The sequence below is a fragment of the Heloderma suspectum genome, chromosome 2 (assembly GCF_057233095.1).
Source record: "Heloderma suspectum isolate Gila_16-S chromosome 2, 16-S_ref, whole genome shotgun sequence".
Classification (NCBI taxonomy): domain Eukaryota; kingdom Metazoa; phylum Chordata; class Lepidosauria; order Squamata; family Helodermatidae; genus Heloderma; species Heloderma suspectum.
Window position 1 is genome coordinate 203,044,237 of NC_139459.1, and position 144,001 is coordinate 203,188,237.

At 41.5% G+C, this 144,001-nt stretch overlaps 2 protein-coding genes across 15 annotated transcripts; both read right to left on the reverse strand.

The window, feature by feature from the left end:
* Positions 1–3,963: 3,963 nt before the first annotated feature.
* BPTF (bromodomain PHD finger transcription factor) lies at positions 3,964–98,417 on the reverse strand. Of its 13 annotated transcripts, none has more exons than XM_084837443.1 (32): positions 97,522–98,417; positions 80,213–81,035; positions 63,960–64,183; positions 58,774–58,977; positions 58,314–58,499; positions 57,891–58,064; positions 57,570–57,745; positions 55,755–56,110; positions 55,192–55,323; positions 54,770–54,899; positions 48,981–49,116; positions 47,566–47,820; positions 44,753–47,147; positions 43,010–43,134; positions 39,185–39,313; positions 38,914–39,064; positions 37,425–37,467; positions 35,138–35,390; positions 33,318–33,479; positions 31,945–32,096; positions 29,828–29,936; positions 28,834–29,054; positions 26,846–27,068; positions 25,744–26,651; positions 23,803–23,885; positions 22,121–22,346; positions 20,739–21,046; positions 14,977–15,150; positions 14,062–14,254; positions 12,582–12,666; positions 7,880–8,066; positions 3,964–6,280 (listed from the first exon to the last, which is right to left on the reverse strand). In XM_084837443.1, exons 1-32 carry the CDS (start codon positions 98,192–98,194, stop codon positions 6,244–6,246), a joined length of 9,633 nt encoding a protein of 3,210 aa, XP_084693569.1. In that variant the 5' UTR covers positions 98,195–98,417; the 3' UTR covers positions 3,964–6,243. The 13 variants fall into 13 exon arrangements, with proteins under 13 accessions (XP_084693569.1, XP_084693570.1, XP_084693568.1 ...); XM_084837444.1 differs by having other exon boundaries at positions 3,964–6,927; XM_084837442.1 differs by having other exon boundaries at positions 29,813–29,936.
* Positions 98,418–115,816: 17,399 nt separating this feature from the next.
* On the reverse strand, positions 115,817–143,797 carry NOL11 (nucleolar protein 11). 2 transcript variants are annotated; one of them, XM_084837461.1, is made up of 18 exons: positions 143,654–143,797; positions 139,746–139,859; positions 138,630–138,686; positions 137,227–137,372; positions 136,739–136,796; positions 135,007–135,148; positions 133,912–134,109; positions 133,307–133,383; positions 130,840–130,963; positions 128,685–128,788; positions 126,798–126,863; positions 124,154–124,338; positions 123,820–123,945; positions 122,116–122,343; positions 119,650–119,728; positions 118,838–118,930; positions 118,185–118,292; positions 115,817–117,983 (listed from the first exon to the last, which is right to left on the reverse strand). In XM_084837461.1, the coding sequence occupies exons 1-18, from the start codon at positions 143,783–143,785 to the stop codon at positions 117,873–117,875; spliced, it is 2,148 nt and encodes a 715-aa protein (XP_084693587.1). In that variant the 5' UTR covers positions 143,786–143,797; the 3' UTR covers positions 115,817–117,872. The 2 variants fall into 2 exon arrangements, with proteins under 2 accessions (XP_084693587.1, XP_084693588.1); XM_084837462.1 differs by lacking the exon at positions 122,116–122,343.
* Between the last annotated feature and the right edge of the window lie 204 nt (positions 143,798–144,001).

Here is a 144,001-nt window from a genome sequence, read left to right on the forward strand (position 1 = left end):
GCCCAGGCTGGAATCTCCCAGGAGACCTTGTAACACTATACTGCCATACAACAATTCAAAAATGACTCTGCTAGATCTCTCATGATTTCAAGCAAGTTCATACATTTTCTAACAGGAGGAAAAGAGTTGGTTAAGACTGTGGGTAAATGGCATACTTACAATCAAGATGTCAGAGTTTACATTTTTCCAAGATACCTTGAATTAAGGGATTTTATTTTGTCAAAATAAAACCTCCTGGCAGCAGCCCAGACCAATGAGAGAGGATGGGGGGCAGCTTGCATGCAAGTCTTCCCGTTTCTTTTTTCAGACTATTTTCTATATTTAACTCAAATCTGAATGCTTGCGATGTCAGATTCTTCCATTACAAGCAGAGGAGAGGCTGTTAGATCACCAGTGTTGCTTCTGCATCTTGCTTCTCAGAGGAATCAAACAGCAGTTTCTATCAGTGCAAGGTAACTGTTGATGTACCTCTATTAGAACTGAAACTAATGAATGAGACAGGAGATTTCAGAGACCATATCAATGGCGTTGCAGACTGTGATGACTTTCCTTTGAGCCACACACACTGACATGTCATTCTTGTCCAAAATTAAAACTTGCCTATCTGCTGAGGCTTCATGATTTTGTTGTATGGATTTCCCATGTTAGTAAACTAATGCTGCAATAGTAACAATGGATTGGATCTTAAAATTTCTTGTGGCATTTTCCTGCCTCCCCATTCCCACTGGGGCCTGCTATGCCACATCCCATGCAGGTCTAAAGGGTCTATCAAGCTCAAGGAGAGGATTTTCTAGGTGCACAGGGAAGTCGGAATTGGTAGAACTAAGATACTTTAAGCACATTTGCTTCTGCAGGACAAATGCAATGTTATGCTAGTGGATGCAAGTGCAACAGGACTTTCTCCCTCTCTTCTGCAGCTTGCCACACCACCATAAAATCTGCTCTGCAAGGTTTCCCAGCCCTCTGTAGCTGATTTTGAAGGTGCATGGCCGGGGGGGGGGGGGTGGAGACGAATGTCCCCTTCCAGGTTCTGTTGACAGAACTGCTTACATCAGCAGAATGACAACACTGGATCCAATCCCAAGCTAATGCCTAGCATTTAGCTCCGAAGAATATTCAAAATGCTTCACCTATAGTGGTCCAATTCAGTTACAATGACATGGTTTGTTACACACCATGGCAAGCTTTGTGCACTCCCAGCATCCTTTGTACGCAAATATGGGAAACTGCAAGTGCAAGCTTCTAATTTCCTCCCCAAGTGAAAGTGAGCAAGCCTGCAGCTCACACACTGTTCAACAAACCAGAGTTTGTTGTTATGTCACAGCAGGACTATTCTCTCAATGATCCTTACAACAGTCACGTTTGGTAGGTCAGTATTATCCCCACATTGCAGATTAGGTGCAAGGTTGATCATGGCTTTCCAAAGTCTTCCATGCAACTTCACAGTTGAGGTGAGATGTGAACTGGGCATTTCCCATTTCACAGCTCAGTCTCTTAGCACGCATGCTCAGTGCTACCCTAAATATACTTGCTAGAATGTCTCAGTGAATTCGATAGGACTTAGGCATGTTTAAGACGGGGCTGTACGACTTGGTGTGTATATTTCTAAATGTTCATGGACTGGATCCAGACTTCATCATGCTTAGAGTAGACTCAATGAAATTATGGGCAACTTAGTAATGACTAACTTAAGTCCCATTTGATTTCAGTGGGGCTACTCTAAATATAACTAAGTCTAGGTCCAAGCCCATGCACACAGATCAAAACCAATACGTCTATTGAAGACTGGCAAAAACAGAAACTGCTTAGAAATGAGAACAAAAAATAGTGAGCATTAGTATGTGGCAAAGAATGCCACACATCCTCCCCCTTTTATCTGTAGGAGGCCTTACACTGACTGAGTTGTGACAAGTTTTTGTAGTTGTTGTTTTGAAATGTAACCCATAGAATTACAATGTTCTGCTGTGCAAACTTGTAAAAGCATCAGAAATTTTTAAAAGCTGCCTCTTCCCAACAGCTTTGGAAATACTTGCCTCAGGTTTTGTGTAATGTGGAATGACCAGGCAAAATTTCCTCCTTCCTGTCTCTTGATTCCTGTTATGAGTCAGAAAAAGAAAGTGACAGCTCTGTACATATCACATTTGCAATTTTCTGGAGATGTGCATTCCAGTTAATGGCATTACCTTACAGTCTACAGCCAGATTATTATGTCTACTAACACATGTCATCAAAAAGTACGGCACCGTGCAGTACAGCAACTTTTCTTCAGTTTCTTAGAACATTGTCACATGATCAATAGTTGAAAAACACTGTTTGCATTTCATATTTTAGTCCACTCTCTTTGTGGAAAGGACTATTCTGACTGCATGTGCACTTACCCTTTTTTTCTCAGCGGTGTCTAGACTGGATCCTTGTCCCCACAAGAACTAGTCACTGTGTGTGTGGTTCACCCAGTACATACAAATTCTTCCAGATGTAATCACTTCTAACTGCTGAGGGACTTTGTAATGGGAAAATGTGTTATAAAGAAAGGTAGCTAACATACTATCCAAATTCAGAAAATAGAAGCTGCTCCACTCCCTTGCTGACCAAGAACAATAAACCAGGCTTATTTGTGAGTGAGCTGCATGCTAGCCTGTTTGCTCCTGCTTGGTTCCTCCTGGTAGAGTGACTGGCTAAACAAACCAGTAACGGTTTGTTGAGTGTATAGTCTGAAACAGGAATCCAAACAAGCCAGGATTTGTAAGCCAAGAACAAGCCCTAGTTTTGTTATAAAGGGAGCAACAAGCCAGGATCCCAGGTTCACACAACACCCTAAACCAGGGGTGGGCAACTTCAGGAGGTCAAGAGGCAATTCCCCCCCACCCTACTCACAAATGCCAAAAACATTGGGGGAGGGGGGAGAACAAAAAATAAAAATGGCATCTGGAGCAGCTACGGAAACAAAAAAGGGTCAAAATTAGCTTGCTTGCTCTTTCGGGGTTCTGGATGCCATTTTATTTGCAATTTATTTTTTAAATTTGTGGGTCCCCCTGAATTTCAGGGGGCAGTGGGGACTACACTGGGGGACTGTAGGGGTTGCATGCGGCCCACGGGCTGCATGTTGCCCACCCCTGCCCTAAACAAATAATTCCTGGTTTGTTTAGCCAGCAGCTCATGCATAATAGCTGAAAGATTCTTGGAAATCCTGGCTTACTGCTCCATGCAAATGTGGCAAGTAATTATTTGACCAATCCTACCAAATGTCATTTTAAAAACTCTCGAGAAATGTTTTAAATACTCCTTTTGTGATAGATAGATAGATAGATAGATAGATAGATAAAAATCACAAAAGATGATTCTTAATTTATATATATAATTAAGAAGAAAACTGTATTAAAGTAAAATAAAATTTAATCTGCTCTTGATGTGAAATGAAAAGTAAGTAGTGTGCTGCTAAAAGAAATAATTCATTTGGACAAAATAAAACAACCTTTCAAATTTGTAATTGTTTACTACCCTAATATGAGAAAATAAAGAAATAAGTGACTATGTGACTTTAAAACATGTACTTCTGTTCACAGACATTTTAAAGAGAGCAGCTTCATGAGGGCTTACCTTAGAGTAACCATTCATAAAAATTCACTCAATGTTGTGCTTTGCTCACAGTGGTACAAACATCCTGCAGCTGTTCAAGATAATACCATTCCAACTTGAGTCTCCATAAATAGGCCCTAATCCGTCATAAAAAACAAAGCAACTAATGAGCATTTGGAAGCTTTTGAACCCTATTTAGACACGGAACACCAAATCCTTCCATTTGACCGAGGAGTTGTGATTAAAAAGTGACCTCAGTTGGTATATTTGATACCCACATTAGACATGTCTCAGTAAGTGAACAAACATTCTGGAGTTTTAATAATGCATTCAGATGTTAGGGGGAAAATGAAGTATTCTGCACATTGTTTCATTTAAAAAACTGAGTAAAGTATAATTTTCTTTATTCCTTTTACAGAAGTGGTATTTAAAATGTACACACATTACACTGGCTCATAAATAAAACTTTTCAAAAAACTAAAAATTACCATAGTTGATACAGCTAAGAATTGTCGTCATATATTACAAAGCAGTAGGAAAAATGATGAGGCTTGGTAAAAAGTGTATGAAAGTAGCATTTTTCTCATTTCATAATTATATATATGAAAAATTCCCAAGAATTTCTGCACGGTATGGCAAAGCCAAGTGCTACATACGTTATTCTAAACAAGTGATGTTTCATTAGGAATTCCACCAAATCTGATGTCCAACAACATTACTTTATTTGTCTACGATGAAATGTCCTATTATGTACAAAAAATGTACTCTTCCGTTTGTCACAATTTGTTAAAAACAGTGATCTATTGCCTACGGTAGGAAAGTTATTTTCTCAACATGATTTTTCAGTGTCAGCCATATGTACGAATAATACAGAAATATTGTGGAGACAATATTTGTAGGATTAAGGTTGAAAATTTTCCTTCTTTTATAAACATAATGCATACAATATGTAGCATCTCTTTGTAAAAAGTCCTAAGACAATATACCCTACACACAAATACTTTTTCCTAGTTTCTAAGAAGCATAAATGGATGCCCTTCTCACAATGAACAATTAACTTCCTTTTGATTTCACATTGGTTAAATGACAGCATCTATGTACAAGAGCATAGGCTTTCTTAGAGAAAATTAACCCCAAAGTATCTGTACACCTGAGCCTGTACTTATAAGAAAATTGTGGTCAATAGCAATGTCTAAGAGAGTAACAGAAAAGGTTCTTGCATAGCAGGGTGAGGTTAAACCCAAGGAAAGCTTATCCATAATCAGATAAATTCCGGATCACTGAAGGGCAAAATTGTGAATTAGTGCAAAATCTAGTTGAAATGGGTGTAGAGCTACAGAAACCAACTGCTGCTGGTTTATGATGCACATATAAAACTGTAATCAATAGCATACATGACTGGTTGTGGAGAGCAATTAAAAAAAAAACCCTGTAAAGCTTGTCTGTCTGTTGGCTTCTTTTATCATTTTACATACCTTTCCTAGTAGAAAAGCCACAAAATGAAATACACTTTTGAGACCATTATTTAACCTCAAATGATCATTTGCACATTACTATCTCATTTAGCAACGGGCAATGATAATTCTCACACAACCCCTTCATCATCAATGCAAAATTTGTGGCACCACAATAGAATGTTATTATATTTGATTAAAAACAAGTAGAATCACGCTTGGGAGTTTTGTCCATCCTTTCCCCTTCCCATATTTCCTCTTCCATACTATTGTAGGATTCTTACAATTCGGAACAAACCTCCAAAACCTCACAAATATGTTAGTGAACATTCAAAAGACACCTACATCTGTGGAGAGAACAATGATCTCCATTTATTTTGTTTCATATACATCCATATTTTGAATTTTTAATACAAAAAGAAAAAAAATTAGAATCTGACAAATGTTTACAAACAAGATACCTTCAAATAGATTTTACTCATATCAGTCCGGTGCAGAGTAAATGACATTGTACTGTTATATTGAAGGCAACAGAGTCTGTAGTCCATGACCATTTAGCCCAAATTTTATGCAAACTTAATTGTTTTCATCTACCATGAACGATAAACTCATAGTTGATTCCCAGTTTGTTTGTGCACATGTGTACATAGCAGCTCCTTTCATAGAAAGAAAAGACATCTAGAGGTCATCTTGTACTTTTACCTACAGGAATCATGGTAAGATACAGAATGGGTTACATATAACCAGGGCTGGGGTTTATAAGAAAAAAATAATTAGCTGACAAATGAGGGCAGCAATAAAAAAGCGTCCTTTTGCAACAATAAATAAATACAGTCAAAAGTTCTCTGTGTGGACTTTAAACCAGCTTCTTCACTGAAGAACAGATGTGGCATTTCCATGGAGTTAGAACTTGACCCCATTTCACGGTATCTTGTTTTCTCTTGCTTGTTTTCTCTCTTGTCCTTCAACAAAACATTTTCCTGTTTCTGCCACAATAGCACAATTTGATCTTGACAAGAAAACGATGCTGCTGATTTTTATTCTTTTGTCCTTTGGACAAAATTAGCCGAGAATATAGTCTGATGTGACTGATAAAAATGCAGTTTACATCAAGACTTGTCAGAACACTCTGACTAAAAACCTCTGGCTTCCCAATTAAAAAATGTCAGACAACCAGATTCTTGCTGTTTGTGTTAGGGTAACACGTGGAACTTTAAGAAGCTGTAGACTGCAGTTTGTTGTTATGAGACCTGCAGAATGCAGAAAAGGGGAACAATTAAGCACCCTTCATTTAAGAGACCTCAGCTGCTTTAAGTGGATGCCAAGGGCCTGTCACTCAGCTGGGAATGCAGCCATGCTGATGCTCCTGTTCATTTTCTGTAGACAAACACCATACACAGAAAGCATCTTTGACCTTTCACTACATAGACAACTTCAGGTATGTACAAACACATGAAGTTCAGTTGGAATACCCAAACATCCAAAAACATCACATAATACTTGAGGGAGGCACATATAAATACTATGTACCAATCTACAGTGCTTTGGGAAGTGGCTGTATCAATGCATATTTATTGGTAAAAAGTAAAATATCACAATTTTCTTAAAATTCATCAAATTCTGTTTTTGGAAATTTTTATTAAAGGAAATAACTGATATTACATAGCTTCTATTACGAATATTAGACTTGGTTTGGTACAGCATTCAAGGAACGGTTATTTTATTTTCCAACACAGCTGATAGCAAATGATTGCTTCCACATTAAAGCGCAGTTTAAAAGTAAACAGCAAGTATGGATTTTAAAAAAGAGATAGTTAATGACATGGTACAATGAAAGAGTAAGCAAAACATCCAGTTCTGATTCCAGTTAGAAAGGTCAGACTAAAGTTATCACAATCTGCAAAAAAAGAACATGGGTGGTATAAATGAAGCGGTAATGGGAGTTGCAGCCAAACAATAAATGCTGATAATAAAATAAATCTGAGAAAGGAATAAATGACAATTTGAAAAAGTCAACTGCCAGTTCCCCATCCCATTATTATGCCCTCTTTTGTCCTCACTGGAAAGCAACCACAAAACACATGCAAGAACATCTGCAGGTGTAGCAGCCACCAGGAGCAGCAGCTATCTGCGTTGCAACACTAGGGGACCCACTCAGCCTTGGCACAACTCAGCCCTGGCACAACTCAGCCCTAGAGACCACGTGCCCTTTCTAGGGAAGAGCTGGGATAGACAGAAACAGGCATCACTAGCAGTGACCCTTGTTCTCCAAGTACGTATGTGGAATTTCTTCACTAAGGGGAAACCAAGGGCACAATTCAGTCCAAGTTAAACACTCGAATCCCACTGATTACAGTGGGGAAGATGTAAGCAGGTACTTAACTCTCCCATCAAAATTAATAGAAATTGAAAGTACCCAACTTTAAAATGGGGCAGAGCTACAGTTAGAGTGGAATCCCAAGGACTTTTTCTAGGGCATAAGTACTGAATAAATATGCTTAGGCTGCTAGAAAGACTTCTGGGGCACAATGCAGCTAAAGCATCAAACTGGTTTAGATTGCTTGCATTCCAACATTCAGTTCCTTTGCAAAAATTTACACCTTCCTCATAATGCTGTGTTGCTTGTAATTGAAACAAAACTGCCCTGTTATTTCACAAGGACTGCATCTTTAATTTGATAAAGGCCTAGACAGCCAGTACTTCAATCACTCCACTCATATGTAGGTTTATGTTAATGGCAAAGGGTTTGGGAAGAACCAGACATTAAAAAAAACTGGGAATGTAAGTTTCTAGTGGTAAAATGTATGCCATGCTAACAGAAAGGCATGCTAAGGAGAAAGACTACTTACCTGCTTGCTTTGAATCCTTTTAGTTTCTGTACAAAGAATGACTCAAGAACCTCTGCACACTGATAAAAAGGGGAGTCACTTGGATTGTAGTAACGACAGTTATCAAATATTTTGGTCATGTCGGCCACAAACTCAGTCACCTTTTTGTAGTAACGTTTCAGTATTCTTTCTTCCATTGTGGAAAGGTCTTCAAAATAAGCAAATGTTATTCAAAAATAAGATGTCAGTAACCCATACAATTCATCCCACATCCTGAAAACATGGAAGAAAAGAAGTGTGTGCTTGACTAGAGAGTCATTAACATATGTGTTAGAATATTATGTAACACTAGGTAGTAGGGAGCAAAAGGGAGAAGATGGGTGGAGCCATTCATCAAGTACATCCACACCCTGGTCACACAACGGTAATGGGCCCTTAGCTACAAATATTCACACTTTTGAAGACTCAGTCCCACAAGGGCATTATGAAAGCTATATTGGAGAATTTACTAAAGTCACTTGACATCCCAACTAGAGGCAATTTGGATTCTCTAACCTTAATTTTCTGCTTTGGTTTTCCTCAAAGCCATTATTACATATAAACATGCTTAATTTGCAGCTCATGTACTCCTACAGATTGCTTCTTATTTCAATTCATAACCCTTGTTTGAATGTTTCAATTACTTGCCACTGAAATACACATACAGCTACACAAAGAACAGACTGTGATAAAAGTCCCAGTTCTGCAACTGCCACAGTGACCATTGAGAATGAAAAGAAAAAGAAGCTGAAAGGAGAAGAGAGGAAAACACATACCATCTTGCCTCATGAACATTCTGATAAATAAACTGTCAGAAAACATAACAGTTTCTTAAACCTAGGTGAACAGTGTCCCTCAACATTCACATACGTATTCTATGTGAAGTCTTTCTATAAAGGCATACTCAAAAAGAACACACAGAAGAAAAAGTGTTAAAAATATTAACACAGGGCTCAGTTGCTAGCCTGATGTCATAGCTTTACTAAAGCTTAAGTGGATGTGGGCCTGGTCATCTGGATGGGAAACCACTGGGAGCTCCATGTTAAGAGCTGGGTTGTTTGGCATGACATGAGAGCATGGGACTGTAGGTTGTTGAGGGGAAACAACCCAGAGTTTTAACCCAACATACCACGGACGTCACAGAAAACAACTCAGGAAAGGGGGCATTCCTGGGTTGTTTTGCAATCTGTAAACAAAGCGAGTGGTCGTAAGGCCATGCGCTTGTTCCCACACAGCCCCAATCACCCATGGCTTGTTATGTGTAAACCAGCATTATGTTTTCATTGTTGTCCTGTTGCTGTATAAACTGCTTGTGGAGATCCCCCCTGCACCCCAGCTCACTCAATTCAGCAGGATCCCTCAACCCTGTGTAGCATTTTCAGGGGACATGGAGGGGCTGCTGGGGGGGGGATCCTCTTCCACCAGCATAGTGAGAGATGATGGGAGTTGTAGGTGAAAATATCTGGAGGGCCACAAGTTGCCTACCCCTGGCATACAGATCTAAAGAAGAGGGAGCCAACCAAGCTTCCTGAGGTATCCTTGTGCCGTTACTGAAAAGGTCCTGTCCCATGTCTCAACCAACCATACATACCTCTGAAGGCAAAGAGACACAGAGCATGTCTTTCAAGGACCATTGTAAGGGGTGGGCAGATGCAGGTGGGGAAAGATGGTAGTCCTCCAAATTAAATACTGACTCAAAACTCAATTGCTGACCCAGTGTCTTCTAACAGAGGTCCTGTCTTCTCAGCATACTGAATGAAGCAGTCTCCTTCATTAAACTGATAAATTTACATCTGCATTTCACTCTGAACTTGCTAGTTCTAATGTTTGACAGATTGTGTCCTAAATCAGTACAGATGTAAGGTTCATGTACAACTATCTTTTCAATTTGGAATAACATTTGGTTCTACAAAGACAGATTTTAAGCTGATTTCCAACTCAGAATCAGATTTCTTTTCCACTTTTCACTTGAGCTTTACCTGGGAGGGGATATCCAAGTAAATCTTAAAACTTTGCTTGTATTTGTTCTTCTGTTTCTTCTTCTTCTATGGCTTTGGCCTCAACTGAACCTATTTCCTCTGATGGCTTCTTCATTTGCAGTATCTTCTAATCCTGTCTTCTATTCGTTCCTAGTTCAGTTTTTTCTGTACTATCTGGTTCATAGATGTAGCCCTTTCTTGGAGTCTTTTGCATTTACTTTTTACAACTTCACCCCTCTTCATCTTCCACCTACTTTTGTTCCAATCAAAAGTTGGAACTTTTCTGTTCTTTCTGTTCTTTATTTTTTCATTCCAGATTCCTGAAACACCTGATGCTTGCTCACTGTCTTTCCCTTTTGCTGTTTCATTTTTTTTATTCATTGCAATGTAGTTTTTATGTCCCTCACTACTGAATCTGCTCTGATACATGTTTCAAATTATTTTTTAAGCGCAGAATGTGAGGACCTTTATTTTATATATCATCAGTTTCAGTCTATCTTTCTCCTTAAGCTTCTCTTAAAACTAAGTTAGCTATGATTTTTGTGCAGATCATCTGCAGAAATTTCACCACTTCCTTATCTTTTTCAGGTGTTCTTGCTGTGTCTTGCTCTGATCTCATTTTATTAAACAAAATGTTTCTAAAATGAAGCTACTTCTCTGCCCTCCATTATCTTCTATGGGTGGGTGGGTGGATATGTCAGGTCTGATGTAACCTATCCTTCTCAAGTGTGTGATCTTTGTGCAGATACGGAGACTTCTTTGTTTTTTTTGTTCAGGCCACTGCTGATTCTTTTCACTTAGTTTCAACTTTGTAATCTCTCTGAGTAGCATTCTCCCCCCCCACACACACTTCTGCTATGAAAATTATGGTTAGCCCCTTAATTCTTTCACATCTTTATTATTGCAATACTTTTCTCCTTGGTCTTCCTGTTTCTCATCTTCAGCCTCTTTTTTACTGTCTTTTCTTGTGCTGTTCTCATTTGTTCTGCTTTTCCTAATCACATCCCTTGTCTATTTTGTTCCTTAATCTTCTATTTCTTCTTTTTTGTTCATAGCACTCTATTTCCTATCTTACTCCTTTTCTCTTTTGAGTTCCTTTTCCTGGGAATGCACTCGTTTCTGACATCTGGAGTGCCCCACTGCTTCCTGTTTTTTTAAAAAGTACCTAAAAATGAGTAGGCCTTTATATCTTAGCCATCCTCTTTTCTCCCTTTTGTCTGTCTTCTACTTAGATTATAGTTAGAGCAGGACACAGTTTTTGTACTGTGCTTAAATAATTTTTAAACATTATTTATATGTTGTTGTTTTTTATAAATTAGTACTACACTCACAAAGAGTGAGCTAGAAAGGTTATTATGATTTTATTATGTAATGGAATTGCTTATTTCTCTTTAGATAATTAATGTATGAGAGACTGAAATATTTTGTGCTCAAACAGCTATGTTTCAGTGTGTAATAATAAATCCTTCTAATCACAAGCTTGGGTGATTGAATGCCTATTTGTTTGGAAGTGATATGGGCCCATCCCAAAATAAAAGAGTGGTTTCTACAAATTAAGAGGACACCTTGAGTATGCAGAAGTAAATAGTTTGCAAAATAAAAGAACACTTTTAAAATGCCAGAAGAGCTTGACAAGGGCCTGTTAGCTTCTAGGATGTATGGCATGTTGATGGCAGTTGAGATTATAGATAAGCAATAGCGTAGCTCTCCCCATTGGCTTCAGCGTGAACCTAGAAGTTAAATTTCTAGACAAATGGTTGGATCCAGATTTATCCATGTGTGACTAGGCTGGTGGAAGAGGATCCCCCCCCAGCAGCCCCTCCATGTCCCCTGAAAATGCTACACAGGGTTGAGGGATCCTGCTGAATTGAGTGAGCTGGGGTGCAGGGGGGATCTCCACAAGCAGTTTATACAGCAACAGGACAACAATGAAAACATAATGCTGGTTTACACATAACAAGCCATGGGTAATTGGGGCTGTGTGGGAACAAGCGCATGGCCTTACGACCACTCGCTTTGTTTACAGATTGCAAAACAACCCAGGAATGCCCCCTTTCCTGAGTTGTTTTCTGTGACGTCCGTGGTATGTTGTCTCATCTCTCACCATTGGCTATGCTGCCTAAAGCTGATGGGATTAGCAGGGCAAAACATCTGGAGGGCCAGATGTTGCGCACCCCCTGCTTTTGGCAAATGTTCAGGTCATTCTCACCTCACCAGGCTTTTCAGTCATTTTTACTTTTCTACCCTGCTGCTAGAACATTTTTTAGTGTTGTTCTGGTTTTTAACTCCCAGGTTTTTTGTGTTTTATTGTTATATAATTCTGTGTGTGTGTGTGTGTGTGTGTGTGTGTAATCTATGTTGTACATTGCCATGGGAGCTTTTGTAGCCAGAAGGTGGAATATAACCCTTCTAAATTAATAAGTGATTTTTCTCTATCTTAAGCTACGGAGCCATAGAGAAATTACTACAGCTGCAATCCTATGCACAATTACTTGGGAGTTAGTTCTACAGAACTCAATGGGTTCTGTATACCAAGTATATATACACATAATTGTGCTGCACATCTCTCCTTGGGTTTATTCTTCTGTAGGATGAGCATATCCTTAACAATAGATCTGTGGGTGAAGGTAGCATATGTGCACCAAGTAATTCATTAATGCTAATTATTTCAGCTTTGTAATCAAGACACCTGGGAACACACTTACCCATAGGTTCTTTGATAACACCATAATAATCGGGAGCATCATTGGGATCTACTGGTTCTAGGAATGGCCATGCCATCTTGTGAGCCTGTTAGGAAAAGGAGGTACCATTAATTTCAAAAGGCATTATTTCATTAATTAATTTGAAGCCTATTTCACCCTAAACCCAACGTGTGCAAGTTGAACTGAGTCATTTACAGAACTTTGGGAAACTGCTACATACTAACTGAACTTGGTTTTGTGAAGACGCCTGCTCTGACATCAGAGGATGCTTCTTTTCACAGGAATCTGTTCAGGAATGTTTTTCTCTTTCATGGACTAATGAAATTTTATTACAACCCTATTTAAATATGTTGGGGGACTAAATTAAATTACCTTTTCTGGCCTAAGTCTTAGACAAGGTTCGGACGAACCGATAACCCATGATGGATTAAATAACCCACGGTGGTTTATTTAACCCATTGTGGGTTATTGTGTCATCTGTCAATAATTTTTTAAATCCACAATAGCCTATTTGCCCCAAATAACCCAGTCTGATAACCCACAGTCTGCAGGAGGGGTTATTTAACCCACTGTGGGTTATTGTGTCATCAGGTGGGCACCTTGGGTTACTTGGGTCGCCTACAGAGTTGTGATGCAAGAGAAGTTCAGACTGCTGCTGCTCTGCTCCTGCGGGCATTCTGTGTTAAGGAAACAGCCTATATGGGCTATTTCAGTAGTGTCTATGGGGGGGGGGGGGGAATGTGAATTGGGAACACCTTAAGTTTGCAGGATTGGGACCAAGCTTCATAAGCAGCCTCCCCTAGTCAGTAGGCACCCAATGCACCATCAAAACCCTGCACGATAACTCACAAAGCAGTGAAAATCCTGGTTGCGCCAAAAAGGGGGTGGCAGCTATAACACCTGTTTGCAGGATCAGGACCAATCTTTATATACAGCTGTAGCACTCTTTTGCTCATTTGCTACAGTGCTATAGTGCCTTTTCTCTATAGCACTATAGTGCTTTAGTGGAAGAGCGCTACAGCTGTGAATGAAGCTTTGTCCTGACCCTGTAAACCTCCAAGGCTTTATAGCCCCCACCCCATTTTTGATGCATTCGGGATTTTCACTCCTTGGTGAGTAGTCATGCAGGGTTTTGATGGGTGGATCATGTGCTTCCGCACTAGGGGACGCTGGCTATGACATTTGATCCTGAAAACCTCCAGCACTTTAGAGCCGAGCCCCCCCACCCCCTTGTCAGGGTGATGATGGAATGTTGTCAATGGGTGAAACCGCACCACTGCTCAGGCAGGAGGGCTGCCGCAGGATAAGGGGTGTGGGGATGACTCAGATTACGCACAGTAGCTTAATAAGCTACTCACAGTAGTTTATCAGCCAGTCCGTGTGGAGGGCCATCATGGATTATTTAAAAAATAACCTATCGTGAGCAGCTTACGAAGACACCATGGCTTAAACTGACGTCTGAACGCAGCCTTATTCTTACCTGTAATGAACGTAGCACTCTCTTGAGCCCCTCATAATCTTTATCAGTCAAGGGACTGAGTACTGTCATGGCATCTTCCGTTGACTGACACTGCGGACAGACATACTCATCAATGAGATCTGCCTCACTTTGCAAAATACCAACGCAGCGCCCATGATACCAATTCTGACATCGGTCACAGCCAATATAAAATCTGCAAGATCCCAAAGAAAATGGTCAATATTCTTCATCCTGTGTGAAAATCTTTCATTTGTTTAAAAAAACCCTAAACTGAGTGAGGATCTATTCCTCAAATTTGTACTTAAATTGTGAAGAAAAATTGCCAGTATCACCATTATCAACAATTAATCTCAAGCAACGGGAATATCTACAGACCATAACTTTTAATGCTGAAAGGAACAAAAGCGAAGCCAAATAAATCAAACATTTTACATTTGCATACAGAACTGTCACCAAAGGTTTCCTTTTCCTTCTGATCAACTATTTTTCAATATGCTATTAATATATTGGTAGAACATTGGAATTCGGAGTCCTACAGCATATTATGAAAGGGGTAACCGTAAAAGACTATACCACCCAGACACCCTTATAATAATCACCACTCCAGTCTAAACTATCAGCATTAAATTATAAACTCCCACCAAGCTATTGTATTTTGTTGGAAACTTGCAGCCACAAGTCAGTAATATTAGCCTGCTTTGAATATCATCATGTTTTATTGGCAATATTGGAAACCTCACTTTTCCTGCATGGCAATCATATATGATTTAGAGCGACATTTCAAATATTTTTAAGTCACATCACTAGATACAACATATGTCGAACAATATTTCTTTTTTGTTCAAGAAACACATTACCAAACTCAGAGCAGTTTGCTTCCTAAATATTAAATAAGAGGTTCTTGTCAGAACTCACTGTGACTCATCATAAGGTGTTCTGCAGATACAGTACAATTCCTCACTGCTGCCCTCTTGTGCCCGTTTACACTCATTACAGATGTACACATCCATTTTCTTAGCCTCCTTTTCTGTGATGCCAACACATTCTCCATGATACCAGTTAGTACAAAGATCACAGCCAATATAGAACCTAAAAGTATTTACAATGAAAATGACAATGTAATTGTCATTTCAAATGGCATGGCACTTCCTAACCTAACTCTCTGAAATTTTCTGACTTTATTTTCCTAACGACATCAATCTACCCTTCCAAAGCTACTATCTGAAGCTGATGTCGTGTACATAGTTCTACAGGGCCTATTTCTATAGACAGTTGTGTTTAAAAAAAAATAGGTCAGTTGATATGAACTGAACTCCGAAAAATGTGTATGTCTCAACTGTGAATGCACAAAGACAAGGCCAAAGAAAAAAGATCTACATTTTCAAAACTAACCGAGAAGCCACTTGAACACAATGGCGGTTCTTAAGATTTGAAAATGTAGGTCTCAATTTTAAAAACAAAGCAAAGCGCAGACACAACCAGAAGTTACAAGTACACTAAAAGGAGCATGCATACCAGCCATGTGTAAAAATACATATTGGTATAACATGACATGAAGGAAAATGGGACAAGTAGATGTAATTTTAAATTTCTAAGGAACTGCCTGAAATCAGTGGAATTTTACTCTTCAAACGGAAAAATGTAGGCCACTCCTTCAGGTATGTCTATTCTCAGGCAACACTATGTATCAGATCAGATACGGTATGGTAAGATATGAGGTTATAAACCATTCAATTCTGTCAAAAACCTCATACGGGTAAGCTTGCAAATCTGTCACTTAGTAGTATCTAAATTCAATTTGACTACAAAAATTATGGAGAACAAAGGCTATTACCGGAATGTGCCTGTGGCTCAGTAAAGACAACATCAAATCAAAGTTTGGTGTCAAGAATTTGCCCGTCCCCTAGTCCACTACAATTCCCCCCTTTCTTTCCTGGTTTGAGGCAAACCACACATCCGAACTGACAAGCTATGGTTGGTGCTTGCTCTATAAATCACAGTTGTAAAACTAGGTTGCCGGATTGGATATATGGTTTGCCCCAAACTAGGAAGGAAGGAATTGCAGTGTATGAAGGAAGAAAGGCTCACAAGAACTCAAGGCTCATTCCAGGCTTGTTCACATACCACCAAATCTGGTTTAGAATTAAGTCTAATCTGAGCTTCTTTCTCAAAGCTAGCTGAACAAACTTTCAAACTGTCTTTAATTCACTGATCTCCCCTTGGCATTCTATGTAAACATCTGGCTCTAACACAGAACACCTCCTGCACTGTGAGGCTTAGTATGCGTTCTTCTCCGCCCTGCTCAAAAAAGATTAAAAACTGTCTTCTAATATCTTAGAACACATTTACTATGGCTTCCATTCAGTACTAAAAGACTTCCTTTGCAGTATTTTTTGAAGAACTTCTTCTGCTACAGGTCTTTCAAGAAATGGATGTCCCAAATGACCATCTTTTTTTCTGCTTGCCTCCCACTGTGGTCACAACAAACATCTACTAAGTCTAAACAAACAGCTTTGCTACTGGAAGGCCAACCAAAACCATCACAAAGGACTGCTAATGGGTTGGATCTAATGGTGCCACTCCACAAGTTTCCACTCATATTATAGGAATTCTCCATCCTCTCCTTCCCCCTGAAGCCCCCCAGGCACCTCCCAAAACCACTCTGGAGGATTGGAGGACCTCCCAGAGCAGATTTTGGGGGGTCATGTGTGAGGCTGTAGGAGGGAGGAGAGGACTGAGAAGTCCCAGAGTATGTGTGGACATCTGCTTGTACCACATTGTATCCAACCCCATGACTTTAATCCAGAGTAGCATGAGTGGATCGCTACTCAAACAATGAGGTTTTCCTATCCCTGTTCCCCCAGTACAGTACCCTGAACCCCACGCCATTCTGGAGGTTCCCCTAATTGCCAGGAAGAGCAGTGGGGATGAGGTGATAGGAAAGTCCCATAGTATGAGCAGAGATTCACTCACACTGCTCTGAATACAAACCCAAGGCTCAAGATTGATTTGCCAGCCTTTCTTAAATCAACATCTTAAAATACTAAGCACATTACTGCCATAGTGTTTTCTTAATAATTGGAACTGCAACAAGCCTCGGCCCTAAGATATCTTCACTTGGGATTTTAAGTGGAAGGCATAATTCTAGCATAAAACTATATATAGAATGCCGAATGAATAATCAGTTCCCTTCCATCTCATCAACGAAACCAAAAAGATGATACCAGCACAAGACATGAATAGTTTGACTAAATCTAAATGACCATTATGTTGTTACAAACTCTCTCAAAATAAATTCAGAACTAAAAAAATGGAGCACCCTTCTAATCTTTTTGAACAGCAAGGGCCATAGTTTTATATTTATTAAGATATATATTTCAAAAGGAACTACATCCACCAATTCAAGAACTAAATCTGCTTGTAAGACAGGTCTCATGAAAACTAATGGCAGATTCATAGGATCAGAGTTTGGTGTGTTATGTTCAATTCACAAAATGAATGCTTTTTCATCCAAGTGGTTACTTTCAAAAGGGGTTAGATCCAGCCTTAGTCATATTTAAGACTTAGTCATATGGGGGATATGTGGATCAACAACACTACAAGCCAGAAGGATCTTGGAATTGTTGTAGATTACAAGCTGAATATGAGCCAACAATGTGATGTGGCTGCAAAAAAGGCAAATGCTATTTTGGGCTGCGTTAATAGAAGCACAGGTTCCAAATCCCGGGAAATACTAGTTCCCCTCTACTCAGCACTGGTTAGGCCTCATCTGGAGTACTGTGTCCAGTTCTGGGCACCACCCTTTAAGAAGGATGCAGACAAACTGGAGAGGGTTCAGAGGAGGGCAACAAAGATGATCAGGGGACTGGAAACAAAGCCATATGAAGAGAGACTGAAAGAACTTGGCATGTTTAGCCTTGAGAAGAGAAGACTGAGGGGAGATACGATAGCACTCTTCAAGTACTTGAAAGGTTGTCACAGAGAGGAAGGCCAGCATCTCTTCTCGATCATTCCAGAGTGCAGGACACGGAATCACGGGCTCAAGTGACAGGAAGCCAGATTCCGGCTGGACATCAGGAAAAACTTCCTGGACAATGGAAGCAATTACCTAGGGCAACATCAGGACAATGGAACCAATGACCTACGGAGGTGGTGGGCTCTCCCACACTGGAGGCATTCAAGATGAGGCTGGACAGCCATCTGTCAGGGATGCTCTGACTTGGATTCCTGCATTGAGCAGGGGGTTGGACTCGATGGCCTTGTATCTCCTTCCAACCCTACTATTCTATGATTGAAGAGTAGACTTGACTACTCTTAGGGTGCAATTGTATGCATGCTTAGAAAGAAACAAATCTGCTGGGAGTTGTAGGACTTTTTTCTGTCTAAGCACGCATAGAATTATAGCTTTAGTCACAATTAAGTCCCATTAATTTCAATGCGTGTACTTGAAGTATGACTAAATCTGGATGCAGCCCGATGTATTATCTCAACTGCATAGTTTTCCTATATTGTAAGTAATTTATAATGAGCTGGTCTGGAAGTCACGGTAGCAATTCCTGGGTTGTTTAACTCAGGAAATGTGGTGACGAGTGGAGCGCGTAACCCACATGCTTGTTGTTTCTGCTTTTAATTAACAACCCAGTTTCTGGGTTGTTTTGTGACATACAAACCCAGAAACAGATCATGGACAATTGCTGGGTTAAGTCTGGAGTGTTTAACACATCAACAATCCAGGGTTTCAGAGTTCGTATGTCACAAAACAACCCAGGAACTGGGTGTTAATTACAAGTGGAAATGAGCATGCAATGGCGATCCAGGAATTGCCACTGTGACGTGACATGACATGCGAACTGCATCAATATGTTCTAACAGACATTAGCCTGTATTACATTGTTATGCCATTTTCAGTGCAATCCTATACTGGTCTACTCTTACGGAACAGGATGGCAACTTAAATTTAATTTGTGAAGCAGTAACCCTTCACACCTCAGTAAAAAGTACACTTGCCAATTCTTCTAGATTGCACCTGTATATTTTCATTCCTCTACCCACTGTAGTCCAGAAAAATGTACTGCTGTAAGTCAGGTTCTGACCTGAGCGAAATGTAGTACCAGGCAACAAGGCCAGAGAACTCAAATCTTCTAGGACATAAATCTTTATATGATCATTCACAAAGCTTCCCTCTAAAAGGACTAAGGGCGCAATCCTATTGGGATAGGCAGCCACCTCCAAACTCAGAGGCGACCACCTATTCAATGCAGGCCAGGTGGAGTGGAGGGGATCTTACCCTCCGCACTTCAGCCACCCTGCATTCATGGCTAGACAGCCAATTTCAGCTGTCTAGCTGCGGGAAGTCGGAGCGCGGGGGATGATGCAGGACGACATATAGGAAGCGTGGGAAAGGCACTTCCGCCCTCCCCACCCCCAGGAACGCCCCGTTTTCGCTGCTCTGCGCTGCTCTCTACGAGGCAGTATGGGAGGGGGTGGAGGTCGGTTCTCAGGGAACCGACCTATCCTATGGCCATCTAGCCACTGACCAGTGGCCATAGGATTGCGCTCTAAATTAAGAAATGCAGACTGACCATCTTGATGTGCATGTCTCCCACTAATATTGAACAGCCGAAGTAGCTTTGTCAAAGTTTTAGTATTGGCTTATCAATGAGTACTAGGGATTAGAGCCTAACAAAGCAATCCAAGATGCTGAAATGAACACTTCGATACCATGATCACAGCTGAAGTGCCAATTTTTAGTAGAAGTGAATAGAACATCGTTTCTCTAAAAAGACCTTTCAGATGCTACCAACTTTTACTAGTCGTGGTTCTTAATCCATAGTAGCCTGCAAGTCAAAAGCTTTTTCCAGTCTATCAAAACTATTCTGTCCATCACACCCTAATGTGTAATAAATTCTCTTTTCCACTTTATTATTGGGTTGAAAGTATTTCATAGAAAGCTACGTTTTCCATTTTGTTAAGTGCCCTGAGCCCCCAGTTTTAAAAGAAAAACCTAGTAAGTATTAAAGAATCTAAGAAGAAATCACTTGGAACACTGAGCAAGAGGTACTGCAGCACAGTAACTTGAGCTCTACTGGGTTGGATTCAGACTTAGTCATGCTTTGAGTAGGCCCACTGAAATCAATGGGACTGAAGGTAGTCATGAGTAACTTATTTCACTGATGTCATTGGGTCTATTAGTAAGCATGACTAGGTCTGGATCCAACCTATTGAAAAAGAGAATAAGTGTTGCTCTCCTATTTGGAGAATTGTTTTTAATTATAAAATGTATACACTGGCCTTCAAAAAGATTTTCTCCCAGGGCAGAAACACAACCCACAAATATCATTAGAGAATATCCAGAGCCTGTTGAAGAGAATAAGACTGGCCTATAATCCGTTGCTTCCAAAGCAGAGGCAAAAAGACAAAGGAAAGAATAAAAGCAAAATAAAGGATGTGCAATGTGAGACAGATCATACAATGGAAACATGCAAATAGGTAAAATATGAATCACAAAAGCTAACAGACTGGAATTTAGAAATATTCTGAGTGCTTAAATCTTCAGTAATTCTCAGCGACTGATCAAAACTGACACCTAAATCCCAACTCCATTAATCTCCCCAACTACTAACTAAAGGCTAAAACTAAACTAAGTATGATACAAACATGTAACATCCACTACTCACTTAGATTCATCGTAAGGCGTCTTGCAGATGCAGTAAAGCTTTGTGTCCTTCTTGGTTTCCTTTGAGGTAGTAGAAATCATTTTCTTTTTCTTGGATTTCGAAGACGAGGACTCCTTCTCTTCCTCACGCTTTCTTTTATGGGATGAAACAGATGTTGCGACCATGGTTGGTGATGAAACACTGGCTGTGTGTGGCGGTGGCGGCGGTGGCGGCGGTGGCGGTGGTGGAGGTGGCGGTGCCGCCGCTGCAGCTGCTTGTGCCTTTTCTTTTTCCCTCTTGATTTTAGCGAGGTCTTTCTTTAGCTCTTCCTAAAATTAAAAGCAGAAAAGCAACCTACATAAATGCTTACCAACAAGGTCAATCTTGATTTGTACTGTTAAAGTCAAACTTTGATGTAAAATCATACGGTGTAAAGGACATGGAGCTAGTCAATATTGCTGCATGTGCCTGTTTTCTGCACTTTGATGCTGTGAGCTCCCCAAGAGGGATTTCTTGGACCATAGGGGAGTTTCAAGGTTCTGTCAAGAAACTGGAAATCAGCTTGCTACAATGAAGAGAATAAGCCACACATGAAATCGAAGTGATAAGAAAGAGGAAGATTCTGGTTTGATAATGTGCATACCAACAGCATGAAAATGGAATTCGTCTGATGAAGAATCTGTGCCATTTAAAAGAGAATGGAGTCAAATTTATCAATAGACTAACATTCCCTTAAATAGTCATGTGTATAATTTGTGTTAATTTGAACGTCGTTTCTGGGGCCTAAAAAGCAGATCTAACAACAAACCAAACCAAAAAGGAAGCATTTAGGCTATGAAGAGTCATACCCAGAAATGTGAATCTATAGTCCAGGGGTGGGCAATGCATGGCCCCCACCAAAATTCATGGTGGTGGCAAAATAAATTGCAAATTTGCTGAATTTCAGTGGCAAACTGCTGCAGAATGTTTCAATGGCCAAAGTTAATTTCGAAGACCCGTGACAAATTGGCTGCTTTTTTGCCACCACCGAATTCCAGTTGGCACTGGTGGCAGGAGTGCAACCTGTAGGGTGCGTGTGTATGAAAACCTCCCAAAGTTCCCCACCCTTGGCTTAGTCCATTGCTATTATAAATAGGAAATGTTGAGCTCTGGTTCACTTGATCAAAACAGCCCATTGTTTAAGCCACAGTGGGCTGCGTGTGCCAGGAGGGATTTCCATATTCAATGCCCAGTCACAGCACTGAATATACAAAATGGCCACCTCCACCATGGCTTAAATAAGCCATGACAGGCTGTCTGATCATGCAAACTGGGCCACTTTCTCTTACAAGCAACAAGCTAAATAAATCATGGGTCAAGTTTCAAAATATATAAGCCCAATTCATTAAAGACGAGAATTTTACCTGCACTTCAATCTGTAGATCTTTGTCCAAAAGTGCTCTTTTCTTCAGTATTTCAGCTTTAAGTTGTTCCTTATGTTTGAAGAGCAGAGCTGAGAGTTTGGTTGCATTCTGTTTACTACGTTTTTGTTCCACACTCTCTTCACGCTTTCGTTTCTTAGCTGCCTGTTTTTCTTCTTTATCTATCTTATCCAGAATATATTTCATTACCTGGTTACATACTATCATTCTGGAGAAGAAATACAAAGAATGCCATTAAGAAGGGATTAATAAAGAAAAAAGACTATATCATTTGTATTTGATCATTAAATACAATAAAAATAGCTTAAGAATCATGGCTAAAGTTTCAATGCATTTCAGGAAGAAAAGACAAATATCTAACAGGAACCACAGCCTCCAGACTATGTGGTAGTATTTCTAACCTTGTCCTAAGTACATCATTACATGTGTAACTGCACAGCACACAACATGTACAAATGATAGTTATTTTGTAGTCATAACTTCTCTTCCCTTTCTAACATCAATTTCTCCCAGAACACTAAAAACATCATTAGATGCAAGAAAATGTCAGGTTATATTGTAAATACGTAGCAAAACACGGAGCAGTGAAAGTAAAGGCATGCTTGGAAAAAATGGCTGCTATCCAATTCTGTAGCACTGTAAATGCAGATTGCTTTTGTTTACTTACTAAATAACTGCTGTATGACTATATTTATTATTTATGTATTACATTTATATCCTGCCATTCTTCCTCTTTAAGAAACCCAAGGCAGCATACATAATCCTCCTCCTCTCCATTTTATCCTCACAACAACAACTCTGTGAGGTAGGTTGGGCTGAGAGTCTGTGACTGGCCCAAAGTCACCCAGTGAGCTTCCATGGCCGAGTGGGGACTAGAACCCAGATCTCCCGGCTCCCAGTCCAACAGTCTAGCCACTACTCCACACTGGCTCTCTAGATGACTAGAAGTATGGGTTTGAAGAAGTTACTTCAAAGAGTTCCCCTGCTTTTTATATTAATGTTAAAAACAGCCCAATAGGGATGGGTAGTGGTATACCCAGTAATAAAGCAGTTTGTCTTTCTTCTGTCCTTTGCCATTTTCCACTATCTTCTCTCCAGACTGGCCTAGTTTTTGCATCTCCATAAAGACAAGCTTAGATCTTAACTAATGTTCTGTTGGCAGGAGCATCCCCTTGGCAGTTGCGCTCTTGGAATGCTCCAGCTGGCAGAAAAGGGGGAGGGGCAGTTTCGCCGATTTCCCCCTCCCCCCTGCATTCCCTTGCACTCCTGACACTCTGCTCCAGAGGCCTGGCAGACACCCGGGAACAGGGTGGGGATGGCCCAGAGGGCTGCAGAGGGGACAGAAAAACGGTGAAAATCACCTTCCCGCTCTTTTCCTCCAGGGGAAGCTGCCGCTTGATCCAAGTCCCTGCCATGGACAGAAGGAGCTCTTCTGTTCATGGAAGAGAACTCAGGATCCAACCCATTGTGCTGATATTATAGCTGCTGTTATTCCACAAAAATTGCTCATGCAAATAGACAACTAATGTGAACAATTGCTTCTATGCGCAAGTTAGCTGTAATGTCTGCACTAACATACATTCAGCAGAAAACACTGAAAGACACCCCACCCCCAACTCAGATACACACTTGCTTAATGTCTGTCCTATAGCCATCTGCCTTACCGTTGATTCTCTTCACGTTCAGCAGGAGTCAATGTCTTTTTCTGTTTTAAGTGCTCTATCACAGCATTGTGTTTCATTACCACCTTCAAGACAGGAAAAAATCCAATATATGAAAACTTTAGAGAGCAAGGAACAACAACATGTGGGGCACTTTCCAACCTACAAGTAATTCAAAACAAGTAATTCAAAAACGTGCCACAGAGATAGAGCACGATGTGCCTAAGAAAGTGGAAATGGTCTTTGCTTGCACAGCAGTTGCCCGTGCAATTATGAGAAAGGAAAGTAGGAGCTCTTGCCTTCCACTGAAGCAAACTTGAAGGGTTCTAAGATGAGGAAAGAGCAGAAGAGGTGGAATGTTGGTTGCAGAGAAAAGGAGTTGGGAGAGAAAGACTGGAGCTGGGAGAGAAGCATGCTCTGTGTCTCAGCTCAGGAAGACTAAGAAAAGGTTTCAAAGACACTCTCAAGGGAAGACAGCAGCAGGAAGACTGTGAGAAGGCTTCGAGTAGTGTAGAGGTCTGTCTGCAAAGAAGCACTCAGTGTAAAGTAATGGTTTAGAGACTAGGAAAGAAGGATGGAGGAACCTATCCAATCTGGAACTCTGGAGGGCCCGACTGAGACCTCAGGAGGGCCAGATTTGGCCCCAGGCTGAGGTTCTGCACCCCTTCAACTATCCATTTGGGCTGTTATTCAATTTGCTCCAGAATGTTCTGTATCTCCATTTAAACAAAATGTCTGGGTATATATTTAGCAGTCACCATGTGATGCCTTTGTAGTTTCCTCAAAATTTTTGAGAGACATGGCATTTTGTGGCAAGAGAATTTACTATGCATGGATTTTTTTCCTAAGTCCAACATTAATATTCTACAGAAGTATGCTGCTGTCCTGTGATGTCTCTCTTCTACAGTATTATTTATTATTTATTAAATTTATTACTCGCCCATCTGGCTGGTCACCCAGCCACTCTGGGCGATGTACAAAGTATATAATAAAGCAGTTTAAAACAATAAAATTCTACAATAAAAACATTTTCTAAAATATCCTAACCCATCCCAAATGCCTGCCTGAACAACCATGTTTTTAATGCATGGTAGAGTTCCCTAGGGAGGGAGTTCCACAGAGTGGGGGCCACCACAGAGAAGGCCCTCTCCCTCGTCCCCACCAGCCTAGCTGTCCTGGCTGATTGGACAGAGAGAAGGCCATCCGAGGTTGATCTTGTTAAGTGGCCTGTCTGGTGTTGCTGGAGGCACTCCTTAAGATAGGCTGGGCCGGAACCATATAGGGTTTTAAAGGTCAAAACCAACACCTGGAATTTGGCCCGGAAAACCACTGGTAACCAGTGCAACTCCTTCAGCACTGGAGTGATGTGATCTTGCCGGTGGCTGCCTTTAATCAGGCGAGCCGCCACGTTCTGTACCAGCTGCAGCTTCCGAACCAACTTCAAGGGTAACCCCATGTAGAGCGCATTACAGTAGATGGGAGCAGATGGTCGGGAAGGAAGGGGCGTAGCCGCCGTATCAGATTGAGTTGATACAGTGCTGTCCGGCTCACAGCTGACACCTGAGCCTCCATGGACAGCTTGGAGTCCAAAATGACCCCCAGGCTGCAGACCTGGTCTTTCAAGGGTAGCCGTACCCCATTCAGTAACAAATGTACTGTAAAAATGTACTGCAATAGCAATCAAATCCAAGTCTCTTCCCCTCTGATCTGAATACACCCTTACAGTGATGTGGTAAGCCATGACCTAGATGGCAGCAAGTGCTGCAAGACAATATAGACTTATTTAGAATATGTTTTATGTTCAGTAGGAGAGAGATGCAATATGGTTTAATAAAGGTACACCCCTGAGATTTTAACTAAATTCACAGCCCCAAAGGATTCACAGATATGCAGGTAGCATGCAAACGGAGTGAGAACTGAAACTTTTCTTTTTGACAATTTTACCTGTTTCTGGATAATGTCACTCTGATTAGACGCCTGAAGGGAGTGTTCACGTTTAATTTCAATATGCTGCTGTTTTTTCTTCTGTTGCTGTTCTCTGATCTGCTGAACCCTTTGTAATTGCTCTTGTACGCTGGCTGCTTGAACAGTTACAACATTCTGGATCTGATGGGCTTGCATGGGGCCAGCTTGCTGAATCTGAATAGGCAACTGAAGCTTAATCTGCTGAGGCAGACCACCTTGCTGGGCCTGTATCTGAGCCACAACATGGGACTGAAGCTGGGAGAACACTTGAACTTGCTGCTGAAGCTGTGGCACAGTAATAACCTTAGTTTGCGGTGGCTGGATTTGCAGTTGAGGGCGTGGGGATTGCACAGTAACTTGACTGACAGTTGGCAAACTCTGAACGGATGTCGGAGCCTGGGATTGCTGAGTCTGGATGTGTATCGGAGGATGTGGTTGCACCTGAACCTGCTGTTGGGTTGTGGTCTGTAACTGAGGTGGCTGAACAGCTTGGACTTTTGGTGGAGTCTGTGGATGTACAATTGCCTGGGCCTGGTTCAGAACTTGAGCTAAAGGTGGCCCTTGCCCCAGGCTCTGGGGTGGAGCCTGAGCAACGGCTGGAGTTACAGCTGACTGCGTGACCGGTGGCTGTGCTTCAGAGGTAACTGTATGACATGGAAGTGAAGCTGGAGTCTGAGATTCAGGGGCTGCTTGGGCTTCAGCCTGAAGCAGAGCTGGAGTAGGCTGAACCGGAGCTGGAGGCTGAGTTGGAGGCTGGCTACTCTGGGGCTGCCCATGTTGCTGGGCTTGGAGCTGACTCTGAGGCGGCTGGGGTTCAGTAGGTGGAAGCGCTGGCACTGGCTGTGTTTGTGTCTGTGCAAGAGAAGCCTGCTTTTGTGCTCCTGCAGCTGGGGAGATAAAAAGCATGCCCTTTATTCGGAGCCATCATACGAACAATCTGGGAAACATCGTTCCCCTTCTGGCTTAAAAAGCCACCACACGATCTTATTCAATGATTCTAAGCCTGACACACATTTTCTAATGAAATAACTTTGATTTGATAGCTGAAATGCTTTTTTTCTATTTAAAATAAAAATCCTACCTGATGTTGAGGTGGAAACTGTTGTGGTAGTAGTGCTAGCTGCAGTAGCTGCTGTTGGTAATGGGGTGAAAAGAAATCGTTGAATTGTACCATTTGGCATAGCTGCTTGCATTAGTTGCTGTCCTGGTCCTGGTATTACTGTTACGCCCTGTGGGATCAACTGCAACTGGCCAGTTGTTTGCCCCTGCCCCTGAATTACCACAGTCAAACCCTGACTGCCACCCTAAAAGGAAAAACAATCCAAAGTAAAAGTCATTAATTCCAATAAAAGGCCCCAAGGGAATAAGCAAGGGCTACACTGTATTATACCCCTTCATGGATCACTGCCTTGGTGTGGCGAAGGGGCTTGCGTAACTCAGTGAAGCCATAAGCTATGCCGTGCAGGGCCACCCAAGATGGACAGGTCATGGCGGAGAGTTCTGACAAAATGTGGTCCACCGGAGAAGGAAATGGCAACCCACTCCAGTATTCTTGCCAAGAAAACCCCATGGAACGTATCACAAGGCTATAGGAAGGCCTGGCGTGCTATGGTCCATAGGGTCACGAAGAGTCGGACACGACTGAACGACTGAACAACAACAACACTGTATTATGAACTGTGAAACTGATGAGGCTTCCCATTGGCTTTGGCATCTGAATGGTCTATGTAAAATAGGATTTTCTGAAAAATTAATCTGTGGCACCATCCAGGGAGAATTTAATGGGCATGACCCAATGCTGTCACAGCACTAGTGTTAATGACATTGCACTAGCACTGGTTTATGCTAGTGCAACAACGTTCGTGCTAGGACTGTGACAGCACTTGATACCACTCACTGGCAGGGAGAAATGGAAGGGGCTTGATAATCTGATGTGAATCTTTACCTAGGTTTAAAAAAAACCTGCATTCAGTGCACTCAGTGTGACTAGGTGCATGAATATATTATTAAACAAATAATAGACAAAATGACATAGGATTAAAGAAAAGCTAAAATCAGAGTAACAGTTGCAAGCATTTTCATCTCGTAATACAGATTCAGCAATATAATTTAATAACGCATTTGAAAGCGGCTATGGATTTTCTGAATATATCCATTTTAATGGCTATAATTAAGGGAAGGTTGCAAGCCTACAATTAGGACTGAAAATGTTTCATTCAGTCTAAAAGCAATTGGCTTCCAGGTTCTTGGACATGCAGCACTAAAGACCATACCACTTAGAAATTTTGAATGCCCTTAGCTGTCAAATAAGAACATTTTACTAAGAAGGATGAACATCTTATTCTACAGGTACAAAGAAATAAAGAAGTGAAAAGAGCTTAAGACATAACTACTGCCTTGATCAGATCCAAGGTTCATCTAGTCTTACTCTCTGTTTCCAATAGTGGCCAGCCTTGTACCATGGAAAGCTGTAATGTAATAGCCATGCTCTTTCCCCCAGCAAACAGTAGTACAGTGCCTGTAATCATACATAAGCCTTAACACTGTACCTCAACACTGAAATAAAAATATACATTTCCACATTTATAAATATACATTTTTATAAGGTGTTATAAAAAGCACATCTTAGTGGAGAAACAATTAATGTATTAATATGTCCTAGTTAATTAAAATGGAATAGAGGTATGTATTTTAATGAAGACTGAGCCAAATTTTGGATGGTCATGTGTGAACATTTCACAACGAAAAAAATGAAACCCCCCCCCTTTATGTATCAATGGGACAGAAATGTCATACAGATAGCTTGGGCTCAGCCCATTTACCTCCAAAGGTAGAGGAAAGGGGAAGCTTACTACTGATCTTGAATATTTTCCAGACTCCTTGCAAGAATGTAGAAGGCATTATATTAATGTTAATTTTCTATAATTTTAAGATTTTGTAGATTTAGGTGTTAATTCAGAAAATAACTGTGCTACATTGTACATTTTTCCTCTTACATTTTATATGCAAGCATAGAACATGCAGGTACATGAATACTGTCATTTTATGACCAACATCATGAATACTTACCTGTCCTTGTGTGAGCTGTGTGAGTTGGGCCATTGTAAGTTTCACCTGACCCTGCTGAGGACGAGGGGTGTGTGGCGGTGTGGCTTGTGGCTGTATGTGCTGAGAAGAGGTCCCTGGAGTTGTCGCTATCTTTTGACTTGTAGAAACTGTGGTGGCACTAGACACTGCTGTGGAAACAGGCTGACCTCTGATGATCTGGGTCACTACTTGCTGAGTTTGGCCTGTGCAGAGGTATAATTTATATAATTAAAAAACTGTATGCAACACAAGAAGCCTTGTTGAAAAAATAATCACTGCTGGCTAGCTATTCTTCCCAACTAACAAGATCTATTGACTATCCACTGACTAGTAAAATCAGTGGTCCACTTGACCAGGAGAATCAGAATCATGTGCCTTCATCTCTTCAAATCACTGCAAATATTTTATTTTGAAACAGGGCACACATAATAGTCTAGTATTTTGCTGAAATATTCTTGATGATATTGACTTTAATTATAATACAGGCAAGGTTGTACAGCAGTACACAACTGGGTCTGACATTCCAGGGGGGCTCTGGACTTGTGTTTCTCAAATAGAAGCCTCCAATGCCACATGACAATCTGTTTTCGAAACAGAAGGACTTTTAACAGTAGCTTGTGATGTCAGCTGTTCAAAGAACAAAAGTCAGAGATGCCACTGCATTAGTGCAAGCCCCTCGCCTGAGCATAAGCAGCAATTCAGATCTGTTGTTCCAGATTTTCTATTTTAAACAGAAAAAAATGACCACCTGTAGCAATATGCAGTGTGCTGCTTATTTTTTTTAGCACTGTTAGGGTGATTGATCCTAATTACTTTAAAATTAAGTTCTATCAGTAATTTAATGCAAAGCTGTGATGTGGATATGTTTAAATTAGTGTTGATGATACAAAAATGTTATTAGAATGGAGAAACAAACCATGGGCTCCACACATTGGAAATTTAAAAATCAAAATTAACCTACTGGCTGGAAGAATACCTTGCTGAACCACTACAGGTGTTCGAATGATGGCCTTTCCTAATGCTGACTGCTGAAGTGGTGTCCTTATGACTGTCATCCCAGGCCGGAGAGGCGTCCCGGGCATTACCTACAGAAGTTACAAGGAAAACGTTGAACTTTTTCTTGTACTGAGAATGATGGCAGGTATGCCGAAACTTACTTCTGTACAAACTGAAACTCATCTATGGATAAAAATATAAGGGATACAAAAACAAAATTGCTCTCAGAACCAGTAAGGTTAGTGTTTTTGAAAGAGCTAACTGCATTCCCTTTTCTCTAGTTAAGCTTTGCTCTTCTGAACATTCCCAATAATATTCATTTTCCTGAAGTTTTATTTCTGTAGTGCCACCCCCACCAGCTGACACTCTGGCTGCTCTATAATAATAAAATTCTTGTACGCCTTCCATAAAATTAAAGTCACATAAAAACATCAAAATATTTTAGAAAAAACAAAAGGAGGTGAAGATATTAAAAGAAAAGCATGGGAGGATCCCTCAAAGCAGGAGTGGGCAACCCTTGTGGGGTTGAGGACCACATTCCTTGGGGGGGGAAATGGTTGGGGGCTGCATACTGACAGCAGTGGGTGGGGTCAAAAGCAAAAGTTGGCAGGGACACACCTCTCTCTCTCCACTCTCTCTTCCATTCATGTTTTCTGTCTCTTTCATTCACATACCCATGCACATGAATACACACAGACACACACGCCATGGCTCCCTCTGCCTGACCGCAGCCTGCTCTGCTCCTGCCTTCTTCGAATTCCTCCCTCTTCCCCATGCAGGAGCTTGGAGACAAAATCAAACGGCACAGCATCTACAGCTCCAAAGGGCCACTTTAGCCACTGCACTCTATGGTTGGGGTGTGAGTGTTGTTGCACTCAAGTCCTGCTTGTGGGTTTCCCGTGGGCATCTGGTTGGCCACTGTGCAAACAGAATGCTGGACTTGATGGACCCTTGGTCTCATCCAGCATGGCTCTTCTTATGTTCTTAAGTGCACCTGCCTTCTTTCTCCAGTAACAGATGCAATGTACAGGTTGGGGGTGGGGGAGAGAAGGGTCACGAGAATGCCTGGCTGCCTGCAGGCTATTCTCTGTAGGGACAGAGTTCTTCCCTATCTGGCAGCAGAAAAATTGGGGGGGGGGATTGGGAGGTTTCCCAGAGGGATGGCGAGGATGCAGACTGCCCACCCCTGCCATAAAATAAAAAGTACTTTGGGCACTTTTCAAAGGTGAGAAGGAAGGAACATTATAGAACCTTCCATAGCCAATCACCTAATGATTTAAGATGATTCCTCAAAGCAAATATCCACTAAAAGGTATCTCTAAGGAAACAAAATACAGAACACTGCAAGGCAGATAGTGTTTAATTCCAAACTGAGAGGTGACTGAATTTGAATCAACTTAGAAATCACAGAATCATAGGGTCGGAAGGGGCCTACAAGACCACAGAGTCCAACCCCCTGCCCAATGCAGGGAGCCTGATTCCCAGGCGGTCTCCCATCCAAGCACTCACCAGGGCTGACCCTGCTTAGCTTCCGAGATCGGGTGCATCCAGCCCTTTGATCAAATCAGGATCACACCCTCTAATCTGAAAAGTCTTTCCAACTCTGGCCATATCATCCTGGATGAGACCCACCACACTGGATGTGGGAAAGACTTTCTGTTAATCCTCCATGAGGGAGGCTGTGGTTACTCTATAGTGAAAGAAAGGTAATTCCCACATTCTCAGAGATGTTTATTACTACCAATTTCAGATCTGGGTTCTGGTATTATAAATAGGTTCTAGGTAAACTCTCGTCTCAAATGAAGCTCTAGAATAACCTTATCACAAAAATATACAGATCTATAGCTCTGTTGCCCCACATGCATGCATAATTTAAGTAGATCAATCCAGTTGGACCAACCCACTGTGCAACTGCATTGTCCAAAGGCCTGAAATTCCCAAAGGAAATCTAGCAAGGGGGCAGTCGTCAGCAACAGTGTACTTGTACTTCACAAATGCAACATTCTTAATAAACCTACAAAATCTGGACCCATCCCAAAGTGGTTCGAGAGTGCCCTATATCATCTAAACGATAAAAGGAAAAAAAACCAATCTTACTTGTGAAGCACTTGTTGTACATACAGTCCCTGTATTATTTGGCCTAATAGTTACAGTTGCTGTCCTTGGCTGGAATGAAGTAAATGTTTGTTGGTTTGCTCCAGTAGTTGATGGAATGATGCCCAACACTTTCTGCTGTACTTGAACTACACCTATTGGGAAAATAATTTATTGATTTAAAACATTACCAGTCACAAGTTAATACCCTTATATTCTCCAGGTTATGTGACTCGTTTTGCAGAACTTTTTTTTAGTTTTGAATAAAAAATTTGAAAGCTTTAAAACACCGTATTTCCCATTCCCAGGAAGGTAATGTTCACAGGCCACTTTTTAGGGTAAACTTTCCAAAGGTTTGTACTTTGTATTAGAATTCATTTGGCAAACAATGTACTAGTGTGCATTGTTACTTGTTCACTTAGATAAAAACAACACTGTACCTCAAACTTGAATACAACTGAAGAATATGACAAAGGGACTAGGATTGGTCTAAATTTTGAAATCTTATAAGGGAGTTAAAGAATATGTCTTACTTTGCTAAAAAAAAAAATGGTACGTCAGAGACATCTTGCAGGAAGCCTGCAAACATCTCAGGGCTTTTAACAGCTGAGAGATCAGAAGCTGCTTGAAAGATTACACGTTTCTCAACTTGGTACAAACCTTCTCTGACCTTCACCACAAATAAGGGATACACTGGCACAATATTAAGGCTAACTAATTTCCTCACTTAGTGTATTCCTCTATCATAGTTAAGATGGAAAGGACGTATTAATTCTTGGGAAAGAAAAGGCCAGGGGAGAGGCAGCACATGTTTCCATGGCTCAGTCTTGACTTCTTAACCACCATTAAGAAAGCTTAGAAATGACATCTACACCACCCCAAGATGTCCAGCCTCTTCTGATCAAGGTGACAAAAGAGGGTAATACAACTAAGGGTGCAACCTTATGCATGTTTAGACAGAAAAAAAGTCCTACAATTCCCAGCATTCCCCAGCCAGCATGCCTGGCTGGCAAGTGCTAGGACTTGTAGGACTTTTTTTCTGTCTAAGCATGCATAGGGTTGCACCCTAAAAGTATTTGAACTCAGTTGGTAAACAGTGCTAATATGACAGATTTAAGGGTGTTTACATCCTTTCTATTAAGAGTCTGAAAGTAGCATTTTCACAATACATTTTATAAGGTGATAGCTGGAAAGTTATGGAGATCAGTAAAGTGATATCACAGGATAAACAGTTTCACATGAGAACAAATTCCCACCGGAGAAACTAAAAAAGCTAGGTGAACCTCTTCCCATTTAAAAAAAGACATATCATAGCTCATTTTGCTAGGAAAAGATCCAAATGAAGTAGAATTCAAATTTTCATGGCATTTTCCTACCTCCTTGAGTGGCTGGTACGTTAACAGCAACAATCTTGCTATTTGCAGGTAGAGGCAGCTTTGTTATCACTTTGCCTGCCATAGTTACTGGACTGCTTGCAATCTGAAAAGTCTGCCCACTGCTGGAAATAGTTGTTGCTGATGTAGCAGCTGTGCTCGTGGCTAAAACAACAGAAATGGTGGTCAGTTTCTGATTCTAACACATTAGTAGTTTTAAAATCCATCACTTGTACCTGTCATATTTCTGTTTTCTTTAGACAGATCGCTGAGATCAAGTATTATACCATATAACCGATGGTGTGTGTGGTTGCATTTAAAATTCTGCATACTCTAAATAAATCTTCCTCAACAAAGGATAGCTAAAGAAGCAGCCTTTTTTGTTTAGGAGGGGGAATGATGGGAAAAGGGGCAAAATCAAGATTTATAAAATTAGATCATTAGAATGGTTGTGACCGTGAAAAAAGAAATGCTTTTAGAAAAACCCTCATAATTATAATAATACTTGGGTTCATACAGTGAACATTTTCAGGACACACAAAAAAGAAGCACTACTTCATGCAGCACAATTTGTTACCACACGATATGGTGTGACCACTAACTTAGACATACACCCATGAATAAAAGTGTGTGTGGTGTGTCGGCACGTGTGTGTGGAATGACATGGCTGAAACAGAGAACAGGGAGCACTCTACAGTGCACCATTTTGGTGAAGGTCCCACTTGTTATGTATACTAGAAGAAAACTCAGTTATCTGAGTTCTGGTTCTTGTATAGCCAAAACACCAGCAGCATTCATGCACAAGAGGAAGGTGTCAGCAGACTCATGAGAACTGCAAGGCTGGCAGATGTGCAAACAATCTCTTTGTGGGGGGGGGACTTAAGGGGGAGGGGGGACCTCCCAAACAGCCCAATGACGACCAAGCATGTTCAGTGGCTATGGAATACTGGCTGTTGGGAAGAAAAAAGATAGAAAACCAGTTTGGGGATGGGGTGGGGAGAGGATGCAGCGGAGTATCCCGAACAGGAGCACTCCACGCTGCAACATTTTGTTTCAGGCCTAACTGTAAAAGGTTATTAGCCAGGACATCCAATTGGAGCCTCTTATGTTCAGAACCAGTACACAATATATTTGTTAGTACCAGAAATTGGGGACAAGCACTCCCTGTTTATCACCACCATGCATTGCTTTGAACTTTCCAAGGATACCTGACCATTCCCTCAAAGAGACAAAATAGTGGGCTAGATGGACCGTGGCTTGATCCAGCAAGGCAATTCTTACACCCTTATAAACAGCGCGCACACACACACACACACACCCCTAGACTGACAAACTGTGTCACTAACACAGAGCTCAATGACTAACAATGTTTTTGAACAGAAAAACTATTACCCTGTTCTGTCCAAGTTAACAAACGAGCTGAAGAATGCTGGAATTAGGTCTGAATTCTTGATATACCCAGCACCCTTCATTCATCCAAATCCAGGAGTGTGAGTAGTTGCCGTTAGGCTCATGACCAGATGTTTACGTGAAGGTTCTGTATATGAACTGGCTCTTCCAAGTGGAAGCTGTTCATGTTAATTTGTGCGACTACAGAGGACCACTTTGAGCTACTGTGTTCACACAATAGTGGTGGAAATTATGCAAAGAGAAACTCTGTGCAAGTGCCTCCCAGCTGCAAGCTTAGCAGCGGTCCCTTACACTCCCAGAGATCGTTGCTAGGTATTGTCTGGTATATGAACCAGTTTCATTATAAATAAAAAGCTGGTATGATGGATGCAAGTGTAAATACAGTATTTCTTTTTGCTAACGCAAGCATTTACCTGTTGAAGGCTGGCCTTGTTTAACCCAGGTAGCAAAAGTCTGGTGGAAGTTCTTGTTCTGCTGGAATGTTACTGTAGCTGGAGATCCCACTTTAGTAGCAAGTACCACTTTGGCTCCACTGGGCACAGAACGTGGTAATGGGCCTACCACAACTTTCTGAGGAGTGGAAACTGTGGTTGCAGTACTGCTAGTTGTTGTAACTGTAGTGGTACCACACACCGCAGGCAACTGCTTCTGTTGTTCCAGTCGCTTCTAGGAAAGTTAAAAATCATGATACAATGAAGAACAGCTATCATTAGCCCACTCAACAGGAGGAGCTCTCTCACCACAAAGTATACCAAGGCTGTAACCTTCTGCTCATTTTTCTGGAAGCAAGTCCCACTAAATAGAGTTTTTGAGTAATCATGCATTGGATTAGATGGCATGCCTCACAGCTCAGTACATCAATTTAATTTCAAACAAGAGAATTTCTTAAATGTGAGATGCCAACATAATCACAGACATAGCTAGAAATTTGAAAGTTTCAAAAGAACAAGTGTTTGCAAGCGATAAGCAGATGTCCTAAACAGATCAGCACTGGCGCACCACAGCAGCTAAGAGATTGAGCTACAAAGCAGTATGTCCCCACTCTGAATCACTCTTCGCTATTAAATTATTGGGGGCGGGCGGGGGGGGGGGCTAAGTAAGCCACTCTCAGCTCAGCCTAGAAGATCCAGCAGACACTCTCTGCTGAAGAAAGGGGATGGATTTTTGTCAATTGTTCTTTCCCCTTGCAGCCCTCAACATCACCCAATCCTCCAGAGCCCATTTTCAGAGGCACTGACCTATTCAGTATGCAGAGTTCTGGAGAACTCTGGATACAACCCATTTTGAACACTGTAAAAATGCTCATTATTAATGTGAACTATTTAAATATTAACTATTTAAAGTGTCTTGTATAAGTAGTTTTGTTTTATTATTTTTAATACTTCTCTTGGTTTTAAAATATCCCTTACATAAGGAGTTATTACTTTTTTTACACAGTATTTTTTGTTATTGTGTAAGCTTTTAAATGGCTGTATTATTTTAAGTTATTTTATTGGACACCACTCTAGACAATTTTGTGCAGAGATGTGATTCAGAACATTAAAACTAATTAGACTGGTTGGTTGGCTTTGTTATACTGCGCCATACCCAATGATTATATCGTCAGGCACCAACGATCATGTGCTTTCAACAATTTACTTGTTTACCCTGGCTTTTCCCAATCATCAAATTGTCTAAATGTTGTTGTGCTTTTATAATGATGTATTTTTTGTAACTTGTTGTAAACTGCTTTGGTATTTTAAAAATGGGAAGTGGTTTATAACTATTCTAAAACAAACGGTTTGATCTAAAAATATGATATACTGTTCGAGAATGAGGGAGAGAATGTTTTACTCCAGAGACATTCTACTGGCTATTTAAAATATGAAGAACTGCTCTGTGGTATCACCTAAGATCTGGCAATAAGACATTTTAAGCAGGCCCTGAAAAGTGTATTATTTCAGCAGACAATTTAAGGTTTTCCTTTTTTTGGCTCATTTCTGCTGTTATTCTTGGTTTCGTTTTAATAATATTGTCTTAACTTAATATATTGTAAGCTGCTTTGACTGGGCATTTTGCTTACAATGGTGGATATAAATATTATTTAAAAAAATACATGGCATGTAAAAAGGGAAGGAAAGCGTTCAAAGAACTCTAGAAGAGTGGCACATTCTTTACTGGACAAACAGGAAAAGTTATAGATTTTATGACAGCATGCATGTGTCATAAGTAGCAGATTATAAATATCGATACAAAATAAATTAATATTTAATTTCCATTCCAACATGGAAGCATCTGATTCCATACTAGGCAGGATGTGAAAAATTATTCCCAATAGACCTAGGCAAATTAGGTATCCTGGCAATCTCTACCTTAATACTGTTGTAAGAGAATTTGGACTGGAACACAATGCTGAGAGAGAACAGTCAAATTCCAAACTCCATGTGTATAAAAGTACAACAAACGGCAACATTTAATACAGCGTTGTAAGTTTCCACTAGGGATATATACGGATACTTTTACCCATATGAACATGTGTAAACAATTTGTCAGAAAGAGACACTTCCATGTTTATTTCAGGATGCACAAATGCAAACAATGCAAACTTCAACAGGCGGGACTACTAAGAGGCCATCCCACCTGCTGGGCAGCCAATCGCTGTTGTTTTAGTTGAGCCTCCATTTGGGCCTTGAATTCCTCAGCCTTCTTCTGTTCACTAACCTTAGCCTGCTGCTCAACTGCTTGTGCCTTTTCCTTCTCCACTCTGTGAAAGAGATGAACCATAAAATAATTACAATACATGTCATGTATATGAACAGCTCATTTTATATTATGTCAATCAATTCTTCAGATTACTGGTATGCTACATCTAAGTTCCATGTTGCACTTCAAAAATTATTCTTTTGTTTGAGATACTTGGGGGAAATTCACACAACCAGATTACCACTTGATGGGTCGGATCCAGACTTGCCCACTGCAAATGGAAGGACTCCCTCCATTTGTGGAGGAAATCTGGGTCCCACAGAGGCTTCCCGCCGGAAAAAGGAGATGGAGCACTGATTTCCTCAGATATCCCTTTCAGTCCCCTGTGCCACCTCCCAAACTGTTCTGGAGGAAATCCTCCTGAACAACATGGAAGAGGTGCCGGGGGCTGCAGAACAACCTGGAGAAAACTACCACTCTACCACTTTCCTCTAGCATCAGCAGAACTCTTCTGAGTACAAGTCTGGAACCAACCATGTGTGTTTGCATTCCCATAAAAACATTCTCAAATCTGCCTGCTGCTTGTCTGAACCACCAGTAGCCCCACAGCCACTGGCTGAACTTCTAATGTCAGACTGAAATGTTTCAACATGTGAATCTCTCTCTATACTGCATATACTGATGTACTTCAGCAAGGGAAGTCTATGTTCAAGTTGGCTAGACTTAAAACCTCAAAGGAGTCATAGTTAGAACTGTGTGGGTAAGCTAAGCAGAAAGCTTAGGGGGAAGAAGGCCCCAAAAGTAGAAGTAAAAGGCCCAGGTGAATGGTGTCTAAAGTAGTAAACCAAGAAGGCGTTAATATTTGTAAAGGAAGCATGAAATTAAGGAAAAATGAGCCAAGGTGAAATGGAAACTGGGAGGAAAACACCAGGTTGTTGTCAAAGTGAGACAACAGGAAAGAGCAGAGAGGCTGAGGTTTGGAAACTTGAGTGCCGAGAGGTATAAAATGGCAAGTGGACAGACTAGGAAGCAAACTAAACATCTTGGATCTGGATGAAATAGGCAGGGAATAAAGAAAAGAGGAGTCAAAAAGAAAAAACAGTTGAGGAATACCAAGCAGTTGAAGAATACCAGGAAGAGAACCAACAGGAAGGCAATGGCCATGCAAAAGACCTAGAGAGACTGAGGGCTGGAGAACAAAACGGGACTGAGAAGTTAAAAGTCTTGGTGACTCAAATTCAAACATTAGCAAGTCAGATCTCTCTTATTTTTCACATTACATTAATTGATAGCAGAGAATTTCAACTGAAGGAACATCTATTTAATGGTGTAAAGTAATTTTCTTCAGTTTCTATTTATTTGCTTGCACATATAGTTCAAAGTTATTTTTGAGCTTAAAAACTTGTTATTTTAGATATTAACTTCATTAGTGCAATACCAATGCAATATTTGTGCAACTAGTATGACACAAGCAAGTAAAAGTGCTTCATTTTAAGCTGCAGTTTACCTTTCAGAAAATGCTTTTATCTCCCATAGTTCTAATTCCTCCTCTGCTACCCAGGTTTCAATTATAACAGGGCCTGTTTGCTTTGGAGTTTCTGGCCTTTTAGGCCTCAATGCACTTGATCGAAGACCTTTCCTTTGAGGTGTAGGAGTTTCTGTAGAGAAAGTCACATAAATATTCAGTTTAAGTACCAATAAGGACTTAGGTTGTAAAAATTTCCCTGAATACACACATTCTTCTTCAAATAACTTTGAAATTGTATACACAAGCTTACCTTTGGGGGCCTCTGGAACACCAATGGGACAAATTATTTTTCGTATACAGTATTCTGATCGAATTCCATATGGTCCAACATCTCGTCGCTTGATTATTTCAGTTGTCGTAATTTCTGTTTCTGATGTTTCTACAAAAATGTATTTCAAAAGATTCATTAGTTAAAAGGTATCGCCAAAAATACTGGGTCACTCTTTAAATGATGGAATTTTGATTAAAAAACACTCCAGTTTTAATATGAATTATAATAAACAAACAGTATCAGTTTTAAATGGTCTGAAGTGCTGTAGCTCAAAACTTAGTTACTGGAAAATAAATGACTTAGTATCAGTCCAGGATCATTTCCAGGGATACACAGATAATTTCTATTAATTATTACTTTAATCAGAAAGGGTTTTAATCAGCTGTGCAGTCTATAAGATACTCTTCACAAACATTTATGATATTTGTAATGAAATGAAAATGAAATAGTGATATCACTGGATATTATATTTAGGATTTATTAATCCACTAGCAAATGTACCCAGCTTCACGTGGGCTGGAACAGCCCGTGGTTTGATTTAGCAAAACCTTCAAACAACGTTTTACAGCTGTCAGAGCAGCACACACTGTGCCTGCCCCATCTTGAGTGAAGTGAAGAGATGGCCGCTGGAACCCCTAGGCATGGCCCTTGCCATGGTGCATCCCTACAGCCTCCTAAGGGAGGGGTCTGCCCACTCCATTCCCCACAGCAGGGGGGTGGGGACCATTGTACACTCTGTCCCTTGGACTACTCCCCTGGCTTCAAACTGTATTGACTGCAAAGCTATGCACTGGTTGGGGAAGTCTGTCACCTAGTACTAAAGACAATACTGCAGGCTTCAAGCACATGGACACATTGAAATCATAAGCTGAATATGATGAGCCAACAATGTGATGTGGCTGCAAAAAAGGCAAATGCTCTTTTGGGCTGTGTTAATAGAAGCATAGCTTCCAAATCCCGGGAAGTACAAGTTCCCCTCTACTCAGTACTGGTTAGGCCTCATCTGGAGTACTGTGTCCAGTTCTGGGCACCACCCTTTAAGAAGGAAGCAGACAAACTGGAGAGGGTTCAGAGGAGGGCAACAAAGATGATCAGGGGACTTGAAACAAAGCCCTATGAGGAGAGACTGAAAGAACTGGGCATGTTTAGCCTTGAGAAGAGAAGACTGAGGGGAGATATGATAGCACTCTTCAAGTACTTGAAAGGTTGTCACAGAGAGGAAGGCCAGCATCTTTTCTCCATCATCCCAAAGTGCAGGACACGGAATCATGGGATCAAGTGACAGGAAGCCAGATTCCGGCTGAACATCAGGAAAAACTTCCTAGCTGTTAGAGCAATACGACAATGGAACCAATTACCTAGGGAGGTGGTGGGCTCTCCCACACTAGAGGCGTTCAAGACGAGGCTGGACAGCCATCTGTCGGGGATGCTCTGACTTGGATTCCTGCATTGAGCAGGGGGTTGGACTCGATGGCCTTGTAGGCCCCTTCCAACCCTACTATTCTATGATTCTATGATTCTAAATCCCCTTAGCATGCATGCCAACTTTCAAGTTCAGGGTCTTGGCACTATGACACTTATAGACACACACACACACACATATGCTTCTTTATTATAGATTTATAGACAGTCTTTTGGTCATAAGGCACTCAGAACAAGCTTTAATTTTTTTTTAAAGAACAAATATTAAAAACAGAGCAACAAAACTGCCAAAAGAGTAAAACCAGGTTCAATTACAAACCATCAAAAGAACAGGAATGTCTTCACCACTAGCCAGAAACTGAGCAATGAAGGACATAATCTAACTTTCCAAAGAAGTTCCATAACTGGGATGCTCCCACAGAAGAGGGCCTATCCCATCTTCCCACCAACCTCTCTTTTGGTGGTGGAACACAGAACAGGGCCTGGATAATATGAAAAGGAGGCCATCTTTCATATATCCTAGCACCATGCCATTTAGAGCTTTGTGGAATCAGGACCTTGAACTAGGCCAGGAAGCCAGTGGTATTAGGACCAATATAGTACGATCTTTAAAGCACACACCAGATGTACACTTCATAGCAATATGGCTACCGCGTTGTCCACTAGCTGCAATTTCGGAACACTTTTCCAGGGCAGCCCCACACAGAATGCATTGCAGTTGTATAAACAGAAAGGCTAAGGCATGTGTCACTGTGGCTAGATTTCTGTCCTCCAGGAAGGGATGCAACTGCTGCACAAGATGAGGCTGGGCAAAGACACCTCTGGCCATCAACTGAACATTCAGGAGCCAAGCTGGGTCCAGAAACACTCCAAAGCTCTGCACCTGCTCTTTCAGAGGGAGTGCAATCCATCTAGAAGATGCTGTACTCACAATCCCTGCTCAAATTTTTACTGATCAGGACCTCTGTCTTATCAGGACTCAGTCTCATTTAGCCCACTCCATGACTGTGTCCAGGCAACATCTCGAGACTGCCTCAGCTTCCTTGGCATCAGATGAAAAAGAGAGGTAAGAGCTGGGTGACATCAGCATAATGATGAGATCCAACCCCAAACCCATGAATTATTTCGCCCAGCAGCTTCATATAGATGTCAAAGAGCACAAACTTGCCAACGAAATCACCAACACTGTATTAAAACCCAATTCACAGCCAATGTTTCATGTCTAACACTTGTGGAGGCCTACATTTGCTTACTGCATCAATGCGGATGAGAAATTCATAGGTGTGGTCATCCTGTCTGAAGACAACTACATCTCTTGCATACTTTGAGACTGCTGTTTTAGGTCTAGCACATCAAAGCTGCAGACCCTAATCCTTAATGGAGAGTGAACCCTGTCCAGAACACATCAAATGGGACAAACCCCATTTCCAGAGGAGAGAGGGAGTTGGGTGTCATCTACACACTGATGACACCTCATTCCAAATCCTTAGATGACCTCTTCCAACAGGTTCATCTAGTTTTTAAAACAGTACAGGAGACAAGATGGAACATTGCAGAACCCAAAGGACAAATACCATGGAGAAGAGCAGCTGTCTTCCCAGAACCACTTCCTGGAACTTACTGGCCAGGTAAAAATGGAATTAATTAAATACCATGTCTCCAATTCCCTTTCAGGAGGACAGTCCAGAAGGATACCATGGTCGATGGAACTGAAAGCTGCAGAGATGTTCACGATAATCAACATGGTCTGACCCCACCCCCAATCCCAAATCTCTCTCCTGGCAAAGATCACTTAGCAGGATGACCATGGTTCAGTACCAAACTGTGGGATGGAAGCCAGAATGAAATAGGTCTAAAATTTACACAGACACATGCACCCCAGCAACCCTGATACAAATCACTTTTTCCTCACTGCTAGCGGGGGTGGGAGGAATCTTTATGAGGATCACTGGAGGAGAGAGAGGAGAGCCTTCTCTCCACCCCTTCCCAATCCTGACACAGATTGCTCTTTTGTGTAGCAGCAGTGGGGAAAAAGAGCAATCTGTATGAGAATCTTGGAGGGGAATGAGAGCAGTATGATTGGCAGGAAATCGGTGTGTGTGTGGGGGAGAGACTTGGTAGCAGCAGGGGGTCAGGACACCTGTGGGGGGCCATAGGTAATGCCTTGAGGGAGCACAGTTTGTGTAGCCTTGGTCTAAATAATCAGTTTAATCCATAATCATATGGATCCATCCATGACACACATTCTTTAAAAAAAAGGAACAAAAAAACAAATTTTAATTTCAAAGGGTTTAAGTTTATATAGCAAATTACAAGCTTTGAAAAATATTTGATGACCAATGTTTTGTAAATTAACAATATTAAGTGTTCCTTTAAAACTACCTGTGCGTGTAGTTCCTCCACCAGGTGGGGGTTTGGCAGCCATGTCATCCCACTTCAGACATGCCCAGAGTAACCTCAACATAAGGCTAACCCCTGCCAAAGATTTTACGGTTTGAAGTCGGTATCTGGAAAAATTCATAAAGGAAATCATATGCTGCATGCTTTAAATTCCATAAAGTACATAGTCCAATCTCAGAGATAAATCTAAGATGTTTATCTCACTCACAGTTAAAAATGGAGGCATTTTCATGAGTTCATGCATCGGTTGTACACGTTATACAGGCTTGTACTATCACACTGTAACTTGCTTGTCTGAATGCAAATTTTTAGAACATTGCAAGTAAGTCCAAATAAGGTTCAGGACCACTTAACCGACATTTTCCTACAAGGATATAAACAATGTTTTCCTACACCCACATAGTAAAATACGGTATTTGGCCAACTATTGTCATTTGCAAAGGGCACTGGACAACAATTTAAAACCAAAGAATTAGGTATTCAGGTAGCAGCTACGACAGTCTGACCTAAGAAAGGAATGTGTTCTTAGCCAACTGGAACAATGGTACATAAAAGCAAGGATTTGCGCTGAAAAAAATCCTTACCGAGGTATAGCAACCTGAAGAATTTTGAATGATTCGAGGTTTCTAATACTGGCAAGCTCCAGAAAATGCCAGTGCATATTGTTAGAACAGTAACCATGGCCATTCCCTTTGAAAATACCTTCACTAAATACTGACAAAATGAGGGTTGTTGAACAGAAACCTATCAAGCAACACAGATCAAGGCAAACTTATATCAAGCAAATAACCCCAGACCTGTTTTTACAAAATATCAAATGATTTATGCTACACTCATTTTAACTGGCTCAAATCAAAATGGACAGGCCAAGCTTTCAGAGTACTTCTGAATAAATAAAATAAAATAGAAGGTTTTGGTGTCCCAAGGGCACACCTGAGACTTATAACACACCAACTGGGCACCATCTTCCCTGATTCCTCATCTCGTCATAGGGAAGATGCAGGGAACTGCCAGATGTGCACCAGCTTCATAGTATTTATTTAAAACATTTGTATCCCGCCCTATATCTTTAAGATCTCAGGGTGATGTACAGATAAAATCAATTTAAACAGTATAAAACAATAAATAATTTAAATAGCTAAAAACATATTAAACCATTAAGCAAGCGAATACCAATTCAAATCTAAAGCAATAAAACAGTTAAAACAGTGTGATACTTTAGAGAATGCATTTAGCCCTCAAAGGCTTCGGTAAAAAGCTACATGTTTATTTGGTGCCAGAATGAAACCAATGTATGCGCCATTCAAGCCTCCAAGGGGAGGGCATTCCACAAACAAGGTGCAACAGCAGAGAAGGCCCTCTCTCATGTCCCATCATAGTGTATGTCTCGCACTGGTGGGACGCAGAGGAGAGCCCCTCCAACAGATCTCAATCATCAGGCAGGCATATATAGGGAGAGGTGTGTGCCTTTTCCATCTCCAATACTATTCCTATATTTTGAACTGTATACTAAATTAAGCATGGGAGCAGGGAACCTTTCTACTTGAAACTACACATAAAAAGTTTGCTCCTGTTAAATAAATACAGCTCAAATGCCTGGGCAACAAAATAATGTAGGGTTACAATTTAAAAGGAATGGCAACTGAAACTTTATAATACCCCTTTAGATTATGCAATGAAACATTCTCCAACTCAAAAGATTGTAAAGGGTTGTTAACACTGTACCTCCAAGTGATACCAAAAGTTGGTCGTGGGGATGGATATGGCCAAATATCCAAAGCAGGCTTAGCAGTATAGTTGAAACAGGGAACTTCTCTGATCCCTCCTTTTCTTGCCAGCTTCTTCAGGTCATCATTGGGCAAAACAAATATGCTCTTTTTACTGCTTTTGGTAACAAACTTCCTGTAAGAAGGCAAAGCTGTTCCGGAACGAGTCTTTTTAGGTCTTGAAAATTTCATTAGCTTCACTTTGTCTCTTGTAGAATATTCCTTGCTGACTGTCATAGAAGTCACCAACGTTCCTCCTGGAGTAGTCAAGGAATCAGTCACTGTTGTTGTAACCACAGTTTTACTATGCTCCTTTACAGAAATGACATCAGTATTGCAATCTGCCGTAGGAGTGGTAAGCTTGGTTACAGTGGTGGTCATGGTGGTAGTTACAGTGGATATGGAACAGTTTTCAGAAGATGACACCACACTTTCTTTATTATCCTTGATAGCTGACAACTCTGATACTTTATAAACAGTTTTGGATTCTGTGGAAATAGTTGATGTGGTGGTCACTTCTGTAACAACAGCTTTTACTGCATTTTCTCCATTGACGTTTTCGGGTTTGCTGTGTGTCTGCAGTCCATTCTGATCAGCAAAATCATTACTCAAGCTAGATTCTTCACATGAAATTACAGGTGATGGGGCAGCTTTCTTAACGCAAGGGGATTCAATTTCCATGCACTCTGTTTCACTATATATACTGTTTTCATTACAGGAATGGAGGGCTGGGATGGATGTGTCATCCACAGGACTAGATCTCTCAGGAGAACATTGCTTCTTTACAATACTTTGAGTAGACTGAGATGCATTATCTGGAGGTAAATCATTCTCTCTAGAATCGCCATCTGTATCCACTGAACTCTCTACACACAACTCACTGTCCAAATTTTTTCTCTCATTTGCATCTTCCGCAGCAACATCCCCATTCATAAATGGCTTTAATGGTTCATTAGAGGAAAATGGTTTAACTAGAGGGTTGTTCTTATTAATATTATTAACTTTAGAGTCAATATTACTCTCTGTTTGTGCAAGTGTCTCTCTTTTTAAGCATTCTTCATTTGGTAGTACTTTAAAATCAGTGTCTTTTCCATTGATTTGAAATGCTGCTGACTTTTCCCTTTCTGTTTGAGTATCCAATTCTCCATTTTTATTATTATTTTTGTCAGCAATACTTTTAATCTGATCAAAGCATTTGTTTATGGAACTTGGTGAGACACATTTCTCCTGGTCTTCCTTTTCCCCATTTGTTTCAGTGATTTTAGACTTCACTACCTCATCAATAATATTTTCTCCAATGATGTCGGGAATTTGGGCTTCAAATGCTTTTTCTGAAATGAGCTCAGTATGTAACGATTTTAGGCCTCCAAGAGTTTGTTTCGGATGTAATGCAATTTTGGGTTCAGATGCATCTTCACTGTTTTTCAGAGAACTCTCTTTTACATTGTTTGCTTGCATGGATGCTACCTCAGGATGATCTTCTAAACTACAAGTTTCTTCAGAATCACAGTCCTGTTTTTCAGATTTTATTGCTTCGTGTTCTTGCTTAGTTGAAGATGAAGTACCTCTTTCACAGCTGCTTTCAGTTACCATCGTCTGAATAATATTTTCACACTGAGACTCTGTGATACTTGCCTGCTCTGAACATTTTACACTGTCCTCTACGATGCTACATTTATTTTCTTCTTTGTTTTCTATTGGTTTAGGGTCATCCATAATAGAATTGTCAGCATCTCTCTCCTTACTCTGCACCTGATTTTTATTTGTATCTATTAGTTCAGAAACACTTTCATTAGTATCCTTTTCCACCAAGGTTTCAGTATCTGTGCAATGAACTGAGCATACATCTCCTTCTCCTTCTAAAAGTCTATTCAAGCAAGGCAAAGATTGGACTGATTCACTGGTTTTGGTAAAGTGGAGATTGCTAGATGACAAGCAGTCTTTAACAGGATCTTCAGTTTGATTTGTACCTGAAATATGGATTCTGTTTTTGGGAGTTAAATCCATCTGCTTTCCATCTCCTGCCTTAGCTATTTGTATGTCATCCACATTCTTCTGTGGACTCAGAGATTTACAACCTGAAGAGTTAGCACTAGCTTTAAGCTTTATTCTTTCTAGTCGCTGCTTTTCTTCCAGTGTAAACTGTTTTACCCTTCTTTCAAGTAGTCCATCCAGTTTTGATGTTTTTACTTTCCTTTTGTAACATGTCCTTAAGTGAAAACCCTCGCTAACATTAATCAAATCTGCATGTATAGGGATTTCTTCAGATTTTGTGGAGGTATCCATTTTTACTTCATCTACCTCCATAGGTTCTTCCTTGATGTCTTTATCATTTTCACCAATTTCTTTTTCCTCTGTGGAGAACAATTTTTAATCAATAAGTCATTTCAGTAATTAACATACATACAAATACATCAAAGTTGCGGCTGACTACATGTTCTTCTCTGTTAAACTACTGCATAAAAAAATTAACATTGTATGGGTCTTGCCCACCCACATGATTCCAGTATTAATACACATATCGCAACTATGTGGGATCACATCAAGGGGAAATGGCTCACACTTGTATGCAGGTGTATGTAAATCAATAGAACTTAATGTACTTTACATCCACACATTAAACAGAATTTCTTTATTTTTTCTGGATTGTTCTCAGATTTATATGTACACATATTTTACACTGCACACAGAATTAGTTAGCAGAATTAATCCACGAAAGGCTAAATACTTACCCACCCACGCACCCACCCACATGGATAAAGTGCCTATTACCTTCTTTTGCATGATCTGATTTTTCCAAATGTTTGTCCATTTCAGCTTTTTCTTCATTTAATTCATTTTCTTCCTTAGTTTGGGTTTTCTTCATGGTCTCGGCATCTTCAGATTCTTTTTGGTCCCTCTTGTATGGCTCACGGAAATTTTTTATTCTGTCTTTCAAAGAACCATGCTCTATTTTTACTTTTGCTGGGGTTTTCCTTTTATCCAGTTCACGCTGTTTTTCTGGGATGGCAGCAGCATCATTCTTTGCTGGTAATAAATTATGTATTTATTTATAGGATTTCTATGCCGACTTTCAGTATAACATCCTCAGGGTGGCATACATGTATTAACATTATTCAAACTTTGTTTTTTACGCCTAAACACAGTATTTTACTCAGTTCCACCCTAGAACTCAAATCTAAACACTATAATTAAAATACAAAACTCCAACACCCTTTGTGAGTGCTCAGAACTTAGAATGCTATATGAAGCGATATGTGATTGTATTTGAGCATCCTATTTCTGTTAATCCTGAAATGCTACTTCCTTAAATAGCAGTTGCACTGTCCATTTTTCCAACAGAAACGACATTGACTTAATTCAATGCATGCAACTGTCACAAGCTATTCTTTATTGCTATATGTTTTTTAACCTAAGTAACACCAGGCAGTTCTTTCATCAAAAGCACAATAATTATTTTAACACACTGGATCCAGGTACATTGTTCCAAGAACGGAATGGCTCCTTCCATTTGCGGAAAGGATTCTGATCTAGCTCCAATTTTTCACCATTCCCCCTCCTGCCTGCAGCATCCAGTACCACCTCCCACACTGGACGAGAGGGTCCCTAACCCTCTAGAGCAGATTTTTGGGTAGCCTAAGGGGCTGCTAAGGGAGGGGGAAATCAGTAAAAATTGCCTTCCACCAATGGGAGCATCCAGTTAGTGGAGTTCTGCTCTGTGCAAGTATGGATCCCACCCATTTTTTGGAGGGACCAGAGTGTTTAATGAATTCCCAGATACACGGATTTCTTCTTTTCTTGCTAAATTTAAAGTCAAACAATAAAGATGATAAATGATAAACCACTTCAGAAATTCATATTAAAATGATATTATTTCTGATGGCATATTAGACAAAAATAAATACATGTACACAAATTCAACGTTAGACCAAATTAATTCTAAACACTAGAAAGCACTAAACTATTTGTGAAGGTAAACAGCAAACAAAAAAACTCTTGGTATTTTAAAATAATTACAATATCGTGATTTTCCTTGGTCTTCTAACATGCTTGTTTTAGAAAGATATTAAAATAATAAGATTACAGAACTGTTTGAAAACACATACGATTGAAAAAAGCCTGTTTTTGATGCAGCTAACTGAACTCACAGTAAATTCAATTTCAAAGTAAAGATTTCCAACACTCACCAGGTAGCAATTTTCTGTAACTGACATTAGTATTTCCAGGTAATCTGGGAACAAATCTATGAACATGTGTTTTACTAATCCATATCCATCCACCATATCCTGTTACTCTATATTCTTCTCCTTTTTGTTTCCAAACCTGTTAAACATATTTAAATACATTTACTTAAAACACTTAAATAAAATTTGAGTACTATCTACAAATAAAATATGGCTTTTAAAGAAATGCTGCAAGGAACTACTTCACACTTAGACTATAAGGCACAATTAGGAAGGATTGTGCACACCACTGGTATAATCGCTTCTGCCAAGACCAGTAATGCAACCAGAAAGGGGATGACCCTACGAAGCAGAATGATGAAGACAAGACTAATGGGTGCAGGGCAGATTTATTACCAATCTGGTTTCCAAAAATTTCCAGAGCATTTCAAATATAAACATTCTTCCAAAATATTTTTTGAAATATTTTTTGAAATATTTTGACTGAACTCCCATAGTTGACTCCAGAGTAAATGGACAACAGCTGTGCAACTGCAAGTTCCCTTCAGTCTGCCTAGAATAGGAGCTTTGCAGTGGTGTCAGGCCTTTCGGTGGCGGTTTCAGGAGAGGAGAAAGGAAAAGAGACTCCTCCTTTCTTTCCCACTCAGCTGAGGCCTTCTCCTACAGTGCTTGCTATATAGCTCTGGAACCAGTGCATTTGATAGCTATATAATGGGAATAGGGTATTTGGAAAGACTCCTTTTTTCCCTCCTAAAACATCTCTGTATAATGCAGGGAGATGAGTGTTTTTTTTAACCACGCAGTACAACTGACATGTCAAGATTCCATACATCCTGGAAATGCAGAGGTTCCTTTCAGGCCATTGGGGGGGTGGGGGGATGTTTTTACTTTCAGTTTACAAACTTCTATACTTAGGCATACCTAAGAGGCCCCCAAGGATGTAGAAGCCACTTATTTATTTTTGGTTGGCCCCATTTCACTTCCAATATGATAGGCACTCAGCTACCCAAGTTCACTATTAGAGGAATGATAGCTTTATTTCTCACAGGATGCCACGTCTTTTGGAATTCCAGGTTAAAGGTCACCGGAGACTAATTAAAATGAAGCTGCGTGCAAGTAGAAGTATTTTTCTCTATTTAACAAACCTCTGCTCAACAAGACTAATTGGGGTTAATGGGAAATGGTCAGATTGGAGAAATTACTTTTATTATTATTTAAAATATTTCCTGGCTGCCTTTCAAGGCAGAAGCCCTCCCAAGGCGGCATACAGCAATAAACCACATAAAATTTGCATGATATTAAGAGCGATAAAAACATAATAAAAACAGTAAGAACACAATACAAACAGCAATACAAACAATAAAACCAGCAATAAAACCAACAACAAAAACAGCAATAAGATGAGACTGTTAGGTAATAGACAGATATTAAAACATATTGGGAGCTGGGTTTTAAATGCCACAATTAGGCATTATGGAAAATCTTCACTATTTTCATGTTGCACATCTGTGGAAGTATAAACTGATCCTAAGACACTGACAGCTTTTATGGAATTTAGTAGCATTCTACATCATGACGCCTCACCTGAAAATGAGATGCACTGTTCTTCGTTTACTAGCTCATAATATATATCCCCACCCCCACACCCCGCACTATGCTCAAGTGTATCAGCTGAGGCAACAAACCACATTTAAGCAGGAAAACTGAACTAGTTTTGTACCTACACCTGAAGTGCAACATGGGAGGGGGGGATGGAGAGAGTCATCCTTTGTAGCCTGTGACCCTATTTCTGTAGACACAAAGGAAGCCTGATTGAGCCATCTCTGCCCCACCTGCCTGGAAGCTGGGGTACACCTGAGCTCAAAGCAAGCTATATGGAGGGGACTAAACCTGCCCACTACCAAGAAACCAGGCTAAGTTGCAGTCTGGCTTTACAGTGATCTTTCTCCCGAAGGAACAGCCAACTCAGAGAACCTTGGTGGAGGTAATTCTGCACCACCATTCACTAGGTGCACACAAAGCTCAGTATGAGAGATGTTCAGAATAACCTTATCAAATGATTTACTGGGGGACCATGCACTCTGGGAGAAGTCAAGGGCCTTCACAAGCATGTGTCCTTAATGTTAGTTAAGCTGAAGTTGTCACTATTTTGCGATCTTTGTAAAATTTAATTGTTTCTTTTAGAAATCCCTAATTTGTACTCTGCTTTCAAGTTAGCTGAAACAAGCACTTCAAAGTTGGCCAATTTGCTGTGAAATCAGCTCAGGGTAAGACATATACCTGTTAATATGCAAATCCTCTCAATCTACTGTTAATCAGTGGTTCTGTCTGGGAGAGAAAAGGTGCTGGAGTCTACAAAAAGAGTCCAAGTAATTGAATTACAAAAATCTTCTGAATAATTACTAATCTGTCTGTAATTAAAGGTGAGGAGTCTGGTAAGGACAGCTAAATGCAAGGTGATTTATCTTCATCTGGGGTAACAAGCAGCTTGCTTGGGCCTTCAGTTGGGAGTCAGAAGAGGACAAAGGGGGTACATGGAAAGGAATCAAGAAAAGCTCTATTGTCCACAAGGTTTGTGTCTGCCCTTTTCTATCATAGGACATGTAAAGAAAAAGGGGGGAAAGGATGCATTTATTTCATAGTTCTCCTTCTTCAGATGCTGCAAAAAGAAGTTCTGCAAATTCTGCAAAACATGGCCCCTCCAGGAAATTCCTGACTTATGTGGTGGATAACTTCCTCCTACAGAAAGTAGAGGAAGGAACTAGAGGATCGGCTATCCTTGACTTGATCCTAACCAACAGAGTGGATAAAGTAGCAGTTACAGGAACTCTGGGGGAAAGCGACTATGTTGTACTTGAGTTCTTGGTTCTAAGGGAAGCAAAAGCCGAGTGTAGTCAAACGCGTATCCTGGATTTTAGGAAAGCTGATTTTAATAAACTCAGAACAATGATCAGTAAAGTCCCATGGCAAACGACTCTAACGAGAAAAGGAGTCCAAGATGGGAGGGAGCTTTTAAAAAAGGAAATTCTCAAGGCACAATTACAAACAATTCCAACAAGAAGAAAAGGTGGAAAACAGAAGAAGCCAATGTGGCTTCACAAAAAGCTTAAGGATGACCTGAAAACAAAAAAGGACACATATAGGAAGTGGAAAGAAGGCCAAGTAACAAAGGAAGAGTACAGGCAGGTAGTACAGAATTGCAGGGATGGCGTCAGGAAGGCTGAAGCTGAGAATGAGCTGAGGTTAGCGAAGAATGCTAAAAACAACAAAAAGGCTTTCTTCAGCTACGTGCATAGTAAAAGGCAGAGGAAAGAAATGGTGGTTCAGCTATTAAATAAGGATGGCAAAATGCTAACAGATGACCAAGAAAAGGCAGAGGTGCTCAATTCCTACTTTGGCTCAGTCTTCTCCCAAAAGAGGGTCTATGACCCCCCTGGCAAAGGCAAATACAGGCTGAAGGGGCAGGACTGCAGCTTGAGATCGATAGGCATATGGTCAAGGAATACTTAATTACTTGGAATGAGTTCAAATCTCCAGGGCCAGATGAACTGCATCCTAGAGTAATAAAGGAACTGGCAGAAGAACTCTCAGAACCACTGTCTATTCTCTTTGAGAAATCATGGAGGACGGGTGAAGTGCCAGATGACTGGAGGAGGGCTAATGTGGTCCCTATCTTCAAAAAGGGTAAAAAGGAGGAACCTGGGAACTACAGACCAGTCAGTCTGACATCAATCCCTGGGAAAATTCTGGAGCAGATGATAAAGCAATCCATCTGTAAGCACCTTGAAAACAATGCAGTGATTACTCGAAGCCAACATGGATTTGTCAAGAACAAATCCTGCCAGACAAATCTGATCTCATTTTTTGATCAAGTAACCTCCCTTGTGGACCGTGGGAATGCTGTAGACATCATATACCTCGACTTCAGCAAAGCTTTCAACAAAGTGCCCCATGATATCCTGATGAGCAAACTAGCTCAAAGTGGGCTAGATGAAACAATGATCCGGTGGATCCACAGTTGGCTACAGAATCAGACTCAAAGAGTGCTTATCAATGGGATCTTCTCAAACTGGGGAGAGGTAACGAGCGGGGTAATGCAGGGCTCAGTCCTGGGCCCAGTGCTCTTCAACATTTTATTAATGACTTGGAGGAGGAGGTGCAGGGAATGCTGATCAAATTTGCAGATGACACAAAATTGGGCGGGATAGCTAATACTTTGGAAGACAGAAACAAAATTCAAAGTGATCTGGATAGACTGGAGCGCTGGGCAGAAAACAACAGAATGACATTTAATAGGGAGAAATGCCAAATTCTACACCTAGGAAAAAGAAACCAAATGCACAGTTACAAGATGGGGGATACGTGGCTCAACGACACTACAAGCGAGAAGGATCTTGGAATTGTTGTCGATCACAAGCTAAATATGAGCTAACAATGTGATGTGGCTGCAAAAAAGGCAAATGCTATTTTGGGCTGCATTAATAGAAGCATAGCTTCCAAATCCCGGGAAGTACTAGTTCCCCTCTACTCAGCACTGGTTAGGCCTCATCTGGAGTACTGTGTCCAGTTCTGGGCACCACCCTTTAAGAAGGATGCAGACAAACTGGAGAGGGTTCAGAGGAGGGCAACAAAGATGAACAGGGCACTGGAAACAAAGCCCTATGAGGAGAGACTGAAAGAACTGGGCATGTTTAGCCTTGAGAAGAGAAGACTGAGGGGAGATATGATAGCACTCTTCAAGTACTTGAAAGGTTGTCACAGAGAGGAAGGCCAGCATCTCTTCTCGATCATCCCAGAGTGCAGGACATGGAATCATGGGCTCAAGTGACAGGAAGCCAGATTCCGGCTGAACATCAGGAAAAACTTCCTGGCTGTTAGAGCAATACAACAATGGAACCAATTACCTAGGGAGGTGGTGGGCTCTCCCACACTGGAGGCGTTCAAGACGAGGCTGGACAGCCATCTGTCAGGGATGCTCTGACTTGGATTCCTGCACTGAGCAGGGGGTTGGACTTGATGGCCTTGTAGGCCCCTTCCAACCCTACTATTCAATGATTCTATGATTCTCAGTCTAGATCTCAATTATTCTTTTGGGTGTTAGTAATTCCAGGAGTTAAGTAAAATTATCCTATCAAAAATTCCAATCTGCTTGGCTTTGTGAATTTTTCAGCTACCCATTAAACACCCATCTAATTCCATGCTTATCAAAGTAAAAGGGAGAAAGAAGGCCTTTTGGGGGTGTAGGTTTGCTAAGCCCAGTTAGATTCCCAGGTACTCTATCTCTGCACAAGAGTACACTGGGAGAGAAGACAAGAGGTACATCTACGGGACAATGAGTTTAGAAGGGCTTATCCAGAGATGCCCCTCAGATTTCTAGTAGTGGCTGTGGACAAATGGCAATTGGTTTGGGATTTTTTTAGTCAGGGAGAGGAAATGATCTTCATTGTGGTGGAGTAACGCGGGATCTTGATCTGACTGAGATTTCCCTTACAGGTGAAACTGGGTTATATAAACCTATCCTACCATGTCCAGTATCAAAGATGTCAGGTAAAAAATTGATTCCCATCAGCTGAGCAAGATGAAAATCCATGATGGAATGGTATCCAGTTACAGCAACAGCCCAAGACTCAAGTAAGATTAAAGTTCTCTCTTTTCATCTATCCTACTATTGTACTTTTTAAAAAATATGTTTATAAAAATGCAGCCTTTGAAATTCAATCAAGGAGCAGCAGCAATCTGCAAAACAGATTCAGTTTTCTTTAAAAAAGAAGACTGCTAAGCAAAAACAGTACCTGGTGTTTGATAGGAAATGTATATTTCACCCAAGTTGCTTGTTGCATGGTTTCTTCTTCTTCTTGTTTTCTCTCCTTTTTTTTCACCTTCTCCTTTTCTTCTCTTTCAATAGCTGTCATTCTGCGTAACCTAATCAGAAGGTTATATAATGGAACAAGTTATTTCATCTGCCCAGCTATACTACAGATACACAAACAAGACCATTTAAAGTACGAGGTTCTCCTAGCATTTTCAAAGAACTCTGCCATCGCTTGGTTGAACCGAAAAGGGCCTAACCTCCATAAAAGGTTGCAAACAAACACAGTGCCAGTAAACAGGGCTAGTACATTTTCAGTGTGCCCACCTGAGTTTTTATAATAGCCAGTTAAAATCCTAAATATTTATGCATATTTTAGCTTTTATACACACTCAGACAACTTACCTGGTATGTCCCAAGGACTCCCTCCAGATTGGTAGCATGACAACTGGTTTAATTGCACATTCTAATATCGCCAAAGCCAATGCAAATTCTCTAGGTTTGCTACACATCTGAACAGCCTTGATCCAATTAGACCTACATTTAGCAAAAATATAAGAAGTTTTAAGTTTGTTGTGTACAGTAAGCTATCTCCACTGACTGCAGAATATACTGAATCATTAGTGATGAAAATAGCCAAAGCAGCACTAAAGTGACGGCATCAAGTTTAAAATAAAATGCCATATTTCTTCATTTAAATCCCTCCTCAAAATCCACCATTTCCACAAAGCCTTCGGCACAACACCCTAGTTCCATGCCCTCCTGCAACTCAGCCTCTAACTAAGCCTAAGAACATACAACAGAACTGACTACAAACTTCTTCCCTGTTTACCTCTGCTTCCCTTTCCCCTGCATTGAATTTTTAATTGTTAGCGCCTTGCGACAGGAACCTGTCCTCCTATATGCTAAACACCATGCACATGGATGGTGCTACATAAATAAATTATGAAAACCACAGATGCCTTCACCTGTGTGAAGCCCAGTTGGGGTGAAGGAATGAGGATGGGATGTTGTTCTCTAGCTGGATGATCGTTAGCCTCAGAGTGGATATCGTAAGAACCTTCGAGCCATGGACAGAACCGTTCCATTTGAACTCTCCAGCAGGACTGAGACAAAACTTGTGAGAAAGGTGTCGCCTCTTGTCATGGTCTTCCCGATGCTGATGTTTGTTCAATGCGAATGAATTGGTTGCATACTGATTATGGTAGACACGGTACTTTCCTTCTTGACCTAGCTTGAAGTAATTGCTGATGTTTCCTTTCATCACTATTTCTTTCTTGGTGTTTAATCGAGAGATTTCCCCTTGGGAATTAACCACAAGGACCTTATTGAAGTCAAAACAAAACATACACACATTTATTAAATGTTATATGGTTCAGACTTAGTTTTTAGTATTTTAATCAAGACCTGAAGCCCTGCTTCCTTTAGGAACTGTAATACCAAGAATTATCAACTATATCTATTAAACTGTAAAGGCATGCATCTGACAAACTGGGCTCTGCCTGTAAAACAGATGCCATAATAAAAGTGTTAAGACTTCAAGGTGCCACAAGATTCTGTTCCTTTTGCTATAGAAAAAGAGCCTTTTTGTACACTCAGTTCCAAATGCCAAAGCAACCTAAGTAGAGTCATGATTATTGACATCAACACCAATATTTTTGCATTTTGCAGCACAAAACCAATTCTAGTGCACTTTTCGATGGTCTTAGGCTGCATTCCTATACCCACTTCCTAAAAACATAAGAGGCCCGCTGGATCAGACCAAAGCCCTATCTAGTCCAGCATTCTGTTCACACAGTGGCCAACCAGCTGTCAAGGGCTCCTTGGAGGCCTCTCTCAGTCTAATTCAGTAGCCAAGTCCAGACAGAGACAAAGGGATTATTTTCAAAGCTTTATTCCTCTTTTACAACTTAACAACTCTACTGTTAGCAACTAGATATGAGCAGCAGAGTACCTATGCCCTAAGTTGGAACAGTTGGTCCCCGTTTGAAGGAGAATCACTGGCAGACCCTGAACTTATGGGCTAGGGAGAGTCCCTCCCCTTTTCCCTTGGATCCTCTGGGTGCAACCATTGTTTGCGCGCCAACCGGGCACTATGCCTCCTTTCCGCGCCCTCCATTTGGCACCACTCCCTGCGTCGCACATCCAGCAAGTCTGCTTCCTGCGCTCTCTCACTCCCGGGACTGTTATCTATGCTAGGAATGGCGGTGGGAAGAATCTCTGCCAGCTGTTGCCCCTGGGAAGGATGAGTGCGCTCCTCTCACAGGAGCGGCTGCTCTTCCTCAGAATCAGAACTACTCTGGGATTCTATGGGCTTAGTGTCCACCCTGACACCAGCTGCTTATGGGAAACCCACAAGTAGGACATGACTAGGCAATAACACCCTTGTTCCGCAGCAAGTGGTGTACATAGACATATTGCCTCTGATACTGGAGACAATATAGAACCATCATGACTAGTAACCATTGATAGCCTTATCCTAGGAGTAAGTGCCACTGAACTCAACGAGCCTTACTTCTGAGCAGACATATATAGGATTGCACTGTTAGTCTCTAGTCTCCCAGTAAAACCACTGGTAATAATCTTCATTTGGCATTCCTAGAGCAAGAGTGCTTCTAAGGGCATAATCCTATGCACATTTAGACAGAAAAAGGGCCTACAACTCCCAGCATGCCACAGCTACCATGGCTGGCTAGAGAATGATGGCAGTTGTAGGACTTTTTTCTGTCTAAATGTGCATAGGATTGCGCCCTAAAGTAATTATTTTCAAAATGAACACAAACCTCTTTGCCTTCTTTAAATAACTTATTTGCTTCATGTGCCGCAGCAGCAACCTGCTGACTTTTCAGCTGGCTGAGTTTGCTATCCGGATTGCGTAACCTGGTGACCATTCGTGTTGAACCCGGGGTGCCTCTTCCAGTGTTTGGAGATTCACTTCTTTCACCATTAGATTTATCCTCTGTCAAAAAAACACACCCATTTAAACAGGTGATATACAGAAAGGCAAGTTAATACAGATATTTGTGAAAACATAGAAACTGTGCAATTTAAAAATAAAGACTAGCAATCCAGCATTCCCTAGTGACAGACTGCTTTATTTTTACCTAGCTCCTCTGAGCTCTGGGATCCTCCTTCAGTATTTCCCACTTCATCAGAAGTCTTCATAGATTCATTCTGCATAGAATTTATTTCATTGCTACTGCTATTTTCTGGATCAGACAACAGTGCTTCAGCAGATGAACCAATGTCCAGGCTAGGAATTGTCTTAGTTGTTCCATCTGCAAAAGATAACTATTTTAGGTACTCAGCATAACCTCAAAAACAGTGTAAAATGAAAAATAAAAATCCTGACGTCAGAAGGTGCTGAGATGTCAATATGAGAAGTTAAGTTCAGATGCAATGAGGAAATGGCACTGCAAATAAGTAGCATGTGTAACACACATTGTAAATGGTTTCAGTTGATAATCCTTTACAAAACTATTATTATCCTCTAAATTACAGAGGCATTTATACAGTGCCCTCTGTACCTGAGACATCTTTGAGGGCCTCCAATGCCAAATTGTTGTCTGCCTCGTTATCATCAAGGATTTCCGACTCACACCCTACTGTGTTCTTCCCTTCAGAAGTATTAGTCTCTTCTGAAGAAGGATTTGTGATGGTGCCTCCAACAGGTGATGTCACAGAGTTACTTTTATCCCCAGCGTCTGTTGGCTCTACAGTAAAATGCACAACAAAGCTTTATAGATATTTTTAAAAATGGCTTACAAAAATGGCTAAATGCACCCATACTGAAATTAAGTTAGTGAAAACTGCATGCACTATGTCCATTCTGTAGCATCAGTGGGGAATGACAACCTGATTCTACAGTGAGAAAATGTCTGTATAAATCAGAAAAAAATGGACAGATTTTTTAAATACTTTAAATAATCTACTGGAGTGAACACTACTGCAACTAATATATTAACTTAGCAATTTTATCATCTTTACCATCCTTTCTTCCTTTTTCAGAACTTTCCTCTGGTGGCATTTCTTTATTTACATCCAGCTGCTGATTTGAAAGTTCTTCTTTGCCATTATCACTATCTGTGCTGTCTTTATTTTCAATACTGGCTTTGTCCGTTTCATCAGCTACTGAGCTTTTATCCTCCAATATTTCCCCCTTTCTGGCTCTGACTGCTTCCAGAATTTCATCTAAAGCAAAATCAAATGTATGAAAAACATCAAGGTCAACTTTTAAAAATTGAATAGGGCCCTCGAAGGACCATATGGCAAGAACTGTGGGTGAGCAGAGCTTCTGGCCCTCTCCCCTTCTAGAAGCACCCCGTCTACCATCATCAAATCCATGTAATAAAGTGAACTGAGTACATGGGCCAGAGTACAGCTGAGATTCATGATGTACTGTTTGTGCATGTAACATTTTTACATGCACAAACATCTATTTTTAAGGGGTGTATTTAACAGTCAATATACACATTCCTCCAAGAAACATTAGGGAATGTGTATGACAACATAAACAGGGGATTTTGTACACTGCTTACTCAGTATGGATTGCCTACAAGTTATGTCAGAGAATGTGCATAAGTAGCTAGCGACTGTGCAGATAAATCTGAGCCCTTGATAGCATGCAGAATTCTACATGAGTGTGCCTCCTCAATACTAATCTGGTTCCAAACAAGGCAAGACTGAAAATAAGGCTGAGCTGTGGGATTATAGAAAACACAACTAAGAGTTCTCCCAAGCAGGATGATTAGCAATCTCACCTACTCCTGCCCTAAGTTTATTTAGCAATTGCAATGTTTGCAAGGATCCAGGGCTAGATGTAAACCCTGGTGCCATCAAGAAATCAGTTTGGTTGGACAGAAGCAGAGATAGGAGAAGAAGGTGATGCTCCTCCAAAATCCACCATAGCCAGGTCTCTCCAAAGGTAAAGGGGTGGTGATTGCAAAGTAGGGGCCAGATAGTCTTACCCCCTCCTGCCCTCAGTTTATGTCTCCAGCTGGTGCAGTGTTTGAGGCTCCAGGACTAGATGTAGCCAGTACTCTGGCTGTCTGCAAAGAAACACATACCAACTAAGGCTGAACTCTGGGCTCTTACACAGCCAAAAGGGATGATTATTAGAGCATACAGGGCAGCTGATCTTACCCAGTCTGATCCTCTTACACTGAAATATTCTTTGTTTTATAAAACAATGGATGTTGTAAATGTCACTAAATGTAAATGTCATGAGAAATTAAGCAAACTTATAGTGGACAAATACCACACCAATAACTTTATTTCAAAAGCACAACAGAGCAAACTACATCTAGAGGATGAAAGAAGCCAAGTCCAAAGAAGAACCCTATAGACTATAGGCACCTGAAAAAGTAATCATACATTGTTTACAGGAGAAGAGCTAAAACATACTATCTCCAGCACCATTTGTGGGTACAGACATGCTCTACTTTGTCTGTAAATACACTTCTGGTATTTGACCCAACATGGGGATACATTCTAGTATTGGCCATGGTAGAAAACCAGCATGACAAAATATTATTTTCAGCATTTTTATTCCTCCTGTCTATTAAAAAAAAAAAATGACTATCACTGCTGAAATTGGTGTACCATGCCACCAAAAGGCCTCAGCTCCCAAAAAACATCTGGTAGTGCCAATGATCTTTTCAGAATGAATTCACTTAGTCAGATTGAATTCTTGGATAAGTTTATTCTTGTGTATCAGGATCATGTAACCAAGTCTGCAGTGTCTTGCAGAGTGGCAATGAGCATACATTTGCCAACAAAGCGGTCGAAGAAGTAATGGCAGTATAGAATGACTTGAAAATAGTTCATGGCAAAACCTGCCACAGTCCAAGTCAAGACTCTGTTGAGAGGGCAAATCAAGGCATTTAGCTACAATCCAACTAAAAAAAATTGTCAGATGGGTTGAAATTTTGCAGTTCATGAAGAACTGCTCACCCTTGGGGAATCAAACAAAGCCCATATGAGGCTATGTCTGGGAAGAGGCCAAAATAGGTTTGAGATCATCAAACCCCCATAGGCTCTTGGTAAGACTGAAGTGGAAAATGATCTAGGAGTGGTCAGAAAGAGTAACCTAGTGAAACAGAACATGACACACATGTGAAAAAATACCAAAGAAGGCAAAAAGGAAATTGTACCTATGATCATGAATGAAGCAAAATGCTGCTCGTTAAAGGAATGTAGAAATGCCTATAGCACTTGAGAGTGCAACTAGTCAAGCATGCTATTTTTAGTGAACCTGGTACAGAAAAAAGGTATGGCAGAAGAGTCACATGTAGCCTGTACATTAAAAAGAGGAAAATTACCCAAATTATTGTGCTTGGAAAGTCAAGCAAAAAAAAAAAAAAGTTAATATAAGAATCTACATTTCTTCTGAGTAACATCAGTGATACTGTAAGGCTTTATGTATCAGCTGTTAGTTGGGGCAGAAGTGATGTGATCATGTCTGTTGATGATGAACAATGCTAACTAGGTATCACTTGGAAAACCGAAAAAGCTTTTTGCTCAGCACCAGTTTTCAATTGGTTCTGAAAAATATGTTAGAACTAAAAGTGTAGTTCCACACAGGTAAGGTTTGAGGGAAACAGCAAAGCTGTCATCATCCTAATTGCCTAGGGGTATCAGCTATGCTTTGTAAAGCAAAGTGTTCCACAAATGAATATGAGCACACTGTGACACTTAAAATTTCCCAATAGCCAGTCCTATTTTAACACATAATGGCAACACATCACAAAGAAGTTGAAGATTGCACTGAAAGGGATTGCATTTTAGTGTTTACTAACATACACATTTATTTTGCTCTCAGTCATGCAATTTCAGGGATAAGTGCGAACGTTTGAATTACACCACGTCACTGAAGTGTTAAAAGTTTTCATATTGTTTCTTAAAGATAAGTGATCTTCATTTCGAACTGTATTAACTCCAGTAGGCAGCCTAGAAAGTGAAGATCATATGTAAAGCAAACATTGTAGTGCTCTGGATTGTATCTAATTTGCCCCTCCCACTGACAATATGCCCCCCACCCAAGTGCCCTCAAAATCTGCTTCAGAGGGTTATGGGATCCTACTGAACAGATCTGGGGACTGCAAGGGGGGGCGAAGAGGAGAACAAAGTCCCATAGTGTGAGTAGAAGTCTGCTCGCACAACACTGGATTTCACATTTCATTAGGATACATGTCTTGCTAATTAAATCTTAAAATGAAAAATGTTCATAACTACTAACTGAATTACAGTACATATTACTTTGCTCAGTGGTATCTTTTATGAGCATAAGCAGGAAAAATTATTTCAAGTTGATAGATATTACATTCCAAAAGTGAAAATGATAGCTTAGGACATGTTTTCTGAGAACTAACAACTGAAAAATCTAGTGTGTGTGTTACTATGTTAGATAGCATGTTTTAAGAGTGTAAGCTATAAAGGCTATAACCATGGATTAAAAAAAAAACACTGCATAAGCAGAAAACATTTCTGCTTGTGTGGGTGGAAATGCACACTTTTCTTCCATTTGCATCTCCTGCACCCCAGAGTGGTCACCCTGGAAACTTCCTAACTCACTGGGTGTGGGGGGTTGTGTAAACAGCTGGGGAAAATAAGCAACTCTCTAAACACACACACACACACACACACACACACACAGTGAGTAGATGTGCCTTGGACCTTTGGGTCCAAGCCATATTTTTTTGCCTTTTCTGTTTTGAAATGGAAGTGATTCTGACTTGTCAAAAATATACTCATATTGACAGAACAACGTGTGAAATCTTGAGATAAACTTGAATTGTCGGCATAGGCAACGTGCATAGTCTCAAGTGATGTCAATGTACAAGATTTCCAGCTTATGCTACCAGATATGCAGGTTATCCAATGCCTCTTGGAGATTACACATATTGACGCAAAAATGTACATATTGACCAGGCAACGTATAAAACGTTGTCAAGAAATGAAAACTCTCAGATTATGCATATTGACTGAACATGCACAGTTCCCTTTTCAGGACACTAATATCTGCACAGTCCCATGATATTCAGTTTTTATGCACATTCCCCATTTACATTAACTCAAAATAATTCAAAAGTTACTGGGTCCTTACAATACAAAAGAAAAAACATTACACACATTGGCTGCATTTAGATAATCAAATCCTGGCTTAAGAAAACCGGATATGCCAGAGTTCTGTATACCCACAGGCAGCCCTCTGCTGCCGTTCTGCTCCTCCCTTCACATGAGTGGGGAAACAAGCCAGAAAGCCACAGTTAACCATAGCTTCCTGTTACATCCAATCTGGGAAAAGAAGTTAGTAGCTTTCAAACAAGCCAGGATATGAAGTTTAAAGTCGACTTCTGAATCCTGGCTTGTTTGGAAGCCATTAACCATACTTCCCAGTTTCTACATAATGGGAAGCTATGATGAACTGAGGTTTCCTGGCTTCCTTGTTGCATGCATGAAGAGCAAGGCAAAGTGACAGCAAAGGTGCTACCTGCCTCACATGAACACAGCTTTTAGCTTGGATAGATATTTGAGCTAAGCAGCAAAGAGAGCTGCAAGTAACTCCATTCTTGACTATTTCAGTTGCTTAATTTCCATTTTTTAGAGATCATGAAAAGCAAGCCCAGAATCATGTGTGAATTAGTTTTAAGTATGACACTGACCAAGAGCTGCTACTGCTATTCTAGTTGACTTAGTGTAGTGCAAGTCTACTTACTATTTGAAAGACTGATTACATAGCATTTGAACTTGGCATTACACTGCAATTATGGATCATTAAAAGATTCTGAAAGTTAATATGGCAATTCTAGTGTTTGTTTACCCATAAACATTAAAATGAATTCGTACAGAGGTTAGTACTTTTCTTGGAACAGCAACAGGAAGAGCTCTGGAAGGTTATCCCTCAAATAATCTATAAGGGCTAAAAGGCTTAATGGAACCTTTTCAAATATACCTAAAGAATTTATGCATTCTAGTGTCATTAGAAGTTGCTCTCAGAGAACTGTCACTTTAGTATGAATCCAACAGAACTTGGCCTTCCTAATTCTAACATGCCTTTTCTCTCACAAACCTTTCTTCACTGGAATATAAGTCGATGAGATCAGAATTCAAAATACATTTACTAATGCATCATGTGTTATAAGCAATTCAGGACTAGTTAACTAGATTCTTACCATTTGCTGCAGCAAGAAAAGCTTTGTTGCTACCCCGTGCTTTATTAGTAAGGTCTTCTGTTATATCCATATGCCGATGAATTTCTTCACGCATTTCTTCTAGAGTTTTGCAGATATCAGCTTCCCAGTAATCTTTGTCAAGGCATTCAATTAATTCTGCCAGCTGGACTTTTGTGCTATAGTACCAGATTTTCTTATCTTTCTCACACTCCGAATCTTCCTCTCTGCAACAGTATTAGAATTTTTTATGAGACAAGATGAGGATAAAAGATATACAGCTATGGTATTTGGGGGAAATAGGAATAACTAAAAATATCCAAGGTTCCAAGACCAATTTTTGTTTTTTTATTTATCTCACCTTAGCTATTACCAAACTCTAAAAAGTGTCATTATGATGAACAGTTGCAAAAATGAATTCTAAAACTGCTTCCACATGTGATTTGTATAACAATGACCTGCTACCTTAAGAATTGTATTACCAAAATATGCAAACCCTTTCCCATACTCAAATTGTGTTTTCCTAAATCGGACTGTACATTCCGATATAATATTATTGCATTCTTATACAAAAGGGATTTCAGTGAAGATGTTCCCAAAATCATTATGCATGGAATTATTTGAGGACTGATGGGTAACACATAGCACCTCTACTCAGATGTGATGTTCTGCTGCTTCTCACCAAGCATATCTAAGAACATTATCTAGAAAATTAAGTTTTCCTCACTATAAAGTCCTCTGCAACAAACTAACCTGGTTCAATTATTGATGGACAGAACTATACTTAGAATCCGACATTTTATATACAGAATATATTCCAAGACTCAGAATTAAGTTTTGCACAAATCACCAGATTCATTAAATTGGACCAGGGGTGGGGGATGTACACAGTTCAGGCACATGTATTATTACATCAGGAGTCTACAGATTTTGGCCAATCCGTTAGCCAGAAGAAATTTGCTGTCGCTGAACCTGTCCCTTCCCTCACTTGGGGAAAGACAGTGTCTTGCCTCTGATGCCATGCTGTGCAGGGATTGGGCTTAGCACCTCTGCAGACACACCCCAAAAAGACATAGGAACCAACTTTGAGCCGGAAGGGAAGAGAGTGGGGGAAGGTGTTTTCGAGGTGCCAAGGTTGCGGGAGCAGATCGGTAAGAATAACTGTAACGTAGAGAAGGATGCCCAGCTGCAGCCTAGTCATCTGGGGCACGGCCCGCCAGGGCCCTTTGAACACGTGGGAATGCAGGATTCTAATGAAAAGGAGGGGCTGGGAGTAAGGCACCCAAGAGTGAGATGTCAGCTGAGAAGGGGGGAGCAATGTAGGGTCCCGAGGCGTTCCAAGTGGCTTGCAGCCAGGAGGCGACCCCCTAGAAAGCCCCACCTTGAAGGCTGGACTTTGTAGCTCACTCCGGTTGTGAAGGGATGCTCAGAGCAGCCTGTGGGAGTTTCATCACAACTCTCTTCCACAGTGCTGTATCCCGGGATACTTAGCTATAGCTTATGCAGTTCTGTATTATGTAAAACCGGCTAGTGAAGTCCGTTCAGAATTGCTGAATGTAGATTACATCTATAGCCTGAATCAATGCTCATCTGTCTGTTCAGCACTACATTATAAAGGTGTTCACATAATAAAGGTGTTTAACTAGAAATACGATTAAGCCAACTTAACATGCTGAGTTCTGGAGGCACTCTAAAGCGGTGAGAGACGATGGGCCAGTTTGCACAGTCAAACAGCCCGCTGCGGTGGGCATTGTCATATGTGGGTGGCCATTTTGAATATTCAACATCCGGCCACTGCTTGCTGTGTCGTGTGAACCCAGAGACTGTGGGTTATGCAAGGGTTAAACAACCCTCGCATAACCCACGGCCCCCAGGTTCAACACAACACAACAAGCTGCGATGGGGTGCTGAATTTCCAAATCCCACCCGGCATGCGCCACAACTCAGTGGTTTATGCCATGGTGGGCTGTTTTGACCATGCAAACCAGGTTACTCTCTCACTTTGGACTGGAGAAGGCACCACTGTGAGAGTTACAAAGATATGGTCTGAAAAACGAATGCTCCAGAGCTTTAACAGATCTGTACAATTCATTGAGGGAATAATTCATTTTTAAAACTACTACTATTATACAACATTTGCTTCTGTTTATAAACACAAAAGAATACATAATGGAAGAACAAAAGCAGAAGATTGTAAGAAGAGGCCCTTAAGGTGGGCAAAGGGGGAGGGACAAGAGAAATGGGGGAGGCCAGGGAAAACATCTCCTGTCTAAGGCTCATAGAAAGTCTCAATATCTCCATTATGTTGCCTTCTATTCAAGTTGCAAGCAGTATTAAGGTTCATGGATAAAGGATAAATCTTCATACTTTGTCAAAATGGATAGTAAATGTCCAGCTTATTAAAACTTCAAATGTGGAGACACATTTGTTTTTCCATGGATGTAGCAAGAATTAACCGTGAGGAATATCTTAATGCAACATCTCCTGTGTTCTGCTACTATGCTTTAGGTACAGATCCCAGTATCACATGCAACTGTTTCAACACTAATGAGGTATCCAAAATTGTATTTAGGTTTTTGCACACCTTAGCTCATAGGATTTGTATTACAGCAAATAACCAAGTCATATGAATTAAAATACCTACTTCTCTACTATAGTTCCCAGCATGTAGGTGTTTGTATGTCCTTCTGATGCAGCCTGTATGGCGTCTAGGAACTCAATGGTGAATCAGTGGTAAAGCACATGCTTTCCATGCAGAAGGTCCCAGGTTCAATCCCCAGCTAAAAATATTTAGCAGCAAGTTGGGATGGGAAAAGCTTCTGTCTGAGACCCTGGAGAGCCATTGCCAGTCAGACCAGACCAGGGGTAGGCAATATAGTGCCCCCAGACACCAATGTGCTCCCAGACACCTTTCATGGTGCCTGTCACAGTGCCCTACCCCTTCCACTCATTTTTTAAAAATATGTTAACACATTTTTCTTACCGACAGCTGGGATTAATTCTAAGCAAAGTGAGAGTCTCCAGCTACTGCCATTTTAATTTCCCATAAATGCCTCTTGGCTGTGTGATGGGGCTCAGAGATATTCTTAGGAAATGAAGATAATGAATGGCTGCAGACCAGTGCTTTCCTCTGAAGCATACCCAGCCATCAAGAAAAAGAAGGGGAAAAGACTACCGGTTGGAACCAATGTCGCCCTGGCAGCATCCCATGGGCTCTCCGTGGGAGCTTTCTCAACCAGCTTTTTAAAAGGTTGAAAAACCTTTTCATCTCCCCCCTGGAATTAAAGGGGGGGGGCAAGGCTGCATCTGGATAACATCTCAGAGAAAAGTACTTCCCACGAGATAGTGGGGGGACTGGATTCCAGGATTATCTCCCCAGAGCTTTTCCAACGCAAGAAGCTGTTCTGAAACTCCTATTTATTAGGAGAAAACAGGGCTGACGTGTTCCATTGTAATATATGCTTTAAGAATTATTAACAACTCCTGAGGGATGATTTAAAAATATTAACAATATTTGAGAACATCTGAGGACCTGCAAGATCTGTTTGAAGAGAAACATGGCTACACCGAGGAGAAGAAAGGGGCTGGCATCACCGCCAACTCCCCCCGTACCTCCTGTGTCAAAAGTTTCGAAAATAGAAGATATAGGGGAATTATTTACTCAGATAAAGACTTTATCTTCACAATTTCCGGAGCAAGCCAAAAGGTTGGATTTAATCCAAAATTCCATCACCACCTTGCAAGGAGCTGTGGATCTAATTAACGCGTCTTGGTAAAAAATGGAGACGAAAATTAAAGAGCTAGAAGACCAAGTGGCAGGGAATGAAACTACGACATAAGTTTGTTTTTAAAATGTCTCTGACAGAATTTCCCAACTGGAGGCCTTCACACGCAGATCCAACATATGTATTATTAGGATTAAAAATCTGTCTAATGATGTACAATTGCATATTTTTGTGGATAAACTTTTGCATGAGATACTCCCTGTCCCATCTGATTATTTACTTGATATTGAGCAGGCATTTCGTGTGCCAAATGCTAAAGGGACTGACTATACGATCACAGTCCAATTTGCAAAAGTGTCCACAAATAATTATATCCTGCGTTTGGCAAGAGAGGGTGGAAGCCTTCCTGGAAACAAGATAAAGTTACGTTATTTCCAGATTATATCAAAGAGATGGCGAATAAAAGAAGGCCATCAAAGCAAAAAATGTGGCAAAACAAATGAACTTACAATATTACTTAAAATAACCTGCTACACTTTGCATTGTGTCTGAAGGTCAGATGAAGAAGTTTCTAAATCATGAAATGGCGGAGGCATGGCTGAACATAAAAATGCATGAGATTTCTGTTACAACCCCATGAACTGGAATCTTGAGCAAGCTCTGTTAACTGTTTATGTTTAGTCTACATGATCCAGGCTGGGTCAGAAGATAAATGATTATACATATATTAGTTTATTCTCTTTCATCTTTCTTCTTTTCGTGCTTTTCTTTTTTATTTCTTTATTCCAAAATAGATATGATGTGCTGTATTTAAATATATTGTTTGAGGGTGTACTGTGCACATGCATTTATATATCTAGTATAAAATATATTGCTAATTGTTGAAGGTTTAAGTTTTATTATTATATAACACTGTATTTCTTAATTATTATTTTTAATTATTATTATTATTACTATTATTAATGTAGGCTACTGGGAATGAACTGTAGGCCTGTGTCTTTGATGTAAGATTGATGATATGATATTGAAATGTAAGGTTGTTTATTAAACTATAAGGTTATTAATGTTACAGATATAGTTTTTAAAATAGAATGGCATCAGAGGCCGGGGGGGGTATTGGAGTTTAAACTTAATCCTTTAAAGGGAAGGGGGAGGGGAAGGGAAAGAAATTTATTTTCTTTTTCTTTACTTCTTTTCCTCTTTTCTTTTTCTTTTCCTTTTTTTTCTTTTTGTTACTGTTGTGTCCTCATAAGAATATTGTATTGCTGGGAAATGGTAGCATTGATCAGGTTGTTGGTATTCTTGGTGGGGATGTACGAAAGTCACTTACCTTTTCGAAGGGTGACATTCGCGGTGGTGGGGGAGGTGCTCCGTCCCTCCCCCCGAAATTCTCTCCGGCCGGCTCCGCTCTGCAGAGATTCCGCAGAGCCGCCGGCCGGGGCCGCCCGCAGCCGGACATCCAGCCGCTGGGCAGCTTGCAGGGACGCAAATGGCGGCAGCCGTAGCCGCCGCCATTTGTGTCCCTGTATTTTGCTGTGATAGGCTACGTAAATATTTATGTAGCCTATCACGGCAAAAACAAAAACAGCGAACGCAAATGGCGGTTACGGCAGCTGCCATTTGCAATCCCCCCCCCTTTTTTTTGCCATGATAGGCTACGTAAATATTTACGTAGCCTATTACGGCAAAAAAAAAAAAAAAAGGGAACGCAAATGGCAGCCAATACACCATTTGCGCCCCTCACTTTTGTCGTAATAGGCTACGTAAATATTTACATAGCCTATCATACGGCCAAAAAAAAGGGAAGGCAAATGGCGGCCGCCATAGCCGCCACCATTTGCGTTCCCTTAGTTTTGCCGTGATAGGCTACGTAAGTATTTCACGGCTATCCGTTCCTGCGTTAGCCATGATAGGCTACGTAACTATTTACGTAGCCTATCACAGCTATATGGAAGAAGCGAATGGCAGTTCGCAATGCAGCGCGGACGGCAGCAGGTAGGTGCTCCGTTCCAGGCCCATTTCATGGGGCGGGGGGCTTCATTCCGCCACGGATTTCGGGGGGCCGAATGCACTGGCATTCAGCCTCACCGAGATCCGTGGTGGAATTCTCTGACATCCCTAATTCTTGGTACTGTTTATTTCATTTATAAAGATAAAACAAATAAAAATATATTAAAAAAAAGAAAGAAAAAGGGCAAAAGAAGAGAAAGGCACTGAAGCTGTGGGTTCAAAGGGTTTGTTTAGTGTATTATAGCTCAAAAGTTGGAAGGTTCATTTGTGCATGGTAATTTAAAAAAGGGCATCTCATTGTTATATATTATTACTCCTGAGGCAGGAGAGATTGATTCTTTGAAACACGTTGAACTGTAAATGACAATAAAGAGAATCTTTTCACCAGCACTGCGGACACGTTACTTTTTTTCCTTCTTCTCCATCAGGCATTCCTGAAAGCACTGGCCAAGCCGTGCTGCTCCTTCCCAGGAAAAAGCGGTGGGGGAAGGGCCTCAGCCAGCACTTTCAAGAGGCAGCTCCTGCAAGGCACAGCTGAGTGGTGCAGGAAATTCCACAGTTTATTTCTGAGCGGAAATAAGGGATTCTTCTTTGTATCGCTCACCCTCTGATAGGGATTCTTCTCCCCCCAGGGGGCACGGCTTGGGGAGAACAGGGCCCACAGAGGGTGCTCAACCTTCCACAGGCCGGATTTTGCCCTCCCCTGATTTGGAGTCTGATACGAATAACCCCAGTTCATTTTCCCAATCTGCCCTGCATGCCTATGTATCACATTTAGTACATGTCACTATCTCTTTAAATATTTATATTGTAAACTTAAGGAAAAATCAAGGAACTGGCACCACCCAACAAGCGGAGGACAGTCAGAACCATCCAGAGTCTGGCCCAAAATATAAGTATATAAAGTAAATCCTCCTAGATAATATAAACACTCTTTTTGGTATCAAATTAATTTATTTTACTAATTAAGAAATTGCCAAGTTACTATGCAGGAAATTCAGAATACCAATGGGATTTAAATCATCTTTATATCAATCTATTCTGTTTTGTCAAATGCTTTTTGTATACTTCGATCTAAGACAGCAACTGGGGTGAATTCATTTTTAGTAATGGCAATCAGATCAATACACTGATAGATACTATTAAATCCCTATGGCAGCCCAATAAACCTGATTTCATTATTATGAATTAAATTTTTTATTATTTGTATTCACTCCACCAAAATGGCTGACAGTATGTTAGAATTCTTAGTGAAATGGGAGTGCAATAATCACACAGCACGATCTTTCCCAGGCTTTGAATTTACTGCTACACGAGACTCACAAAAACTTGAAGAAAATGGGTTTTTTTACCCAATAGTCTTTGAATATGGTGGTTAAATGTGGCATCAATAGCTCACTGAAGATTTTTATATCATATAAGATGCAAAACTTTTTGGTCCTGTTTTTCCCTCATTTTAAAAAACTATAATTATGTTTTCTTATTTCTTCAGCTTCCAACCATCTTTGGGTTATTTCTCAAGGAGGTTATAAAACTTTCAAATAAAAGATCTGAATAATCTGTTCATTTCTGTTGCTTTAATACAGGGATGTGGAACCTCCGGCCCACACAAGTTCCCCATCTGGCCTTCAGAGCCTCCTAGGATTATTCCAGGGTGCAGAACTTGACCTCTAAGCCCCACCCACTGGAAGAATCCCCACTGTTATTTCCTATCTGTGATTGGAGATAATAGCAGGGAATATACCCTGTGCACCGCTCCATGTTTTTCTCAGCAAAGAGAATGGCAAAATGGGCAGGTCAATTATATCAGTGGGTATGGTCACACCCACTGAAGTAATCTAGCCTGCTGAGGGCCTGACTGGGGGGGGGGCAATTCAGCCCCCACCTAAAACATGCTCCCTAGCCCTGCTTTAGTTGCTGTAGTTATCCCTGAATAAAGCCTGAGCTTGATTTAAGTATGAGCTGATAGGGCAGGCAAACTTTCACCTTGTTCCCAGTACATATGCATTATATAAGTTTATACACCTAAAGCCAAATTTGCACTAAGTTTGTTGATTTCATACTTTTGCCATTTAATTGGCTGAGGTGTAGCTACATAGTTTCTGATGGTTTGAAACTGCTGCTTTTCTAAACCAATTAGTTGCCAGATTCTAATTCTGGCTGCAATTAAATCCAAAAACCTCTCTGATTTTGTTTTCCTGGCCTCATCTTTTCAAGAGAGTTGTTAATGACCAACTTAGAGGAGGAGTCTTTGACTAACTTAACACTGACTGCACTAGTGCAGAATTTGATCCATCTATGGGACCAATCTTACACTATTCCTTTGTAGTAATGCATCACATAGAAGAAAGTAACCTCAATGGCTTGCATACAGAGTTCCTCTGGGTGGAACTCCACTCATAGGATGCTCCCAATAGAGGAAAGGAGGCAGCAAATTTCAGCATCCTGTGCTCCAATTAAAAGGGATGAGGGCAATGATGTGGGGAAGAAAATTTCCCATTGAAAGTTTCCCAGTACTTTATTTTGCTGTAGAAAATACAACATTATGCAAGCTTGGCAGTTTCAAAGGTGTAGATGAGTGGTTGTCGTCAGCATATCATGCAGTTCTTTGGCTTGCTAAAATTAATTAAGGCTCAATCCTATTGCGATGATCATAAGCCTACAAGCTCAGAAGCTTATGATCATCCTATGCAGAGCAGGAGGGGTGGCGGAGGCAATCTTTGCCTCCCCATCCTCCTGCCCTGCATTTTCGCTAGATGGATTTTTTTGCCCATCTAGTGACAGCATCTCAAAGGAAGAAGGCTGGAGAAGCCTCAGGATAGCATGTATCCTAGGATGTTTCCACACTATTGTTTTTGCTTCTTTTCCAACTTTGTTGCGCTGTTTCCCCAAGAGCATTTTCTCTCGCGCGTGTTTCCATGTCCCAAAAGGACCCAGTCTGTCATCGTTGTACCCTGACAAGCTGCGTTGTTTCCACGGAGCCCTAACTGCATTATTTTTGGCATGGGTTGGGTCTGCTTACCCCGTCTGTTTTCCCGCCTCCTCCTGTTTCCGATTCCCCCCTCCCTCTGCCCCACTGAAGTTTCCCCACTCTGGCCAGTCTCCTCCTTGCCTTCCCAGTCCTTTTGTTTCGCTTTAAAGGAGCGGAAAATCAAAGCACTGCGTCTGGAGTATCCTCCCCCTTAAACCTACCTTGTTGCCCCTAAAATGGAGACTGAACCCACAACTGTGCATTAACAAAGGGCAAAAAGCCAAAGACCTGTGTCTGGAGCATTCCACACCCCTTTAAACTTTCTTTCTTGCCCCTAAAACAGGTGCTTATGTGTGCATTCAAGATGAAGCTGGTCAGCCATTTGTCAGGGATGCTTTGACTTAGATTCCTGCATTGAGCAAGGGGTTGGACTTGAAGGACTTATAGGCCCCTTCCAACCCTATTATTCTATGATTCTTTGATCTCTGCCTGGCTGCTCCCCCAAAGATCATCCCCCCTCTCCTTCACACAACTTCAGGTAAGCCTCCTCCTCGGCCGTGTTTCCAGGACAACAGGAGAAGCTAATGGAGGAGTATGGGATTTCTAAAAAGGCTTCCCCCTTCTCCCCGTTTCTCCTTTCCCCTGAAAGTCCAGATGCACCTGCATTTCGGGAGCAAACCTCATTGAGTACAATGGGAGTTACTTCCGAGTAGACACGCATATGCTTGTGCTGGGAAAGGGGGGGAGAACACAAAGAGGGAAACTAGTCCCCATTTTAACCCAGAGGACCTCATTGACCCCAATGGGCATTACTTCTGACAAGACAGTAATGGCTTTGTTGTGGGAAAGAGAGCAAAACCAGCCCCCATTTTAAAGCACAGGATCTCTGTTTGGAAGCTGTGAAGGAGTTACATCCTAAGGCAATGGACCGAAGCCTCGTGATCACACTTAATCGCATTTAAGGAACTGGGCTTAAAAGTGTGCCATTTCAATTGAGGGGGAATCTCTGTAAGTTCTGGCGTAGGCATTCAAACGCAAGCCTCATTCAGCACAATGGGAGTTACTTCTGAGGAGACACTAATGGGTTAGTTGTGGGAAAGAGACTGAAACCAGCCCCAATTTTAACACACATGATCTCTATTTGGAAGATGTGAAAGAGTTACATCCTAAGGCAATGGACTGAAGCCTGGAGATCAAGCCTGGAGATCAAGCTTAATCGCATTTCAAGAACTGAGGGCTTTGATATGTGCCCTGTCAACTGAGGGGCTGTCATGTTCCCTTGGCCCCCTCCTTCCTCATGCACACACTCAAGAAGAGAGGCTTCAGTCTCTCGCCTTTAATTCACTATCAACAGGTTCATTACAGATGCAAATCTTCAAAGACTCAGGCTACAAAGGAATACAGCTACTTCATTTATGAATGACAACAGGGGATCCAAATGGGAGCTACAGATGTTGCCAGCAGTTTGAAACAAGAACTTGCTGGCTAGAATAACTTAGGGAGGGGGGGCCCTCCCTTTCAGTGATGCTCCCCTACTTCGACCCTCACGCATCACCAACTGAGTGGACCATATGAGCTCTGCCTCTTAAGTTTTCCCGCTTCACTCTGCGCCGCAGTCCCTCAGGTCACACCCCGCGCCCTCCTCCTCCTGGGTTCTCGGGGGGGGGTTCAGGCCCCGCTATCTGGGTGTTAGCATCCTGAGAAGCACGCCTATCCGTATCTGAACATGCTTGGGAAGATGCCTCCCCCGGTTCTGGCTGTTCCCCTTCTGAATCTGAACTATCTCTATACGCTCAGAATCAATCCTGATAAGGGCTTCTCTGTCATTTCTGTGGTCATTGAGAGGGCAAGCCTCATTCAGCACAATGGGAGAAAACACCCCTTGACTGAGGCCATGGGCTGTGTTCTAGTGCTTATTTTCAATGATGTTTTAAAAGTTGGTCCCTCGGCATCCTGCTCCAAAATGGCAATGAAACTTCTGGAAAACAGGGACGGAAAAGGTTGGGTCACTGACGTCAGAGCGACACACCCACCCATGGGTGGGGCTAAGACAGCAAACCCAGTGCAACTGCGGAAATAGGTCAGTAATGTAGCTGCCATAACCAGGAAAAGTCAGACTATAAGCAGAAGAAGTGGTTTTTCAGCGATAAAATGTGACACTGGGGCTGAATGGCCATGATGTCATGGAACCACAGAGACCCCATAGCGCAGGCAGGTTGGAGTAAATCACTGGTGGAAACACAGCCCTAGCCTCTCCAGTCTCTTTCCCTCCCTACACACCAAAACAATCCCTTTTCCCCCCTCCAAGGTCATGATCCTGACCTCAGAGAGGCAGCTGGTGCAGTTCTTTCTGCACCAGCTGCAAGGGAGAAAGGGCTGGAGCTCCGATTCCCAGCTCTGAGGGAGGCTTCCGAGCAGCGACAGCACAATCAATGGACTTGCACCCTAAGTAACACAATGAATGAATATAATATCAATCCAACTGGGCAATTTCAAAGTTGAAATTAACTTTTGCAGATGACTATAATTTCTATAAGTTTCAAATATTATAGAACCTGAAGCCTTTATCAAAATAACTGAACCATCAGAGGCAAACAGAAAAGATAGAACACACTGTGGAATGACAAGGTAGAATATGTAGTTGTTTAAAAATACAGCACTGAGGAAGACAAAATAATGACAAATGCATGAAATAATGTCTATTGATCATCTGGATGTTGGAGGGATTGACTGAATTATGTTAATAAATATACTCTTTGGGCACAAAGGAAGTTAATAACCCTGCGTGTTTACCATTACAAAATACAACCATGTTTTCTTCCAAACCCAAGTCCCGCTTATCGAATACTAACAAAATGCTTGTTGCTATGATAGGTAGTATATGTGAAAGGAATCCCAAGGGGTACAACAGAGTGACACAATATACATCTTGGACCACCTAAAATAAGGAAAGACAAGCAAGTCATATCCCCATGGCAATGTAGCCCCCAAATATAATGCTTTTTATTTTTCCTCAGTGGAGTGAATTAGTCCCACCTCCTTGTAGGGAACTAAATATTTCATTCATGAGATTCATGAGATCAGATCAACGTCTCTCAAATCACTCTCTCTGCATTTTTATTTGTTTTTATTCTTTTGTAAACTGCTTCAGGATTTGTTTAAAATGAGAAGCAGTATATAAATATTTCTAATAAAAGATAAACACATTCAACAACGTAATCTAACAGACTGACAACCAACCAATGATGAGCCATATTGAAGACTGGCCCGTTATCCTATGCTGTGGTCCAAAATTATACTAAATCAGCTTTGCAAGTAAGTTTTAAAAAATTAGCTAGCAGCCTTCTCTAAATTGCCAGTGTAAGTTACTTGAGCCTGAAAGAAGAATCCTTCCATTTTACAATGAACATCTTTGTCTTATTTCCTGGAGGCAATTGCTACTTGCCATAGACAAGTGGCTATTTACAAGCCTATCCTTAATCTGGAAGAAATCAATGGTGAGTATGTACCTACAAGGTAAATGAAATTATTTTGGAAACTGACAAGTATCCACCCAGCCTATCAAAATTCAAAGGCTTTACCCAGAGGGTCATCTTTTTCTCTGAAGAACTTCACTGTCCTTTAACAAAAGGTAGTTGTTATATTAGTTATAGCAACACATGTCTGCATGTTGATGCAGGATTTCAGAGCCAGATAGCATGTTTACACTGAAAAGGGACTAAAAGGCAGCTTCACACAAAATTACAGGACATTTCTAAGCACAGATTAGTATAAAATCTACATACAGAGACTCATCATGCTTGAACTCCTTACACATGAGGTTTTACTGCAAATATACACATTGAAGAGCTGCCATCTAGAACAGAGTTCCATAAAGTTCTTGAACGATGAAGGGGGTTCACCACATTAGATATATTAAATTGAATTAATTTATTTCTATTGTGTTTACCTGTCAGTTATATAAGCAGCTAGTTTAAAAAAGCTATGTATGCCATTATTCCACAGGAAAAAAATAACTGAATGTGGCAGTGGGCACAGAATTCAGCTTTCTAAGGATCTCAGCTTCTTTGTCTCTTTTTCAAAATCAAGTTTCAACAAGTATAGCTACAACGATTTCCTTGAAAGGGTGTGGGAAATGCCTGCTGTTCCAATATTTCTGGCCCTGACTGTATATAAATAGCAAAAAACCAAAATTCAAAATAGATTGTTATACAAATCTACTCCACCTGCATAGTTTATGAAGGTTGCAAAGAAGTCAACTTTTCCTATGTGTAATTATTTTAGCGCGGTCATGGAGCATATACAAACCTTGATTAAATTCTGTATCAACTGAAAGCTTTCAATAAGACTACAGAAGGTTGTCCAGTTTAACAAGATAATGTTCTGCTGCAAATATAAGCAACTGATTTCTTCCTACTAAAAATGAAATATTTCTCCAGAAACATGTGGGAGGCCTGGGGGAATTGTTTTTTTCTAGATTTAACTTTAACACATCAAAAGGAAAAAGCAGCAGGACAAAACAGTGTCAGTATTAGAGGCTGAGCTGAATGAGAAGGGGGGGGTTAACTCAGGTTGAAGGAAGAGAAAGCAGAGGGAAACAGTGGCAGTGTTTGTATAGAAGAAAAAGCCAGTATTTCAGAGAATCCTGGCTTATCATGAACTAGCTGCATGCTTGTGCATGCAGACCATCTGTTCCCACTTCACTTCTTCCCACAAACACAACACTAAACAAATCAGGAAGGGATTGTTCAGTGCATTGTCTGAACCAGGGATCCTGGCATGCAAGCTAGGATTCATAGATCAAGATCAAACCCTGGTTTGCAATTCTGGCTTGTAAAAGGAGCAACACAAGCCATGTTCACTGGCTTGGATTACACACTTGAAAACCCTTCCCAATCTGTTTAGTGCAGGATAGGCAACATGGTGTCTGTGGGCACCAAAGTGTCCTCTGATACGTTCCTTGATGCCTGCCAAGGTGTTCTAGCCCTCCCACTTATTTTTTTAAATTAACACATTTTCCTACCAGCAGCTGGATTGCTGCGAAATTGGTTTCTGTTGATGCTGAAGACTGTGGGTTCAAAGGAGTTGCTTAGTGTGTTGGAGCTCAGAACCCACCTCTGACCTGTACTCAGTCTTTTGGGCAGATTACTTGTCTTTTGACATTGCCTCCCATGACAGCCATTTTGTGGTGGTGCCCATAATAGTTCCTCAAATTGCCATATGTGCCTGCAGCCAAAAAAAGTTGCTAAACTAGCAGGGATGAGCCAAGCAGGAGTGAATGGGCTGCGAGCACCAGCAAGTGCAAACACAGCCAGTGAAAAGCTATGTTTCTTCAACTGCCTGGCCTTCTCTCGCCCTACAACCCTTCCTGGAGAACACCACATTTGACACTTGCTCTTCCCCTAAAGCAGGGCTGGACAACTTGTGGCCCTCCAGATGTTTTGGTATATATCTCACCATTGGCTAGAGTTGGAGGAGTTGTAGGCCAAAAACATCTGGAAGACCGTAAACTCTACTATAACATATGGGGTAATAAAATATGTAGACTTCAACGTTTCAGATACAACTTGAATCACTAACCCTATTCAGTCATTATAAAACTCTATTCAGGAGGGGAGAGAGGGACAAGTGCTCCAGCCCTGCCCCTGACCTTCCTTGGTTGAACTGAGGGTGTAACCACGATTGGTTGAACGCAGCTACAGTACTCCAGGTAAGTGGGACATTATTTATTTATTTATTTACAATATTTATAGGCCATTTTTCAGGGCAGAAGCCCTCCCAGGGTGGTGTACAACACATAGACAGACAGATAGATAGATCTCATAATAAAAAAACTGATGCATTAATAAAAGCAGCAAAAGTTCCACAAAACGCCAGCTGAATGCAGTTACGGTTTCTCTTCAGATATTCCCCGACAACCTGGGAAGGTCAGTGGTGGAGCCAGAGCACACATCCCCATCTCCCCTCAACAAGTAGGCTTTGATAACAATTGAATAGGGCTACTGATAAAGCAAGAAAAAGTGCCTGCAGAAAAGAAAGCAGGATAAACCTTACAAAGGGGAAAACTGTATAAGCAACATAGTGCATTCAAAAATCTCAACATATCCATTAGTGAAAGAGAAGCCACAGGTAATAAATTCATTCAGAAAGTGACTGCCACACAGCCCAAATACACAAACACACACCCTTGAAATTGGTGTAAGTTTGTGCCTATTTGCCAGATAGGCTCATACCACCACGCATCAGGGCTGACCAAGACCCACACATCCTCCAAATCCCTGATACCACTGTACAATTCTGCATGGCACCAGTGAATATGCAATGCAAGCTTAAGGTGCTGGTTCCAGCCACTGTGCTACAAGATACATAGCACTGATTCCTCTGACTTGCACCAAACATTCCAAATATTCAACCCAGCCAATCATGACTAAAAGAAGTGGAACATAAACTTCCACCTTGTGTTTAGAGCTACAATTTCCTGCCCAAAGTTATAGTTCATAAGAAGTCATACTGACACTAACAAGGGACATTTTATCAGCCTCTAAAAATTGAACGGCCTCTAAAAACTGGCAACTGTGGCAATGAAAAGAATTACACTTGAAAAAGCATTTTTACTACGCCTCAAAAAGTGTCTTACCACCACCTCCGAAAAATATACTAAAGTCCTGAAAGTAAGGATGGAATCAACATCCATGGTACCAGGACACACCTGCAAAGAGAGACACTGGTGGTAGGCAGGCAGAGTTTGTTACTCAAGACTTCTATGTATTTCAAATTGCAAAGAGCAGAGAAGCTGTGAAAATTGTCTTGCTTCACAAATTGCTTATTTGTTGTCTATTGTTAATTTCAGTTGTCTATTGTTAATTTCACTACAGTTGCCATTTTTCTGTTTCTAACAGGGGCCCTTAAAATAAACTGCTTTTCAGATTTTATTGTTAGAAGAATCAGTGAGCTGAGCTGGCCCCTTGGACTTTTGTTGAGTATCATTTTACTAAAATGGAAAAAGCATCTCTGGCCATTTGGAATATTTTCTGATGCTGTTCCTAATTTCAGGCTTCTGTAATCATCTTTCTAAAAAATGGATTTGCACTCAAGCGCTACTGCTTTGCATCATCACCCCATAATAACTCTGCTGCATTTAAAGTTACATGAATATAGCAGTTCCATGAAAGATGAGAAAGGAAGAATTGTTTTATAAAAATACTAAAAGTATAGTACTATTGCCAGGGACATGCTATTTGCCACTTTGGAGAAGCAGGAGGTTTATAACAGTTGTAACTTCATTTTTCAAATAATAAATCAAAAAATATTTGCCCCCAAATAAATACATCCCCTACTCAAAATAACATAAGTCTGTCACTGCCAGAACAAAATACTGATCTCATGTTTCTAAAGCACAAACATTTTGAGCCACTGCAACCAGGTGCCTGGTACTTTTCAATGGTCACTACAACAAATTGTGACCCCAAATTAAAAGAAGCGCACCTTGATGAAAAGCAGATTTAAATAACATGTGCCAGTATGTTAATGGGCTTCGAACATTTACTTACATAACAATCCTCCTGTTCAGGAACCAGTATTTCCGCCTGTTTCTGTCATATCCAATAGGTTCATGTCGAATGTATGGTTTATTTTTTTGGATTTCAGCAATACAGTCTGTTACCCCAGGCACCTTATGTGCTACACAAACTTCACACTGCCACTCATCCTCTGGTACCTCTTCAAGAGGTGGTTTCACACACTCTAAGTGGTACACAGCTGAGCAAGTTTCACAGCAAAGCAAGTCCCCCAGTTTGTGACAAACTCTACAATGGTCATCATATTGTATCACACCTTCTGACATTAATTCCTCACGTGCAATGTTTGTTGTAAGAAACTGATCCACTAAAAACTGCAGAACGTCAATTTTATTCTCAACTGGTCCATAAGGGTAGTCTTCTGCCTCTTGAAAAGGAAGAACATGATGATATTCCTTGTCACTCTCACAATATACCCGCAGAACCTCAGGCCACGTCATCCCGTCTATGAAATACAAGGTTGAATTAACGCTATCTTTGAGGTCAGCAGGTCCAAAGGTAGTATTTGAAGTGTCTTCTTCACGTAAAACAGCTTTTAAAAGCACTATATGCATCTCTGCCATAAGTGTACACTGCTCCTGGCTTACTAAAGCAGCACAGAAGTCCTCAAAACGAAAAGGAGACAGGCGTAGGACAGTGCCAAAGTTCCGGAGTACCTCGTAGATGGCAATAACATCCATTATATGCTCATTAGGCACCATTAAGTCCTCCGAGGATTTAGGCAAGTCAAGAGAAGGGATGTCCTTTTCTTCCAATATTGGAGAGCGCGGACGATGTACTCTTTGTCTCCTTCTACCTATAAACAGAGAATAATAAGTAATGACTTGATAACAGGAAGTAGAAGCAGGTATGTCTATACTTACAGTTCTGGTTTCACTTTCATCCATTACAATGCAAACAGTTCCATTGCCCCATTTCTACCAGAAAAATAAATAAATAATTGCTTACTTTAAAATGTCATGCCTGAAAGCAATAGATGCTTAACTAATCTTTAAACTTTAGTACCATAACACATTCTTGAAGATATTTTATTAGAAAACAACTGAAAAGCTAACAATAATGGGGTTGGGGAAAGGGCTGTTTGGCTCTCAACGGGTGGCCTAAACCATTATTTTGTAAAATAGAAGGCGTTTGAGAACAGGAATAGAAGAGAGGATTGCCAGATGAAGACATTTTTCAGCATTCAGGGGAATCAGAACATGTACATTTTTAACAATCAAATCAAGGATAAAGGCAAAAACACTATCTATTCTTGTAGCACTTGCTCTCTTGAGTTTTCCGCAAATAAGTGACATGCCATTATTTTAGCTGCCAGTTTACTGAATGTTTAGGTTACACTTAAAAGTCTCCCAATTCATTCCAAAATAACTCTGGAAAAAGGAAATTGTTTTCCTAATTAGTAAAGTCGATACTAATTTTAAATTCAGGAATACAGTGCAAGTATTTTAAGGGGGAGATCTACAGAACTAAAAAGATCTGGGGATGCTAAAAGTTTACCAACTACAATTAGAGATGTATTTCTGTGGATATTTCTGCCCCTGCTGAATGCCACATATTTGGATGGTTATCTGCAAAAGGATGTGATTTTTTGTTAGAACAGGCTTTCCAAAATTATATTCACGTTATTTCACATTGTAGCATAATTGTGCATTGTTCCCCACTTAAAGACACAGAGACCTTAATTATGTAGAGCTTCCCATTCAAAAGCAGAGACCCAGACTACCATTCTAGAGTCAGATTCTGTGAAATAGGCTTATCCTACAATCCTGCACATATCTATTCAGAAGTAAGCCCCATCAAGCTCAAAGAGACTTAGCCCCAGGAAAGTATGTTTAGGATTGCAACCTCAATTGCCCAGCAAGTCACTTTTTTCATCCTCTCATCCCCCATAATCCACATTAACTGCCAGTCTATTGCTTTATTGGGGTATTCATTCAGTTACCAATAAGCACTTTTCAATTTGGGAAGCAAAAAATAAGCACCCCGATTAATAGCCAAGTACAATATCCTCAGGCCTCCTTCCTTAATCAAGTATAATAGAATTTCACTTGAATTTTATCCACTGCAATAGTCACAATATATTTTAAAGTAGCGTCTTGCATATTATACAATGAATGTGATGTACAATAAGAATTTTGTTAGAATTTTCTCACACAAGTGATCCCGTAAGTTGCTGTTTATGTATTTTAAATCTCTATCCTTAAATTATTGAGCTTGCACTTTAACACAGGCAGAGCTATTCAACCCTAAGGTGAAACTAAAATATCTTGACAGTGCAGCACTTTTAGCAAAGGCTTCCAGATGATGATGCACCATGCCTCATTTATAAGTTGTTGTTCTGTCGGCTAAATTTTAACAAGAGCGACACATCAACTGCAATTTTTTATTTACTTATTGGTAGGAGTGAAAGGGAGCCACAGATTCATTATGTCACCTGTTCAAGCTTAACGAATCTGGGGGCTTTCAACAATCTAACTAAAACTCGTGTAAAGCCCATGTCGCCATGAGCAGTAGTAGTCTGAGAATGATTGGATGAAAATATGTTTGGCCATTTTCCTTGCAAATGGAAACAACTTTCAGAGGGGGTATTTCCTTCTTTCCCTTCCTCCTCCTCTCTCAACTTTTCAATTATGTCCTGCATCAGCTTCCCTTCAATGAGCACCCCAATATTATGACTTCTTCCCACTAGAGTAAAGCAAGCCACCCCCACCATGGCAAACGGGGTCTTCCAACCCACCTGCCTCCCCCTCATTCACTCCACACTATTAGAAGCCCCTCCCATTACATGAAAGCATAGACAGACCTACCCCTCCTCTATTGCAGGGAAAAGGGGTGTTCCAAGCCCCCAGCCAAGAAGCCCCACCCCCACCCAGGCCGGAAAAACAGAAGGTGAGATGGCAGGTGGGGAGAGAAGAAAAAAACACCGCCTTTCTCCTACCTGCCATGAGCCAGAGCCATCCAATATGACACTGGTCTTGCACCCCACCAACTCCTGCCACATCACCCTGCCAACAACCCCCCCCTTCACACACACAAATACACAAACCCCACCCCCATGCAGGGCATCACGGGGGAAGCAGTAGCAGCTCCTCGCTCTCTGATTCATCCCGTTCAAAACAATATAATCGCGTGCGGGGGGGGGGGGAGAATGGCCATTCCCTAGCAACTACCCCGAGGCCTGCCAGCACCCAATGAAGCATGCCTGTGAAGCGAAACGAATAAAAACAAACCCAAACAGATAAAAAGAAAGCAGGAGGATGCAGGTAATGGAGGTTGAAAACACGTGGTATCTGGCACGGAGCAAATAAACTGGCACTGAATTGTAGAGCAATAGGAGACTGTTTGGTGCGGAGCAAATAAACATACCATTTTGCTATAAAAGCTAGAGCTTTGAACTTTTTCAAAGTTTCAAAATTTTCTGCATGTCTGCACTGCTCAAGCTTTTGTTTTAAAAAATGAACAAAACTGGTCTGGTAGATCTCTAGTAATAAGCATTACACTACCGTATTCTTATACAGATGTTACAAAAATGTCACATTACTTTCTTTCCCAAATGCTGCAGAGTTGCAGTCCAGGTGCTATGCTGGGGTGTGTATGTGTATAAATATACCACCCAAGAAAAACACCTTCTCAACAATCTTGTTCAATGTTACATGCACAGCAAAATGTGCTCTGCATGTTATCCAGCTAATTTTTAATATAACAAAGGAGGGACATGCACACAAGACATGACTGGCAGTTTGAGCTTTGCTTTCTGTTTTACCTGCACAGTTCCCACTGCAAAAGAGACAACACACCCTTTGAAGTGAGAAGAGGCTGCCTCTTCAGCAATGTGAACTGCTATAGCAAAATCTGAAATGAATTTACCTAACTTCAGCAAATTCATGACTGCGGATGGGTGAATCTATCAATTTCGGTTTCTTTCAGTTTCCCATTTTTCCAATCTTAAATTGGTTTCCTCCCATTCCATATCAGTTTTAAACATTTTAAAATGTTTTAAATTTTTAAAATCGCTTAAAAAACACTGTGTTTCACTTTACATATTGGTCTGAAAATGTTAAATTAGGTAGAATGAATTTCTCCTCAACTCATGACACTTCTGCACCACTCACACAAGCTGGACATTTTTGGCTGCTTGATCAATGGTGAGGAGAGCTATATTCCTTACCGTAAATGGAATTAAGTCACAGTACCTATGGATATTTTACATGCTGCATTTTTGAGACACAAGATAAATGTTCAACAGTACACAACTTGCCCTGGATTATGATACACATTTAAATTCTTTCTATCATTTGCTGAATTAGTTCCATTTCACTCTGAAGACACATACATATTTCAGTGACATATATGTATTCTATCACTTACTTGTTAGGGATAATCACCTGAAAAACATTACTTGCAACTTTGAAACTGCCAGCCTTGCATAATATTGTATTTGTAATTGGCATAAATTCATTTGTAGTAAGGAACTTATGAAATTGATTTTTTTTCCACAGAAAACTTATGCACTGGAAAAATTTTCCACCTCACTTCACTGCTCTAAAGACTAAATAATAAAAACTGAGTTACAGCATTAAAAAATTTTAAACATCCAATCATCTTCCTGATTTTTCAGAATACAATACAATACATCTGAAGGGTGAATCACTTGCAGATCTTTCAGAAACCAGATTTACATTTTATTTTATTCAACCTCTGGCCTTCTGACATATTAGCCTACCAGGGCCTCCTAATAGACTGCATGAATATGTTCTGTTTACTTTTGGTGTCACTTTCTATTCCCCTCCCCTATCCCTTGCATTTATATCCAGACTCCTCCTCCTTGTTCAGATCTACTCCATCTCCCTAAATGCAATACAAGCATCTGTCACTAATTAATATTTCAAACTAAGGATTGTGAAAGTTGTCTTAAAATATCTATCAGTTTAAAAATGGTTTAGCTTGTTTTAGATATTAATAATAAATTCTATCTTAAAACATCCCTAATTTTTTATTTTCAATATTCCACTTAATTCCTTAAATCAGTAACAACTATCTATACTATCAAGGTGTCCTACCATGAAGATAACATTTCAACAAAATATAAACAAGTTGTATAGGATGCAACTTGTGTGTGTATTTTTTAAACTCTGAGATGAACACAACATGTGTTAAAATATTTTTTTAAACTATTTTAAAACTATTTAAAACTATCAGGGAGGGGACCACCATTAGTGGAAGTACCAACATTATCCAAATAAAGTATCCATTTGGAGGTGTTATCTATACACCACCCATTCAAATGTTGAAAGTGTTGTAAGATCTTCAATACATCAGTCAAGGTTTTCTCTGCACCCCTTTGACATCTAAAGGACTGATATTACAACATTGGAAGGATAAACGCTCACCTCCTATAATGCAAAGGACTGAGGTCCTAACAATGGGTGGTATACAGATGCCACTTGCGGATGGATACTTATTTGGATATATGGTCTGCTTTTGTTGAAGTTTATGTGTAATTCTTAGAAACCAGTATTTTCTCATATACACACAAACACACACACACACGTATGCACACGCGCGCATACGTGCATGCACACACACATTTCATATGCATGCACTGAAATTGATATAATCAAATTTATGTAGCTACCATTTTTTTCCTTTCCTCTTTGTTTTGTTGAAAACTTAATAATATAAAAAGTACCAACACTATTAAGAAGGTTCAGGGTTCACTCAACCACTTCAGTTCATATCTTCAAAGTATTCAAAGGTTATTTTGGATTACCAGATGGAAGCAATTTAGAAGGCCAGCCCAAGACTTTTGCTTCCTGGGTCAGAGGAACCCCTAAGTCAAGGTGCATAGTAACCAAGACCAGGGTTGATTTGATTTAAATCAAATTGATTTAAATCATGATTTAAATTGCTTCTCTGAAGGATTCAATTTTAATTATTTAAATCACAGTTTAAATCACGAGTGAGGAATATTCTATTTAATCATCATTTTTAGTAGAAGTACATTATTGTTTAATAGAACTTTAATACATATTCAAAGATGTAGGTTTTATTAGAAGGTAGGTACACAGTGGTGGATATATGCAGCAGAAATTTCTTCAGGAGTCAGGACTGCATGAATATGTTCTGTTTACTTTTGGTTTCACTTTCTAGTCCCCTCCCCTATCCCTTGCATTTATATCCAGACTCCTCCTCCTTGTTCAGATCTACTCCATCTCCCTAAATTCTCTATTTATTGACCTTCTCTATCTTTGCACTTAGAGAGAGAGGGCATGTACTTCTATACACCACCTGCAGTGCAGAATAGGACTGATCAGGTTATCTCCCATCTCCATAGACTGCTGTTCACATATTCAAAGAATACAATTAGAAGTTGTATAATTAGTATTCACGATGATATCTTTGACCTAGGGCCTTTTTTACTCATTGTTTTAAGAAAATTGAAAAATATGATTTAAATGTTAAAATCCAGTTTTGTTTTGTTTTTTAAACATTGATTTTTATCAACCCTGCCCAAGGCCAGTCATGTTATGTTGCTATCAGAGGCAAAAAAAATCCCATATGCGCCTCCCCACGGCAATAAAAACACAATGATAATAAATAACAAACTTGCTGCCCTTTCATGGTGCCTGCCTCACTTTGCCTACTGGTAAGGCCAGTCCTGAATATTTCCAATGAAATTGTCCAATAATATTATAATTAAACTATCCCAAATTGCAATTTGTATTGTTTTCAACTGTTAATGGTTTGGATGCAGCCTATGCATGGGTGGAGTTCTGCCCAAGGGACTCTACCACTGGAGGGAGGCGGCGGCAATATTTGCTGATTCCCTGCAACCTGATATGCTTCCTGAGAAGCCATTCTAGAGGGTTGATGGACATCTGGAACAGGACAGGAAGTGGTGCTAGGGTCCGCATGGGAGAAAGGGTAATCAGCAAAGATCACCACCGCCACCCCAACCTCCACAAGCTAGAGCCTCTGCTGGATCTTAGTGACTTCCACTCATAGGGAAGCAAGTTGGATCCAACCCAATAAAGACTACAAATAAACTTGTTTTGTGCTGATAACTAAGATAGTTAAAAATAAACTTTAGTATGCATGAATTTCACAGGAAGCAGAAGATTTAAAACACCAATGAAAAATAGGACACGTGCCTACCATCAAGATGCAAAAACTCTCAAAACATTCACATGCTCAAAATGGCTTTCAAGCTTTGTAAGGAATAAACAAGGAATGCTATGTTTCAATTGCCTCTGGAAAAAATGCATTCCACAGTCACACCTAGAGATGAACACTGGCCTACATGACAAACTGATCTGATCCACTGGTCTGGTACAGACAGAGTGGGTGTATTTGAAAGTCACAGTAAACCATAGATCATTATGATGGGAATGAGCCAAGTCTCCCTCAGGCTTCTCCTTTGTTCCCCTGCTGCGGCCTCAACAAGGAGATTGGAAGTTTCTGCTTCCATTTTAGATTAACCAGAGTTGTGCATGTCATCCAACTGCTAAACTGTGGTTAATCTCAACTATTGTTTGTTGAAACAAGTCAGCTTCATAACTCATGGACTGAAGTCTGTTTGTTTCAAGCAAACTATAGTTAAGAGTAACTACAGTTTGTTAGCTTTAGACAACATGACTAGACACAGTTAATCAAAAGCTGAAGTGAACACTTCCAAACTCCTCCTTGTAGCCATGATGGAGGAGGAGAGGGAGTGAACAAACCCAGGGAGAGGCTAATCTCATTCCCATCACAAGAAGTCATGATTTTATTCTGACAACTACACACAGTTAATACTTAACTATAGTTAACGCTAACTCTGCTTAAAATCTTAAATGTGGTATATGGTTTACCTTGCTGACCTAAGCCCTGCTCACTCTCCCCACCTCCACCCTGAGAACAAGTACAGAGTACTTATTGTTAAGTTTAGTTTTTAACAATTTTAACTGGAACTCTGTTTTTATGGATTTTATTCAAACATGTTTTTATGGACCTTTTATTGTATCCACTCTTGTGGTTTTTATCTTGTACCCTACCTTGAGGGGATTCTACCCTTAATGGCAGCCTAGACGTAATTTTAGACAGATGTCCTCTTGATGGTACTGCATTTGCCAGAGGTTTGATATGTGACAACCCAAGAGAGGACGTTCTCGATACAGGCACCCCAACTGTGGAATTCCCTCCCGCTTCAGATAGGTTGTTCAAGCAGTTGTGGATCCAAATAAGATTAGTATCATCCACCCCACATTGTGCCATCTTGTCAACAAAGATATCATGGGAAGCCCTGCTGAATGCTTGACTGAAGTCATGTCTATGGCATTCTACCAAACTAGTAACTACCAGAAAAAGGAGGTAAGGTTGGTCTGACATGATTTACGCTTGATAAATCCACGCTGGTTCTTAGTAATCAAAGCATTATTTTCTAGATGCTCACACACCAATCCCTTAATGTTCTAGAATTTTGCCCAGTGATGACATCAGGCTGACTGATCTGTAGTTTCCTGGATCTACATTTCCCTCCCCTTTTGAAAATAGGGACATTTGCTCATCTGCAGTTCTCTAGCACCTCACCTGTTCTCCGATCATTCTCAAAGATTACAGGCAGCAGTTCTGAAATAACATCTGCAAGCTCCTTCAGCACCCTGGGGTGTAATTCATCAGGCCCTGGAGATCTGAACTCATTTAAAGTACCTAGATGTTCTTCAACCATCTCCTTATTCTGAGTAGCAAGTCCCTCTTTTTATAGTTTGTTCTATTTTTCCAGGCTGAGCACAATTCCACTTGCAAGAGAAGACTGAGGAAAAACAGGAAAGGAATAGTTACTCCTTCTCCCAGTCACCCGTTAATGCTTCACCATCTTCTCCAAGAAGTGGACCTACCTCTTCCAAACACAGCCAAAGAAGCTATGAGATTTTTCTTAACATCCCTTGCTGTTCTGGGCTTTACCCATATTTACAGATTCAGGTTAATCTACTGTACACATCCTTGGCTATACATCCCTTGGTTATAAATTTATAAATCACCTCTCTTCTTAAAAGCTCCTGAAGCAATATACTATATATTAAAAGTTATAAAATTATTTAAAACAGTCATAATATTAAAGTAAATGCAGTCTCAATTTCATTGTACTCTGCTTGCTGCGTTTTATCTCTGAATGCATCTAACACCTGGTGGCTTTTACCATTTTCCTAAAATTTAATGGGTTGGGTTCAGTGTACCAGGACAGCGTACCTTTTCCATAGCAGTGCCCAGGTTATGAAATTCCCTTGCCTAGAAGATTGTTTAGCCCCCACACTGGAAGCCTTTTGTTGGGCTATCAAGACTCTATTTTGGTATTTTGCTGGGCTTTTGAGGTGATGTTGTTGTTGTGCTGGGTTTTTAGTTGATCCACTTTGTGTTGATTCTGTCTTGTTTTTCTTGTATTTTAATTGTTGGTTATTTGTTAGCTGACTTGGGGGCCTTTGAGCAGAAAGGCCACTTAAAACTCACTGAAGCGGCTAACAGTTAGGCATTCATGGAAGGGCCTGAAAAGGATAACAGAGATATACAAGAGACTAATAGAGCAATTAACCAGGAGTATGCGTACCCAATAGGCAAAACTAGAGGCGTAACTGGGAGCAGATAATATTTACAGTGGCATTTATGTCCTGTGATAGCAACTAAGTAGTTGGTTAAATTTGAGAAAACACCTAATGAACATGGGATTCATGATAACTGGATTTTCACTTCTGCAATGAAAACTAGAGAGGTGGTTTAGTAGGCCTCAGAAGAGTGCCTGATAAAACTTACAACTTAGACTGCTCTCAGCATCCCTAACCTCAACTCTAACCAAAGTAATATATATTATAATTACCATGCAATATGTGCAAAGCTAATCAAATACTGGAAGGCAGGCTGCACTCAGCATCCCTAACCTCAACTCTAACCAAAGTCATATATATTATAATTACCATGCAATATGTGCAAAGCTAATCAAATACTGGAAGGCAGGCTGCACTCAGCATCCCTAACCTCAACTCTAACCAAAGTCATATATATTATAATTACCATGCAATATATGCAAAGCTAATCAAATACTTGTTGTGGCAAAGGCGCTTGCTCAGTGAAGCCATAAGCTATGCCATGCAGGGCCACCCAAGACGAACAGGTCATGGCAGAGAGTTTTGACAAAATGTGGTCCATTGGAGAAGAAAATGGCAACCCACTCCAGTATTCTTGCCAAGAAAACCCCATGGAACCTATCACAAGGCTAAAAGAGATGACGCCCGATGATGAGCCCCTCAGGTCGGAAGGTGTCCAATATACTACTGGGGAAGAGCAGAGGGAATTTCCAAGTAGTGCCAGAAAGAGTGAAGCGGCTGGGCCAAAGCCGAAAGGACAATCAGCTGTGGATGTGTCTGGTGGTGAAAAGAAAGCCCGATGCTGTAAAGAACAATATTGTTTAGGAACCTGGAATGTAAGATCAATGAATCAAGGTAAGCTGGAGGTGGTCAAACATGAGATGGCAAGATGGAACATCGACATCTTGGGAATCAGTGAACTAAAATGGGCGAATTTAATTCAGGTGACCATCATATCTACTACTGTGGGCAAGAATCCCTCAGAAGAAATGGAGTAGCACTCATAGTCAATACAAGGGTGGGAAAAGCAGTACTGGGGTACAATCTCAAAAATGATAGAATGGTCTCAGTACGAATCCAAGGCAAACCATTCAACATCACAGTAATTCAAGTCTATGCCCCAACCACTGAGGCTGAAGAAGCTGAGGTTGATCGATTCTATGAAGACCTACACCACCTCCTAGAACTAACACCAAAAAAAGATGTCCGCTTCATCATAGGGGATTGGAATGCTAAAGTAGGAAGTCAAGAAATCACCAGGATAACAGGCAAGCATGGCCTTGGTGTACAAAATGAAGCAGGACAAAGGCTAATAGAGTTTTGCCAAGAGAACACACTGATCATAGCAAACACTCTTTTCCAACAGCACAAGAGGCGACTCTACACATGGACGTCACCAGATGGTCAATATCGAAATCAGATTGATTATGTCCTTTGCAGCCAAAGATGGAGAAGCTCCATACAGTCAGCAAAAACAAGACCTGGAGCTGACTGTGGCTCAGATCATGAGCTTCTTATTGCAAAATTTCGGCTTAAATGAAGAACATCGGGAAAACACTAAACCATTCAGGTATGACCTAAATCATATCCCTTATGAATATACAGTGGAGGTGACAAATAGATTTAAGGGATTAGACCTGATAGACAGAGTGCCTGAGGAACTATCGACGGAGGTCCGTAACATTGTTCAGGAGGCAGCAACGAAATCCATCCCAAAGAAAAAGAAATGCAAGAAAGCAAAGTGGCTGTCTGATGAGGCTTTACAAGTAGCTGAGGAAAGAGGGGAAGCGAAAAGCAAGGGAGAAAGGGGAAGATACACCCAACTGAATGCAGAGTTCCAGGGAATAGCAAGGAGAGACAAGAAGGCCTTCTTAAATGAACAATGCAAAGAAATCGAGGAAAACAATAGAATGGGAAAGACTAGAGATCTCTTCAAGAAAATCGGAGATCTCAAGGGAACATTTTGTGCAAAGACGAGCATGATAAAGGACAAAGAAGTCAGGGACCTAACAGAAGCAGATGAGATTAAGAAGAGGTGGAAAGAATACACAGAAGAACTATACAGGAAAGATCTGAATGTCCCTGATAGCCATGATACTGCGCTCTCTGAACTTGAGCCGGACATCCTAGAGAGTGAAGTCGAGTGGGCCTTAGGAAGCATTACTAACAACAAAGCTAGTGGAGATGACAGTATCCCAGCTGAGCTATTTAAGATCCTAAAAGATGATGCTGTTAAAATGCTGCACTCAATATGCCAGCAAATTTGGAACACTCAGCAATGGCCGCAAGACTGGAAAAGGTCAGTTTACAGTCCAATTCTAAAGAAGGGCAATGCCAAAGAGTGTTCAAACTACCGTACAACTGCGCTCATTTCACATGCCAACAAGGTTATGCTCAAAATCCTACAAGCTAGGCTTCAGCAGTATGTGAACCGAGAACTACCGGAAGTACAAGCGGGGTTTTGAAGAGGCAGAGGAACTAGAGATCAAATCACCAACATTTGCTGGATCATGGAGAAAGCAAGAGAATTCCAGAAAAACGTCTATTTCTGCTTCATTGACTACTGTGGCAAATTCATAAAGAGATGGGGGTACCAGACCACCTCACTTGTCTCCTAAGAAACCTGTACGAGGGTCAAGAAGCAACAGTAAGAACCAGACATGGAACAACCGAGTGGTTCAAAATTGGGAAAGGGGTACAACTAGTCTGTATATTGTTGCCCTGCTTATTTAATTTATATGCAGAGTACATCATGAGAAACGCTGGGTTGGATTAATCACAGGTCGGAATTAAGATTGCCGGGAGAATTATCAACAACCTCAGATACGCAGATGATACCACTCTAATGGCAGAAAGAGAAGAGGATCTAAAGAGCCTCTTGTTGAGGGTGAAAGTGGAGAGTGCAAAAGCTGGTTTGAAACTCAACATTAAAAAAACTAAGATCATGGCATCTGGCCCCATCACTTCCTGGCAGATAGAAGGGGAAGAAATGGAAGCAGTGACAGATTTTATTTTCTTGCGCTCCAAGATCACCACAGATGGTGACTGTAGCCATGAAATTAAAAGACGCTTGCTCCTTGGGAGCAAAGCTATGGCAAACCTAGGCAGCATAATAAGAAGCAGAGGCATCACCTTGCCAACAAAGGTTCATATAATCAAAGCTATGGTTTTCCCAGTAGCAACGTATGGCTGTTCTAGCTGGACTATAAGGAAGGCTGAGTGTCGAAGAATTGATGCTTGCGAACTGTGGTGCTGGAGAAGACTCTTACGAGTCCCCTGGACTGCAAGGAGGTAAAATCAGTCCATCCTAAGGGAAATCAACCCTGAGTGCTCATTGGAAGGGCAGATACTGAGCTGAAGCTGAAATATTTTGGCCACCTAATGCGAAGAGAAAACTCTCTGGAAAAGACCCTGATGCTGGGAAAGACTGAAGGCAAAAGGAGAAGGGGACGGCGGAGGAGATGGCGAGATAGCATCACCGATGAAATGAATATGAACTTGAGCACGCTCCGGGAGAGAGCGCAGGACAGGAAGGCCTGGCGTGCTATGGTCCATGGGGTCACAAAGAGTCGGACACGACTGAACAACAACAATCAAATAGTGGAAGACAGGCTCTGCTTACTTTTGGCAGAAACCCTACCATTTCTGTGTTATGTGACGGCAGCATATGCCATTGTGGGTGGAGTTTTCCTGTCAAAGCGAGTGAAGTTTCATTAGTAATCGAGGTTCTGGTCCCCACTCAGCCATGGAAGCTCACTTGGTGACTTTGGGCCAGTCACAACTCTCAGCCCAACCTACCTCACAGGGTTCTTGTTGTGAGGGTAAAATGGAGAGGAGGGTTATGTACACCGCCTTGGGTTCCTTGGAGGAAAAAAGGTGGGGTATAAATGGAATAAATAAATAACCATGCGCACTTACACTTGTGAACTCTGCTCCTGGGTGACAACTAACGTATCACTGGGGACAAAGCACCAGCCAGAGTCACTCTGGAAGGTCACTTTTTTATTGATATCGACCCCTAATATGATTTGCCAAGGGGGCGTGAATATTTTTTTGGACCCCTGGTATGGATTACTGAAGTTCTATACAGTGGCAATGAAATATTAATCATACGTGAAAAGTGGTTTAGAGCAGGGGTGGCAAACTTCCACACCATAGGCCAGATCCAAAGCTCAAGGCCTCAGGATCTCGACCCAGAGATCTCCCTAGGCCCCATCACCACCTAAGACAGTTGGCTCTCCCACATTTCCCTGCCTCTCAGTCAGCATCTCTGTCTCCTTCATTCCCCCAAGAGAAATAAAGATACTAACTGGGAGGCAGGCAAACACGGGAAAGCTGTGTAAAGACGCTCTAGCCGCCACTCTCCATAGCTGTGTGTGCACTTTCCTCCTCCTAGTCAGCACCTATCTCTCTTAAGGGAACAAGACAGAAAGAGACTCTGACCAAGAGGCAGGCAGGATTTGTTTCCATGCTGTGCACTGAAAATGGGAGTCTCCTTTGCAGGTTGCAGCAGAGAAGGAAAGCAAGCTGTCCATGGAGGAAAAGAGCAATGTCTCTTCCATGGGCAGTTTGCTTTCCTTTTCTTCTGTACACTACAGAGGCTCCCTTTCTCAGTGCACAACACAGGTATGGAGCAGGGTGTCTGTGTGCTTTACCCCAGCCCACTTTGGCCTTTGTCTCCACTCACTGCTGGTATGGGGACCTCCCAGGGGAAAGGAGTCCCTACCCCTGGTTTAGAGCCCCATAGGAAGTTAGTCAAGGGCACAACCCTATGCATGTTTACAGAGAAAAGGCCTACAACTCCCAGCATTCCCCAAGCTGGCTGGGGAGTGCTGGGAGTTGTAGGCCTTTTCTCTGTCTAAACATGCATAGGGTGGTGCCCTTAATTACTTTCTTCCATCCTTGTACGTTCGAAACCAAACAACTCATAAACAACATTCTGCAAGTACAATAAAAACAGATAATTGTGAAACTCTGACCTATAATAGATGCTAGCCTTCTGTACATATGGACGGTCGCTACTACTAATGGATTCTCTTTAGAAAGCAAACAATTGTTCTCCAGCATTTTCAGACTTAACAGCTCCAAATTGCTAACCATTTAGGCGAGGGGAAGCACCCAACAGACATGCACATTCCACCTCCTCTCCACACACATGAATTACCCCCTCTGCTGACAAGCATTTTTGCTAACCCTGACTGCTTTTAACCATGAGTGCAAACTCTAGGTTGAAGAGGTCTTAATGCTTCACATGCTTTGCTCCACTTGCATACAAAGTGTGGGGAAGAAAGAACATGCAAGCCACAAGGCACACTGCAGTTAGGCAAGTGAAGAGCATTACATCTTCATCTGGCCATGGTTGTAAAAGGCTCGTAAGAATGATGGGAGGTTTATCAAATGAAAGATTCTCACAGGACCACTGCTCTAAATTATTAGTTGCTACACATGGCTCACAATAAGAATTATTTACAAGAAACATCTTACTCTTCAGCACTTTAACCAAACATTTTAACATTACATATTATAAGCTGTCAATGCTAAGCATGTGCACAAAATAGATCAACAAGTGGAGGCAATATCTGCAACCAGAATATCATCACAACCAATAGATTTTGTCATTCAGAAGACTTAACGTACAGCCACCTCAAAAATGTTAACCAGGATGAGGAGGCTCAAAAGCCTTAAGAATGAAAGTGTAAATATCTACTGAATTTGATTCATTGCTATCAGTGGCCAGCTAGAAGAATAAGGAAACCCTGCTGCCAGCTGCTGAAAACAAGAAACAGTCACAAGCAACACCTTTAATCTAAATCTGGCTGTCTTGTTTAACACTGAGTCAAACTGACATCATCTCTACTAAACTTTTTTCAAAGACTGATACAAGAATCACTTCATTTACAACACAAAATCATCTCTACAGTGATGCCATCAATGGGACGATGTTTGATAGTTTGCATACAAATTAGATGCAACTCTAAAATATTAGTAATTTATTGAAATAATTCAGAAACTCAGTGGCATCCTAGTTAAAAATATGTACTATATCACCAAAGAGCAGTGTCATTTACTTCTCTAAAGTGCATAAATTATTAAGGCCTCTTGGATCAAAGTTCAATTCAAATGTCCTAGATACATATTATTAGTGCTACAAAATAATTATCTTGTCACTGAAAGGCCAGAGTGAAAAACCCCCCACAAATGACAGACAGCTAAACAAAACAAACTTCCACGTGCAATAAATTAATTCTGAACCTGTGAAATAATTCAGGAGGAAAGTCTGATTTTATAAAATTCCTTAATAAATGTACTTTCGTGCATCTTGAAAAACTAAAAATCTATTTTAACGTATGGAAATGTTACAAAGCCTTTTGCTATTGTGATGCAAACAAAATGTGTATTAAAGCCACTTTCCCAAAACTTCATAAAGCCACTGCATTAAATATTTTCAGTAAAATATGACACACTGATTTCCGAGTCAAACTGATAGAACACTGAATTGTCTTCTCAACATACCATCTGATACTACTTAGATCCCAATCCTGATAGTTACATATTTTTAAAAAACATGCGAGAATGTAAAAATAGTTGCAAAACGTTTGATCTCACACCAACTCAATATAATTAAGCACATGTGATCTTGTCTAATAACATGTTGCTTAATTAACAAAATTAAGCAAAAACAATCTTATACATGTCTACGCAGAAGTCTCACTGAGTTCAATAAGGCTTACTCTTTGAGTATTGCAGGCTCAATCTATTTTTTAGAATTGCACTCTGTTAGAAGTACAGCATGATCCATATTCCAATTAAAATCCTGGACTTGGTATACAACATTAGTTTTTAAAAAGCTGAATGTGAATTCTAACAGTAGTCAATCTAGTAAGATCACCATAGCATAATTTTAACAACAAAATGGCAACAAATGCTGGCATCTTAACAGTTTTATAACAAACATGGTTGAATCTAAATAAATGAACAACCCACACAAGCTTTTAAAGGTTGCCCATTTGATTTTTTTTTATTGCTACCAGAAAATAGGCTTAAACAGTGCAATTTAAACAACCTGCACTTTCAGTAACATGTAACAAAACAGTCTCCAATCTGAATGGTCTTTTCTTTTACATTTTTAATAAACCTAGATTTTTACAAAGTATCTACAGGATACTTGAGAGCGTCTACATGCTGAATACACCTCCTTTTCCTATTTCTGCAAGCCCAAACTAATGCTACAGGCATCCTTCTAGGACAATATTCTCAAGCACCTCCTTTCCGCAAGTGCTACAGGATGCTTTTTTGCACATCTGCCACTCGTTTTATTATACGCACCCGCCGCGAGGACCTTGTCCTATTTTTGCAGGAGTCGCTTGCTATTATTCTCCCTTTCTCCATGTTTGTTTGTTTGCATACGATCACCACCTTCCGCTGAAGCGCGCATCCCTGTTGTGCTTCAGCACAGCCTAACTTTCCCTCCCTCCTGGCTCGCCCGACTGTAAACATGCCTTTGCCCCCCTAGGAAGCCTTTCCCCCCCCACCTCCCCTCATGCAATGTGCACCTCTGGCCAGCCAGAGGTGCACATTGAGAGTATCTGGAGGAGGGTGGGGCGCCCTTCTCCTCCTCCAGATACTCTCCCCTCACCCCAAGACACACACACACACACCCCGCACCTGGGGTGCTGCTGTAGGTGCTGTGGCTCCTGAAGCTGCTCTCAGTGCAATAGCTGGCATCGTCTTCGTCCTCCATCTCTTCGGGGTAATCAGAGTCGTCGTCGTCCTCCCCCTCTTCCATGACCACCTCTTCATCGGAGTCCTGCTTCTCCTCCGGGTCTCCTTCCTCCTCTTCGTCGGACACCACGCTCTCGTCCTCCTCCTCCTCACTCTCATGATCGTCGTACACGACTTTACTGCTGCTCCTCCTGGAAGAGGCAGCAGCGGCAGCCCTGCCTTGGCTGCCGCTGCTACTGCGACTGCCTCCGCCTCCTCCTCCCCCCGCTGCCGCCGCCGCCGCCGCCGCTCCAGCCCTGCCCCTGCCCCTACCGCTACTGCCTCCCCCACCAGGGGTGCTGCTGCTACCGCTGCCGCCGCCTCCCTTCCTCCTGCCGCCCCCCCTGGGGGTGGAGGAGACGGAGGAGGCCTGGGCAGCCCCGACCCCCCTCGGCCTGGGCCCTGCAGCCCCAGCCGCCTGGGCCGAGGCCGCCCACCTGCCCCGGCTGCTGCCCCGTAGCCGGGACCTCAGCCCCCCGATGGGGCCCGGTGGGGCGGGTGGAGCCGGGGTGCTCGCCCGAGCGGGGGCCGCCGCAGGCTGCTGGTGCTTGGGCGGCCTGCCTCGCCGGCCCCGCATCGCTGGGCGCTGGCCGGGGGGGGAAGAGAAGGAGCGGGGGTGGGCAGAGGCTAGCGAGGGCACTCGGGTTCCGGGCGGGCGGCGGCGGGGGAGCTCCCCCCCGCGGTCAGAGTTCTGGGCCAGGGAGGGGGTGCCGCCGAGTTGCGAGGGCCGAGGGCTCAATCCGAATCGCCGGCGTCCCGCTCCGGATCGCTACCGGCCGCCATCTTGTTTCTTCGTCTCTGCCTCGGATCGCTCCGCTCTGACTGGGGGAAGCGGCGGCAGGCCCTGAGCGCCTCACGTGACCAGCCTGCTCGGCAAGCGGAGCGCCACCAGGGGGCGCCGGAGGGCAGCGGCCGGCTCCTGCTGCCTGAGCGCTAGAAGCAGGTTCGAGGCGGAGTGCCCGGCACAAGCGCGCCTTCATCCCCTCAGAAAGCACCCACACAAACGCGCCAAAGACACCTGTTACCGCACAAGCCCTTTTCTTCCCCCCTCTCTCCACAGACATGCACAACTATGCCACAAACTCCATTTCAGCCTCAGCTGGCATTATCACTCTTCTAAATGCGTGTGTTCTAAATGTCTAAAGCCATTGCTCCCTTCCATGTACTAATTCATTTAAATGAACACAGATATAAAGCTACCCCTTCCATGTGTGTGTTTTAAATGGCCAAGCCAAGTCATGCTGGTTTCAAACAGGCTAGCTTGGCACTTTAGACACATCAACCAGTACTTCTCTGTTCCTACAGTCACCGACAGTAGTAAAGCTGGTTTTCCATAGCCTACCCATAGTGTTATGACTAGGCCAAGCTACTCCACTGCCAGCTGGCCTTTATTCAACATAGTTAGCTCCAAATGGTTCTAATCACCCTACACAGGGCAGTACTTCCCTCCCTCACAAGGTTTGTCAGTGGGCATCTCCCTTTCCTACCACCACATCATTGATTAGGAGAAACCATTCAGGGGTGGGGAACATGTGGCTTCAGGCACGGCCCTGCCATTAGGCAGAGTGAGGCAACTGCCTCAGGCAACAGATGCTGGATAATGAAGGAGACAAGGTGATGGAGAGAGAGCTGTGGGCCATGTGGCCTGCCCTGTGCTCCCTAAGGTAGCCTGCTGCCTTAAGGTGTGGTGAAGGAAGCTGTCCCATCACCAGTATTGAAGAAAGATTCAACTGCCAGTCCAGTTGACTTTTGTACATGGATTGGGAAGGGGCACCATGTTGTTCTTTGCCTCAAGCAGCAAATTGTCTTGGGTCAGCCCTGTGTGCCTCTCCTAGATGTTGGTAGACTGCAACTCTCATAAGCCCCAGTTAGCGTAGCCAATGGTCGGAAATGATGGCACTTGTAGTCCAACACCTGGAGGGCCACAGGTTCACCACCCCTGCTCTAATTCATTTAAGAATATCTTTGTATTGAGCTACAAAGATATTTCACACAAGGCTTTCTTGCTCCCCTATAGACAACAGCACTTAATTTACACCCCCAAAACATGTTTTGGAGACAGGGCTCAATTCTGGAATACATTATCTCATAATCATCGACTTCGTAGCATATTCACTATATCTTGGCCTCAACTCACATATTGCAGGAGATTAATGCAAAAACATGTCACTTCCATCCACCTAGCTTTATATTACTGGTGGAAGTTGTATGTATAACTTTGTATGCATAAAGTTGTATGCATAACTGGCATATAACTTCCTCCAGGAATATAAAGCTGGGTGGATAGAAGTGACATGTTTTTGCAGATCTTCTAGGATACACACCCATTATGGAGATGTCAAATCTGGCTTACTACACAGGATTTTCAATGCCATCATTCTGCCAACAATGTACAGTAGAGCGAAGTGTTCCTCTTTATCCTCCAACCCCATACAGCTGATGTAGCCAGCTGGGATTCACACACTGAATTTTGTGAATGTATGGGCTGTATCACTGGGTTAAGTAGAGTGGATAAAGTGATTGTGATACAGATGTGACGTGTGTGTGTGTGTGTGTGTATGTGCCTTCTAAGAGTATGGGAAGGGAAAAGGGAGTGCTGCATCTATTTCAGTTATCATGGGCAGGAGGAGACATGGACAGGGGGGTGCCAACTCAGGAGACAGTGTCATAGATGTTTGATTTCTGTTCCCTGCTCTGGTTTCATCTTCCGCTCTGGTATACCTGGTTGCTCATCCACTGAGAAACCCTCTGGTGTAGCAGTGCTGTTGTTAAACACCAGATCAGTTCAGAATAAGACGATGCTCATCCATGATTTAATTGTGGATGAGGGAGCTGACCTGGCATGCCTCACTGAGACCTGGGGGAATGAGGTGGGTGGACCTGATCTCATCCAACTGTATCCACCTGGGTATTTGGGTACAGCAACATGACAGACCAGGGGGGCAGGGGGGGTGTTGCTGTGGTCCACTGGATGTCCATCTCCATCATCAGGAAATCATTCTGCTCAGGAACTGGACTGGAGAGCCTGCATCTGGTGTTGGGTCAGAGAGACAGATTGAGAATACTGCTGCTGTACCACCCACCCTGCAGCCCAGTGGCCTCCCTGACCGAGGTGATCTCAAATGTGGTGTTGGAAGAGACAAGGTTGGTGGTCCATTGTGACTTCAATGTCCACACCAAGGTTGCCCCTGGTCCAACTTGGGACTTCATGGCCTCCATGACAATCATGGGGCTGTCTCAAGTTGTCGTCAGCCCAACACACAGAGCAGGACGCATCCTCAATTTAGTCTTTGCTCCAGGTGATATGATTGGTGGTCTGGGAGTGGGGGGGGAGGGGTAAGAGTGACCCCATTGTCATGGTCAGACTACTTCCTGGTGAAGTTTTGACTTGCCACGGCAGTTTCCCCCTGCAGGGGTGGGGCGCCCATTAGGATGGTTTGCCCTTGGAGACATATGGAACCTAATGGGTTCCTGAATGCTCTGGGGTTTTTCTAGCAGATAGAGCTGGCGATTCTATTGAGGTCCTTGTTTCTCTGTGGAACGGTGAGATGCGAAGGGCCATCCACATGGTCACTCCCGAGGGTCCTCTCTGGCATTGCAGAACCCATTCTGCCCCATGGCACTCTGCAGAGTAGTAGGCAATGAAGCAGGCCAAATGACAACTAGCGTGCAGGTGGCAGATGCTTGCTCTGAAGCTGATCAAATAGTTAGGGCACTGCCATGTGGCAGTGCAGGCTGCGAAAAAAGTTTATTTTGCAGCCTCCATCACAGCCTTCAGCAGCTGCCCAGCAGAGCTCTTTGGAGTGTTTTGGAGGTTGCTAACGCAGAGGCAGCTCCCTTGGGCTGATGCTTTTTCATCATACTTTGAGGATACAGTCATCATGTTCTGAAGCAATTTAGATGGCACTTGTATGGCAGATCCAAGTGAGGTGTCCAATGCCCCATCTAGCTACATTTTATGGGGTAAATGTCAGTTAATGGGCCTGATGACGTGGACAAGGTGCTTGCAGTTATGCGACCAACCACGTGCCCTCTTGAGCCCTGTCTCTTATGGCTAATTACAGCTAGCTGGCATGGCTTGGGTGAGTTGGTCCAGGGTGTGCCTAATGCCTCATTATGTGAAGCAGTGGTGCCTGATGCTTTGAAGGAGGCACTAGTGTGACCAGTCATGAACCCGAGGAATTGAACTATTGTCCAGCTGAGAACATGCTGTTTTTAGGTAAGGTGATTGAGAGGGTTCTGGCAGGGCAACTGCAGGCATTCTAGGATAAAACCGATTACCTAAACCTTTTCAAATCTAGGTTCAGGCCTGGTTTGGGGGTTGAATTATCCTGGGTCGCCCTATTGGAGTACCCTTATTGAGAGAGGGACAGAGGGAGTGCAGCCAAGCAGCTCTTACTCGATCTCTCTGTGACTTTTGATACCATCAACCATGGTATCCTCTTAGATTGGCTCTGTGGGATGGGTATTGGGGCACTGTACTTCAGTGGTTCCATTGCTACCTACAGGGTCAGTTTCAGAGAGTGGTGTTTGGGGAGTGCACCTCAGCCCTCTGGCACTTGTGCTATGGGGTAGCACAGGGCACTATTTTATCCCCAATGCTAGTCAACATCTATATGAAGCTGCTGAAAGCAGTCATCCAGGGATTTGGAGTGAGGTGTCATCAGTATGCAGATGACACCCAGCTCCATTTTTCCATAAAATCTGAATCAGGTGTGGCCATGCAGGCTCTGGACCAGTGCTTGGATGCAGTGGTGGGCCGGATGGGGTCTAATAAACTGAGTTTGAATTCTGGTAAGATGGAAGCACTGTGGGTGGGTGGGTCATGAGTCCAGGAAATAGTTCAGTTGGCTGTTCTGGATGGGGTTACACCCCCCCTGAACGAACAGGTGCGTAGCTTGGGGGTACTCCTGCATTCATCTTTGCCACTTTGCCATCTTTGCATTCATCTTTGCCCAGTGGCCTCAGTGACTAGGGGTGCCTTTTACCAGTTTCAGCTGGTACATCAACTACAGCTGTTCCTGGACCATGATAGCTTAGCCACAGTGGTACAGGCATTGGTGACCTCAAGATTGAATTATTGTAATGCGCTTTACGTTAGGCTACCTTTGGGCTTGCAGCTGGTGTAGAATGCAGCTGGGAGGCAGCTAACTGGGGCCTCCTTCTGACAGCAAACTACACTCTTGCTAAAAGAACTGCACTGGCTGCCAATAGATTACCAGGCCAAGGTGAAGGTGTGATTGTTAACATACAAAGCCCTAAACCACCTGGGACCAGGTTACCTTAGGGAGCACCTCAGCCTTTATGTCCCTGCCCTATCTCTGCAATCATCAGAGGGAGCACTTCTGAGGGTGCTGCATGCGCCAGTGGTTCAGCACAGGAATACTTGCAGGAGAGCATTTGGGGCTGCGGCACCCACCCTCTGGAACACTTTAGCAATTGACATTAGACAGCCCCTGCCCCCCCCCCCCCGGTTCTGTTGTTCAGGCATGATGCTCAGACTCATCTCATTGCACAGACTTTCCCTGAAGTGTGACCCAGCCAACTGTGGTTTGTAGCACACAGCAGAGTGTGCGGTTTTACTGCTGATTTTGTATTGTGTTGTTTTTATTGTTATGTTTATTGTTGCTTTTCTGTCATCATATGTTATGTTCACTGCTTTGATACCTCTGTGGAAAGTGGTATATAAATTTGAGTAATAAATAATAAAAGAAAACTAATAAACCCCAATAACCATCTAGTAACCCAAGTATCACCTTCATAGGCTCATCAAATGTTCTTTGCCATGGTTCACACCTTGATATGATTTGGCTAAGGCTATTACGCAATTAAATATGTTTTATGACTTTAATATGATTAAATCTGCACATATTTGCATACTAATACATGTGCTAGAAGGGAGAAAAAACACTTCCTTTACAGGTGTGGGGAACCTGTGGCATTCCTGACCCTGTTGGACTCCAACTCCCATTAGCCCCAGACAACATGGCCAGTGATGGAGACGATGTTTCTCATCAGACCCCAGAATGCTTCTTCTGTAATACACAGTTCTGGTTAGCATATGCATATTAAAAAAAATATTTTCACAAGCTGCTATCTGATTAATTGGGGAACTTTAAAATGTGTATTAATGTAATCCTTAATCACACCATTGTAGCCCTAGATTTGATAAGATTTTACATAACACAGCAGGTACATTAATTGATAAATTATTTGCAGTCAGTAAAAAGAAGTAACTTTTCAGCCTCCTAGAGAAGAATCTAATTCCTCTAACAACAACAGAAAAGCAACTGTTCTGCACCTACAAAGGCACAGTAATAACATCAAGTGCAAATAATAACATCACCTCAATACAGTGCTGGCTCCAGGATTTGGGGACCCTTGGGAATGGACACCTAGCCTTGAAGGAGAAGGATATGCAAACATAGTATTCTCTTTGGCTGTGTGAGAATTCTCTTTGGTTGTACTGGGTATTTGGTGTTCTTGAATACTCCGTGCAAAGTGGAAATGATGACATTGTTAAGTTTGGTGGGGCCTATACTGGTTTTAGGGCACTGGCAAATGGCCAACTTGTCCACCTTCTGGAGCCAGCTCTGCCTCCATATCACCCTCATTGCATGAGAAATCAGATCTGTATCTTCTGAAACACACAAGATGCTGCAAAGAACAGCCAGCAGAAAGTTGTCAAAACAATGGACTCTTGATGATGTCTCTATAGCACTGTTGGGGTTCTCACACATTCCAAATCTGAAAGATCGACTTCAGTGCAGGGAGCCACTTCCAATGACTACAGATCCACATATCCTGACCGGCTTCCCTTCTTCCATGCCTTCCCTTCTTCCATGCCTTCACAGGGGGTAATACAATTGCTGGCCTCTCAGGCACAACTAAGAAAATTGCATGGAAGGCATGGATGTCATTTTGAGACATCGGTTCTGCTTTCTGAGAGTGATCCAGAACTCCATCAGCTCCTAAAAATGCCCCACATTTGCTTTAATTTAGCATTTTAGAGCACAATCCTATGCATATTTAATCAGAAATAAGTCCTACAGTCCACAGCATGCCCCAGCCAACATGCATAGGATTGTGCCCTTAGAATATTAACGTACCTTTCCCGAATGTGGTGTTTTCCAGGTATTTTGGACAACAGCTCCCAGCATTCCTGACCATTGGTCATGTTGGCTGGGGCCTATGGGAGTTGCAGCCAAAACATCTGGAAGGCACCAAGTTGGGGAAGGCTGCTCCAGTGGAATGACCTGTTTAGCAAACCTCCAGTCCAGAATCCATTTAACTAGGAATGGAAAACAGGTGATGGTTTTTAATATGTCAGCTTCTCTGGATAACATGAACAAATGTCATTTCTCCCCCACCCATGTGTGTGTATTACTTGCATACGCACAAGTAATAATTGAGAAGCAGCTAATAGTGAAACCCTACTCATTTAAAGTACATGCATTTCACTATAAATGTGTATATGATTTTTTTTTTTTAAGATTGTTGGTGAACCAGTGAGTGATTGCTTGCCAATTTCGCTCTTACCCACATCCTGCCAAGTCATATGTACCATACACGGTAAGGAAGATGTCAGATGAGCCTAATATACATTTCAATTCTGAACTGGGTTCGTTTACAGCACGGGTGGGGAACCTGTGACCCTCCAGATGTAGGCTGGCTCAAATTCCCATCAACCCATCCAGAATGTTTGGGATGATGGGAGTTATAGCCCAACACATCTGGAGGGCCCCCAGGTTCCCCAGCCCTGATTAACAGTTGGGGAGAAGGAGAAGGAGAAGGGACATGTTGCTTATTTGCAGTGCTTAGGTATTGCACCTTTTTTTCTTGCTTTCCAGCATATGAAGAGCATGGAAAATCCTACATGATAAAACAAAATTAAATTGGGAGCTACTTAGGACTTCTTGAAAAGGAGGACATTTTGTCATGCACAACAGTGTTTTAGGCTCTATGGCAGGCTGGGGAAAACCCTGACCTGCGGGCTGGATCTGGCCCATGAGGTCTCCCCGCCTGGCCACAGAGGCTGCTCCCCATTCCCAAAGACTCTGCCCACTACCAGAAGAGGATCTATGCACTCCTCATGCCTTAGACCCAGTGGTTCTTGGAAGTGGCTTGACTTTCTCTGTTGGGAAAGGTGAAGGGGAGGTGGAACCAGCTTGAAAGAGCAGTTCCTGAAAGAGCAGCAGTGGCAAAGAGGGAGCTGTTTTTGCTCTCTGTGTGCGCATGTGCAGTTTTGGCTGATTCCCCCATACTTTTGCATCCCCTCTCGTGCTGCTCTAGAGGGTCCCCCAGCTCCTCAGAGCAGCATTTGGGGGACCGCAGAAGGGAGGAATCATGAAGATCACCTCCATGCCTCCTTCCTCCAGTGAGAGCAGAACTCAGCTAAGCGCTAATCTGGATCCAACCCATGATCTCAGTATACAAACTACAGCTTACAGAAAATAACGCTATATGGTTATAAAAAATGTGAGGCTAATGCATGTTAGTTGGACACATTGTGCCCCCCTGTCCAAGTGAAACCATGCCTGTTGGCACCACCAGGCACAGTCTCTACCATGGTGCACCCCTATAGCCCCTTGAGAAAGGTCCACTCCATTCACCTGAGAGGGGGTGCTCCAAAGCAGTGGGGAGGAGGCAGGAGTTCTGTAACTGTGTCCCTTGGTTTGCTGATCTCCCCTGGCTTGGAACTGTATAGACTGCAAAGCTATATGCTGCATAGAGACATCTGCCCCTAGTGGCTAAAGAAATTCCTGCAGGCCTCAAGTACACGGAAACATGAAAGGGCGCAATCCAATGGGGATAGTTGGCCACCTCCAAAACCCGGAGGAGACCGACTATCCAATACAGGGCGGGCGGAGTGCAGAAGGATCTTCTCTGCCCTCCAGCCATCATGCATTAGCGGCTAGGTGGCTGGTTTTGGCTGATTAGCGAGAGCAGGTGGGGGGGGGGGAGGCCAGACGGTGTATATGATGCTTCTGCTGTCCTCTCTCCACTCCCAGGAATGCCCCCTTTCCCCCACTCTATGCTGCTCTTACGAGCATGGAGCTGGGGACGAACAAAACAACCCCAAGGTGCACAGTCGTAGGGTCCCTTAGTATGTCTTGTAAACTGCTCAGAGGGTTTCAGCGAATGGGTGGTATAGAAATGTAATAAATTCCTTCTTGGAGGGGCAGACCCAGAAGGTGGGGCTGGGGGACTTCTGTTCGACTCCCTGGCCATTGGCCTGTGGAGTTCCTCAGGCTTCTGTTTTGTCCCCCCATGCTATTTAACAAATACATGAAACCACTGGAAGAGGATGTCCAGAGTTTTGGGGTTCGGTGTCACCAGTATGCTGATGACACCCACCTCTTCTTTTCCATACCATCTAATTCCAAGGAAGCTGTTGTGGTGCTAAACTGGTGTCTGTCAGCAGTAATGGACTGGATGAGAGCAAACCAATTGAAGCTTAATCCAGACAAGACAGAGGTGCTCCTGGTGAGTCGAAAGGCAGATCAGGGAATAGGGATTCAGCTTGTGCTGGATGGGGTTACACGCCCCCTGAAGACAAAGGTCCGCAGGTTGGGTGTACTTCTGGATTCAGCCCTGAGCCTGGATGCCCAGGTTTCAGCGGTGGACAGGAGTGCATTTGCACAGTTAAAGCTAGTCCTTGAGATGTCTGGCTTGGCCACAGTGACACGCCTTAGTTACATCCTGTTTGGATGACCGTAACACCGTCTATGTGGGGCTGCCGCTGAATTGTGTTCGGAAACTTCAACTGGTTCAAAGAGCTACCGCCAGACTGTTGACGGGGGCTGGCTACAGGGAGCATACCACTCCCCTGCTAAAACAGCTCCACTGGCACTCAGTCTGTTTCTGGGCACAATTCAAAGTGCTGGTCATGACCTATAAAGCCCTATACGGCTTGGGTCCAGGTTATCTGAAAGTCTGTATTCTCCCCTATGAGCCTGCTTGTGCCCTGAGATCGTCAGGGGAGGCCTTTCTCGCGGTTCCGCCACCATCACAGGCTCACCTGGTGAGAACGTGGGAGAGGGCCTTCTCGGTGGCTGCCCCAAGGCTCTGGAACCCCCTTCCAAGGGAGGCGTGGGTAGCACCCTTCTTGGTATGTTTCGGCAGGCAGGTAAAAAGTTTTTTGTTTCGTCAGGCCTTTGGGGATAGTCTAGACCTGTGAGATTATGATGGATTGATGCTATTATTTATATTGTTGTTGTCTTTTAAAATGTTGACATTTTATATAATTTTAATATTATTGATGATTTAATTATATTTTTAACTTTTGTATATTTCTATGTTTTAACTGTACAAGTTTTTAATGTTGTTAAGCTGCCTTGAGTCCCAGTATTGGGGAAAAAAGTGGGATACAAATAAATATAATAATAACAGTAATAATAATAGTATGCATGCCAGGTTTCATATGTCAAGGTTCACACGGCACTGTGGCACTGACAGATGGACAGACACACATCCTCTTCTATAGTTTTATGAATAGGAGCGTTACACTCTGATCCTGATCATACACCATGGAAGTTCCACTTATGTCAAAGGCCCTTCCTCTTAATATGATGAAGATCAATATGTTAGACATTTCATCTGTGGACTTCTTCAGCACAAAGTTTAAGTAGAAGTGGGACAGGCTGATGGGAAACTGCAAAACTCTCTTCCGTAAGACATAATGTTGTTGCACACTCCCCATTGCCCCAAGTGGTGAGAAATTCCAAGGGCAGAATTACACCAGCACTACCGGGGTTTGTTTTCCTTTGGAGATGGGGAGCACTGGAGATTTAAAGTGCCTCTGGAATTTTTGCTTTGTAATACTTGGCACCAAGGCAGGATTTGTTCCCAATGCAAATAGCAGCTTCAGAGGAGTGGTTTTCCTCAGGACCACAGCAGGGGAGGAAAGGGTTACATTACCCCTCCGCACTTGTTGTGATGCTGATAATGATCAGAAGCTCCATCATTTGCTATTTGACACAGTTAATGTCATGCCTAGTTTGGCCCTTGGCAGAAGCAAATATTTCTTCAAGGCAGCAGGGCTGCGCCTACCCAATATCAGATCCCTGGAGATCCCCAAGGTGTATTCAGCCGACTCACAGTTGGATCACCGTGCCTGTCTGTCTCTTCCAAAATGTGAAGTAGTCTGTGATGCTTCATTCACCACGCTACAACTGCCATGTGAGGTGGATCAGTTGTGCATGCATCTATCTGACTGGTAGGATTCCTCTAACCCTCAGTAGGGGGACCCAGAGCTACAAGCTGGTTATCTGCCCCGGATAAGGTAGCAACCAGCGGAGGCCTCCCATCGCCACAGGACGTCAGCTGTTTCCTTCTTATTTCCCTGTAGGCATAAATAGGTAAACACAGGTGGTAAGCCAAGTGGCTAGCCAGGTGGGGAGAGATGCTTCTCTTCAAATCACCAGAAACTCAAACTTAAACCTCAGGTCCAAAATGAAAGGAATGATTAAAGGAATACACGAAGAATATAAGAGACAAAAAGGGAAAGCAGAGTGGGTGCTTGAAAATAAAGTAAAAAAGCTTGCTACCCTACACTAAACTCTTTTGAGGTAAAATACAATGCAGGGGTCACCTGGAAAGTTGCAACATGCACAGCACCTTTAGGTGGTCAAAGAAGGCAACCAGAGCGACCAAGGAATAAAGAACCATATTCTGGCTTTATTATGTTTGGCTGGTGGCAGCCCAGCAAGTTTCACGGATGAGAGAGGTGGGATGTAAACAGGAAGATCCTCTTCTCACCTTTTGGGTCTAGGAGATGGGCTATCAAAGTGTTACTTTAAAGGGAAGATGGCTTAGCTATCTCTGGCAGCCTGAAGCTATCCCTGGCAGCTTCCTGTTTTGTGGATCTAGAAACCGCAGGAAAGACGTGCTTATCCCAAGTGGGCTGGGATGCCAGCATCCTGGACAGATACTTGTAGCTTTCAGGAAGTTGGTGGGCGGTGAAAGGGGTTAGGGCCAGGGGAAGGGGGCACATTGGTGCCCAAAGTGGGCCACATTTAGGACTGAGGTTCTACACCCCTGCCCTACAAACTCACTGCCAGTCAATGTAATGACCAATGTTCTGACTCAGTATTAAGGCAGCTTCCTATGTTCTTATATACACGGGGCATAAATCCTGCTCCATTTGGAAGGTGGCATTTCTCGAGCTCGATTTGTACCCTAAACCAATGCCAAGAAAGAAAACCTGTGAAAACTCTCATCTTGCAGTGCTATTCTATGTATATCTATTCAGACGTTAATCACCCTTCTTTCAAGGGGGCTTTCTCCCAGGAAAGTGTCAGAGGATTGCACCGCTGGGCTTTTTATTTAAGCAAAGCTCAAATATAGCATTGAATTAATTTCCTAGGCATAGCCCCTGCTTCTAGAAAAGGACAACATTCACAACTGATGTTTCTCACAGTGACTATCACTCAAATCAGGTCACTCCAGCTTTTCACAATAACTAGACTTCAAAGCCTTTCAACTCCCTCCCTTTTGTAATGTTTCAATTAATTAGAATAAAACAAAGGGAAAATTTACAGGTATTGGGTATCATCCAGTGGTGTCATTCTGCAAACTCAAATAGCATCTGTAATACGTTTGGGTCCATATCTTAAGATAACATGGTGGTTTTTTATTAAATAGTTATAACAAGCAGTTCTTTGCCGGAGCTCTCTCCACCCCCTCACCCCACTCTCCAGGGATCAACTCCAAATTCCCATCCCAATGTTTCTAGTAAGGAAATGTCTCTAAATTACTACAATCCCTACACTGTCAATGCATATCCACCTAATCTTTCAGTTGCACAAGCACTTGCACATTTCTTTAGCAGAATGTGCACTAGCCAAGCACATGGCCCACTCCTGAATGTGGTTATGCAACTTCTTGTGCAAGCAGAACTTTAGTTGGATTCTCCTCTTGAGCACTATTCAGAACCTAGTTTCTGCTAGTGCACCATCATTTGTGCTAGTGGAATGACACAGTTGGATACTACCCTTGGGCTTTATCTCTGACTTAGGCTATAAATGAGGCAGGAGGAAGCTCCTAAATACAGCAGGGGAATGCCTCTCCAGAACAGGTCACAATGGATATAAAGAAGTAAACAGTAATAAAAGATCTATAAATATGAGGGCAATCTAAGAACAGAAGAAGAGCCATGCTGGATCATACCCAGGGTCCATCTAGTCCAGCATTCTGTTCACACAGTAGCCAACTAGCTATCAACCAGGAAACCACAAGCAGAACACAAGTGCAACAGCACCCTCCTGCCCATGTTCCCCAGCAACTGGTGTACATAGGCTTACTGCCTCTGCTACTGGAAGTAGCACATAGCCATCAAGCCTAGTAGCCACTGATAGCTTTAGTTTATAGAGTCCTGAAGGAGAAGTCTATGTCGACAGCATGCTGATTAATATTTCAATATACAAGGCCTTTAAGACCGCGTTTCGAGCCTGAGTTATATTTTTAGCAGGTCTAGATCTGAGGTTACATATTTTTAGCTCTTTTAAAAATCTCACTTGCACTGCCAGTGGTTGCTCTGTTGGTCAGTTGGCTCAGCTTAATAGCATTTGCCTGTGAAGTGTTGTTGAGATACCTTGAGAAAGCCTGTTAGATGTGCTACTGACCCAGTAGAATTTTAAAAAGTTTTTTTTAAATCTACTCTGTATTCTATATTTCACCTAGTTTTGCCTTTGAACATGTACGATTTCTTACATTTTGATTATAAAATCTACCCATATTTGCAAAGTTCTGCTTCACCTGATACACCTTACAGACCCTTCAGGCTCAGCCAGCATAATTTCTAAAGCTTTCTCAGGGAGGTCTGCTAGTTTAATTTTTTGCCATTATTCTTTATCTTAGCTGCTTTTAGTTTTTACATTATTCTGTTTACTCTCAAAATTTGTGAGCCTTTTATTTCTTTACATTAATGTACTTCTCACTACTGAATGTATTTCAGAGATATGGGAGAGTGGGTAGCAATTTGTCCCCTATCATGGCGCAGTACTCCTACACTAGGCAGATGTGGATTTAAGCAGTTTCAACCAGTGCAATTAAAAAATAAGAGGTTGGCTTGAATCCATCCCTTCCACAAATTATGTTCCATTTTATAGCAATCCATACAGGCTCCTCAATCTCAATCATCAGAATCGTTATTTAAAAACCAAAGGAGTGCTAGAAGCTCATTGTAGAGGCTTATTTGCTGTGCAAAGCCTTCACGTACAGTACTTGTCCACAAAATAGGTTATGATCAAAACAAATACATAATAAAGCATGGGACCTACCTCTTAACTCAGTTGCATCTGGATGGGTAACCTACATTATGCAGTACAGAGACTCAGGCTCTCTCATTCAGCATTGGAGCAGTAAATACATAACCGGTCTGATTTTGAAATGGTTAACCCATCTCACTTCCTGCATGAACTTGGGTCCTATCCCCACCCTTAAATTCCTATCTGTGATGTGCAGAATTGCTGTAATCAGTGGTACAAAATTTGAAGATTTGGAAATGCCACCAATTCAATTATCTTTAGGGTAACTATTGATGCTTTGATCACACAGAAAATATGGTTGCTCGCTATTTTGGGGGCTCGGAAGAATGCTCCCACCCTGGCAACACAGCAATGTGTATTGTTTGCCTGTCCTAGCTCATTGTACTGACACATGCAAGTCATCACAAACTGTTCTACAAGTACCTTCTTGCAGTGGCTGTCTGCTTACCTTACACCCCTGTGAAGGTCAAGAATTCTATTGCATTGCTGACTACTTGTTGTTCATTGTGCTAGGATACAGTTGTCACCTGGACAACTGTATTAGTGGTATTAACTGTACTAGTGGTAAATATTAGTGGTATTTCCGCTAACAAACGTCTCAAGTAGTACAAGATGCACAAATATGACGCACTATCTGCTCCTTAAGCACACTTCCCCTTTTCTTTCTGCACTATTATATGGAAGGTGAATGAGTTTCACCTAAGTTATGAATGTGGGCACAAATTACCTCTAGATGTTACCTCTACAGCTCTGCTGCCAAGGGTTACTGTATGTAGGCCTCAGTGATGCAACACTTTGAGACATTCTGCTGTTTTTCAGTGTATTTATTTTCAAATGCATATGGTTAAAATATATACCCCTTCTGTTCACAGAAGAGGCTTTGGTCTCCCTGAAAATCTGCTTTGAATAATTGCAGGGGATCCTCCATGGCTGAAGGGTAATTGGCCAAAATCATCTCCCCACCTTCTGTTCACAGAAGCCTCCACTGGATCAAAAGCTTATGTTACTAGAACAACTCCTTCCATGAGCAGTAGGGCACCTTTGGATCCAACCCAATGTGATTGTAGTGTATGGTTGATGGCTGAGAAGACATAGTTCAGCTTCAATGTTTACAACCACTGATTTATCACAGCCCTTTGAGTTCCTGCTGTGTATACAGCCAAAAATAGCATTGTCATTCCACCTGTGTGTGGCAGTATGAACTACCTGAACCACCATAAACCAACTACATCACACGTTTTGTTCCTGGCAGTATTTTAGCGCAATACCAAAGCAAACCCTTGATTTCACCTATCAATTTAAATCTACTGTTGATCTCTTTCCATATTAGGTCAGTGTTTCATTTTAAACAAGGGTGCAGTACATGATGGAATGGGTGTGCTACAGGATTTCCCCTTATTCTAGTCTGCTGTTTAATCATTTCAGAGAGAGTCAACCTTTCACAGTAAAATTAAACAGCTCTTCAGAGATTTGTGGTGGTGTTTCTATGAAACATAGGTGTTTCAAATTATGTATGAATCACCAAACATCTCCCTACTTGATCACATTTGATAGTTCATGCAGCAATCAAAGCTTCTTGGCTGAAAGATAGATGACACTTGAAATGCAGAATAAGGCCTCTAGAAGAACACAATCTGCAAATTTTGTAACATTAAAATCAGGAGATGAGTATTGTCATGATTACCTGACAGCCTTATAAGGTTTTTGCAACCTATCAGAATGGGTTTTGTAAATGTAAGCTTGAGATTTTCTGATTATGGTACGAACAGTGCTTTTTCAAACCACAGCCATATAATAATGTATTGATTGTCCAAATGTGGAACATATGACTGATTTTCAAGCTAAGGTACAAATCACATCTAGTTTCAATTTTAATTTCCAAGTGCATATGGACCAATTTCTGCAGATTTTGGACTTGGGCCTGGCCAAATGGTGGTTTTGATGAAGCACATGAAATATGGTAGTCTAACTTGAATGTCATGCATGTGTCAATAAAAAAGTGGCTACAAACCTGAGTTTTCTGAAGGTTATACTTAAATACGAGTATGGCTATTTTCAAACGTAAGGTAGTCTACAGGCATACCACAGTGTAACAACTAGTTATAGTTAGGTGCCCATTTGTAACACATCATCTTTTAACAGTGATTTACCAATACATGCCGTTTCTAAGCTGCTTAAGTTTGCTGGACAGCTTGTTTTCCTACATCATAAAAAGAAAATCACAGCTCTGCCAAACCTGGAGGATGATCACCACTGTGCCTGAAGATAGACAGACAACAGCACCTTATTCATATTGTGGTCAACACTTGAATAGTGCATTTAAGATCTAGCTATACAATTGCATTCCAATGATTTCATGCGACTGTAGTTTTTGGCGCCTGAAAATATGCATTTATCCTTGTGAGAGGCAGCTAGCAACGCCACCATACCTTAAACATAGGATGTACATATTAGGCAGTTATCTCTACTTTTTCCTGTTCTAGCACAGCTTCCTTCTGCTGGCCAGTGACCAGGTCTCAAGTCTCTTAAACTCTATGGATGAGACAGCGTTCTTTGATAATCATCAAAGGAGATGGAGACTGAAACATGCTAAGTGTTCACAACTTGTGAATGCTTTGTGGCCATGTTTGTACATTGTTTTGGTATATCCTGTAGGTTGTTCAGTCGTGTCCGACTCTTCGTGACCCCATGGACTATAGCACGCCAGGCCTTCCTGTCCTATTAGCCTTGTGATACGTTCCATGGGGTTTTCTTGGCAAGAATACTGGAGTGGGTTGCCATTTCCTTCTCCAGTGGACCACATTTTGTCAGAACTCTCTGCCATGACCTGTCCGTCTTGGGTGGCCCTGCACGGCATAGCTTATGGCTTCACTGAGTTATGCAAGCCCCTTCGCCACAACAAGGCAGTGATCCATGAAGGGGTATCCTGTAGGTAACTAGACAAAAAGCCTAAGCTCTGCATGTTCCACCATTAAAAGTCTTCTATTTTAGTTATGTGTTCATGGGCTACCTTGTGCAGCTCACATAACACATGTATGACAGTATCCAAGACAAATCTAATATACTACCAATACAACATCAATTTTTTTTAATCCTGAGCTAATGTGCTGATTGGTTGCAAAATGTAAACAGATGAGTAAAGTAGAATCACCCATTTTGCTAGATAAAAGGATAAAAACTTAAAAGACTGGCATTTATATAAGCCAGGCTTCCCCAACCTGGTGCCCTCCAGATGTGTTAGACTACAACTTTCATCAGCCCCAGCCAGCATGGGGAAGGCTGTTTTAGTATCTTTAGAAATGACTGCGGTATCAATGATTCAATGCATCAAAATGGCAGTCAGCAGCAAGCTTTTCCACACCCCATACCATGTTACTGTGACTTACTTGCCACTATATCTCACTTTGGACTGAAGTTGGCCACCAGTTGCGAGGACCAAGCGGGATCTTTGCCCAGTCACCAGACTAGTCATGGAGGGCAGGATTTTTTGCCTTCCATAGTGACAGGGCTTCCTTAATGTTTCTAGTGCTATAATGCACTGTATCACTTTCTACCTTAATGGCTTTATTTATACTGTCACAACTATTACTTGAATGTAGAGAAGGAATTTGGGCTTATTGGCACAAGTGTTTGTGGATGCCTTCTAGACCATTTAGCAAGTTGGATTTAAAGTCTTAAGGGTTTGGGCACAGAAACCAGTCCAACAACTGGGATAGATCAACAGATAAGGGGAGCAGGGACTGGTCTCTTTTCTCCACTGCTATATGCAGGTTTCAGGTTTCCCCACATTACAACACTTGAGCCCTCTTAACACCAACCTATTGGAAACTTTCAATTTAATAAACTTAGTCTGTTTGGACCAAGCCCTTAGTATGGTTCCTATATCTTCTCATTTGCTGGTGCAGGCAAAAAAGCAAAACACCATAAGTAAAGCACTAGCACTGGTTTACTGTGCTTTTGTTTTTCAACACTGAGCAGAATGTGCTGATTGCGTGCAAGATGTAAACAGGAAACAGATTATTAAGCAGACATCACACATTATTTTGCTAATTAGAAGATAAAAAATTAAGAAAGAAGTTATGGTTTATAAAGACTTGAATAATGCTGCCAGGAACACTTCTCCCTGTAGCTGAATATGCATTACAGTGAGTGAAACCGGTAAGAACTTGATGCATTGTGTAGATGTAATTAGTTCTGTGTGTGTTATGAGATAACTGTAAGTAATGGAATGTATTCTTGGAAATGAAGGCAAGCTGCCACAAGTGGGTCGGTTAGGTACTGGAAGCTGAAAGGTGCTTAGTTTGGCAGGGATACCTTCATCATGTCACTTGCAAACCTGGCTACACTGGGAGAAATGGGAATAGTGGTATGACCAGATCTAAAACTAAGGATGAGGTCATCAACATGAGGGGGGGCTATAAAAGACAAGGGTTTGAGCTGTTTCGAAGATAGATCCTGAGAGAATAAGAAACCCGGCATACATACTTAGGCTGGCTTTGTCCACCATGCCTTCCATTTAGGTAAATATGAAATTCTGATGTTAACAGACTGAAAGGAATTCAGATTTTACTACGTTAACAATATGCTTACAATTTTCATTATACTTCTAGTGATTATAACTTGCATGTATTTAGGGATGTTTGTGATCTGCCTTATCATAGCAAAAAACATGTTATTCTGTTAAAACTGTTTAAGCAATAAATATATATTCTTTAGTACCAAATCTATGTTGTCTAGTTTGAGAGAAGTTTCAGGGACCATTACCAATACATTAATTCTTGAAGCCCAAAAAACCTGGTAAAGATTTGTAAATCTTTACAAATGATTTTTGTAATCACTGAGCGGGGGGGGGGGGTGTCTATCCCTAAAGCCATTGCAGTCTCGCTTGATCAGGTGAACCTCAGATACACCCATTCAAGTTTGGAAAACAAGCTAGTTGGATGGAGTGAGAATGAACTATTCATCTCATCCCTATACAAGCCTATGAGGTCTTTTCGGCATTGCTAGGGATGTCTTACTGAAAGTTCTATTAGCAAGTTTGATCAGGCAGGGCATGGGCTGAAGCATTCTTTGTAGTCCCTTCTCTATGGAGTTTTCTTTCTAAGAGAATCTACCTTTGTCTGAAAGGTTAGGGTTTGCAGAAAAACTCTTAAGATCTTTTCTTGAGCAGGGCTTTAGGGAGTAGAGTAACTGATTTCATTATGTGTGCAGTGCTGGATTTAAGTTAATGACACCAGTTACCAGCAATTTTAATACAATATAGAAATTAGCAGCAGAGTTATAGTTTAGTTTTGCTGTTTGTTTGCAAGCTAATCAAGTCTATGCAATAGGCAAGCTATAATTGTAAACAAGATAATACCATTGTAAAGGTTCGTCTAATCCTTTCCTTGAACATCCTCTTATGTATTTTCTGTATTGTAAGGAAACAAGAGTTTTGGTTTATGTACATATAGGGCCTTCAGCTAAGATGGTGCAGCTATAACATACATGATTTACAGGGATACCGTAACTCAGGGTTGCAGAACCTCTTTCACCCAAAGACCAAATTCCATTTCAAAGAAGCTCTCAGGAGCCGTATTCTAGTGGTGGGTGGGGCAAAAAGAGTAGGGGCAAAATACAAGCATATTTTAGCTTAAAGAACTTACTGCCAGTAACTAAGCCTTAGGAGAGGTATTTCAACCTTTTAGAGTAGGAAAAGCAACACAAAAACTGGGAAACCACTAAACAATTAGTGGTTGGGGGAAAGGGGGTGGGACCAGGAGAAGGGGGTTTGGGAAACTCCCAAGGGCCAAGTGAGGTCTCAGGAGGACCAGACCTGGCCCCCCGGCCTGAGGTTCTGTACCCCTGCCATAACTGCTCACCAATATGAGAAATACAGCATTAAAGCATATTTAGAAGGAAGAAAAATGAGCTCTCAAGCCTGAGTGGAAAGAGAAAGTATGCATAACAGATTCATAACAATTTTATGATGAACATGTGCCATATTCAAACAAGTTTTAGAATTTCAATAGAATATAAGCTGTCTTCTGGGTGCTGTATCCTCTGTAACTGCTTCAAGCTTCCTTCAATTTTGTTGAGTTCAGAGTAAAAACGTACCTAAAAAGAAAAAGTCAAGATTTTGGGTGCAAATAAACGTAAACTTTAAGACAGTACTACTTGTGAGAATGTAAGTAATCAATGCCTCATGAATATAGCATACAAAGGATGACATTTTGTAGGGGAGGGAAGATTCCATAGCACCATCTACAGCGACAACGATCAAGTATAGTTGCAATATCAAAAGGAAGGGAAACTTACTTGGGCTCTAACGAACTTGTGTAGCTTAGAAAGCAGTCCTCTTGCTTCTGGCAACATCACAACAACTGTAAAGTGAGCATCTAGGAGGAGGCAAATCCAGTCCATGATCTGAAAATGGAACCAGTGTTACGTAAGTGCTACAGTGTGATGATATTAAATTTTCAGCATATTTAGACAAAATTCCTAGACAGAATTCTGTTGCAAGTGTGGTTAGGCTCCCAGCCTTATAGTTTCAGTTTTGAAATTGGCACTAACAATATTCCTTAGAACATTTTCAAACTGTGTTCAGTAGTTAAGTAGTCGCTCAGATTTCCTTTTGGAATTACAGAAGTTCTGTGGGAAACTTGCCAAGTCCCTTATTTCCATGATTTTAATGCTACACAAAATGTGTCCTCCACTCCTGACAGCAGTCCTTACATACACGGTGGGCACCGGGGGTGGGTGGGGGGGAGGAGACAGGATGAGTTAATTTGTAAATCCCTCTCTCCCAAGGGATTCTGACATATTTTTATAGGCCCCCATTCCAGAAGCACTCATCATAATGACGAACAGGTAATGTGCCCTCCTAAGCACAGATTAACCACCACATGTTTTGGTAAAAATGTGTATAAACTGAGAGTCATAGGTACAGAGTTTTAATGTTCCCCTTTTACCTGATTTATGGTCACAGAAAATATTCCAGAAAGGTCTGCGGTAGCCTCTTCACTGCATTTCATGTGCAGGTACTGCAAATATCGGAGAAATAACTAGGAAGAAAGAGTAGAATCATGACTTAGATTGAGATGTTTAAGAGTATGCACAGGGTTTTTTATGTATCTGTATTTGCAAATAAGTGTTTTGCCATTTTTAAAAGAATTACTCATCTCAGCCACTCAATTCAAATACTCCAATAGATCACCACACTACATCGACTGTTTTCCAGGCAAAAACAAACGTTGACACAAACCAAGCCTGTCTTACTTCAATGATTTCAGATTCAGACATCAGCAAATTTGCATCTGGACTGTAGCCCCCTGCACTGCAGAGAAGTGAAACTTCTGAAAGTCCTCAATCTAATAGTAATTCTATTCTCCATTCCTTATTTATATGACATCTGCCTAAGAATCTGCATAAGAGCAGTAGAGGGGAAACTTTATTATGAACACGTACTAAAAGACTAACATTGTATTTCAAATTTACCATTACTAAAGACCAAAGAGACTCTGTGGAACCAGCGAGAAATGAAAGATTATTCACTAGTTAATATATTCTTTTTTCACAGTAATATAAAATATGGATTTAGTCATAACACGATCAGAGCTGATAAAGGCCATCACAAGCGTGTTGATAATTGATAATTAAGTTTCTGTAAGTTAATGTTTAAAACCCACAAGATATGCATGGGACAGCTTTGGCAAATAAATGATCAAGAGTAATGCTAGTTAGAAATAGCCACTAAGTTCTGAAGAGAGAAGTCAATACTTACAATAACTTGTTCAGCAGAGAGTTCTTTCAAATGAGGCAAAAGAAATGTTTCACTGTATGCTGAACGAAGAATGGTATTTCTAGATAAAATTCAGGTGATAGTGTCAAGGATCAATATGTATTAAGATCTGTATCCAATCCTACTCCAAAGCAACGTCTTTTTAAAAAGCAAGTGCTTTTGAAGGGTTAACAAAATGTGTTGGTTCCAGAGTGTTCTTTTCATTAACAGAAGGGTTTGTTCTGGTGACAGAAGGAACTGAGATCCAGCAGAGACTCCCACTGGAAGAACTGGGTGGAAGATTCCCTCTTACCCCTGCAGACCCTCACACCAACTCCCATACTGTTCTGGAGTTTCCCAAACCCTCCAGAGAAGCTTTTCAGGGGGCACCAAGGAAAGGAGAGTTGGCAGTAAGATCACGTCCTGCCTTTTCTTCAGTGGGAGTGTCATGTGAGTAGACTTCTACTTGGATTCAAGCCACTGTATTAAATTAAACATTTTCTCTGTTGCCATATTTCTTGTATTGGCCCCAGAGAAAAACAACTTTTGATTTTTAATCCTCCAAGGAATGACGTTCTTAATATGTGGAACAGTATGATTCAGGTTCTGTAGAACTTGCAACATGCCAGATTTCTGGTCCTTGAAACACTTCTACCAAGTCTCAGCCAGAGAAAATGCATATCAAGTCAGGGAGACAGTGAGAGAAGTACTGTCTGATTACATCAGTATCTCAAGACCAGCTGCAGGTCAGGAAGGATTAACTGTAAATATGAGTGTCTATACACATCTACCCATGCCCGAAGACACCAAATATCAGGGCCAGAGGCAGCCACCTTGCAGTGATGGCTCAGTGGAACCAAGAAAACTGCCTTGAGCCTTGAGGGGAGAAATTGCCTTCCTGCAACTTTGGCCACAAATCTGCAGACAGCTAATTGTAAGGAGTTAGCCCTAGTGTTGAGGATTGTACATGTTAAAGATACACCTAAATTTTTATTTATTTATTATTTATTATTAAATTTATTGATCACCCAGCCACTCTGGGTGATGTACAGCATACAATAAAACAGTTTAAAACAATAAAATTCTACAATAAAAACATTTTCTAAAATACCCTAACCCACCCCAAATGCCTGCCTGAACAACCACGTTTTTAATGCATGACGGAAGCTTATTAAAGAGGGGGCATGGCGGAGTTCCCTAGGGAGGGAGTTCCACAGAGTGGGGGCCACCACAGAAAAGGCCCTCTCCCTCGTCCCCACCAGTCTAGCTGTCCTGGCTGATGGGACAGAGAGAAGGCCATCCAAGGCTGATCTTGTTAAGCGGCCTGTCTGGTGCTGCTGGAGGTGCTCCTTAAGATAGGCTGGGCCAGAACCATATAGGGTTTTAAAGGTCAAAACCAACACCTGGAATTTGGCCCGGAAAACAACTGGTAACCAGTGCAACTCCTTCAGGACTGGAGTGATGTGATCTCGCCGGCGGCTGCCTTTAATCAGGCGAGCCGCCGCGTTCTGTACCAGCTGCAACTTCCGAACCGTCTTCAAGGGTAACCCCACGTAGAGCGCATTACAGTAGTCTAAACGAGAGGAGACCAGGGCATGTACTACCGATGGGAGCAGATGGTCGGGAAGGTAGGGGCGCAGCCGCCGTATCAGATGGAGTTGGTACAGCGCTGTCCCGCTCACAGCTGACACCTGAGCCTCCATGGACAGCTGGGAGTCCAAAATGACCCCCAGGCTGCGGACCTGGTCTTTCAAGGGTAGCCGTACTGGATCCACATGGAGTGCGGCTCCAGGAAACATCACTCTCTCTACCTTTGGGAAAATGGTAAGGTCCACTGAGCATCAGTTCTCCACACACCCTTCCTCTTTGAATATGGAGGAGTAGATGGTACTGCCAGAGGGCACTCTAAGTGATCACAGGATATAGGGAAGAAGAAATCTTTAGCTCAAAACAGCCTTCCCCAGAACACTTTTCCTTCTACAGCAGGGTTGAGCAACTGTGGCCCTCCAGATGTTGGGACTCCCAACTCCCATCATCCCTGACCACAGGCTTCCCACCATCCCAGTGTGCTCCGCTAGCCACTATTCGTACATACAATAGTGTTGCTCAGAATTCTCAGATTACACAGAACCAGAGCATGAAATTACTCGTGTCCGACCAAATTGGGTCGGACACGTTCATCACTGTAGCAAACAAACTCACAGGCAACCTTGCTTTAATTCTGTGCATGGCATGCCCTTGTAGCAATACTGATAAAAGTCATGGGGTGTGTGCTGCAGCCGTGCACCACTGTTAAGTTCAAGGGAATGCATTTGAAGGTTGCCTTTTTTACTCATGGTATAGTACTGAATAGACTCAAGGAAAATCTTTCAGTATCTGCAGACAAAAAGAAAAATCGTGATTTAGTTTTCTTTTTGTAATTTACATCAGTAATATACCCAACTTTTTTTGCAATTGTGCAAAGGATACAGTAACGTTGCCTTCTGCGGTCCAATAGGGCATATTTCACTTGTGTCCATCACATGAGATTTCTGAGTTAACTGTGTGTCAGTGCTATTGTCTTCCATGAGTTCAGAACTGAAGCCATTCTGTATAATTTTAGACTGCTTTTCCATGTTATTGTTGCGTACACTATGAACACAACCTGCTACAGAATCTAAATTCACATTCATGGTTTCAAGGCGATCATCACCAACGCTACAAAGAAAAAGCTATGTCCACAATACTGATATTTGTGAAAAACGACATTTTTAGACATAATCCCGATAGTAAAATTTCAATAAATGTAAGGAAGATTATTTGGAATCAAGACAGATACAAAAACATGGCTTCACTTGCATGCATGGAAATCTTATGTTAAACGTATGCTGATAAACATCCCATGGCAGGCAAAGCTGCATTCTACAGATGCCTGAACATTTGGAAGACATTAAAAGCCATCATGTAGTTAATTTACTCTCCCTGATTTCATATATGAAATGTTCCTAGAGCCTCAGTCAACCTAAAAGAAGAAGAATCTGGAATTGCATCCTTATAAAACTGGAAATCATTAGAGATAAATCAAATATTAAGTGGTCAAAAAGTGAAGTTTCCTGAATGAAAAGGTCTCTGAAGCAATGAATGTCTCATCCAGCCACTAGAATAGTGTCTATTATGAACTGCTTTCATAAACAAGAAAAATAAATAAAGCAAAGCATGTGCCGTTACTACCGCTAGCCAAAGTGGTGATCCACGTTCAGTACAAAGTGTTGTGCTGCCCTTCGGTGTCTTTCTTTAAAGCAAGGGTGCTTTACTGTATCTCCTAGACCAGGGGTGCACAACCTGTGGCCCACACGCTAGCCCTAGCAAGGGGAAGTGCCTGTCCGGGGGGCAGGAGGCTGTTGGGGGGATGTAACTGAGTGAGTGTTTGTGTGCGTCCCCATGCATGTACATGTGCGGCTCCTATCAGCCCAGCAAACACCCAAACACAATAAAAATGAAAGACAGTTCGTTCTTTCTTTATCATTCTAGTCCTTCTGATCAACAATTCTTTTGCCCACCCAAAGATGCCGCACATGTTGCAATCTGTCTGACCCTGCGTTGTATTTTACCTCTAGAAGTTTAGCATAGGCTGGCAAGCTTTTTACAGTTTGTTTACTTTTAAGTACCCATTCTACCTTCCCTTGTCTATTATATTCCTTTAATAAATATATTCTTTCAGTTTGGACCAGTGGTTTGAGTGTGAGTTTCTGGCGATCATACCTGCCTACCACTCACCTACCTGTGTTTACCTTTTTGTGCCTAAGGGGAAATAGGCGGAAAGCAGCCTACCTACCTGGAGTGATGGGAGGTCTCAGCTGGACGCTGCATCTCCTCAGGGCAGATAACTAGCTTGTAGCTCTGGGGTCCCCCTACCCCAAATTGGAGGAAAAATGGGGGGTGGCAGCAACCTAATAATCCGGTAGAAGTGTGCACAACTAGCCTACTTCACAAGAGCTTTACAACTCTCAAGACTCTTTACTACATGAAGTAATCTGAAAATGTTTTAGTTGCTCAAAGCAAACTCTTGCAAGAACAGTAAGTTAGGGTGCAATCCTCTGCATGTTTAGACAGATGAAAATCCTACAACTCCCAGCATTTCCCAGCCAGCATGCATAGGATTGCACTTTCAAAGTTAAACTGCTTTAGACTTACCTCAGGAAAGTACTCAGGCAAGCACAAATAACTGCTTCAGGGATGTCAGGAAACTGCTGTAGACATAGTTGTAACAAGTGTACATCTGTTTTCTCCAAGGCAACAGCCATTAACTCTGGGCACATACTGGGACACAGGACAAGCAGTTAATCTCTGGATATATTTAAGTAATTTGCTAAACAGTAACTTTTCTCCCCACAAAAATCTTTCAGAAGTTTCTGGAGCACCACAGGTTCATACCAATTCCTAATAGCCACAACTGCCAAAAAGGTTGAAGGACTCCAGGGTTATGTTTTTTTTTGCAGTGTATTAGAAATGCTGAGACATTTGTCACCTGTAAGAGAGGCCTTGTGTCTGGACCAGTTGCACCAGGCAGTTGCGAGGATAAAATGATGACTCTGTTTTACACCTGTTCACAAGAGCTGAAACTATATATCCACCTGATGCTTGGAAGTCTGCCATTGGAGTACCAGATAAAAACACCTGCAGCTTTTCTTCAATTATATTCTGAGAAGAATCCTGAAAAAGAATATATTCAACAGCTCCATAAGAACAACTTTCATTACTACTACTAATTAAAATGACTAATTATTGGGCTTGTCACCCAGTTAGAGAAATTATGGTTGTCATAGGAGTTTTAATTCATTAGATCTGCATGAGAATAAGGTCTGAAGGAAAACAAAAGTGTTTGTAGATGCCTATGTCACAGCCCTCATCATTTTAGAAAAGGCATTTCTTCTCCTAAAGGATGCCCATTCTAAATGCCACGTGCAGGGTTTTTTTTTTTTTAATGGAACTGGATTGCTCCATTAATCAGGGGCACATATTTAGTCAATGAAAATGTTTTTAAATTGATTAATATAAGTAACTCAATCTTGCAACCTAACTGCATCTGGAATATGTGCTACTGATACACTTCCCTGAACAGGTCCCTCTACAAAATTTTGGCCGATTTCCCCCTATCCTGGAGCTCTGTTCCACACTGTTCAGGATTGTGCCCTGACCTTTTGGAGAGGCTTTTCTTACATTTTATACATTATTTATGTTGTTCCGCAATACAACCATTCAAGACAGTTACAATACTTCAACTTAACACATATATAGTATATCTATAGTTGCTAAAACACCTGGCCAGAACCTATTCCAGTTATTGATAAATAGTATCCAGCTTTTTGGGAAAGTTGGATGGAGTTCATTCTTCCCTCTCATAGCAACCTATAACTTGATGCTTTATCCATCGCCGCGGCAAACCAATTCTTCTTTTCCCTTTGTATCAGAGACCGCATGTATGTTGAACGCCAAACGTTTGCTAAGAGGATATTTGCAGCTATTAGCATGTAACTCACCATCACCACTAAATCTCTAGGGATCTGATCTTTAATATCACCCAGGAGTATAGTTGTTGGGGTTAATTGCAACTCATGGCCTGTAATTTCTCTGATCCTGTTCAATATCTTCTTCCAATATTCCTTAACAGGATTACAATGCCACCATACATGGGTAAAGTTCCTCTGCCATTACACCGCCTGCACCAATCGTACTGCTGGAAACATCTTAGAGATCCTGGCTGGTGTATACCACATACTGCTTTTCTGTGTGCATCTGTGCACACATCTGCACACAGTGGGCTGTGGAAGGGACGATCCAAGCTATTATCTTCTTCAGCAGTACTCTTTAAGGTAGATTCAACTGCAAACCTTTAGCTCAAATTACAATTGAACTGCAAACAGAAACATTAAGATATACTATATTTGCACACTGAAAGTTCTTCCAGTCTCCATGTAGCTCAGAATACTGAACTACATTTTAGCTGCATTAGTTTATCTTCATACCCCTTTGTAAATCATAATTTAATTCTTACTAAACTGGTGCTCTGTGGCAAATATCAATCCTCAACCTTAGTAGTGAGGGAAGGCCTGCAGGGCAGGAAAAAAATTTAAGTTAACTCTGAGGAAAGGGAGGACTCCACTCCACTCCACCTATTACTAAATGTGTACATACTGTAGCTTAGTATTTATGCAAGCTACATAAAATAAACTTAATTAGTAAATTTGTATTTATTAACCGAATGAACTACACTTTTAAATGTAATATACTAAATTTTATAAGCAAACCAAGTTATATATAATACATTTATGTTCCTAAAGTAACAGACTGACTTTAAACCTGTAAAGCAGGGCCCTCTAACACAGTGCCCACAGGGCCCTCCAACGGTGCCTGTAAAGGAGTCCCCAATGTGGCACCTGCTTTGCTTTCTCCCAGTCACCCTTTCATCATGCTGTTTCTCTCAGCTCCCAGTCTCTGGCCTTCTTAGTTTTCTCCCCCACCTCTTTAGCTCTGTGCTTATCCCCACTTCTAGTCTTGCTCTCTCTCATCCCTCTGTCCCTCTGCTATGCTATTTCTCCTCCCTCCCAGCCTCAAGCCCTGCTATTTCTCTCCCTGTACCTCTTCTGACTAGCCAGGCAGCCATTAAGTGACTAACCACATCCTCCATGGAAGCCATTTTGTAATGGTGCCCACAGCAGTTCCCCAAATTCCCAAATGTACCCACAAGACTAAAAAGGTTAGGGGCCCCTGTCCTACATAATGAAGTTATTCAAATGGATCTTGCGTGTGTTTGCTCAGTCTTATGTACAATATTCCATTCACCTTATAAATACATTGCGATGTTTCAGTGGGAATTCTAGATTTGCTGATTACTTAATTATTTCACAAAGATGTCCAATTGATCTAACAATGTCAATCAATACAAGCTGGATGGCAAAACTTGCAGGACTCTTATATTTTAAGTAATTTGTTCAGCTGATAACATAAAAGGGAAATATGCAGATTCAAAATTTGTGCATGAGCTACTCAACTTCTGTTTCATATCCTATTTTGTCTGGTTCATGCACAAAGATACATCAACATATAAAGCATGCCCCTCAAGATGCCTTGTCATCATCCCCTTGCTTTTACTAAAGATTGTTCATACTTACCTTGATCACTAAAAGAAGCTGTTCCATTGTCAGGGTCTCCAGTTGAGTGTTCTTTCTTGACCTCAACTGCAATATTTAACATATAAAGTAAGATTTTTGACTAAGATAATTAAAGCTCCATGAAGGCTGAAAAAGCAGTGGTCATGTTTACAATGATAACTTGTATCCAAAGCCTGGGACTAGGTTACTTGAAAGACAGCCCTCTCCCATACAAGCCTGCTCAGGTTTCAAGATCTTCTGGGGAGCCCCTTCTCTTGGAACAGCCGCTATCAGAGGCACATTTGGTGGAGACACAAAAGAGGGTCTTTTCAGTGACTGCTCCCAGGCTTTGGAAATCTTTGCCAAGGGAGGTCAGATTGGCTTTTCTCTCTGCTGTCCTTCCGCCATCAGACAAATACATTTTTATTCAAGGAGGCCTTTAGCATGTAAGCTGGTCTGCTGGGTTGGGTGCCATTTTTACTCTTTTATTGTGTTTTTAATGTATCTGTTTTATAATTGTTTTAATGAAGTTTTTAGATTTTAAATTTTTGTTCTTTTATATTGTTAGCTGCCTTGAGCACAATTTCCTTGGTGGAAAAGCAGAGTACAAATAAAAGTTGCACTCTCAATGGGCCTCACTCCAAATTATGCATGCATAATATCACAGCCTAATAGTCTAGCATAGCACCCACAGTTAATTACTAATTTCTACATTCATTTCCACCTCCTCCAAGCCTCTGAAGAGCTTTAAAAAACACACACACACAAATGGCTGAAGTTCTCACAGAGAACATGTGAGCACACAGCTCCCAGGATTTTTGCACAGGTTTTCTCCACTTTTAATACCATTTTACAAGAAGGGGACTCGGGAGAATTGGGTCTCTTTAATCTTCCATACAAACAGTTAACTGATGAAAGGAATCCTCTTGTGCTCCTTTTTATCAGGCAAGTTTAAAAAAAAACCTGATTAAAAGTGTGGGGGGGGGGTATTATTTTTTCACAATATTTGTATACCACTCCACATCCAAAGATCTTGGACCGGTGAGCAGGAGACAGGATAGAAGAATAAAAACACCATGTATCACCATGCAAATGTGCCTGCTCCACCCAGTCTGTTCCAACCCTGCTATCTGCATATAAGTTTCCAATAAAATGATGGACATGTGATACTTAAGGAATTTTGGCATTTGTCATTTTCTTGAATAATTGATTCATTTTATTGTTCTAGAACATAAGAAGAGTTCTGCTGGATGATATAAAAGGCCCATCTAGTCTGGAGAAATCCACAACGGAATCAAAGGAATTCGTGTTTCTATGAATCCAACCTGCAGATTCCACAGCACACCAGCTTTTCCCGAGTTGCACAGATTCTGTGGACTGATTTTTTCCCTGGAATGTTACGCAAATTTAATTACAGAAAAATATATAAAATAAAAAAACACCAGCCTAAATTGTGATTTCCCCCATAGACTAAAGCATGAAAACACACATTTGGCGCAGGGGGGGGATTTGTGCGTTTGAGAAGGATTTGTGCATTTTCACAAGTGCAAATTTGTGCAAATTCAGGAAATTGGAAAAAAACAAATTCCACCAGTGAGCAGGCAACAAAACAAAAGGAACTAGACAATCTGTGAAATGCAGAAAGAACCGATTTTACAAAATCTGTACACCCCTACCTATGGGAAGCCCACAAGCAGGACATAAGCACAATAGCACCCTCCTGTTTGTTTTCCTAAGCAACTGCTATTCTATATGTCATATCATGTAAACTGGTCTCTTTAGAAGGTTTACTTATTGGCTACACACATCCAAGTCACATTTGGGTACTATGCAGAAAGTCATATTACATATGTGTTATATGAACAGTAAAGGAAAACAGGGGGAAAAATAACCATGAAACAAACATACCTGCCTCTTAGATTCACCCTTTGCAGGTAAAGACTGATCTGGCAGTACACATATCAGGTCATCTTCCTGAAGCATACTCCAGTTCACAGACTGAGTCTTTGTTTCTGGAAACAATATATGAAACAAAACATTCACTCAAAAGAGGCCAAATGATTCTTGTTAGACGTATGCTCCCCGCCCACGTGTTTTCTATAAAAAATATGGGTATATAAAACTGGACAAAGAACTTGGCTTTTACAGTGACACAACCAAATCCACACAAATTATTTTCCTGACAACCTGCGCATTTCCTCTGCCAGGACCATGATATAGGAAAGCATAAGCCTTGATCATATATCCCAAAAGCTTTTTATTTAGGTGTAGATGTGTTTGATTTACAGTGGATAAAAGTTTTATTTTTAAAGATCCAAAACACCCACAGAGTTTTAGTTTGAATCATGTTTCTAAAAATATAGCAGATTTAAATCAAGTCTGAACTGAACACAAATATGCAAAGGCCAAGTTTACACTTAAACTTAATCCATGAACCATGATGAAGTACACTGATTTAAAGGCTACTTTCCATATGAACAACAAAATCTGCCTCCTAAGATCAAACATTATGCACAACGGGCCTATTTGCACGACACAGCAGCTTATCAACCCACAATTAGCCTTGGTGTGGGTGGCCACCATTTTAAATATGTGACCTTCGATCAGTTATGATTGGGGATTGTGGCATGTCAGGCAAATGTGGCCATCATGGGTTAATAGAGGGTTAAACAACCCAGGCATTACCCAACTACTAATCAAGGGTTAATTAACCACAGTAGCCTGCCATGTCATATGAAATGGGTCAAAATGTGATATTCAATTCACCCTTTTCACCAACAGAACGGTTTCTGTCACCAGAATAGGGAGGGGTGATTCCCCTTACACACCCTCAAAATCTGCTTCATACAAGGAGAAACTCCTATTGCATGAGCAGAAATGTTGAATTTCACCCAGACTATACTAAGATAGGAAGACAATAATTTTGCACCACCTCTAATAATATACTTATTATGGGCTTGACACTAGTGTCCAGCGCTTGAAAGGCATCATGGGATCCAACTATAAGACACACCATTCTACCCCTCAGAGTCATCCACTAAGTCCTACTAGTTAACCTCATTCTCCTATGTTATGTAAACTTTCTGAGCTTTGCTATTTGTACAGTCCTCATTATCTGAGTGCTTGGTGTTTTTTCAATGTGCACAGAACAAGCGATCCTTCCCCAATTTCTTAACAGAGACTATACTTCAGTCCAAAAAAGTACAAGAGCTGGAAAAGCAAGCATTTTTGACCATCCTGTACTTTACAGATTCTAGTTATAAATCAATATGTACAATGAAGGATGAAAATATTTACACTGAAGTGTTTACATACTGCCCTTCAGCCAAATGGTTCACAACAAAACTATGATAAAAAACCATTATAGCAAGCATCAGTATGGACATTTCTTTAGAAATATCTAAATTATTTGAAAAGCTCTCCCTCCCAGCAAATCTCAGTTCAAACCCCATCTCTTCCATGGAACCTTTGACTTATCCCCTTACTTTTAACACCTAACTGAATCAAAGTCCAAGTATTTTTAATCGCATTTTCTCATATTCATCCCTTATCTCTGTGGTCTTCTTCCCCATCTCCACCTCCCCGCTGCACATCTACATTTAGACTGTATGCTCCTCTGGCCAGAGGCCTCATTTTGATTACTCTGTAACATTCCATAAACACTGATACCAAATAATTAACTCTTTATTGGGTTATTTCTATCAATCCACCTTGACTTGCAGTTTGGCCAGGACATTACAGTTCACCAGACATAAGGCAAACAGGAAGAAAAGACTTTCTCACCACCTCTATTTTTATGTCTTTCTGAGATTATGTAGAAACAAATACGACTGAGAGATTGGGGGGGCATTCCTAGATATTACACACTAGAATTTTTAAACTGAACAATCTTAGGACAATGCCTACTAATAAACCAAATACCAATAAACTAATAAATCAATAAACCAATATATTGGGTTTATCTTTGGGGTTTGAATATTTTAAGATGTCATTTCCCAAAGCAATTTTAGTGGAAGGGCTGCCCTGTGGAAGTAAACATAAAGCTTCGTAATTAACCTCCTACCTGATGTTTGTGTATCCCTGATTCTCCCAACAGCAGCAGCCAAGGAGGATGTTTCACACTTATATAGGATTACTGTTAATTCCTTACCATGTGTTATGAAGAGTTTGTCTCCATAACACCAACACTAAAAAACATTAAATACATGATTAACAAGCAGAAAGTGATTTAATGAAGTAGGCTCATGCCACAATTAAACAGTCTCTATGATACTACAGAACTTTTGAGCTTTGTTATTTTTATAGAAAACTATACCTTTCCTCATCTATAACTTCAGCTGTCTTACTACTGATGGGGCATTTTGAAACTCACCCTTTGTAAGAACTGAGCAAATACAGACACACTTATGATAGAGATTTTCAACTATTACTAATACTTCAACATCTCATTAGTTAATATAAATAGTTACAGTTAATTAGACAAGACTAGCTCCATAAATATGACTATAGGTCAATTCACACAACCACTGCCCTAATGAAGAGATCTGTAAGAGCTTTGAGGCACCCAGGGATCTGGATCATTCACTCTCATTCACATGGAGGAAAGGAAGAACTCGGAAATGAGTGAGGTTGCTTTAAAGCTCTGTATACCCATTGGAACAGACATGCCTCTAAGCATTCACAGGATTCACACTCACGCTCTTCATAAAACTATCACCAGTCACCATGTCACAGTGCAGTCACTTGAATGTTTCATCATGTGGTGGGTGGCCTTCCACATAGTCATTTTGTCATTTTTACATTTATTTATACATTTATTAATGAATGAGTTACATTTCTATACTGCCCAATAGCCAAAGTTCTCTAATTTTTTTTTTTTGCCACACCTTTGAGTGAGAATTCATTTCTGTGGCCTTATTCTTTTTCTTTTCAATTCTTGTTGTTTTGAGTTTTGTATGTAAACTGCTTTGAGCTTTTTGAAAAGTGGATTTTAAAAAGCAACCAACAAACATCTGACAACCAGTGCTATCTTAAAGTTTTTTCACTACTGAATGTACTGGTATCATGGTTTTCCCCACTCTGTTGATTTTATGTTTGCTTTTTATGTTTTTATGATTTTATGTTTTGACCTTGGTTTTAAGTGTTATTTTCATTATTAATTATTTTATTGGATTTTGTTGTATTACTTTTCTGCAATAAACCTTTTGTAAAGGAAGTTTCTTAATTTTAAAGTTTAGCCCATATATATTTATTAAATAGATCTCTCTCACACATTCACACACGGCTGCAAGTGTCCTGAAATGGACAACAGGGAACCAGTACTGCAGTATACAACAGGAAGCTGGCATTCTTTTGGGCTACCCCATATATGTGACCTAACCCCCCACAACAAACCATGGGTTAACCACTGGGTTGTTTAGCCCCTAAACAACCCAGCGGTCTAGGTTTGGCCATCATGCTCAGCAGGAGCTGATCGTGGGTCGCTGAGTAAAAATGGAAGAGGCAGGTACACTGCAGTTAGTGCACTTGTTCTCTCCAACTCATGCACGACAACCCACTACTTTTTAAACCAATGGGTGGTTGCTACATGCGAACCCAGTCAACAAATCCAGAGACCAGTAATCAATGCAAAATACCCACATCAGGTTACGTACCTTCATTTTTTCAGGTCAAATATCGCTTTAGAATAGGGGTGGGCAACTTGTGGCCATCCAGATGTTTTGCCCTACAATTCCCATCAGCCCTACGCAGCATAGTAAATGGTGAGAGATCATGGAAACTGTAAGCCACAAGTTGCCAACCTATTTTAGAAAACAGTACATCTCCTGATAATTATGTTTGTTACATTATAAAATGGCTGCACTCACATATTATGCTAAACCAGCCTTCTCCAACCTGGTGCCCTGCAGATGTGTTGGGACTAAAGCTCCCATCATCCCCATCCAATGGACATGGCGCCTGTGGATGGAGGAAATGGTAGCCCAAACACATCTGGAGGGAACTAGGGTGGGGAAGGCTGCACTATACCATAATTTAATGTGATGTATGCAAGCAAGTACGACCTGCAGCAAGCCTCACACTTCACTTCTCTCTCCTCTTGTATGGGACGGAGAAATTCAGAAGTTTTTGTTTTTGGGTAACAACAGGTTGTCATTTTGTCTAAAGTGACAAGCTGGTGAACACTACATATGGTTAATTTCAAACAGGCCAAATTCAAACCAAGCGTTATGAAGCTGGTTTGTTGAAACTAACCCTGGTTAGCATTAATCACAATTCTGGGTTTGGACAACACAATAAACTGTAGTTAACTAAAAGCAGAAGCAAAAGCTTCTGAACTCCTCCTCTCAGCCATGCAGGAGGGAAATATTACACTAAAATATGGTTTAACATGATGTTCAAATGTGGCGAATATTTTATAAGTGTAGTGAAAAAATAGGGAATGTTTGTATCTTTTATGTTCTGTACATGGATTTCTGTTGTGAACGAGCTACAACAGCCTTATTAAAATGAAACAATTGATCTCCACCTACTTGTCCAGTGGTTCCCTGTGGCAATTCTTTTGAAGCCTGCAACGTTTGAAACTTTATATTCCATATGGAAACACAATCTACAAATAGGAAAAAGATGACATCAAATAGAATGCCATTTGCCTGTGTATCGTTTACACATATGAATGCTGTCTGAAAATTAAAATAACATTGGTAATATACAACCACAGTAGTTGTCAAGGCTTTTCTGTTGAACACCGCCAATAATAACTTAAGTCTCATTTGATATTCTGATTAGTTATTAAGAATCTAGTTCCAACAAATCTCTTTTAGAAAGTGAAGCCTCAGCTGCATAATTAATCAATCTCCACCATGCATGATTTACCAGATCAAGAACAATCATTGTCACTTTATTGCTTTTCCTTACTCCTTCCTGTACACCCTCCTTGTGAGAATGATTAATTTTAGATTTTAAGCCTGCAGGCAGGCCTATGTTGCTTTTTATTCTTCATTTTATATTCTACAGCATTTTGACTTCATGCACTTAATACCATGTTCTTCTAAGAACATTTGTTGGATATTTCCTTCCTGTTTAGGGCTAACAAGTTAAGCTGAGCTATTTTAGTCCTACTTTTGAATTACCTTACCTTGCATATTGCTATCTGAGGAATCCAGACATCCTGTTATGGCAATATGATCTTTATCAAGAATGGCAATTGAAGTTCCCTTATGAATACTGCTAGACACTATAAGTCTGATCAGAAGCAACTTTGGTAAAATTTGCTCTTTCTCAGAGCCACTCTGTTGTAGCGGCACCAGAACCTTACACACACATCCACTAGAGTCTGTAAAAAGAGGATCAAGTTAAATAGTGGTTAACAAGAATGTTAAATATTCACAAAATATTGCTGCACAAGGGGGAAGCTAAAGTTCTCCCTTAAGAGGAGGTACGGTTGGGAAGGCAAAATGTGTCTCCTTCCTCTGCTTTGCCCTTCTATTTTCCCCTCTGCCAACTGCTTCCATGGAGGCCCCATGTACCACATCATATTGGCCTCAGCTGCCAAAGGATTCCCAAACAGTTAAAGGTAATGCATGCGCACTACCAGACTGATTATTTCAAAGAGATGGGGAAGCCTCAGTTGTCCTCCTCCCCCATCATTTTTGCCCATGGTTACAAACGATCAACAGGAGAGACCCTAGCTTGCTCAGTTCTCACTTACCATCCTCAGCTAATATTTTTATGATTGTAAAGGTACCCCAAAGTAAATGAGAAATGGCCTTAAATTTTCATCATCTAATACAGTGACTCTATTCAGACATTAACACCAAGCTATAGTTTGGCATTATAAGAATAAACATGCTTTAAATAATGTGTAGGCATGAGCCATAGGTACATAGTTTGCAATGCTGATTTGCTGTGTGGATGAAATGGCAAACATTGGTATTGCAAATATACATACACATCATAAGCTTATTTCCTCCTCACAGAGGGAGGAGAAAGGGAAAAAGATACTGTATAAGCTTAAGTTCATGTTTTGGTATTGTATCTAAATACAGCCATTGTGTAGTGAAGTTGTAAGCGTGCATATACACCTATACTTGTCTGACGGCAATATAAAACTATGCCATTAAGAATTATCAACTACTACTACACCTATAATTTATACAAAGTCTAATACCAAAAGATTGATTAAAAGCAGCATCATGCTTGTACATCTTCCACTGGACAATTAAATACTTACACAAACAAAGGAGTGTGACAATTTTGTTTTTCAAATATGCAGCAAAGCTCACTGGAGTGGATGACTCGTCTGCTTGCTCAAGTTTAAACTTCTGAAGGGTGTATGGATTACACTGCTGAACATATATGAAGTACTTCCCATCCTAAAGATAATGATCAGTCTTTTTTCATTTCCCAGACAACCAGTCTCATTTAAAATACATCACATTGAGACAAAAGTTAACTGCATCACATGCTGAAAGATTTTTGTGGCCCTAAGCTTAACATCAGAAATGATCACTTCACATGAAACAGCATGTGGATATGATTGTACAGAAAAACCAAGGTAATGCAATAATTATTAGCAAGATGATAGTGAAAGAGAAGTATAAGGCAGTTTCATATGTTTGTATCTGTAAATTGGAGGATTTAGCTTGCAAGAAAGATCATTCCCTATTCCCAATAAGGCAGGACTTGCTTCCCAAATATGTTGAAAAAATTTCAGCAGAGGCATTTCTTGATGTTCAATCTGGACAGACTATTGCGGTGTAATATTGAAATTAAAACTGCTTTTCTGTGTTTGAGAATGATTAATGGTCTATCCTGTCCAAAACTGCAAATAAGAACAGTATCATTTTAATCATAGACATCCTCCAGTGCATGGTATCACTTTTACAGTGATCAGTGGGTGAAATTCACACTACCTACAGGATCTAAATTGTAGGTCTGAGAAACACTCTTTCTATTGATCAACTTCATGCTTTATTACCTCCGTGGTACACATATATTAGATTACAGGGCATATATTTCAGGATTTAGTTCTATTAAATGACATTTAATTATTACATTTCTATATCACCCAATAGCTGAAGCTCTCTGTCCACTGTGTCCATTGTTACTACAAGCTCATTCTGCTTTAAGAGATGCAACATGTTTGCCAAAGAAGTAGTTCTGAAATCTATAGATCAGTGTACTACATTTGGAAAATCTGTTAGATCATTTATCATGGTCAGAGGTACAAAAGAGGTATAAAAATTAAAGTACTGAACATAGATTAGCCTACTGACTAGATAAAGCTGTCAGGAAAGGGCAATGCATTTATACTCCACTGTTAGAGAGCAATCCTGTGGTCCCTGGGCGAGCATCCCAGGGATGATAGGATAGCAAGAAAACCCTTTCTGAAGTTGGAGACAGCATTCTGACCTCAGAAGGGGGAGTCGGAGATCTGATCCACGACCTAGACCCTTCACAGTCGAAGCGGAGAGAACTGCACCAGCAGCTTCCCTAAAGTTGGAAAATCTACCTTTGAGAGTGAGAGAAGTGGGTGTTCAGGTAGGACAATAGGACACCAGGATATGATTTATCCTGATCCTCCTCCAGCCTCTTTTCCTCCCACTCCAAAGTGCACTCGCTAGATGGGCTGAAAAGCCTGTCTAGCAAAAGCTTGGCGATTGGAGGATGGGAAGGCAAAGATTGCCTCTATCGTTCCTCCCACCCTGCCAACTTCAGCCTGGCAGGGCATAGGAATCCTGACAGCCTCTGAGTTCAGGGGCATCTGAGAAGTGAGGACACAATCCATGGGACTGCACCATTAGAGACAGATTATGTATCACTGGGAAATGGATACAGGTGGTATTAAAACTCAAACTGCATGGGTGAATTAGTATTTGTAAATTAAACTTCAATTAAAATTGAAATGTAAATACTCTTACACTGTTATGGTCATTTTACAGTCTTGCCATTTTAACACTCACCTGCTCAGTAATAAATATAACAACAGGCCGTTCAACTCCCATGAAAGCATCACTCCATCTAAATGTAAGTTATATGATTATTACTAGAGGACAACTAAAAATACTGCCAAGTAGGATATTGAATACATTACCTAAAGTAATAGATAATAGTAACAGACAGCCATTGCAACACAACTGTCAGAGTAAAAGTATGAAATGAACAGTCTCATGTTTTGCCCTTTGCCTTTCATTGGTAAACAGAGAGCTTCACACTATTCCTTAACAGCTTCAAGCCTATTTAAGAAACATTGTGTTCACGAGCAGGTAGGAATGAAAATAAATATGACATTACAAAGACACAGTCACAGGTGATCCACACTAATAGCTCCTCCAGATTCTAGACAACTCTGGTACCAGAGTGGGACTGGGGCATTTGGAGACATCAAACATCAGGCTGACTACTGCTTAATCTTTGAAATGATAAAGCTAACACAAACTGGGGCACTCACCTAATAACCTCATCAGAAAAAATGTTTTTAATTTCTTGCTGTGGTGCTGCTAGCAAAGCATCTAAACTCTTAACGGCACCGCCCTTGAACAGGACCAGCGGGTCAGTACGAGGCAGTGAATGTATCCGATACACATCTGTTGACAACTGCAAAAACAAACAAAACCCGCAACTTTGTTTTTTATTCTGAAATGCAAAATGTGTACGTAAAGGTAACAAAATGCAAGTATCCTTATAACTAATCCTAATAAATATTGTAATGATCACCAAAGTATATTTACTCTGCCTCATTTCAGAAAGTGGATTGCTCCAGGTACTGGTGGGGGCAACTGAATGGGTTGCAATTGAATTCCAACTCTAAAGCCAACTAGGTGTGTGTGAACCTCATGTCAATTGCTCTTTACACCTTTGGAGAAAGGCAGGCTACTGGTGTAAAACCAACAATTAAAATAGCTGAAGAACTCTGCAACTATTCCATCAGCGACAGCACCTAAATTACAATCTGACTTGCACCAAAATGGAAATATAATTCTCTTCCAGAAAAATGAACTTGACGTTTCAAACTTAATAGTTATGTTTTTTAAGAAAGGATATTCCTGGTAGAAGGTTTTTACTGAATTGACTGAGCAGGGACAAGAAAGAGCAGGGACTGAGACATCGTCCCTTTATTTCTGGATGTGATCTAGGCTTCCCATGAATGGGACTCTCTGGTGGAGAAAGGGAATTTTTGCTGATTTCCCCTTCCTTCTAGAGGGCCCCCCCCCCCATCTTTGGGAGGGTTCCCTGGTTTTATGGAGGAGCTTTTCAGGAGCCACAGGGGCCTGCAGGGGAAATCGGCAAAAATCACCACCTTTCCCCACTGCAAAACTGCTGGATCAGAGTCTTGTTGGGCACAATCCAAAGGGGCGCATACACCTCTATCAGTTTTCTTATGCCCTGCCAATTCTGTTGCACAAGCCGTCCCTATCACTTGCGCACCGCCGATTTAGTGCATCCAGGGCAACCCAAAACAAGAGGAAACACTAGTTTCTGGAAGGAGGCTGGACAAGGGAGCTCCATAAGGGAGTTCCACCGATCTGCCTCCTTCCAGAAATGAGCATTTCAGTTCATTTCAGGGCTTCCCCTAGGAAGCGCTAGATCTCCCTTGCATACGCAGTGCATCCCACTTGTACAATGGAATCGGTGGGACCCAACGCTTGCAGAAGGGAATCAGCAGAGTGGAAAAGAATTGGCGGGGGTGTAAATGCCCCGTTGGATTCTGCCCTTCTGTTCATGGAAGGGCATGTTTGGATCCAACCCATTATTTGCAAGACTGGTGTAAGATTGAAGAACTTATACCAACAATTGATTGCAAAAGGCAATCCTTTATCTACAACCATTTTAGAGCAAATTATTAACACTTACTGTGGCTTTAAAAACCTTATCCAAATTAGTGTCATCTTCCTTCCATATCTGTAAAACCTGAAAAAAAAGGTTTCAAAAAGCAGTAATACTCCATCTGCTAAATATCATTCTCAAATCTTGCATATACACAGATAATTCAGGAGGGTATTTACGACATGCTGGTGTCTATAGTCTATGATGCAAACAAACAGCAGTGATTCTCTAAAGCAGTTGTGTTGATGCACTGAAGCAGACACTCATATGGTGCACAGACTGCAACCCCAATAGACCCATACAACCAAAAGAATGCTCTGTCCCATACTGAATGTACTTCCAGAAAAGTCCAAATCCTTAGCTTCTGGCAGTGTACATTTCATATATCCTCACCTATTGGTAATGAAACAAGCACGAAGGTATAAAGGGGAAAAGAAGGCAAAGCTGAATTTCCACCTCCAACTTTCCCTCTTGCACTGATCCATACATGAGGTCATCATTAGTAGAAAAGAGAATCTGCTGTCTAATCCTAGTTTTGTTTCAATGGAAATAAACCCGGGTGATTTCAACTGAAGTATATTTAGGACTGCAATCTTAGTGTGTGAAGTTTAACCACTTGGCCAAAGGTTAAGTATGAACCAAATTGCACTTGTTATGAGACTACTCACATGTAGTCTCATAACAGATTGCTTATACACACATTGTTTTCCCCACCACAGCCTTTCTAGAAGAGAAAAATATTAGGAAAATGTGAACTCATTTTAAACAAAAAGCCCACCACAACCTTCCTGATCAGAACAAATAAAACTAGGTAAAAAGTAGTCACACCCATTTGATTCTAAGGGCCATGACTCAGTGGCAGAGCACTTGTTTGCATGTAGAAGGTCCTAGGTTCAATCCCTGGCATCTTCAGGTAGGGTTAGGAAAAAAAATCCTGCCTGAAACCCTGGAGAGCTACTGCTAATCAATGTTAACAATACTGAGTTAGATGGACCAACCAATGGTCTAACTCAGTATAAGGCAGCTTCCTAGGTTCAGTTGAGAGGATTGGTACAAATCTGCAATTTTCAGATGGTCTGTGCCATATGCTACAAGTTTCCCACATAATTTCAATCAGATACTCATATCAATAAGAAAGCATACCTTGTCATCATGGACAACAATGAATTCTCCTGTTTCAGAATTGTACACAGCTGGGCATGTAATTGTTTGGCCTTGTTTGACTGACCAGCAACCCAGTGGTTTTTGATCGGAAACCTTAAAAATAAAGAGTCAACGCTATCAACTGTTATATTGAAGGCTCAGCCTAAGTCATATTAAAATATTTATGTAACTTTGCTCACCACAGTTGAAAGATCTGGAGCATCATAGGCATATACTCCCAGCACACAACCCAGTGGTTTTATCAAGAACTACAGAAACTTTGCATTATTAAATCTTTTCCAGAGCTATACATGAGAATTCTTGCTTGCGGTTTCAAGGATTTGGGAAAGTTCTCCCGTCTGGTGTGCACACTCCTCCATACCTCTTTAAATCCCTAAGGCTCTAGTAATCTTCAAAGCTGAGGACCAATGACTTTCATTTTTCTGCCCAACAGGTGCCTGCCTTGTTGTTACATGTGAACCAGAAATTGTGGCTTAAAATAAAGTCTAGTGCAGCCTTCCTGCCCAACTTGGGTGACTTGTTGATGTTTTGGACTTCAACTCCCATCACCCCAGCTAGCATGGCCAATGATTATGAATGCTAGGAATTGTGGTCCAAAAGTTGTGGAGGGCACCAGGTTGGGGAAGGATGATCCAACTGCTAAACAAACCAACAGCAAACCCTGTATTGTTGTTGTGGTTTGTTTAGTAAACTAATGTATTTTAAGCCACAATTTCACGGGTGCATGAATGACAAATCAGGAATCTGCTAAAAGCCCCATTTATTCCTCCTTCAGGTCACACAGGAGGAGCAGGTGAACCTAGTGCTTTGCAGACTCATGTATGTAACCCAAGACTATGGTTTACCATTATTTGCAAACACAGCCATTGAGAAATTGGTCTCAGATATGTAAACTACTTACAGTCTCAGATTAAAGGCAGCACTGAGGAGGAAAGCATAAAGAAGACAATGTCACAGTTTTGGGGCCACCACCAAAGAGGCCCTATCTCTTTTACACACCAACTTGAACAATCGTAACAATGGGCACTTAAGGATCCCGCCCGCCCATGCAGATCTTATCATACTGGCATAATTGTACTGATGAAGTACAATTAGTCGTAGGCCAATGCAACTTGTGCAGAATCAGAGTTACATTTTCAGACTACCTACTTGGGTGTGTCCAACAGCACAAGAGACGACTCTACACATGGACATCACCAGATGGTCAATATCGAAATCAGATTGATTATGTCCTTTGCAGCCAAAGATGGAGAAGCTCCATACAGTCAGTAAAAACAAGACCTGGAGCTGACTGTGGCTCAGATCATGAGCTGCTTCTTGCAAAATTTTGGCTGAAATTGAAGAACGTAGGGAAAACCACTAAACCATTCAGGTATGACCTAAATCATATCTCTTATGAATACACAGTGGAGGTGAGGAATAGATTTCAGGGATTAGACCTGATAGACAGAGTGCCTGAGGAACTATGGATGGAGGTCTGTAATCTGTAACATTGTTCAGGAGGCAGCAACGAAATCCATCCCAAAGAAAAAGAAATGCAAGAAAGCAAAGTGGCTGTCTGATGAGGCTTTACAAGTAGCTGAGGAAAGAAGGGAAGCAAAAAGCAAGGGAGAAAGGGGAAGATATATCCAACTGAATGCAGAGTTCCAGAAAATAGCAAGGAGAGACAAGAAGGCCTTCTTAAATGAACAATGCAAGGAAATCGAGGAAAACAACAGAATGGGAAAGACTAGAGATCTCTTCAAGAAAACTGGAGATCTCAAGGGAACGTTTTGTGCAAAGACGGGCATGATAAAGGACAAAGAAGGCAGGGACCTCACAGAAGCAGATGAGATTAAGAAGAGGTGGCAAGAATACACAGAAGAACTATACAGGAAAGATCTTAATGTCCTTGATAGCCATGATAGTGCGGTCACTGAACTTGAGCCAGACATCCTCGAGAGTGAAGTCAAGTGGGCCTTAGGAAGCATTAGTAACAACAAAGCTAGCGGAGATGACAGTATTCCAGCTGAGCTATTTAAAATCCTAAAAGATGATGCTGTTGAAGTGCTGCATTCAATATGCCAACAAATTTGGAACACTCAGCAATGGCCGCAAGACTGGAAAAGGTCAGTTTACATTGCAATTCCAAAGAAGGGCAACGCCAAAGAGTGTTCAAACTACCGCACAATTGCGCTCATTTCACATGCCAGCAAGGTGATGCTCAAAATCCTACAAGCTAGGCTTCAGCAGCATGTGAACTGAGAACTACCAGAAGTACAAGGGGGGTTTCGAAGAGGCAGAGGAACTAGAGATCAAATCGCCAACATTCGCTGGATCATGGAGAAAGCAAGAGAATTCCAGAAAAACGTCTATTTCTGCTTCATTGACTACGCTAAAGCCATTGATTGTGTGGGTCGCAACAAACTGTGGCAAATTCTTAAAGAGTTGGGAGTACCAGACCTGTCTCCTGAGAAACCTGTACGAGGGTCAAGAAGCAACAGTAAGAACCAGACATGGAACAACTGAGTGGTTCAAAATTGGGAAAGGAGTACGACAAGGCTGCATGTTGTCACCCTGCTTGTTTAACTTATATGCAGAGTACATCATGAGAAATGCCGCGTTGGATGAATCACAGGTCAGAATTAAGATTGCTGGGAGAATTATCAACAACCTCCGATATGCAGATGATACCACCCTAATGGCAGAAAGCGAAGAGGATCTCAAGAGCCTCTTGTTGAGGGTGAAAGAGGAGAGTGCAAAAGCTGGTTTGAAACTCAACATTAAAAAAACTAAGATCATGGCATCTGGCCCCATCACTTCCTGGCAGATGGAAGGGGAAGAAATGGAAGCAGTGACAGATTTTACTTTCTTGGGCTCCAAGATCACCGCAGACGGTGACTGTAGCCATGAAATTAAAAGACGCTTGCTCCTGGGGAGGAAAGCTATGGCAAACCTAGACAGCATAGTAAGAAACAGAGACATCATCTTGCCGACAAAGGTCCGTCTAATCAAAGCTATGGTTTTCCCAGTAGTAACGTATGGCTGTGAGAGCTGGACTATAAGGAAGGCTGAGCGCCGAAGAATGGATGCTTTCGAACTGTGGTGCTGGAGAAGACTCTTACGAGTCCCCTGGACTGCAAGGAGGTCAAATCAGTCCATCCTAAAGGAAATCAACCCTGAGTGTTCATTGGAAGGACAGATACTGAAGCTGAAGCTCAAATATTTTGGCCACCTAATGTGAAGAGAAAACTCCCTGGAAAAGACCCTGATGCTGGGAAAGACTGAAGGCAAAAGGAGAAGGGGACAGCAGAGGATGACATGGCTAGATAGCATCACCGATGCAATGAATATGAACTTGAGCACGCTCCGGGAGAGAGCGGAGGACAGGAAGGCCTGGCGTGCTATGGTCGACTGAACAACAACAACAACTTGGGTGTGACCTATTGGTCCAGGGGCACATCAAGCCCCATAACATGAACCAGAAAGAAAAAGCCCTAGTTTTGCCTAAAGATGGTTAGAATGAACAGCTGGTGCGTGAGGAGGGTTATAAATACAACCAAGGCGGTGCAAAAAGGAAGAAAAATACATTGCATCGAAATTATAAGAGCTAATAAAAATTTAAAATACAGTTCTTAGATTTCCTTTGGTTTCCCCACCAATACCCCATCCCAAAAGCGCGTTCACCATGTGTCACCAAAGAACCAATACTTGGCTCCCAGCACGCCGTCCCAGATCTAAAGAGCAGACACTCGTCGCCCTCCCTCCTTCCCCCTTTATCGTTTTCTCTCAGCCCCCAAACTCCACCCTTCGCGAGGCTGAACGCAGCACGCGCCTCAGAATCCGGGCTCGCGCGCCGCCAGCTCCATAGCAACCGCCCGCCGGGCTGCCGTTGCGGTTACCGTTACCTTATACAGAGTCACCGTCCGGCCTCGGTCAGTGAGCAGCACCCGGTCTGCGTCCGGCTCCAGCCCCAACAGGGCGTGAGAGGGAGCTCCAGTCAAGGTACACAACGTGAACGCCTCGCAGAACGCAGCCATCTTGAAGGCCGCGCGAGAACTACTGGCGAGGGGGCTGTTCAACCAGCCCCGACGGCCGGAAGAATGGAGCGCGCCTGCGCTAGAAAGAGCCACCCCCCCCCCGGGTTTGAAAGGGAAGGGGCGGGAATTTGAACAACGGAGGGCACAATCCTATGCATGTTTAGACGGAGATCCTGTCTAAGGAACGCTGGGAGTTGTAGGCCTTTTCTCCATCTA

Excerpts from the sequence above, each read along its gene's own strand:
- BPTF (XM_084837438.1), bottom strand. The coding sequence starts at position 98,194 with ATGCGGGGCCGGCGAGGCAGGCCGCCCAAGCACCAGCAGCCTGCGGCG. Across the intron at positions 37,468-38,913 it reads ATAAAAGCATTTTCTGAAAG|AGTGGAGAAGGAAAAGGCAC; the intron begins GTAAACTGCAGC and ends TCTCTTTCACAG. Across the intron at positions 35,391-37,343 it reads AGCGATTGGCTGCCCAGCAG|AAGCGACTGGAACAACAGAA; the intron begins GTGGGATGGCCT and ends TAACTTTCCTAG.
- NOL11 (XM_084837461.1), bottom strand. The coding sequence starts at position 143,785 with ATGGCTGCGTTCTGCGAGGCGTTCACGTTGTGTACCTTGACTGGAGCT. Across the intron at positions 138,687-139,745 it reads TTGTTGTCCATGATGACAAG|GTTTTACAGATATGGAAGGA; the intron begins GTATGCTTTCTT and ends CTTTTTTTTCAG. Across the intron at positions 118,931-119,649 it reads TCTCTGCTGAACAAGTTATT|TTATTTCTCCGATATTTGCA; the intron begins GTAAGTATTGAC and ends CTTTCTTCCTAG.